The sequence below is a fragment of the Pinus tabuliformis genome, chromosome Q (assembly GCF_031772625.1).
Source record: "Pinus tabuliformis cultivar Carrire ecotype Pingquan chromosome Q, CPIR1, whole genome shotgun sequence".
In the NCBI taxonomy this organism is placed as follows: Eukaryota; Viridiplantae; Streptophyta; class Pinopsida; order Pinales; family Pinaceae; genus Pinus; species Pinus tabuliformis.
This window is the reverse complement of record NC_142296.1, coordinates 581,172,855-581,317,033: the sequence shown is the minus strand read 5'-3', so window position 1 is coordinate 581,317,033 and position 144,179 is coordinate 581,172,855. Positions and strand designations below refer to the sequence as shown.

The 144,179-nt window shown below is 35.8% G+C and overlaps 1 pseudogene; it reads left to right on the top strand.

Annotated features, from left to right (window-relative positions):
• The first annotated feature begins 52,510 nt into the window (after positions 1-52,510).
• On the top strand, positions 52,511-143,229 carry LOC149220789 (short chain aldehyde dehydrogenase 1-like; annotated as a pseudogene).
• Positions 143,230-144,179: the final 950 nt, after the last annotated feature.

The following is a 144,179-nucleotide window of genomic DNA, read 5'->3' as shown; positions in this document are numbered from 1 at the left end:
AATGTTTTTTTTTCAAAAATAGATAAAACTCTTTCCATGAATTATAATGAAAGTACAATGTTAAGAGAAAATATAATTCAACACATACATAATCCAGAAATTATAGATTTTAAGTTCTAGGTCACTAATATAAAAAATATCAGCACAATCTCTGTGTTGGTTCTCCATCTCAACCAAAATAATCAAACAAAACACAAAAAATGCACATATGTACCATCCAGGATCCAAATACAAACTTGTAAACCAACCAATTCCCAATGTTACCAATCTCAAATCTAAAACCATTTAAATGGACTCATCATAAATTTGAGTGATACACCAAACTAAAAAATGACTCAATACACATACACCACCAGTGTCAAATCTAAAACCATTTAAATGTATCTATTAAAAATTTGAGTCATACACGAAAAAGGAAATGGAGTCGTCATGGAAAAAGAAATGGAGTCGTCTAAATAGGCAGAGGAATTGTCTGGACAACCAAAAGTGGTTTGAATCCAGGCAAAAATATTTCAAAAAATCATACAATAGCAATATTTGAATCACATTTTTGATAATGGAAATAAATTCAACGCCATCAAAAACCTCTAGGCCACCCAAAATCTTGAAGATTACCAACTATAACTAAAATTTAGAAAAATTCCTACAGCATTTTATCAAAATATAACCCTTCAAAACCAAAAAACAATCTAATTACATTATAGCAAAAGAAAATATCTCAAAACAAAAAGGCCCACTTCGAATCGAACTGAAGGCCTATTGATCTAAAGCCAAAGGTAGCATGGTGGACCTATACGCCTAAATACAAAACTAAAGAATCAATATCAATAAGAGTAAATCTCAATATCAATAAGAGTAAATCTCAACCCAGCAACTGAAATTTAAGCACGGCAACAATTCATATCATTCTTTTAATATATTCATATCATTCTTTTAATATATCTAAAATATATGAAGGAAAAAATTATTATTTTCATTTTTATGGGATCATATATACATATATATAAGTCTAAATTAATTTTAATTAGAAAATAAAAATATTGAAATTTAAATATATATTATAACAATTAAATATTCACAATTTTTTAATTGAAAAATTTAATTTGAAATTAAGTGTAAGTTTATATTAATTTTGGATTTAAAAAATAAAAACAAAAAAAATTTAAATATATATTATAACAATTAAATATTAGCATTTTACTAATCAAAAATCTTAAATTGAAATTTTGATATTTTTGAATTGAAATTGATATTTTGAATTTTAAAATTTTCATTTTCCAAACTTTTAAACTTTTTTAATTTTAATTAAAGATATCAATTTGAAATTAAAAGTGATATTTTGAATTTTAAATTTCAGAAATTTCAATTTTTTTAAATATTTATATTTACAATAAATTTATTTTTTTACTAAATATTTATGGTAAAACAATTTGCTGCTCACAATACAATCAATCATATCATATATTAAATGATTTTTTCCATTGGACTTTATTAACGTTAAATCCAATTGTAAAATTATTGCAACCTCGCTTTAATTTTCCTTCAACAAGTTGTGCCCCATGCTAGAAGTTTTAAGAAAATATTGTACATACGGTTATTCTAATTGTAATTGTAATATATCAATATTCTAATTATAAGTGTAATATATCAATTTCAAAAATGAAAAGAATAACACTGTAAATTGAAAATTGAAAGGGAAAGTGGAGTATGTTCTAATAAATTTGCATGAGGAATCTACTGTTAACTAATCCTTCGGGATTATTATTGTACATTATTAATGAAATTAATTTTTATTTTTCAGTTAATACTTTGTCCATACATAATTATATGGTATTGACATCTCAGAAGCATAGAAAGTTGATTCTCTGATCAATAATACATGTTTTCTAGAGTGGAGTTTGTAATGCTCCATGTACAATGGTGTGAGAGCATCGATGTTATTTATAAACTCCATGTTTTTGGCATGTGAAGAATTTGAATGTTCAGGTTGCTGTTGGCAATATTCGTGAGCTTTGTTAGGTGGTTGTGTCAGTGTGGCCGTAAACAATCGACCAACGTAGAACAGATGTTGTGCAGACTGTGGAACGGTGCAGAGATGAGTTTGTAGACAAGTGAAGAAGTGAAAGTTTGTAGACAGAGCGTTGATCGTCTCACTGGAGTTTTGCATGCTAGGAAGAATCAACGTGAAGACATTGGAGAAATATCAGACGAGATGAGATCGCAGAATGAGATTGTATTTATAGGTGTAGATGAGATCCGCTGTAACAATAGATCTTCAATCAAGATCAGAAGATTGAGCATAGCGCGGAAACGGAACTTGTGAGAACATTAATGAGCCAACAGAATCCCATGGTGGAGATTCTGGCTCCACGTCTCGTTTTGTTGTGCAGTGGACCCTGCATGCGACCTTATGTGTTGATTGGCACCACGTTTACGCCACGGTAGACCCTGCATGCTATGTGTGGACCTCCGACATCTGGAAGAACAACACTCATGAATTATTTAAGGTTGTAAGTTACGTGAACCTGTAAACACTATGAAAACACATATTTACAATGTTGATGCAGTCTGTGAAGGCAAACCGAGTTTTTTTTTCCAGTGTGAACATCAAGCCTATATGTTTATTTTAAACTGATTGGTTGTTGATTTCTTGTTACAATTTTTACAGAGAAAGTTTTGGTAGAGAACGTAAATATTTTTGGCTGGTTGGTATTATCTTTTTTTGTGTAAGTTTAGTAGTTCCTTTTTCTATTAATATTTCATGAAAATGTCTTTAACAAAAATTGCACGTGGCCTCAACCTGCCTGCAGGAAACCAGGTCTGTTGGCCACCTGTCTGCATCAAATGATGTCCATAATTTGAAAAGAGTTTTCCTTACCATCCAAGCTACATTGGCAACTTTATCTACTATATAATTCTTATAAAAACTATAAATGCTAACCGTCATATAAACAAAATTCTGTTGATAGGCCTGCTTCAATCATCTGATGAATCCACTAGGGCTGGGGCTTTCACGCTTGAACTCGATATTTCACTTCTCTTCATATCCTGAAGGCTCTTTTCAATGTTGTTCATCGTGAGGTTGTTGTCATATAGTCGCAGTTGGATATATTGGATCTCCCTTTGCAGATCCTTCATGCTTGGCTCAACTGGTTTATCTTCCTCCAGTTCTTCTCTTTCCTTATAAGTTGTCATTGTGCAGGCCAAAATGTTCTTCATAACCCAGTACTGCTGAATTGTTTTGTGGAACAAAGTTTGGCGCCCTCTGGTGTTCCCAGGGTCTTTAACCATTGTTTCCCAGTCCTCTCCCTTAATCTCTTGATTTACTATGTTATTGTTTAGCTCTCTTTCCCATTTAGATATTACTTCTTTCACGTCCAGCGGTGTTCCAATGACGTATGCATTGATCAGGTTCTACATACTCTCCTTCCCAGTTTTCCTTCCTCTTTTTCTCGGTCCTCTACTAGAAGTCGGTTCCAATCCTTTCGCCTTTTTTCCTGCCTTTCCCATCCCTTTGTTTACTTTCTTTCCCGGTTGGCTACCTTCCTTTGCCATCCTGACCTCCTTTCAGCTTTCTTCCTCCTTTTCCGAGTGACGCACCTGTTCCTGGGTTGGAGCACGGATAGAGTTCCGAGACTCCAAAATTCTCTACACTCTGCTTGTTATTTTACCTAAAACAAAAACTAGGAAAATAACCTTGTAAGTCATCATAATTTTAAACAGAGTAACCTCAGGCTTCCCCTCTCCCGAGTGGGGCTTCTTTGGCATAGCCTTGATCAGTCGCTCCCTGCTTGGAGAACTATAATAACCCCCATTAACACCCGGGTTCCCCCCTCCCTCCTTAGGGAATTGGAGATTTCTGACCTCCTCATCGTTCCGGTGGTTTCCTATTAAAATTTGAAGAACCCAGGTACCCAGCGCCCACGAGGTTTCTCTACTTCTCCACCCGACTGCAATTGCAACCCAACCCTGTGTGTCGCCACCCCAACGGCCAAGGGAATGCTTCTCAGGATGGATAAATGGAATTGCTACCCTACCCTGGGTCCCGACAAAGGAGCTGGACAAGGAATTTCTCAGAGCTATATCCCTACCTCGAGTGCTACCCCAATTATCGCCTTTGTTCCTGCGCCCCTTGTCCAGGTCCAGACTCGGCTCAAGATGGAGGTTTATCAGCCTTGTCGCCAAATCAAATGCAGCTTCTAACCCTCCGCACTTAACTAGGATACCTTCCTTCCTAGGCCACCTACTACCCCAAAACAACAAGATAGGATTGTTCCTACCGCCACTGTGGAAACCCCATAGGATGTCCCAGCAGGCCACAATACACCGGGACCTATCTACCCTGAGACCAAGACTAGAGATCCCAACCCCCCTTCCCCATATGACAATCTAGACAAATTCTCTCCAGGTTACCAAGCCAGAACCCCAAGAGAAACAGAAGGTCTCGACAGAGGCCGCTTCCAGGGTTGTCATTTCCATTAACCAGCATTCCTCTTCTAAAAACAAGTTTTCCAGATAGTCGTTCATGAGAGCCGAGAGAACATACTAGTTCTTGCAGACGAAAACTGGTCGCAGCTCGACGTCCTCTAGCCCTCCACTTCCACCACCTTCAGTGGCACGTCCAAACTTAACTCTCTGCATGCGAATGCCTCTTAGCCTAAATGTCTTACCTTTTTGTTTTCCTGACCACCTACCTCGCCTCCCGCCCGAAGGACTCACCACGTGCCTTCGTCCTTCGTCTGCCACTCATTCTCCCACTTGATTTTCTTGGGATGGGGTTTCCCTATCATCTCCATTATTTCCCTTCATTACTCCTCTCCTACCATCGGTTGCTCCTGACGCAAGCTTAATCCCTCTACAATGTCACTTGCCAACTACCATTGCCTTACTCCATCTGCTACACTTGAAATCTGGCCTTCTTCTCTCCCCTCTGCCCTTATGCACATCTGTCGATGCCCTGTACTGCCTGCTACCCCACTGCCCCTAACCTGCTGTCTTGGCCTCATGCCAACCTCTTCTCCCTCTATCCTCTGAGCCAGCTGGGCAACAGATCCCCCCTTAGGCCTCCATGTCCTATGGCCCACCTCTCCTTCGTTTACTTCATCATTTCTTTCGCACCCGGATTAGGGGTTTTCTCCCTTCTCCTTGTTGTTTCTTAGGATTTCCCCTAAAATTATCATGTCTTCCATCTGGTTTAAATCCTCTCCCCTTATATCCAGCTTTCTACCTGCCTGCCCACACCTCCAATTGGCAAGGTTATCTGCTGCCACGTTACCCGTTCTGCGGACATGCGTCGGGGCAATGTAATCTATCCTTTGAATTAGATTTCCTATTTCTTGGACTAGCCATGTCGTCCTCCAACTTTGGTTTATCTTCTCCCATTTAGGTCCTTGCTGTAGTTTTTTCACCATTTCGATTTCGAGCTTCAAGTCTCCCTCCACCTCAATTCCCTGAAAGTTTTCCCTCTTTGCGATTTCTAACCCCCGCTTCAGTGCATAGAAATTTTCTTCATTATTGCTTGTAATTCCATAGTCCATTACAAACAGATGGATGGTATTGCCTTTGTCATCTCTGAACACTCATCCGGAGCCAGTCGCCCCCAGGTTCCCTTTCGTAGCTCCGTCAAAATTGAGTTTAATGAAGTCTTTCTGAGGCCACACAAAATTGTTTGGAAACTTGCAGGGAGAGGATTTCTATTTCCACGAGTTTGGATTCCGCATGCTAGGTTTTAGACTTAATCCTACCATTATTCCACCGTCCTGAGGATTGGTATCCCAATCCTCTAGGTACCAGTTCTCAGCTAGGATCATTTCTCTTATATTCTAGAAAATCATTCCCCATAACTCTACTGTTTTCTCTTTTCCCCTTTGAAGATTCTTTTGTTTCTTTCCTTCCAAACTGCCCAGAGTAGGAAGCCTAAAGATATCTTCTAGGTGTACTTCAAAATATGGTTCTGGTAAGACTTCCTTCTCCATTTATCCATTGTTGCTTTCATGCTTATTTGATCCCTGCCACTAAAACCGAAAAGTTGTTCATGGTTTTGCCAGAGGATTTCATTGTAGCTGCAAGCTTTTGTTAGATGTTCCATTGATTCTCAGTGTCCTCCACAGGTGCTAGAGGCCGATGGTCTCTAAAGACCTTTTATCTGGAGTTGATCCCATGTGAGTGCTCTACCATGCCAAGTTATCCATAGGAAGAAAGCAATTTTTGGCCATAATTTGTCTTGCTAGATTCTATCCCATATAGGTGGCCCTTGTTGCTAATGGTGTGCTGCTTGTAGGTGGTAGCCTTCTTGAATGGTGAACATCCCTTTGATTTTGTACCCCCATCTTATTATATCTGGACCTTACGAGATCACAATTTTCTAGGTTTCCATCTCTTTCTCATATGTTGCCCACTGATTGGATTCAGGAGCATTTGGCCAATATTGCTTCTGCTTCCATTTTCTCCAATTGTCTCCCGTGTCCGGGCTCCAAAAACATTTCAATGTCTATTTTGCGGGGTTATTGGTGAATTGGCATATTGCCCCCAAATCCGGTCTATTATGTAATTTTTGTCTCTACTGCCACGCCTCATTCCAGAAATTCACTTTGTCTCCTCCCTTTATTTCCCAGAAGTTGTGAGTTCTTATCAGTTCCCTATTTTCGGATGCTAAATTCCATATGGCCAATCCCTTGATGTTTTCCTGGACTCTTAGCCTTCATTTGATCGACCATGGCATTCCATATTTCCTTCCATAGATCTAGGCTAGTTGGTATTATTACTTCTAGAATAATTTGTAAAATAATTATTTGGCTATCAAATATTTCTTGAATCATAACTTCTTTAATCTGATAGTGGGTGTTGTGCTTAGTGGAAAACAAAATTACCAGGAATGGTTTCAGAAGATTAAGAGTGCACTTATTTTTAACGATTTGTGGGAAGGAGTATGTTAGGGAAAGAAAGACAAAGATGATAAAGAAATTTCACCTAAGCCACTTGATAACAAAAAACAACATGCAAGTTGGGAAACTAAAGATAATAATGCATATGCTTTAATTACTCATCAATGATAGAGGATGTAAGCATATGTGTTCTTTCTTGTGATACAACATTTGAAGCATTACAAAAGTTGAAGGAACTTTATGATTCTCATTCAGAACTTGAAATTATTCAGTTATTATTGAGATTGTTTAATTTGGAGATGAAAGATAATGATTCCATGAAAATGGCCCATGTAATAACAATTATTTTTGTGATATAAAAGCCACTAGCGTTGAAGTAGATTTGAAACTTACTTATTTTATTAAAGTTCTCCACCATGTCTATTCACACCACTTGGAATCTCTCACAAGATAGTGGAAAATTGAAAGATATTATATTTGATAAATTAGTGAGAAAAATTATTGAAAGCGACTTAAGCCCTTTAGAAAGAAAAGGCCTCTACCCAATTCTAACGTAGAAACTATGTGTCTTGGACAAAAAGACCAAAAGTATCAAGGTGAGTCTTATAGAGGTGATAATAATACCGAAAGTCATGGTAGGAGAAATTTTAGAGGCAGGGGGGAAATACTAATCAAGGTAATAGGCAACAAGGTGACAAAGAACAAGAAATTTTTTGGGATAATAAACAAAATCTCAAATGTTATAGGCATGGAAAGATTGGTCATACTGTCATTAATTGTAGAACTCATTGGAAAATATCAATGAAAAGAGAGAACAACTGAATGAAAAGAAAGAACAAGCACCTACAAATAAAGGAAACCCATCTAAGTCTACTCACTACATTGTTGCTCATTGAAATTTCAACATTAATGATGTTTTCAGTACTGGATTTTATTTATGGCAAGATAGTTGGATTTTGGATTCAAGCGCTGCATGTCATATGACTTTTAGGAGAAACTTATTTGAAATATTCAATGACCAAGTTGATGGTGGTATATTTCGCTGACAAATATCAAATTAAGAATTCAGGAATTGGATCCATTTATTTGAAGATACCAAAACTTATAGATTATGTTCTACAAGATGTCCTTTATATTCCACAATTTCAAAGAAATGTCTCTTATACACATCCAACAACAAGGGAATTCCATACATATATTTGATGTAATTATTGAGATACGTAGAGCATCTGATCATGCAGTTATTATGACTGGTGTTGAAGAAGGTATGCATTTAAAACTAAATGGCACATCATCTACTATAAATTCTCGTGATAATTATGCTCTTTTAGCACAAAAAAGTGATACGTTGTCTTCCAGTCTATTATGGCATGCTTGTTTTGGTCACATTAACTATGATAGTATCAAATTTATGAGACAACAAGGTATTAAAGGGCCCCCTACAATTCCAAGAAAACCTACACCATGTGATGCTTGTATTTTGGGTAAACATTCTAAGCATCATTTTCATAGTTCTTCTTATAGAGCTTCAAGAAAATTAGGTATCATACATATAGATTTATGTGGACCTATGCATGTTGTAACTTCTAATGGTAATAAATATATGCGAAAATTTATTGATTATTATTCGAGAATGTGTTTGGTTTATCTATTGAAAGAAAAATCAAAAGTATTTGAAATATTTAAAACTTTTCATTCGATGATCAAAAACGAAACTCAACTAAATATTGGCATTATCAGAGCTGATAATAATGGTGAATATACTTCTAATTCTTTTGAACAATATTTGAAGGACAATGGCATCAAACTTCAGACTACAATACCTTATAATCCAAAACAGAATGGTGTTGCAGAACATATAAATAAGACATTGCTTAATACGGTCAGATCCATGATGTTTAAATGTGAAGTTGATGTTTCAGGGAGAAGTAGTTCTTTGTGCAGCTTATATTATAAATCATTGTCCTTATTTTGTTATCAAAAAAAAAAATTCCTTATGAACTTTGGTATAATAGACTTCCTATTTTTCAACATTTTAGAATTTTTGGATATACATGTTATTCTTTAATTCCTAAACAACAGAGAAATAAATTGGGTTCCAAGAGTCGATAATACATATTTTTTGTGATATTGAATGTAACCACCCCTCCCATATCTACCTAGTTTCATTGGTCTGTAGGGTAAACATGAGAGGAAGAGATATTATGACATGACCCGACCTCCTAGATCCCATTAAGGAAGTGGGGCCAGCGATAGAATACAAACTGACAACTCACAACATCCTACAGAGGCTATAGGTCACTCAAAGGCTGAGTAACCACCCCAGGTGGCCAAAACCTGAGTTGGATACCGTTTTCTATGACCTGGGCCCTCAACCACTCCCACAAAAAGGCCTCCATGTGGTTTGGAGCCTCCATCCATGCAGTTTCAACCAAAATTTTCTAGTTCAGAGGACATGTTCCCGAATTTTGAGCCACCATTTCAAGCTAGCCTCTAGACCACTGCCTAAAACTCAGTGAGACTTTCTAGAATGATAAATAACATCATGACATATCCATTCAAATAAAACTTGATCAAATACTTGACCTAAAAAGGCTTAACAATGACAATCATTTCGTCAAACATATGGAGAACATGTAATCTACAGGTCATGAAAGCATATTTGAACATAGGATTCTGAAACTTATCTAAGATTCAACAGGAAGGTCTAATGCCCTCTCATAATAGTTGCAGTTTTATTTTTTAGTACATGCATTCATCAACCAGTCATATATTCATCAAACATGTCAAGAGCCATAGACAATATACATCATATAACCACCATATAGCTAGCATATAACCAACATATAAACCAAAAAATAACCAACATATAAACCATGGAAACTTGGCCATAATATCACTAGCATAATCAGTATATATGTTCATAGATCACAATGGAAAATACCTCTTATTAACATATGAAAATGTCCACCAATTTAGGTACTTCCATGTACCACCCTACCATAGATTGGGCTGAACCAATTTAGTCTTTCATCTAATTACCCTCATGCCATATTCCAAGTGTGAATGTGGGATATCATGCAATGAACCAAATAAAACCAAACCTAGGGCTTACAGAGGCCAACCCACCTCAACCCTAAACCAGTGATTCCACCTCATGGTCATACATCGTTATCACCAACTAGATCGGTCTCTACCCAAGTTGTTTAGGACTCTAGAGTGTTTTTCCAACCATGGCTCCAATAACTAATACTCAACCCATAGCTTCTAGGGATCCAGAGTGTTTTTCAACCTCAGCTACAGGGACTAGTAACTCAAACCACCAAGTTCTCTAGAGTGTTTGTCCCAACCTAGGCTCCAAGACTAGTAACTTAGCCCAAGTTGTTCAAGGGCTTCCAGAGCATTTGTCTCAACCAACGGCTCCAAGAACTAATAAATCAACCCTCAAACATAAGAAACCTAAGCACCAATCAGAAAACAACAAGTGGAAAGACCCACAACACCATGGATATCGAAGAATAGCAAGGCAAGTCTAAACCATTGTCAATCCAAGTAAATCTCCATGCCCATGACAACAGATAACCAAGAAACCACATGCATATACCATGCATGCCAAAACTATCAAGGAAATCATACATGCAACTTGATACCAGCAAGCAATCCAGTTATAACTATTGATCCACATGTTCCCTTGCGCTCTCTTTCTTCCTTTGCCTTCTTTCTCCAATCCAAGTGAAAACTAGAGTTCTCCAAGTATGCTCAAAGAATTCTATAAGTGCACAAGAGTATGAGACAATGAATGACAGAGCAAAATTTTGAACTAATAAAAGCCATGAACTGATCCTCATAATCTTTTTTTATCATTCTGGCCTCTATTTTATTCATTTTCCTTCATGTTTCTTTCAATTTCCCTCATATGCAAATCTGTGACCTTTCATCTCCCTTTTCTCGTATTTTTATTTATTTAATTAAAAAAATTCCAATGAATGCCACCTTTTCTTTGCCAATGCCTTTTCCAATTTCCTTAACCATAAATAAGTGAAAGTGACACCCACTAGGATGTTTTTCCCACCATTCAACTTGGAATATTGTCCCATGACCTTAGTCTTATACTTTTTTACATGGAAAATCAACCAAGGGTTGTTGCAAACCCCTCCCCCTTGGGGGAACACCATCTTCGGTGTTCTATGACACCTATGACCAACAAACCACTAAAAAAAAAACATACTTCCCATGGAGCTTTATATCATAGTTCGTTGGAGTATTTACAATGATCATTACTGAAAACATAAAAAAACATATCGCTTATTGAAGCTTTATAACATAGTTCATTACAGTATTTACAATAACAACCACATATGCTCATACACATTTTCTTCAACCAACAAATAATCATATTGTCTATGGAGATTTGTAAATCCAGTTGATTACATAATTTACAATAAAATACACATATACACATTTTATTAACGAACAAATAAAAGGATATGATGTTCACATCATTCAACAAGGGAATCCATAGGCTCAACATAAATCCTCACCAGTAGTACTAGGATTCACGTCCCTCCCAGGAATTCCATAATCCACTATTAAAATCAAACCTGCATCTAATGTCTGAAATCTGCACTACTTGTTCTCTCAGTGAACAATTATCGGCTCATTATTCTAGGGAACACTCATAATGTGCTTCTAATTCCATCTAGAAATGCTAATGACCAAAACAAATTCATTCCCAGGCCTTCCCTTCTCTGCTACATAGTCCCTCGTGCAATCTAGTCACCCCCTTCCATATAGTCACACACCTTCCAAGTTTTGTTGGCATCGCCTTCTCTGCTACACAGTCCCTCGGGCGATCCATCCCCTGGCAAGGTTTCCTCACATCGAAAGGTCCAAAAACTAGGGCATATCCCTACCTCAAAACTATCATATCAGTCATAGCATGATCTTGGAAATCAATGGACACTATTGGGTACCAGTGTCCCATAATGGCCCGGCTTCTGAAGTGCCTTACCAACATATTGTTGCATGTTCCAATTCCTTTCAGTACTACTGCTAATTCTTGCGGTCAATTTCAACCACCCAAAGTGGGCATTTCAACCACCCAACTGGGAATTTTCCTTACTTTCTTGTACCAAGCACATAATTGTCATTAGATTCAAAACGAATTGAAATAAATTCAAATTATACCTCATTGATGGCTCGTCAATAAGGTACACTTGCAATTTCGTTTATTTCTTGTTACCACAAGTCAAACTAGCTCTTCAATCAAAACATCACGTGTAAACATATCATATCTGATTAGCTCAAAACAAAACCATCATAAATCACATGCACAATAAAATTAAAATAAAATATTAATACATATCTTTTAATCGGTTCTTGCTTCTACCTTTTTCCTTGTCCTTGCTACACACAACACCGAATTGGTTTCCAAACCTTGCAAGCACCAAATGCCTTCTCTCCTCTTCAGCCACGTACCCATACACACAGTGTACATCACAAAACATACACCCACACATGGTGTACCACACAATACATACACATACACCCAATGTACAACATAATACATATATGTACACATAGCACAACAAAACGAATACACACATCACGATACAAATACTACACAACACAGGTAACACAGTTGCATATATACACAACACAAAATGTATGACATGTACACAATACCACATGTACATAGCACCACATGCATAACCTGTATACAACACTACCTGTACAACGTGTACACAACACCACATGTAAACAATGCCATATGCACAACATGTACACAACACTACATGTACGTAGCACCACCTTCACGACATATACACAACACCAGTTGAACAATGTGTACACAACACCATATGCACGCAACACAACATGTACGACATGTACGAAATGTACATATCACCACATGTACAACATGCACACCTCACCATATGTACACAACACCACATATACAACATGCACACAACACCATATGTACACAACACTTCGCATACAACATGCACACAACACCGCATATACAACATGTACACAACATTGCATAACATGTACACAACACTCCATATACGACATGTACACAATGTCATATATACAAAACCGTATATACAACACCAATACAACACATCCAAACACCACACTAACTCTACCAAGTAACCTAGCTTATAGTGCCTTTCCATTATCCATGCTTGTCTCAACATGCCACAGATCATACTGATTTCATTTTGCTGATGTATCCCTCAACATAGCTTGTCCGTTACATAAACATAAGCATAGTACCACTTTGTTCCTCATAAACCAGGAACCTCTTCATGTCGTTCCCCTGCATAAGCAATCACTTCTCCACAAGCATGATCCTTGACGACCCTATCAGACAATGACATACATACATATATACATCTAAGCATTAGCATAAAATAATCATGATCCTTGACGACCCTGTTAGACAACGACATACATACATACATATATACATATAAGCATCAACATAATCATAATCACAATACAATTACCAAATATCATAAGGTCAAGGTTAAGAGAACTCCCTTTATCCATGCAACAAATGCACAACATTGATAACAATAGTTCCCAATGTAGCCAAGCCATCTGACACCTCAAATTTATTTAGTTTACCTTTCCTGTTACCTTTCTCATGAGTGTCTTGCTACCATCCATTTACCCTAATGGACCCAACCTACTCAACCATTTGTCATACTCTTGCCTTCAACTGCCCTTTACTCATGTATCATCTTCATCTAGGTCTTACATTACCTGTTTGGTTTCATTTAGCTCTGCCCGAGCTCTATTAACTTTCCTCTTCCCCAACTAATTCCCATGACCCTCAAACTTAAAGGGAAAAAACAACAAGAAAAAAAATGAAACCATGGAAAACCAATAATAATACAACATCACAAATATAGTGGCATGGCCATGCACCAAACACAATAAAAAATGCAAGTCAACGCAAACAATTCACAAAATACTGAAAGAAAAATTTAGCAAAAAACACCATGACTCAATCCCCATGGGTTCCCAATCATTCCAAGGGAAAGCTCAACCCGAGCCTTCTTCAATATTTCATGGAAGTCTCTTTTTCCATGCAATTCCTTGCATCATACTACCATAAACACATAACTGTCAGTGCATAAATAATTATAACAACATACTAGTTACCTTACCTTGTTATGCCAAGCACGTTACCTTGTAACTGAACACGTACATATATCATATCTCAAGGGATTCCAATTCCTTGACGAATCCAACCATAACTAGAAACCAATTGTTATACATGTCAAATACATGTTCAAGAATATAACACATATCCACATAATGTCAGACAAAATCAAGGTTAAGAAGACTTCCTGTATTCATGTAAAGAACTCATTCATTTGGAATTGTGGTTTCCAAACATGGCCAAAGGAATTCTGACTCAATTCCTTTCTTTTAAATTTTACCTTATTGCAATCAAGTCTTATTATGTGTTATCACATCACTCAAGTCTTAGTTATATAAAAAAATCAATTGTTACCTTCTCGTGCTAATACCAAACATGTTGACTTGCAACTGTTCACACATGTCAGTCACATGTTCCAAGATCAAGACATCATGTCTATTAATTTGAAATTAGCCTTTACCAAGACTAACAACCATGTCATAATCAACAATCAACTCGCAATCATTAGTCATATAAATACAACTAGAACCCACTTGAACTCAAGTGCATATCAGTGGTTTCAACACATATTGTGTTAGTACAATCATATTAAAACAATATCATTCATTCATACAATCTTATAGAACCATACTCATATCATGGAATTAATCAAACATTCAAACAACCTGTAAAGATAGCATGTTAGATAAACAAAATAGATGACATAATCAAACTCATACCTCAATGTATCTCAGGGGAGGTTATCACATCTGCACAAGTCAACCCAGATTATGACACAATATCACAAATATATCAACTCATACCTAAATATCATAACCATTTGCACATGCCAATCCAGATTATCACAACACATATAACATCAAGATCTTAAATGCAATGACCATAATCATCATCTATATGACTGCAATTCATATAACAAAAAGTTAACTACCATGCTCGACTATATGACAGATGTGCATATGACTACACTGGTCTACTAACATTTATCAAACATGTAACCACAACAATGATAAAATTACAAGCATGTACATAATCGTAATGTGTATAACAACCATTAACGATCATACCTACATGCCAACATACAAACATGTATGATGATATGCTCTTACCTTGAGGTCCAGTGCTGCAACCTCACTGATAATATGCATCTCCTACTCCATCTTATCCAATATATTAGCATCATAACATACCAATAGCATCATGAATACATAAATTTCATAATCACCACCACAATGCATGACTAATCTAATATGCATGCATAACAACATGAATCTAGCCCATCCAGCCCAAGTATTTGAACCTGGAAGCTCTAATACTATTCTGTGGTATTAGATCTCAACCAAATATAATGGAACCCACTCCGATGCCAATTTGTGGTATTAGATATCACCCAAAGAGAAAGGATCCTACTCCGATACCAATTAGTAACCACCCCTCCCATACTTACCTAGGTTCACCGCCCTACCAGGGTAAACATGACATGAAGAGCTACTATGAAATGACCTGGCCTCCTAGATCCCATTAAGGAAGTGAGGCCAATTAAGAAAGACAAAATGACATCCTACGGAGGCTACAGGTCATTGAGAGGTTGAGTAACCACCCCTAGTGGCAAAAACTAGAGATAGACACCCTTTTATATGACCACGACCCTTAACCTCTCCCATAGCAAGGACCCCATGCTGTTGGGAGCCTCCAACCACATGCACAAGCCTACATCCATGCAATTGGAACCCAAACTTTATAGTTCAAAGGGTGTGGTCCCGAATTTTGAGCCACCATTTCAAGCTAGCCTCAAGACCACTACCTAGAACTTAGTGAGACTTTCCAAAATGATAAATATCATTAGGATAGAGCCATTCACACAAAACTTGATCCAATACTAGACCTAATCAGGCCTAACCATGACATTCATTTCATCAAACATATGGCAAACATGCAATCTATGGGTCATGAATGCATATCTAAACATAAGAGTCTGAAACTTATCTGAGATAGAGCAAAAAGGTCTATTTACCTCTCATAATAGGTGCAATAATATTTTTTAGTACATGTATTCATCAACCATTCATATATTCATCAAACATGTCGATATCCATTGACAATATGCATCATATAACCAGCATATAAACCAACAAATAACCAACATATAAACCATGGTAACTCTGCCACAATATCACTAGAATAATCAATACATATGATCATATATCATAATTGAAAATACCTCTTATTACATATGAAAATGCTAACCAAGTCAGGTACCTCCACGTACCACCCAACCATATATTGGGCTGAACCAAATATTTCTTTCAACCAATCACCATTGCCCCATATTCCAAGTGTGAATGTGGTATCTCATGGTATGAACCAAACAAAACCAAACCTAAGGCTTCCAGAGGAAAGGCCACCTCAACCCTGAATCAATGATTCCACGTCATGGTCAGACATCACTATCAACAACCAGATGGGTTTCCACCCAAGATATCCAGGTTTCTAAAGCATTTGTTCCATCTATGGCTCCAAGAACTAATAACTCAATTGACATCCTTCCAAGGCTGCAAAGTGTTTGTACAGTCTGGCTCCAGGGACTAGTAACTTGACCCACCAATGGCTCCAGATTTTTTTTCCCAACCTAGGCTCCATTACTAGTAACTCAAACCAAGTTGTTCCAGGGCTTCCAGAGCATTTGTCCCACCCAGTGGCTCCAGGAACTAATAAGTCAACCCACAACCATAAGGAACCTAAGAACCAATAAAAAAACAACAAGTGGAAACACCCACAACACCATGGATATCTAGGAATGGAAAGGCAAGGCTAAAACCACTATCAATCTAGGAAAATTTCCATGCCCATGACATCACATTACCAAGAAACCACATGCACATACCTTGCATGCCAAAACTATCAAGGAAATCATATATGAAACTCGATACCTGCAAGAAATCCACCTATATTTGTTTATCCACCCATTCCCTTATGCTCTCCTTTCCTTTCCTCCTTTCTCCAATCCAAGTGAAAACTAGAGAGCTCCAAGCATGCTCCAAGAATGCTCTAAGTGTACAAGAGTATGAGAGAGTGAATGTGTTGAGAAATGGCAACAAGAAATTCCAATTTAATTTGTCCTTGAATTAAACTTTAAATTAAATTCGAATTATATTCTTATATCAACTTAAAATAGTTAAATTAAATTCATTAAACTTTCTTAACTTAGGAAATTCGAGTTGGAAGTCTTTTGGAATTCATGTATATGTTCTCCCTACTTTGTAGGAGTCCAATGTGCATTAATTGTGAGTTGTAAAATAGAATACTCAGTTTCATGAGTCAGTTCAGTTAAATTAGTTCTCAAACTGATTGAGGGAACTAATAGTGAGTTAATAGTGAGTGGTGACACTAATGAACTCCACCAGTGCTACTCTAGTTAACTGAATATTTACTCATTAGAAACTAATGCATGTCAATTCTGAGAAAGACCCAGTTAAGACTAGAGTGTAGGGAAAATGTACTATTTGTTTTATATTTTTCTGGGTTGCGCTGATAGTGCATGCATTCAGGAACTGATCCATGAGGGATTGTAGTATTTTTAGAGGTTGTATCTCCCTTTAAATACAAGCTATCCTTCATAGGAATTATACGTTGGAATAGAGACTTAGAGAGCATGTGAAGAGGCTAAGATTTGACCTTGAGCTTTCTTGTGAGTTGGAGATTGAATTTGCTGAGTGCTGGGATTGTTCTAGAGAGAGCAAGCATTGTAATTTCATCTTGATTTTCCGAATTAATAAAAAACAGATAGTAGGGTTTTGAGTTGTGGTTTTCCCTAGATATTTATTGTGTTATGTGCCTCTGATTCTCTTCCTCTATTGGTTATTGTTTTATCGATGTTTATGGGCTTTCGTTGTAAAGAGTAGAAGTAGATTCTTGTCTCTTGCTTTAGAAAATTGCATTAGCTTGAGAATCTACTAGATTTTCTACATGGTATCGAAGAAAAATTGTTTTTTGGGCTGAGAGTTAAAAGAGCAGACCTGAGAAGTTTTGTGTAAAATTTTCAGAAACAATTTGCAGATCTGGATTTCTTTGGAAAATATACCCAAAATCAAAAAATAAATCAGCCGAATCGAAGTTCATATGAGGGAGATATCGTCGATTTAAAATCATCTCTCTAGAGGAGATTTCGAAGTTTTGAGTTTTTGGGTTACAGGTGAAAGTCGAATTTGCAATACATACTTCAGGATTGACAGATGGCGTTCCATGGGTTGAGGCTTGAGTATGCCTTGGAAGACGGCTCGAATTTTATACCCTGGAGGGACATGCTGGAGGATGTGCTAGAGGACAATGACTTTAAGAAATTTTTTGAACAAGCAATTCCTAAGCCAGTAGCTACTAATGCGCAAAACTTGGCTGAGTGGAAGAAGTGTGTGGTGAAGGCAAGACGGATAATCCTTGAGGGATTTCAAGATTATATTGTCTTGAGTCTCCATGGAAAGGAAACCCTGCATGCTATGTGGAAAACATTGACGAACTTGTATAAAAATAGAAGTAACCAAAGGAAGTTGGCACTAAAGGATAAACTTCGTAAAATCAAGATGGATAAAGGTGAGACGATTCCAAAATATTTTACCAAGTTCACTCAAAGTCAGGATGAACTTGGAAGTGTTGGAATCATGGTTTTCAAGGAGAATATGGTGAGTATTTCTCTTCTTGGACTCCCAAAGAGTTGGCATAGTTATCAAGACTTTGTCAATGGTCGGGAGAAGCTGCCAGATTGGGAACAACTATGGTCGGATTTGATGTAGGATGAGATTAGGAGGAACACCAGGGATGGCTCTTCATCAAAGACTAATGATGAAGATAATTGTGACTTATCGATCAAGGTGAGGAAGGGGAAAGGGAAAATTTCTCATTCCAAATCATATTCTTATCATGGAGGTAAGAAGAAGGATATGACGAAAGTTAAATGCTTTCATTGTCACAAGATTGGTCACTTTGCTACAAAATATCCATTGAAGAAGTCCAAGGAGAAGTCATTAGGAGGAGTGGTGGGTAAGGCTTTGGCCTCCTAATTTGAATTAGACTTTTCCCTCATTGCATGCATGGTGTCTTCAATGATAGGAAGTGTCTGGTACTTAGACAGTGGAGCTTCTTTCCACATGACTGGTGACAAAGAGTTATTTAATGAACTCGAGGAGAAAGATCTCAAGATTCATATCGAGATTGGTGATGACTCTAAGGATAGTGTTACTGGTGTGGGAAATATTACTTTTCAGAGGGAGCATGCGACTCCACTCACCTTGAAGAATGTTATGCATGTACCGAGACTGATGAAGAACTTGGTATCCATTGCCATTCTTGAGGATAGATGCTATAATGTGATATTTTCGAAAGGAAAGGCATTCCTTCAACACATAGCCACTGGTCAAGTAAAGAAGATAGGTATTCGAGTTTAGAATCTCTATAAGATATAGGTAGAGGATTGTGCTTCCTTGAGTTCAAAAGCGGAAAAAATGTTGAGTCGAGACATCAGTGGATTGTGGCATATGCGATTGGGCCACTTGCATCATGAGGCTTTGAAGACACTGCATCAAATATTAACTAGTCTTCCCAAAGGTTTCCTTGAGAAAGTTGATACATGCAAGGGTTGTACTTTGGGAAAATATACTAAATCTTCCTTTGGAGACAGAGATAGTCAAGCATAGTTTATTCTAGAGAGAGTCCATTCAGATGTGTCTGGACCATTCTCAACAGCATCCACAGCCAAACAGAGGTATTATGTTATATTTGTTGATGACTATTCTCGTAAATGCTGGTTATTTTTATGCAGAAAAAGGATCAAACTTTCACAAGGTTTTTTGAGTTTAAAGCATTGGTAGAGAAAGAGTCTGGAAAGAAGGTTACAACTCTATGGAGTGATAACGGTGGAAGGGATTAAATGAGAGTTGATGGCACCCCATAACCCTCAACAGAATGGGGTTTCCGAGAGGAAGAATAGGACCATAGTAGGGGCAACATCGGCAATGTTGCATGATCAGAGCATACCACTACACTTGTAGGCTGAAGCATGCAACACAACAATTTATGTTCAGAACCATAGGCCACATTGGATACTTGAGATGAAGACACGGGAGGAGGCTTATGTTGGTCGATAAAAGGTTCCTTTTAAAACTCCTAATTATCCTCACATTAATTATCAATCCGAGCAAGTCTTCTTATTTCAAGAGTGTACATAGTATGTGGTTGCTATTTAACTCTGAGAGTAATGTTTCCTAAATTGCAGTATAAATCTTTTAAATACAAGAGTAAATGGATGCACCTAGTAAATTCCAATTGCAATTTAAAGAAAACTCAATCCTTTAACGAAATCAAATCTCACAGTCATCAAAGTAACAACAACATCAGTTGAGAGTACAGTAGTGATAACTCATCCCTCTTTAACTGATTTAATTTAAATCAAACCCAATCTTCAATAATTAATCTAAATAGTGAATGATATCAATCTGAGAGTTTCAACAACGATAGTTAATACTCTTTACAGTTGATTATATCAAGCGGAATATTTATCTAAGTAACTTGATCTGAAATGAAAGTAAACTGAATCAACGACAATACTGCAAATTATATAAAGCAAGGAGATTCTGTCAACACTAGAAAATAATAAACAGTGAAGCGATAAAATCACAGAAAGCAAGAATACTATCAAACCATCACACTTGTGAGAATTGGAAATGTATGACACAAGAAAAGCAGTTGAATCCACCAAAGGCCGGGCCCTTAGCCGCCAGTGAACACTGCTAAGTTACTTCAGGAAACGTGAGGGAACAACAACTTTACTTATATATTAATCATCAAACTGAATGAGCATTACAATATATTCGTGTTCTTCTCGACAGTGAGAGTCTATAATTACAATTACAATTTCAATAATACAGAAATTCCTCCCCCTTCCTTCTTACAAAACATCTCCTTTTATAATAGGAAAGGGTAAAAAGATAAATGATAAACATGATCCCTCAGGATCTCTCGATCCTGAGGGATTCGCAATAGTTTTCCATCTTCAGACATCGTTTCCTTTCTTGCGCTGATTCTTCTGATTTGCTTTTGGCCTTATCTGCAACCGTCACGTTCCTTCCTTAGCTTGTCGATGTTTGTTGTTCCTTCATAGGGAACAACATTTGTCCCTTTTGTTGTTTTCCTACATAAAGAAAGGTAATAATTAGCTAAGTCATAACTGTAGATAATTCCTTCATTTCTTACCGTAATTCCTTAATAGATTAGCGCATTAAGATATAGAAAAGATAAGAATAAAGGAAAAGGATGATGAGTTTAATAGTAAATGCATACCTTTTCCATGACCCAACAAACTCCCCTGCTTACCCTTTTTCATGTCCTCATGAAAAGTATGTAGTTCGTACGCAGAGCAGTCAAAGAATAAGCTGGAGAAGGAATGTCGTAAAGCAGTCTGAAACCATGATTCTTGGCCAATCATGATTTCCGATCCAGGAGAACTGATGATTCTGCATGGAGAGCATTAATCCCATGGAGACTCCTCTAGTTGGTAACTAGAGGGAGGATGCTACTTCAAGGGAAGTAGTGGAAGCTATTGTTTATAGGCAGCTTGGTGAACACATGACCAAATATGTGATATGCAGTTAACTAGCTTAGTCAAGCGATGGTTAAGCCTACCAAGATGTATTAGAAGGAGACAAAGCATGTATTGAGATACCTCATAGGCACTACTAAGTTTGGATGATGGTATAGACGGACAGAGGGAGTGAAGCTTCAAGGCTTCACCGATGCAGATTGGGTAGGGAGTCCATCTGACAAAAAGAGCACATCAGGAGGGATATTTAGTATTGGGTCAACGGTAGTTTCTTGGTACAACAGGAACTAGAGATCAATTGCACTTAATTCGTAGAGGCAGAGTACATGGCTACAAGTCAAGCAACACGTGAGGCTATCTAGATGAGGAAGATCCTAGTTGGTTTGTTTTCTCAGCAGATGGATCCGACAATGATTTATTGTGATAATCAGAGTTGTATCAAACTCTTTGAAAATCTAGTCTTTCATGATCGATCCAAGCATATTGATATCCAGTACCATCATCTCAGAGATTGCGTATTGAAGCGGATCGTGTTGTTAGATTAAATTCCCATGGAGGAGAAAGACGCTGACATCTTGACAAAGGAATTGTTAAGATGTAAATTTGAGTTTCACAAAGATAGGATCAGGGTAGTTGATAATCTGTTTCTTGTTGAGAGGGAGTGTTGAGAAATGGTAACAAGAAATTCCAGTTTAATTTGTCCTTGAATTCAACTGTGAATTAAATTAGAATTATATTCTCATAGCAAATTAAAATAGTTAAATTAAGTTTATTAAACTTACTTAACTTAGGAAATTCGAGTTGGAATTGTTTTGGAACTCATGTATATGTTCTCCCTACTTTGTAGGATTCTAGTGTGAGTTAATTGTGAGTTGTAAAATATAAATACTCAGTTTCATGAGTTAGTTCAGTTAAATTATTTTTCAAACAAATTGAGAGAACTAATAGTGAGTTAACAGTCAGTGGTGACACTAATAAAGTCCACCAATGCTACTCTAGTTGACTGAAAATTTACTCATTAGAAACTCATGCATGTCGATTTTGAGAAAGACCCAGTTGAGACTAGAGTGCAGGGATAGTGTACTATTTGTTTTAGATTTTTCTGAGTTGCACTGATAGTGCATGCATTCAGGAACTGATATTTGAGGGATTGTCATATTCTTAGAGGCTTTATTTCCCTTTAAATACAATCTATCCTTCATAGGAATTATACATTGGAATAGAGACTTGGAGATCTTGTGAAGAGGCTAAGGTTTGGCCTTGAGCTTGCTTATGAGTTGGAGATTGAATTTGTTGTGTGTTGGGATTGTTCTAGACAAAAAAAGCATTGTAATTTCATCTTGATTTCTGTATTAATACAAAATAGATAGTGGGGTTTTGGGTTGTGGATTTTCTTGGATATTTATTGTGTCATGTGCCTTTAATTCTCTTCCTATATTGACTATTGTTTGCTCAATGTTTATGGGCTTCCGCTGTAAAGAGTAGAAGTAGATTCTTGTCTCTTGCTTTAGCAAATTGCATTATCTTGTGAATCTACCTTATTTTCTACAGAATGAGAGAGCCAAAGATTGAATTAAAAAAATCCATGAATTTATCCTCATAAGCCTTTTTATCTTTGAGGCCTCTATTTTCTTCATTTTCCTTTATTTTACTTCAATTTCTCTCTCATGCAAATTTGTGACCTTCCATCTCCCTTTTCTCCCATTTTCCTTTACTTCATGAATAAAAATCCAATTAATGAAACTTTGCCTTTACCAACATCTTTGCCAATTTCCTTAGCCATAAATCACTGAAAGTGACACCCACTAAGAATTATTTTCCCACAATTCAACTTGAAATACATGTCCCATGACCTTGGTCTTGTATTTTTTACATGAAAGATCAATGAGGGGTTGTTACATTGCAATACTTCAAAATCTTATAGTTTATATGATGAACAAAATAAGAAATTATTTCTTTCCAGAGATGTTATTTTCTTGCGTCTAATAAAGATAATTCCATTGTTGATAGACAACTAACTCAATTGGATAAATTTTCATCCAAAAAGTTTTATTTTGAATCTGCTAATGATGTTCCACATACTGAAGGGAGGACTCCCAATTGGATCAATCTGTGGGTTTTCCATCTTTGGCTCATGAGAATATTTCTGCAATAGAAATTTTGGAGGATAGTGTTTTTTCTGTAGGGTCAAAAAGTGTTCCTAAACAACATGTACTTAAGGATGAGAAACCATCAAATCCACTTCAGCAACCTTTACAAAGATCCACACGTGTTCGGAAATATCCAAGCAAGTATGAAAATTTTGAAACATGAAGTTCTTCTGAAGGTGATTTTACTTCGAGTTCAGGTAACATTTCTCGTTGACTCTTAGTTTAATTATACTACAATTAGTGAACCTAGTTTTTTCTAAGAATTTATTAATTGTGATGAATGGAAGGGTGCAATAAAAACGGAATATGATGCCCTCATTAAAAATGGGACATGGAGATTATTATATCCTCCTGCTGACATCAAACTTATTAGTTGTAAACGGGTTTATAAGAACAAATGTAAGGCATATGGTTTTCTTAATAAATAAAAGACAAGACTTGTAGCAAAATTATATGCTTAGAAGGAAGGTGTTGATTGAACATAGACATTTAATCCCACAACAAAATGGGGAACAATGAGAACTTTGTTTTCCCTTGCAGCTCAAAATGAGTGGAAGATACATCATATGGATATAAAAACAACATTTTTTAATTTTGATTTGGAGGATGTTTTTATGTTTCAGCTAGAAGGTTTTGTTGTCAGAGGAAAAGAACATAAGGTATGTAAATTGGTGAAATATTTGTTTGACTGAAATAGACAACCCATGCATGGTATGAAAAATAACTGAACACTTTCTCAAGTTTAATTATAAGTTATTTGATCTCGAGTGTGCAACTCTTTATTTTAAGAAGATTACAAAGTTAGTTGTATATCTGGTTGTCTATGTTGATGATTTGATGATTATAGGGAACAATGATGATTATATAGCGTTTGTTAAAAGAGAGTTACAAAATTTCTTTGACATGACATATTTGGGTTTATTGCATTATTATTTAGGAAATGAAGTTGATCAAAAACCCAAATGTATTTTTATTTCTCAGAAGAACTATATTGGACAGTTAGTGAACATATTTGAAATGCAAGATTGTAACCCCGTTTCTACTCTAGTAGTGAAAAATTTGAAACTTACTTATACTGAAGGAAGTGCATTTGAAGATCCAATAAGGAACAAACAACTTGCTAGAAATTTGAATTTTTGACTACTACTCATCTTGGCATAACTTTTGTTGTAGGGATACTTTTTAGGTTCATGCATTAGCTCTGTGAAGGTCATTGGACTGCAACGAAATGAGTGCTCAAGTATTTCAAAGTTGTAGATTTCAATCTCATTAGCTATTCAGATTTTAAGTTGCATGGAGATAAGGACATTGAGATCTTTACTTATGGTTATTTGATTAATCTTGTATCAACAACTATTAGTTCGAGGTCACGCAAGAAATTTGTTCCTACTAATTCTATCACTGAAGTTGAATATGTTTCAACAACTCAAGCTACAAAAAAAATCATTTGGCTTCGAAAAATACTTGAATATTTGCAAGAAAAACAAAAGGCTTCAACTCCTTTATTTGTTGACAATTCTTCTGCAATTTAGTTGGCCAAGAATCCGAAGTTTCATCATCGAAACAAGCATATTAATATCAAATATTACTTGATTCGACATTATGTAGAGGCCAAAGTTATTCCTCTGACACATTATTCCACTTCAAAGCAAATCACAAACATATTTACCAAAGCATTGGGACGTGAAAAGTTTGAAAAGCTCAGAATGTTACTTGGCATGTCAAATGCCCCTTCGGATTAAGGAGGGGGTGTTAACTAATCCTTAGGGATTATTATTATACATTAATAGTGAAATTAGTTTATATTTTTTAGTTAATAACTTATCCAGACATAATTTTCTCATACTGATATCTCAGATGTATAAATAGTTGATTCTCTCATCAATAATACATGTTTTTCATTGTGGAGTTTATTCCACCCTGTGTACAACTACATTAAAAAAATGATTGAACTTGTTGCATCCAGAGAAATGGAAACTACATGAAATTTTCCGGATTTGGATCGTATCTGGGTTGGATAATGATTGTGACTAAAGATACATCGTGCACATGTTGTAATTTTTTAGATAAATGTTAGTGTGAGGCTTATTTTTTTTAATATTTTTTTGATTACAACAAATGAATTTTAAACCCCATAAAATTAATCATATCAATGTCCTCAACCAATCATAAAATTGAGATATAATTTTAATAAAAAATTAAAATTATTTTTTAGAATTAATAAATATTTAATTTAATATTTCAATATTTAACAACTAGTATAAAATTAAAAAAAAAAAAAAATTCAAAATAATTAATTAAAAATACAATATATTCTATACTCTGCCTTCTTCAGATATAAAAAACAAGTAAAACCTCTATTGTCCTTTGATGGACGGGCAATTTCACTTTTTCATCAATGTGACCAATTTCAACTATAAAACCATTTAAATGTTACCTATCGTAAACTTGAGTGATGCACATAACAAAAAATAATAATTCCTTAACAGAAGGACCCTTTTGAAATTGAACTGGAGACCTATTGATCGAATGTCAAAGGTAGCATGGTTGACTTATACAACTAAATACAAAACTAAAGTATCATTATCAATTCTTTTAGTTAGTAAATAAATCTCATGGTAACTATTAAAATTTTAATCACAATAAGAATTCAAATATATATGTGTGGCGTAAAATTTATTTCTATTTCTTCTTGATGATTTAAAAGAAATTAAAAATATGATCAAAATTTTAAAAGATAAAGAATTTAAATTATATATATATATATATATATATATATAATTTTCTTTTAGAAAAAGTTATATTTATTTAATATTTACACCGAAGGTGTTCCTATGATGGGTTTGGCTGAGAAGATTCAACTAATAGTAGAGGTTTAATTTCCTCTTCTATCCAACAATTTTTGAACACGTGGGAAAACACAACAATTAGAAAGTTTTAGCAATGTGCAATCATTTTCCAAGCTTATCTAATGAAATCAATGATTTTGGAAATTACATCCAAAAAAACCAAAAATAGTCATTGCAGATTTTGGAAATTACATCATGAATAATGTCACAATCTAACCGACCTGCAAATTTTCCTTGAAAATCATGCAAATTATGGCAAGATTTTGATAAAATCCAACAAGGTTGTTGTAAATGCAGGTTACAGCTGTCAAAGTTCAATATTTTGGGTGCCCCGGAGGTTTTTGATGGTATTGAATCCATTTCCAACATTAAAAACATGATTCAAAGACACCTATTGTGAGATTTCTTGAAATATTTTTGGCCGGATTCCGACCACTGTTGACCGTCTGGGCAATTTCTCCACCTCAGTAAACGAAGCCGTTAGTAATACCTAAGAATACTAAAGAAAACCAAGAAAAGTAGAAGATGAAGACATAAACGCCAACGCGAAACTTTACTCTTGTATAGTGCACATGCGTATACACATGCTTTTTCCATAGAGGGACACTTTAATAAAGCTTTAATGTATGACTCTTGATTTTTGATATCCAAACAAAGCCAATTAAATGTTTAATATTTTTTAATATTTAAAATATAAGTTACACAAAATTGAGATGAAGACACTCTAACAAAATATTGTATTCCAATGAACCAATTAACATTAAGAAGTTACAAGTCTTTAAATGATAAATGGAAAAAATTATATATACATTAAGAAATAAAACGAAAAATAAGCATCACGAATCTTGATTTTTGATATCCAAATAAACCCAATTAAGAGTTTAATCATTTTTTAATATTTAAGATATAAGTTACACTAAATTAAGATGAAGACACTCTAACAAAATATTGTATTCCAACGAGCCAATTAAAAATAAGAAGTTACAATTATTTAATCTTCCCAAAAATAATCTTTCCTGTTCCAAACCCACCGACCAGGCCTTCAATTTATAATAATTAAAATTCTTCTTCCCCAAAGGACAGATTTCAAACTAACGTCAAACTCAAGGGCCTAGCTTCAATATTTTGCATGATCCAATTCACAACTTAAAGTACACAAAGTGACCAAATGGAAGTTGACCTCAATGTCTAAGCTTCAATTCAATATTGCGCAGATTTTGCAGTATACATGGTGTCCACATGCATACTAACCCAAAATCAAGGTCTTAATTCAAATATTTTGCAGAGCCCATTTTACCACAAGTATCCAGAGTGGCCATTGTCACATGCAACAAGCATGTTAGAACTCAAATGTTCTTCATATACAACTAAACTTAAAAGTACCCAAATACAACTATTCATAAATCATCAAGAAATGTAAGTTATTAAACAATAGAGCACCCAAAATAGTGCTTTCTTCACACACATAGAAAAGATATATCACTCGAAAACTGATATTGACATTAGAGAATCTTCTAGGACAACAGAAAATGCCATGAATTGAAAGGAAAAATTCCAGTGAAAATACATAAGGTTAGCATTACCAATTAATATATACACAATTTCTTGAGGGATCCTATCCTTGTACACACATAATCATCCAAAGAAGGTTAACATGATGATCTGGCAGTCACCTCAAACTAGAATAATATTTGACAACTAGAATTTTGGGCCTATCTACAATTGGGATTGTGGGAAACACCAAATTTTTATTTTCCTCTAGACTTTTATTTTCTTTTGGACCCAAGAAGTCCCTTTTGGATTTCAATTCAGATTGTGGCACCATGTTCTCATGATATTAGTTTACGAATATGATGTTGTGGCCATCATTGATTTGTTTGCAACCCGCCGTAATTATCTTGCTCTATGATCATGGTCAATATCCTAATACTCATGCCCTTTGGAATGACACTTCCAACTCCCTTACCTTAATTTGTAGGGGCAATGTCATTTCTTAGAGCAGTACAAACTGAACAATACTAGATTCATAAATTTTGGATTCTTTGTGTTGGTATTTGGCTTGTACCCAGTAAATTTATATAACTCTTAGAAAAACCCTCTAAGATTGTGTTGATGCCTCGAAAATTGCTACATCAACATCGGGGAAAACCACCCGGTCCGGACCTTAAAGGCAGCTCCTTTTCCGTTTGGTGTGGTGGCTCTGACTGGATATAATAGGACCACTTTCCCAATAATTTGTAAATAGAATGGATAAGTGATTGATCTTCTATTATCTAATGATAATGATGGATGATTTATTTTAATATGCAAAATTATAAACAATTAATCTATCCCGGGAAATTTTCACTTTAGTGCAACTTTTGATGATCTTTATCTACAAATAGGCATATAGATGACTCCACTTATAAATAAAGACATTCATTCATATGATAATTACTTTGTTCAAATAGTTGAACAAAGTAATAATTAAAACATTATTACACTATTCTTCATATATCATTGACATAAATACAATTGAAAAAATAACATTCCTTAAACATTCAATATTGACAAGTAAAAGGATTGCTGTTAAAACACATACATATATCAAATGATAGCAATAATTGAAGAAACATTGATTCACAAAAAAGAATGGAGAAAAGACATAGATAATAGTACCATATGTGATTTGAATCCCCTCTGATATCAATCGCATTCAGATCTCGTCTTTCAACTTAGAAATACTCTCACAAAAAGCAAGAGTGCATATCTCATCAAAGCATTCTTCATTAAAATTCAGAATATAGGCCCAGTCTTCATAAAAAAATATATATCGAAAGCACAATAATGCAACTCCTGATTCAAGTTTTGATACAAAAATTGAGGACCCTTTCCAAAACAATGAAAGGGTCTATAAATACAAATGCTGTGAGGTGGTACAACCAAATCATGGAAATCTCCTTGAAATAGACATGCTTGCAGTCAGTAGAACGATTCACTATTTCGGTTGATTATCCTTTGGCTTGAGTTGGCATATAGAGAGCATTGGTTGCAATTCTGGAGGGTGACTCATACGTGAATGCAGTTGGGCTGAATATGTAGCATCATTAATTTTAGGAATGATGTAATCGATTGCATCGGTTAAAAATTTCATTGCTTCCTTTTGACTATGTGGTTTAACCAGGAAAAACCAAAAGGTGTCCTAGGTTAAACTTTGGATGCCTACGATCAACCTCTCCTTCTTTTCCAATTCCTGTTTACATGTTTGCTCCAATACTTTGGCTAATGGCAGTTTACCTGGAGTGCATTCTGAAATCAAATTAGACAGATAAAGTGTATCATTAATTAATTCAATTAAATTACCAGTCACCGATCTACATCTTGAAGTTTCCCTCTCTGCCTTCATCAATTGAGATTGCCATTCTAGGAACATAATTTCCTTATGAGATTCCAGAATTTGAGGCAGATTTGCAACTTTTCCTTCCTTAGTTTCTTGCCAAGAAAGAAATTATGTTAATGTTTCATTGGCTTGATCCAATTTCTGCCTTGCATCGACTGATTTATTAATCATTGATGAAGAAATTTCGTAGAGGGGCTGAGCAAGAGAAATATTATGACACAACAAATTTAATTGATTAATCAATGCCTTGTTGATCTGGAGAGCTTCGGATTTTAACTCTGCTACTTGAGGAAAGCCTTTGAACTTTTTTATTTGTTGTGACAGTTGAACGATTTGTTCATCCTTTGTTTTGCTCATTTGTTCTTTCATTGACTTCATTTTGGCCAATGCTAGGGCTAATTATTTTTGTTTCTGAACTACACTTTGATCTATTCTCTGCTTCTCCTTGAGCAATTGCTCGTTTAGTTGGTTGTTTGATTCCTGCTACGCTGCTAACTGTTGTTCTAACTGCTCTATCCTCTGCCTCTTTTCAGATACCTGTGCTTTCAACGAAACAATTGTCTAATCTTTTTCTTTGAGTAAATTGTTGACTTCTGATGCTTTATCCATAGTAGCTGCCGAATATGCCCCGGCATATTGAGAGAGTTTTGTAAGGTCTTCGGAAGGATTGACTTCCTCTCTCCATACTACATTAGTTATCTCCACCTGTGCAGGTAAAAGAGAATATTGGTCAAGCTTTCTCTTTTTCATTTGTCTTTTTACTACAACCCTATGCTTAGGGTTGTAGAAGACATCTAAAGGTGGTATTTCTTCTACATGTAGGATGATTTCATCGGATGGATTTTCTGGAATTATTTCCATATCCTTTTGAGTGATGGGTGGGCCACTGGTTCCTTTAGTTGGAACCATATTAGTTGCTATCTTGTGACCAGTTGTCACTTTAGGCGTGCTAAATCCCTATAAGTCTTCAGTATTGCTTATAATGGAATTGAACTATTTCCACTCTTTAAGTAGTTTGGGATCAATCTGAGTATCTGTATCCAGGAGTTGACTATCTTTTCCCTGTTCCTGTTCTAGGGCCTTTTCTTTCTCGGAGACCTTTTCCACATCGGAGGTCTTACCAGTAACTATTTGTTCAGCTTGACCTGATGACTGGACTGTAGGGGCTGTGGCTAAAAGGTCTAAAGGCAAAGTTTGTAACCTCTATTCTCTAAGCCTATTAAACACTTCTAGTCCTTCATCTTGATATTAGATTATATCCAATGCTTTAACTTTGAATAATGATTCAGTTGAGGCAAATAGATCATCAAAGTCATTATCTTCATGATCAAATTTGGCAAGTTTGGCTTGGTCAAGAACATTATAAGCCACCTTTCTAAGATCATACTTCCTATTAGGAATTGTGGCAAGCTTAAGCGTTTGCATTTTTTCTATCTCCTTCTCTGCGTGCTTGTAATCATGAAGAGTGAAAATGCCGCACTGTAATGGGAATGTAGGCCATACCTGTTTCTTGGAATTTTTAAGGGTTTTAGATGTCCCATCTACTGTTATTTGATAAGCTAATTCCCGAGCCAATAGTTTATTGGGCACATACAGGGGAAGGCCATGGGGTTTAGTAAGGCTACCAAAAATCCTTATATAAGTAAATTTTTTCTCCCCAAACCAACTGCCTACTACTGTCAAGTCTGTTTCTGCTTCCAGGGATATCCTGGGAGCAGGTTCACTGAAAATAGAGTAATAAACAAGCAAAATAAAACCATTGCAGATTTTATACAGATGATTTTTGTAATTGGCCTTCCATAACTACTTATGATAGATATGGATTGGTTTAGGGTCGACAAGGGTCCATCTCCATCCGAGCAATGGAAACTCAGAATTGAAACAAACAGTATCCATAATGAATGCATTGTAATAGAATGGGGGAATGGTCCTAGTAGTATGATATACATTTTCTCTATATTCTAGAATTGTTGTGGCTAGTTTATCAGACAAAATATTTGCCCAATCCATCACATATCCATTGATTGCAGCCTCCATTAGAGGGAACATTTCTATAATGAATTTAGCAGAATCATGTATTCCCCACATTCCACACATAATAGCTCCAGCATAACATTAAGGAGAAGCCAGTGAGTCTACAGAGTACTTACCCGATGACTCATGCTTGTGATTCTCAGGGAAATGTCTCCACTGCTTAATCGGGGTTGACTCTGACTCGTTTTCCTTTGTAAAGGCCTCTAGGAATGCTTTGTTATACCGTTTCTCAGGCTCAGGTAAGTGATACATTTTCCTTATATCATCAGGCTGAAACGAGCCGAATATCCTCCCGTCAATTGTGCAAAAAGTTCTGTTTGTAACTGGAATTTTCTCCACCACCCATCTCACCACGTCCGTATATGGTAGGACTTTAGCTCGCGCTGCTATTCTGTGAAGAAAGGAGCATGCCAATTCTTTAAGAGTTCCTTCAGACTTATCAGTTGAATCGGCCGTGGCCTCTTCTGATAATTCTTCGGGCTCTTCTACTTCAATTAGATTATAGATACTCTCCCAGCCAGTGTTTCCCAGTGTGAGACACATTGTTTCTGATATTAATCCCTTTTTTCTTGGTCCTGGATCTTTCACTAGAGGAGCTGTTGTTGCAAACTTCTTTGATTTCTTTCCCATTTTCTTCAGATTTCTGGTTTCATAAGAATTCTGCACAAGCGATTGAAAAACCGTGATATAGAGAAATGCTGCTACAGACCATTATGATAATGAAAAAGAGTTACGTCGATTGGCAAGAATATAGTTAAATATTGTCGCGCATAAAATCTAAATAGAAGATCTACCCTTAACTACTTCATTGAATAGTTGTTTAACCTGTCAATTGTGGTAAATAAGGTCTTAAATGCCCATCATGTCGCTCATATGCTGAATGATTAATTTAAGTGTGCCTTCGATTTCTTTGATCGATGATTAGTGATAAATCGCAAATCAGCGATCGAGAATGTCAAAGGAAAGGCTTTACCACTTTCTTTAAATATCTCCGATCACCGAAAGGTGATACAATGCATGCAAACCATTTTAAATGTATTTTCAAGATGTGCGCCTAATTAATATATCGCAGTCGCGAGTGGGCTCGGGCTTTATTATTTTGTCAATGTGATTTCATCGATTGCCAATTGCGATATGCTTTATCGCATCGGAGGTTTTAAGCATGCCTTTGTTCATGTGTTGGCTTATTGTTGACATTGTCGATTTTCCGATTGCGATATGCTTTATCACATCGGAGGAATTAAAGGGCTCCATTTTATTGTGCTTGGCGTTTGGCTTCTCCGATTTCCCGATTGCAATTTCCTTTTCAAATCAGAGAGAATGGATGAGGTTCTTTGTGGCTTTGCGTATGTTTCTTTTGTTATTTTGATATGCGGTCTTCTAATCGCTTTATCACAATAACGAAGAGTTTTATAATATTTTTAAAGTCACATTTTATTTCCATTTAAAAGGATTTTAAAATGATTCATTTATCTTAAGCCTTTTAATAAGGGTTTTTCTTTATGATGAGTTAATACCAATTTTATTTATGAACACACCAATATTATCTAAGTTGATTTAAAGGAACCCATTTCTTATTTAAATTTTATGTAAATATTTTTTAAGAAATAGGGGGTTGTTGTTTAGCACAACAATTGGTGATTTATTGGGAGAAACAATTATCTCTGAGAAAGTAATATAATACTTTAACTTTCTTAATCTGAAAACCTTAATCGATAGAGGAAATCTAATATAACTAGATAATCATAAATTCTGAACATAATGATAATTATTTTTGCTATCTTAAAACTAAATACATTCTAAGCTTTAAATAAACCTTATTTGGTTGATAATGAAAAACAAAAGATTTTTCCAACTTTAGCTTTTATAATGACTCCTTTGTCATAAGTAGAGCCTCTGCTGCCAGCAAACATCAGTAGTCTCAGCAGGGTTACCTTTTAACCATTTGATCATTTATTGTTCCATCCATTTCAGATTATAATTAAAAAGAGTGAATCCAAAAGATATGTTTCCACACTTTTTGTATTGAATTTTCTTTTTTCCTTATTTTGTAAAATAAAAAGCCATTATCCTGGTTTGGTGGCCAGCTATTGACAATGCCATTCACTGGTTGTAATTTAACTGAACAAGCTGGCTCATGATGAGACCCCTTGTCTTATAATTATAAGCCATTACCCTATTTTGATATGCAGTGTTGGTAATGTCAGTTGAACTATTCCCCTATGATCATGGTAAGCAGGCTTGTAATAAGACCCCTTATCTTTTATATCAAATATATTTTAGAATTACACTCTGAGTAATTATAAACTTTGATGAATGGGATGAATAATATTCTCCTTAAGAGAATATGGATGACAGGATGAGAGTTGAAGATATTAAGATTGAATCAGTCTCTGTTTTGTATTGATAATCGTCTTTAGGCTTTTAAAACTTTAGAATGATTTACAGTATTTCTAAGTTTAGAGAAGATTTCACAAAAATAAAATGGGGTTTTCAGAATCCAATTATACCTAATTTCCTAGAATTTTCCTTTTCCTTTCAAGGCTTTCATTTCTCAAAAGTAAATATTAGAACTATTTTCTTTTGAGTAACTTATTCAATATAGTAAAGACCAATTCCCAGATGCGGGTGTGGAGTACAGATAAGGGTACGAAGGCGGCTGGATGGGCTGGCGCGTGGTTCACACCCAACGCCATTTGGCCTTACTCGTTGCTAGCCTTCATTCTCCTGGTAAGCTCATTTAATGTTGCGTTAATGCAGCCTGACACCCCAAATTGGCATTCCTGCTCTTATGTCATGGCACTCCTCCAGTTCTTTATTGTTCCTCCTGGGCGAATGTTTGGTATCCTTGTTATCGCAGCGCTCTGCTCTCGGGTTACTCCAGGGTATCGTTGCGCTCTGAAATGTGGGGTTGATTCTCAGCGGGATCTTCTGGCTTTCCAAAGACCTTCCTGCAACTTTATTTGCTGCCTATCCTCTGCCATTATCAGTGCTTCTTTGAGCGAGGTTGCTCTCCCCATTCCCGTCTCTCCCGGCTTGCAAAGATTTGCGGCTCATTCTGTTCCCTCGACTCTATTCAGCATGCCTATTTTGCGCCAAAGAATGGGCTGAAGAAGGGGGGGCTCCCGAGGGCGACCCATTCGCCAGCCCTCTTCCTCTTCCACGAACTCCTCCTCTTGCTCATCAGGATTCAGTTCTGATTACTTTCCAACCACCATGAGAGGTCATGGATGTGGCCGGGGGTGATATGCATTACAGTCGAGCTCTCACAATATTCATGCTCATATGGCCCGTTTAAAAATTCCCTGTACTCTTAGTAATCACTCTTTCATTGCTTATGTTACTATTCAGCTGAGCGAAGGCACAGTTGGTTCGGCGTCGGCAACTCTAGATGCGACTACGGAGACGAGGGAGAAAGAATCGCCAGGCACCTCTCAGGTTCATAGCCAGCAGAACAAGGCTCCAGGTGGTTCAGCCTCCCAGGTTATGTCAACTCGGGAGAGTCCGAGTGTTCCGATTGAAGGCGGTTCTCCAAGAGAAAAGGGCCATCCCTCAGATGATGATTATTCCTCCAGTTTTGGCTGTCGTATCGTGGAAGAAGCGCCTTCCACCGATCAAGATGCATAATAAGGTTTTCGTTCTCTGGTTGTAGTTTCCCTGTTTGTTTAAAGCTAAGGGTTTTGCTGCTTTTTGACTTAGATTACAATTCTGACCTGGGCAGCGCTCCCATGATCATATGTAAAAGCTCAGACAAGTTGTTTCGGTATTCTGGTCAGTCTACAGTTTTTGATAATGTTGTTTTCTGTCTCAATGTACCAGTCATGGTCCAGGTTCTAGTCAGTCATCAGCTAATCTTCTTGGGTCAATTTTCAAAAATGTAATGTGAGTAAGCCACCTTTCTGGGCTAGACCTCTCGAGGCCGAGGCCTCTCTGTAAAAATATTTTGTATCAATATAGGAGTAGACTTATTCAGAAAAAATTAAAATATATATATATAGTAAAGACCAATGGAAGGCTTTTCGCAACTTTATTTCCTAGGATTTTAAACAAACTAATTTATTCACACAAATCCTGCTGAAAATTGAATATTTACAAAGGGAGAAGGGGTTACCTCCTCAATTGAAGATTTTTTTTAGAATAAGGCCATTGACAAGAAGAGAATCTCTCTTTCCTAATAGATCTTCTAATATGAATGTAGAAGGGCCTATCTTTTTGCTAATTTGGAATGGTCCAAGCCACATTTTCTGAAACTTAGTGTGCTTTCCTTTGTCCTCATGGGCTTTGTCCCACTTCAAAACTAGATCACCAACTTGTAAATGTTTTGAGCCAGTTGAAGTTGTATCAAAAGATGAATTAATAATCTACTGATGTTTTGCATGAGTAATTCGGGTTTTCTCCGTTTCTTCCTCTAGTTTCAGGATTTGATCATGTCTCACTTGGATAGAAGATGAGGGAGTTTCTTCAATAAACTGCACTAAGGCTAGTGATGGAAGTACTAAATTTACTGGTATCACTGCTTCCTTTCCGTACACTAGATTAAATGGATAAGTGCCTATTGAAGCCTTCTGTGTTATTCGATCAGCCCATAGTGAAAATATCAAAGACTTATGCCAGTTTTCATGATTCTGCTCAATAGTTCTCTTAATGATTTTGATGAGATTTTTATTGGTAGATTCTGCTCAACCATTACCATGAGGGTAGTATTTTGCAGAATATTTCAATTTAAATCCCCTTTTGATAACAAACTCAAATATAGAATTTCCAGAGAAGTAAGATGCATTATCAAAAATAAAAGTGCTTGGAACACCAAACCTGGTAATGATGAACTGATCTATGAATTCGATGATTTCCTGTTAGGTCCCTATAATACTAGTGATTACCCCATTACTATTGTAGCTGTATCCCTTAGGAATATTGTTGTGCCCCTATTGTTCCCATATTGTTATTACTGTGCCCCATAGAATCCCTCTATTGTTATTTTTGTGCCTTTATATTATTATTGTTAGGTCGACTGGGTTATATTGTGACTCCTTAGACTCCTATATATAGAAAGGAGGTTTTTTCATTTGAATCATCAAAGAATCATTCATTTATGTAATGTAAAGGAGGTTGCCCCCTCGAGGAGCTGGTTTCATAACATTTGGTATTAGAGCTTTGGATTCTAGGGTTTCGCTGCTCCAAATAGGTCATCGTGGCATTTTCACTATAACTTTTTTCTCCAATGTTTTAGAAGCAAAAAAAAACCATTTGAGATGAAATCACATTGAAGCTCGGGTCCGAATTTTAGAGTTTTTCACGCTATATTTGCGGAGATATGATCTAAGGAAGTTGGTCTTTTTGCAAACTCCTGAATTACATTCCAAATAGGTGACCTGGGGAAAATCGTCATAACTTTCTCTCTGAGCATCGGATTGAAATTTCATAAGAAGGTACAGAAAGAGAACAGACTGTAGTTTCTTGTATATATTTTTCAGAGCCAAAGGTTGAAACAAGGACATGTGGCACGTCGTACAAGTTCTCTCTACTGAACTAGTCTATAATCAGGTCACTGTGGGAGATTTGGCATAACTCTTCCTTGGAGAATCAAATTGGGATCAGACTAGTGGCAGTGGAAAGAGGACACAGAGGGCTACTGTAGGTCACAATTTCAGAACTGGATGATCCGAAATTACAGAGATACATCAAAAGCAATATCGAGCTCCTATAAAGTGAAAAAAGATGTGTAGATTTTTTTTAAATTTTTGCTTAAGCTTGGTTTGAAAAATTATTTTGAAGGAATTCAAAGGGCATAGTAGAGAATTATTATCGGTAACTGATGCCCCGAGGAAAGAAAATGCAAACACCTAGTAAGCAACGTGAAAGCTATAGCATGACTCATGAAGAACTACATGATATATCAAAATTACAAGACCAAGTGCAACAAATTTCACTGTCACAAAAGCTAACAGAAGCTAAGATAGATGGCGTGGAATCTAAGATAAAGGGTGTGGAAGCTAAGATGAATGGCATGGAAGCTAAGATTGACAATTTGAAGATAGAATTGAAGACAGATTTGACAAATTTTCTACAAGAAATACTTACTAATGGTGAAAGGGCAGTAAAGGAAACTCATGATGCAAACAAAAGAAATGTTAATCATGATTTCATAGACTCTAATGTTGGATCGAAGACCCACCATATTCCAAAAATCGATATGAGGAAGTTTGATAGCAAGGATCCCGTAACATGGATATTACAGATGGAGCAATTTTTCGATCTCAATAATGTGCAAAACATACAAAAGTTACGTATTGCAACTTTATATTTGGAACCAAAACAGTTTGTATGGTATTAATGGCTTTGCTCTCGTAAACAAATTATCACTTGGGCAATTTTTACGAAAGAATTGACAGCACATTATGAGGATACAAAAAGCAACATTTTTTTTAGCCAATTGATAAGTCTCAAACAAAAGGGTTCAACAATGGAGCACATTGAGGAGTTTCAAAAATTGAACATAAGGGTAAAAAATATTCCAGAGGAGCATAGGATTGATGTGTTCATAGGAAATTTAAATGATAATATCCAACATGATGTTCACCTTTGGGAACCTGATTCATTAGAGAAGGCATTCAAGTTAGCAAGAAAAATGGAAAGTAAAATTATGGCAACCAGGAAGCATACCACTCACAACTATAAAGATGGAAGTATTTTTGCCCCTAGTCTTCCACAACCTATAAGGTTGACACCACAACAATTGGAAGAAAAAAGATCAAAAGGGCTTTGTTACAGTTGTGATAGCAGATACACTAAAGGTCATAAGTGTGCTGAGAAGAAATTATTCTACATAGATTATGAAGAGGAAGAAGAAAAGGAGAAATAAAGGTCAAAAGAAGAGGATATACTACAGGAACAAAGCCTAGATAAAGAAAAAATGAATCCAACCATATCTTGTAATGCATTGGCTGGAATTACCACTCCTCAAACCATCAGGATAGAAGGACAAATCAAGAAGAAAAAGATAATAGTGTTGATTGATTCAGGAAGTACCCACAATTTTATTCATTGTAAGGTAGCAAAACAATTGAATTGCTTCCTATATCCAGCACCAGAGTGTCAAGTGATGGTTGCAAATGGAGGAACAATAAATTGCTCTGGAAAATGCCATAATATCAAGCTATCCATGGGAGAATATGTATTGACTAGCCCAATGCTTTCCATTCCAATGGGAGGTGGTGATGTTGTACTAGGAGTCCAATGGCTACAATCCTTGGGTACAATAGCTTTTAATTTTCAAGAACTTTTCATGAAATTTTATGTGAAAGGAAAGGAAGTTGAATTAAGGAGTATTGCAAGGAAACCGGGAAAGATAATCAGCTCTAACGGTATGACAAAGCTTCTAAAAAAGGAAAAAAGAGGTGTAATTGCACAATTATGTTCGCTAGATTTTTCCACATCGAAATCATCTATTTCTCTAGATCTCCAAAAAGTCTTGGACAATCATTCCAAGGTATTTGAGACTCCCAAAGGTCTCCCACCTATTCGTGATCATGATCATGCTATTCATCTGATTCCAGGAAGTGTTCCTCCAAACATCAGGCCGTACAGATATCCCTATGCCCAAAAGAGTGAAATTAAACGTATGGTTGTAGAAATGCTAGAGGCTGCTATAATTCAATCTAGTCAAAGTTCTTTCTCTGCTCTAGTAGTATTGGTGCACAAGAAGGATGGATCATGGCGCATGTGTCCGGATTATAGGGAGCTCAACAAGCTCACTATTAAAGATAAGTTTCCCATTCCTGTCATTGATGAATTACTGGATGAATTGCATGGATCAATTTACTTCACCAAGTTGGATCTTCGTTCAAGATATCATCAAATCAGAATGAAGACTGAAGACATCCCGAAAACAACATTTAGAACTCATGAGGGTCATTATGAATTTTTTGTCATGCCTTTTGGCCTTACCAATGCACGTTCTACATTTCAAGGTTTGATGAATTCCATTTTCAAACCCTTCCTTAAAAAATTTGTGTTAGACTTTTTTGATGATATACTAATCTACAACAAGTCTTGGAAGGATCATGTTGAACATGTTGAGAGGGTGCTACAACTATTTGAGGAAAAACAATTATGTGCAAAAAGATTCAAATGTTTCTTTGGAGTACAAGAGGTGGAATATCTAGGTCATATTGTATCTCATGAAGGAGTTAAGGTAGACCCTAGAAAAATTAAAGCCATTAAGGAATGGAAAATCCCCACATCCATAAAGCATCTACGAGGATTTCTCAGGTTGACAAGGTATTACCGCAAGTTTGTTAAGAATTATGGGAGAATAGCAGCACCTCTAACAACATTATTGAAGAAAGATGCATTTTCATGGACTCCAGAAGCAACAAAGGCCTTTGAACATCTTAAAGAGGCAATGTTCCAAGCACCAGTCTTAGCTACACCGGACTTCACAAAAACCTTTATTGTGGAATGTGATGCTTCAGGAAATGGAATTCGTGTTGTTTTAATGCAAGATGAAAGACCCATTGCTTTTGAAAGTCGTCCAATCAAGGGAAAGTTTTTACACAAAGCTATTTATGAGAAGGAAATGTTGGCAATACTACATGCACTTAAGAAATGGCAACCCTACCTAATGGGAAGACACTTTAAGGTAAAGACGGATCATGATAGCCTTAAATACTTTTTAGAACAAAGATTATCGTCTGAAGAGCAACAAAAGTGGGGCACGAAGATGTTGGGTTATGACTTTGAAATCATCTACAAAAAAGGAAGCAAAATGTGGTGGCAGATGCACTCTCAAGAAAGGATGAGGATGTGGAAGCATTGTTGTGTGCCATTTCTATTATCCAACCAGATTGGATAAACGAAGCAAGGGAGGAATGGAAGAATGATGAAGAAGTGTGGGCACTTATTCAAAAGTTACAACAAGATTCCAGTACATCTAATACATTCAGCTGGAAAAATGATTCATTATGGTACAAAGATCGCTTACACCTCTGTAAGAATTCCCAACTCAAACAAAATATTCTTATGGAATTGCACACTTCTCCCTTAGGAGGGCACTCAGGATTTTTAAAAACTTACCACAGGGTTAAGAAGGAATTTTTTTGGGATGGCCTTAAATCATATATTCAAAAGTTTGTGGCGGAATATTTGGTTTGCCAACAAAATAAAGTTGAAACAATTAAGACCCCAGGTCTATTACAACCTTTATCCATTCCAAACCAACGTTGGGAGGAGGTTTCAATGGATTTTATCACAGCTTTCCCAAGTTTGAGGTAAAGAGTGTCATCATGGTGGTAGTTGACAGACTTACCAAGTGTGCACACTTTTGTGCATTATCACATCCATTTAAAGCCAGTACAGTTTCTACTGCATTTATGGAAATAATTCAAAAGATACATGGAAACCCAAAGATTATTGTAAGTGACAGGGATCCCATTTTCACTGGAAATTTTTGGACAAAATTATTTTCTTGTCTCGGTACTCAGTAAGATCATAGCTCATCTTATCATATTCAATCTGATGGGCAAACTGAGATAGTAAACAAATTTTTAGAAGGATATCTTTGTTGCCTTGTATCTGATAAACAAACATAATGGGTCAAATGGTTGCCTCTTGTTGAATGGTGGTATAACACTTCCTCCCATACAGCAAAAAAAATGACCCCATTTATGGCACTTTATGGATATCAGCCACCATCCATCACATCATATTTAAGAGAAAATTCTAAGGTTCAAGCAATGGAACATCACATTGAGCATCAACAACAAGTCCTCCAACTCTTAAAGGATAACCTTGTGTTGGCGCAGAATAGAATGAAACAATACGCAGATCAACATTGCAGCGAAAAAAGTTTTGATGTAGGTGATTGGGTATTCCTACGACTACAACCATATAAACAAATGTCCCTTAAGCAAGCTAAAAAGGATAATAAATTATCACCAAAGTATTATGGTTCGTACAAGGTGTTGCAAAAGATTAGTATTATAGCATACAAATTGGAGCTTCTTGCAGCTTCTAGAGTGCACCCACTTTTCCATGTTTCCTGTTTAAAGAAGGTTATAGGCGACAAGCTTCCAGTTCAAACAATATTGCCAGAACTTGACGAAGAAGGAAAAATTATATTGGAATCGGAAGCAGTCACAGAAACAAGAACTCGACAACTATGAAATCGATCAATTTCAGAGTATCTCATCAAGTGGAAGAACTTATCCACTGAAGATTACACATGGGAGGATGAGAATTTTATGCAGAAGCATCTAGAACTACTCAAGTGTTGAGGACAACATATTTTTGAAGGAGAGGGGCATGTTAGGTCCCTATAATACTAGTGATTACCCCATTACTATTGTAGTTGTATCCCTTATTAATATTGTTGTGCCCCTATTGTCCCCATATTGTCATTACTGTACCCCATAGAATCCCTCTATTGTTATTTTTGTGCCTTTATATTATTATGGTTAGGTTGGCTGTGTTATATTGTGACTCCTTAGACTCCTATATATAGAAAGGAGATTTTGTCATTTGAATCATCAAAGAATCATTCATTTGCGTAATGTAAAGGAGGTTGCCCCCTCGAAAAGGCTAAATTCTAAGGCATTGATCTATCTTTTCTATCTTTTTGTGAGCTGGTTTCATAACATTGCCTCAGAGTTTGCTATCTTCAGAGGAATTGCTTCAACCCACTTAGTAAATTAATCAGTGGCTGTGAAGATATACCTATGTTGTTTGGACAAATGTGGCATGATTTCTTGAATGATATCCAATCCCCATTGTTCAAAATGCTATTCAATGTTGACTGGTTGTAAAGGGAAAGCTAGCTTCCTTTGTCTTCCACTAGTAGTTTGACAAGTTTGGCATTTCCTGACATATTCATGAGTATCTCTGAACAAAGTGGGCCAATAATATCCAGCATGAGTGATTTTGTGGGTTGTTGTATCAGCTCCAAAATGTCCTCTTGCTAGTCCATCGTGTAGCTCCTGCAAGACCTTTTGTGCTTCAGGTTTTTCTAAGCATCTTAACAAAATTGAATCATAATTCCACCTAAATAGTACATCATCAATAATCATGAAGTTTTTTGCTTTCAGTCTTATGGAACATTTGTTTTTATAGGAAATATTAGAAGGATCATATCCATTTTTCAAATAGAAAATCAGATATGCATATTCGGATTCAGGATTAGTGGTACTTATCTGATTGATTTCTTCAGTATCTTTTGTACTTTCAAGTTCCTAAATATTAGAAGCTCCTGCCAACAACCTGAAAAAACCTTGGCCTTTGACAATCTTTACTGGTTTAATTTCCAAGTCATATTCTTATAGTGCTGTGACCCAGTTTGCTCTCTTTTCTCCTAATTCCCTTTGAACTAGTAACTGTCTTACTGCTAAAAAAGGGACTATAACTTTTGTGTGAGCTTTTAAGAGAAAGGGTCTGTAGTGTTTAATGGCTTTATATATAGCAAAGGCTTGTTTTTGAACTTCCGAGTAATTAAGTTCAGTGCCTTGAAGGTTTGAACTATAAAATGAGATTGGTGCTTCCAAGTTTTGATCATTAATTTGTGTCAACACTGTTGCGTAAGACGAATCAGATGCAAGTGTATATAACATAAAATGATTTGAAAAATTAGGAGTGCTTAAAGCAGGGGAATTTATGATTGATTATTTGATGGAATCAAATGTCTCTTTTTCTACAGGCCCCCATTTAAACACTGAATTTTTCTTAATCATGGTTTGTAATGGTAAAACAATCTGTGAAAAATCTGGTACAAATCTTTTTACAAAGTTAATCTGACCTAAAAATGACTGCATTGATTTTTTATTATGAGGAAATGGAATATCATAAATCTCTTTAATTCTATCTGGATCAATATAAATGTCGTCTTTTGAAACAATGAAGCCCAAGAGTTTACCTTGGTCAAGAGTGAAAAAGGATTTCTTAGGATTGAGTGAAATGCCATACCTTTTGCAGCATTCAAAGATTTGTTTCAGATCATGCAAATGACTTGATCTTTTCTTAGAGAACACAGTAATATCATCTAAATAGACAACTATTGATTTATTGATCAGTCCTTTGAATGCAATGTCCATTGCTCTTTGGAACGTAGCTCCAGCATTGATTAACCCGAAAGGCATTTTTTTGGTAGGCATAAGTTCCCCACTTTGTCCTAAAAGTAGCCTTAAGTCTGTCATCAGGATATACCAAAATTTGGTTATACTCTGAAAACCATCTAAGAAGGACATCAGTTCAGAACCAGCAACTGAATGGAGAGTTTGCTCCATTGTTAGTAGAGGGAAGTTATCCTTTTGACTTTCTTTGTTAAGATTTATAAAATCAATGCAAATTCTAATGTCACCATTTTTCTTCCTTACTGAGACCATATTGGACACCCAATTTGAATGTCTGACAGGAAATATTATCTTAGCTTTCAAGAGTTCGTTTAATTCAGCTTTTATTTGACTCTCTAAGTTAGGATGGATCTTCCTTAATTTATGCTATACTGGTTTTTGTTCAAAAAGAATTGGAATCGTATGTTGTATGATATATGTATCATATGTTTTCAAATCATCATATTTCCAAGCGAAGACATTTTTATATTTATGTAATAATCTGATGAATGTAATTCTTTCTTCTTAAGAAAGTCCTAATCCCAAATTGATGTTTTGTGGATTGTCCTCTGTACCAAGGTTTATCAGTTCAAATCTCAAAGTAGGACTTTGGAGATTTGAATTAGTACCTTGTTTAAAGCTGTCTTTGATGTCATAAAGATCTTCAAGCTTGACCACTGGTTTAGGTATTGAGTTTTCTTCAAGCTTTTCCTTCATTTGAAGGTCATGGTCACTTTCATCAATAATTTGATCATCATAGGATTTGTCAGAAGTTAAGAAATTTAAAATTTCATCATCGTGATTGAACACTCACCAGTTAGTGACATTATCAGGGATTGATGGTCTAAAAATTAACTCTACTGAAAATCTATCGGGACTGTAATCTTCAGATGGAAGGAGCTTAGAAGCAACATTAGCTAGTAAATCTACTGCTGCATTCTGGGATTTAGGGATGGGAGAGATATTGAATGCTAAAAATTGAGATATTAGGTCTTGTACCAAGGACTAATAGTGTTTAAGGTGACTAGAAAGGAAATTAATAGTATTTCTGACTTGTCTTATAACAATTTCCGAATCATCGAAAACTTTCAAATATTGAACTTTAAGACCAATTATTTTATAAAGTCCTTGAATCAAGGCTTCATATTCAGCAGTATTGTTTGTGCATTCAAACTCTAATCTGCATGATAACATGGTCTTTTCTCCTTCGGGACTAACTAAAATACATCCTGCTCCTACACCTTCACTAGATTTAGACCCATCAAAATATAATGACCAAAACAAAGGTTTATCTACAGTTTTATTTATAGTTTCCTCAGCAATTTTAACACATCTTAATGTATTTGTTTGAGAAAAATTTTCAATTTGAGATGTGAAATTATTAACTGAGAAGGGTGATGGTTGAGCAGTAAAATTGCCTAAGAAAGATTCAGATGAATAATTGCCCAAAATGTTTTTATTGAATGCTATTAGTTGATTTTCTTGTTCGAACTCAGTAACAATATGAGTCATATGTTTCTCTCAATGAATCTTTATTTGATTTTGATTTCCTTTATAAGGTAGCCACATATGAGACCAATCGGTGGAAATATAACCATGAAGTTTCTCGGACCAGTCTCTACTCAAAATCAAACCATAGAATTCAGGTATATCAGCGATTAAAATATCAATTCTCTGAACCACTCTTGGATCAACTGATAACCTAATAGTAACTGAGTTGATTTCTCCTAAAACCTGGACCTTAGTTCTATCCAACTGGACAATATGAATTGCAGACTTTTGGGATTCAATATTCAGTTTGGAACAAACTGAAGCTGGCATTATATTCGAGGAAGCCCTTGAGTCAATCAAACAGTTGTGTAGATAACTATTATAGATCTCGTAGGTTAAGAGAAAAGGAGGAGTATGGGAATTCGACATATCTCCTATTAAAACAGCATCAGTAGCTTCTACTCTACCAAGAAGTGGTTTACCTGTTTCATTGGCAGCTTTGGACAATACAACATTAGGAAGAGGAGAAGATGGTACTACATCTAACTCCTTAAGCAGCAACTTTTGTTGGTGTTTGAGTTTACTAAGTTCAAACATAGTAATATTTGCCTTTGTTTTCTTCATGTCTTCAATAATGTTGTAGTCCATAGAGTCTGTAACCACTAATGTTTTAGCTGTTGTAGGTGGATTTGAAGCTGATGGCTGATTTTGAGAAGGTGGGGCTGGAGATTTCTTTGTGGGAGTTTTCTCTTTTGTAGGAGTACCCATGTTCTTTTTCTTTTGATTTACTTGAACAGGTTTATAAGTACCTTTACTCCTGGTAGTAACCGGAAAAGCTTCCTGTTCATTTTCTGTATCGAAATTAGGTAAAATGAAGTCCCACATCCCATGACATTCCACAGTTATCTCTTCTTCAGTTTCTTCAGATGATAACATTGTCTCTTCTTCTTCATCTTCTTCCAGGCTTGAGTCTGCATTGGATATAGCATTTGGTGGCTTTGATTCAGGTTTCTTAAAGTTTCTAAATGGCCTTTTTGTTGAAGTTTCAACTACCTGCTTTTTGATTTCTACCATTTCATTTGACATGGTTTTGAGAACTTTTTAAAGACCTTCCATATCATACAGATCTTTAGCCATTTTCTTCTTTGAATCATCTTTGAAAGAGACCTTTTTAGATTTTCTATCTTCAAGAGCAGCTTTCTTTTCCAAAGCGGTGATACATTTTTCCACAGCAATTGTCTCTTTCATGTTTTCTGCTAGAGTAGGTTTTCTAGCTCTATCTACGAAGATAGCAATGTTTGAAGGTAAATCCGTTATATACCATTCACTTCTAACTTGTTCAATAGGCTTAGAGGCAATTGGGATCTTATTCAAGAGTTTATTAAACCTAGAATTGAATTCTTTTATAGTTTCTTTGGACTCTGTCCTAAGATTTGAAAGATCATTGATTAATGTTGCTACATATCTGTCGTCACTGTATTTAGTCAAGAACTATTCCAACTGGTAATGGATCCTGATGGTAAAGAAAGGTACCAAGACCCAGCTGATCCTTGTAGGGTATAAGGGAAAATCCTAATGACCACATCTTCCTCTGTAACTCCTTTTAGATTAACTGACAACATAAAGTTGTTAATGTGTTCATCTGTTGGTATACCTGCATCTGGATTAAATTTTGGCAACCATTTTTCAGGGTGTGCTGGCAATGGATGCAAAGGTGCAAGCATAGTGACTGCACCAGGACTGCTCCATGGGTTTTGTGCCATTGTCAAGATAGTAGTAGATGATAATGCCAATGAAGTTCCATATGGTTGGGAAGGGGTAGATATTGAGATTCCAGAAATTTGCAAAGCTGATGTTGAAGTTCCAATTCCTTGTTGAACAACAATTTGTAATGGAGGAGTGGATGGTTGACTTTGCAATGGAGAAGATGAAATGGAGGATGATGATGAGATAGTTTCACTATCAGATCCTTTAGTTGTTTTCCTTGCCCTTTTCCTTTTAGGTAAAGGTAACTCAGTAGGTTCAATACCAATTTTTTCACTCTGAAGTCTGCTGAGGGGGTGAGAAGGAATGAATTGCGAAGTCACACTGCCTTGAGATACCTCAGATTTCTATGGTGATATTGAGAAGCCATGAAGTTTATGGATGAGAGACTGTACTTCAGGAGATTTAGGACCTAATTTATTTTAGATATGTTGGGGTTGAGAAGTGGTAGTTGTCTCCTCTTCTTCTCGCTTGAAAATTGGAGTTCCAGCATGCGAAGGAGAAGTCAGAGGTGAGGTGGAGGGAGATTTACTCTTAGAATGGGTTGTAGGTTTAGGTTTGCTCACCATTCATAGTTCATGCCCTCCTTCTAGCGCCAAAAATGTTGCTGCCTCGAAAATCGCTACATCAACATTGGGGAAAACCACCCGATCCAGACCTTAAAGGTAGCTCCTTTTCCGTTTGGAGTGTTCGCTCCGACTGGATATAATGGGACCAGTTTCACAATGATTTGTAAATAGGATGGATAAGTGATTGATCTTCTATTATCTAATGATAATGATGGATGATTTATTTTAATATGAAAAATTATAAACAACTAATCTATCCTGGGAAATTTCCACTTTAGTGCAACTTTTGATGATCTTTATCTACAAATAGGCATATATATGACTCCACTTATAAATAAAGACATTCATTCATATGATAATTACTTTGTTCAAATAGTTGAACAAAGTAATAATTAAACCATTATTACACAATTCTTCATATATTATTGACATAAATACGATTGAAAGAATAATGTTCCTTACACATTCAATAGTGATAAGTAAAAGGACTGCTGTTAAAACACATACATATATCAAATGATAGCAATAATTGAATAAACGCTAATTCATATAAAAGAATGGAGCAAAGACATAGATAATAGTACCATATGTGATTTAAATCCCCTCCGATATCAATCGCATTCAGATCCCGTCTTTCCACTTAGAAATACTCTCACAAAAAGCAATAATGCATATCTCATCAAAGCATTCTTCATTAAAATTCAGAATATAGGTCTAGTTTTCATAAAAAATATATATATCGGAAGCACAATAGTGCAACTCCTGATTCAAGTTTGGATACAAAAATTGAGGACCCTTTCCAAAACAATAAAAGGGTCTATAAATACTTATTAAACTAACCAACTATGAAATAAAAATGTTGTGAGGTGGTACAACCAAATCATGGAAATCTCCTTGAAATAGACATGCTTGCAGTCAGTAGAACGATTCATTGTGTCAGCTGATTATCCTTTGGCTTAAGCTGGCATATAGAGAGCATTGGTTGCAATTCTGGAGGGTGACTCATACGTGAATGCAGTTGGGTAGAATAAGTAGCATCATTAATTTCAGGAATGATGTAACCAATTGCATCGGTTAAACATTTCATTGCTGCCTTTTGACTATGTGGTTTAACTAGGAAGAACCAAAAGGTGTCCCAGGTTAAACTTTGGATGCCCGTGATCAACATCTCATTCTTTTCCAATTCCTATTTACATGTTTGCTCCAATACTTTGGCTGATGGAAGTTTACCTGGAGTGCATTCTGAAATCAAATTAGACAGATAAAGAGTATCATTAATTAATTCAATTAAATTACCAGTCGCCGATCCACATCTTGAAGTTTCCCTCTCTGCCTTCATTAATTGAGATTGCCATTCTAGGAACATAATTTCCTTAGGAGATTCCAGAATTTGAGGCAGATTTGCAGCTTGTCCTTCCTTGGTTTCTTGCCAAGAAAGAAATTCTGTTAATGTTTCATTAGCATGTTCCAATTTTTGCCTTGCATCAACTGATTTATCAATCATTGATGAAGAAATTTCATAGAGGGGCTGAGCAAGAGAAATATTATGACACAACAAATTTAATTGATTAATCAATGCCTTGTTGATCTGGAGAGCTTCGGATTTTAACTCTGCTACTTGAGGAAAGCCTTTGAAATTTTCTATTTGTTGTGACAGCTGAGCAATTTTTTCATCTTTTGTTTTTCTCATTTGTTCATTCATTGACTTCAGTTTGGCCAATGCTAGGGATAATTCATTTTGTTTCTGAATTGCACTTTGATCTATTCTCTGCTTCTCCTTGAGAAATTGCTCGTTTAGCTACTTGTTTGATTGCTGCTGTGCTGCTAAGTGTTGTTCTAACTGCTCTATCCTCTGCTGCCTTTCGAATACCTGTGCTTTCAACGAAACAATTGTCTGATCTTTTTGTTTGAGTAAATTGCTGACTTCCGATGCTTTATCCATAGTAGTTGCCGAATATGCCCCGACATATTGAGAGAGTTTTGTAAGGTCTTCAGAAGGATTGACTTCCTCTCTCCATACCACATTAGTTATCTCCATCTGTGCAGGTAAAAGAGAAGATTGATCAAGCTTTCTCTTTTTCTTTTGTCTTTTTACTATAGCCCTATGCTTAGGGCTGTAGAAGACATCTAAAGATGGTATTTATTCTACATGTAGGATGATTTCATCAGATGGATTTTCTGGAATTATTTCTATATCCTTTTGAGTGATGGGTGGGCCGCTGGTTCCTTCAGTTGGAACCGTATTAGTTGCTATCTTCTGACCAATTGTCACTTCAGGCGTGCTAAATCCCTATAAGTCTTCAGTATTGCTTATAATGGAATTGAACTATAGCCACTCTTTAAGTAGCTTGGGATCAATCTGAGTATCTGTATCCAGGAGTTGACTATCTTTTCCCTGTTCCTGTTCTGGGGCCTTTTCTTTCTCGGAGACCTTTTCCACATCGAAGGTATTACCAGTAACTATTTGTTCAGCTTGACCTGATGAATGAATTGTAGGGGCTGTGGCTAAGAGGTCTAAAGGCAGAGTTTGCAACCTTTGTTCTCTAAGCCTATTAAACACTTCTAGTCCTTCATCTTGATATTGGATTCTAGCCAATGCTTTAACTTGGAATAATGATTCAGTTGAGGCAAATAGATCATTGAAGTCATTATCTTCATGATCAAATTTGGCAAGTTTGGCTTGGTCAAGAACATTATAGGCCACCTTTCTAGGATTATACTGCCTATTAGGAATTGTGGCAAGCTTAAGCGTTTGCATTTTTTCTGTCTCCTTCTCTGCGTGCTTGTAATCATGAAGAGTGAAAATGCCGCACCGTAATGGGAATGTAGGCCATACCTATTTCTTGGAATTTTTTAAGGTTTTTAGATGTCCCATCTACTGCTATTTGATAAGCCAATTCCCGAGCCAATAGTTTATCGGTCACATACAGGGGAAGGACATGGGGTTTAGTAAGGCCACCAAAAAGCCTTATATAAGTAAATTTTTCCTCCCCAAACCAACTACCTACTGCTGTCAAATCTGTTTCTGCTTTCGGGGATATCCTGGGAGCAAGTTTATTGAAAATAGAGTAATAAACAGGCAAAATAAAACCATTGCAGATTTTATACAGATGATTTTTGTAATTGGCCTTCCATAACTGTTCATGATAGATATGGATTGGTTTAGGGTCTGCAGGGGTCCATCTCCATCCGAGCAATGGAAACTTAGAATTGAAACAAACAGTATCCATAATGAATGCACTGTAATAGAATGGGGGAATGGTCCTAGTAGTATGATATACATTTGCTCTATATTCTAGAATTGTTGTGGCTAGTTTATCAGACAAAATATTCGCCCAATCCATCACATAGCCATTGATTGCAGCCTCCATTAGAGGGACCATTTCTATAGTGAATTTAGCATAATCATGTATTCCCCACATTCTACACATCATAGCTCCGGCATAACAGTAAGGAGAAGCCAATGAGTCTACAGAGTACTTACCCGATGACTCGTGCTTGTGCTTCTCAGGGAAATGTCTCCACTGCTTAATCGGGGCTGACTCTGACTCATTTTCCTTTGCAAAGGCCTCTAGGAATGCTTTGTTGTACTGCTTCTCAGGCTCAGGTAAGTGATACATTTTCCTTAGATCATCAGGCTGAAACAAGCCGAATATCCTCCCGTCAGTTGTGCAAAAGGTTCTGTTTGTAACTGGAATTTTCTCCACCACCCATCTCACCACGTCCGTATATGGCAATACTTTAGCTTGCACTACTATTCTGTGAAGAAAGGAGCATGCCAATTCTTTAAGATTTCCTTTAGACTTATCAGTTGAATCGGCCATGGCCTCTTCTGATAATTCTTCGGGCTCTTCTACTTCAATTAAATTATAGATACTCTCCCAGCTAGTGTTTCCCAGTTCGAGACATGTTGTGTCTGATATTAATCCCTTTTTGCTTGGTCCTGGATCTTTCACTGGAGGAGCTGCTATTGCAGACTTCTTTGATTTCTTTCCCATTTTCTTCAGATTTCTGGTTTTAGAGGAATTTTGCACAAGCAATTGAAAAATCGTGATACAGAGAAATGTTGCTACAGATCACTATGATAATGAAAAAGAGTTACATTAATTGGCAAGAATATAGTTAAAGATTATCGTGGATAATATCTAAATAAAAGATCTACCCTTAACTACTTCATTGAATATTCGTTTAACCTGTCAATCATGGTAAATAAGGTCTTAAATGCCCATCATGTTGCTCATATGCTGAATGATTAATTCAAGTGTGCCTTAGATTTCTTTGATGGATGATCAGTGATAAATCACAAATCGGCGATGAAGAATGTCAAAGGAAAGGCTTTAAAACTTGCTTTAAATATCTTCGATCACTGAAAGGTGATACAATGCATGCAAACCATTTTAAATGTATTTTTGAGATGTGCGCCTAATTAATATATCGCAGTCGCGAGTGGGCTCAGGCTTTATTGTTTTGTTAATGTGATTTCTCCGATTGCCAATTGCGATATGCTTTATCGCATCGGAGGTTTTAAGCATGCCTTTGTTCATGTGTTGGCTTATTGTTGACATTGCCGATTTGCCGATTGCGATATGCTTTATCGCATCGGAGGAATTAAGGGGCTCCATTTTATTGTGCTTGGCATTTGGCTTCTCCGATTTCCTGATTGCGATTGCCTTTTCGGATCAGAGAGAATGGATGAGGTTCTTTGTGGCTTTGCGTATGTTTCCTTTGTTATTGCGATATGCGATCTTCCGATCGCTTTATCGCAATAACGAAGAGTTTTATAATATTTCTAAAGTCACATTTTATTTCCATTTAAAAGGCTTTTAAAATGATTCATTTAAATTAATCCTTTTAATAAGGGTTTTTCTTTATGATGAGTTAATACCAATTTTTTTTATGAACACACCAATCTTATCTAAGTTGATTTAAAGGGACCCATTTCTTATTTAAATTTTATGTAAAGATGTTTTAAGAAATGGGGGGCTGTTGTTTAGCACAACAGATTGGTATTTGGATTTTTAACTAGTACATCTATAGAACTCCTAGAGAGTACTTCTTCTTAGAGAAGCGATGATCTCATCCTTAGTCCACCCACCAATTTTGTTCAGACTTATGTTATTTTACCTACTCTAATCTATATTTTACCTGAATTTTTCTTGTCATCTATCATAATTATATGTTGTATAATAATTTGAAGATGATTTCTCACTCACAATCTCTTTCATTGATTAAGTAATGATCCTAAAACATACATGAGCCATCGGGAAGACCACGACACCATTGGGGTATTGGAGACAAGATTCTCATCATAAATCCAAGAATTGAGGATTTTTCTGGACGATAATTAGCAGCATAGTATTAAAATAATTGGACAGTTAATCTTGGAAATTATGGGGTATAGGAAATTTTAAATGCAATCCTTCACTGGCATTTGTGATCATATGGATCTTGCTCTAGCATGTGCTTACAAGAAGAGGGATATATTCTCTCTACTTCCATTTTATTTTGTGATTCTCGACACCCAATTTTCTTCATTGTGTGGGGTGTTTTTGAGCATATCAACAGGAAGAATGGGTGACATTTTAGAAAATAGGAATGAAGGTGTTGTTGTTCCCAAGTTGCCAATATCAAGGAAGGTGAATTTGTTAGTAACGAGTGCGCTTCCTTATGTGAACAATGTTTCACACCTTGGAAATTTGATAGGAAATGCAACTTGCTTTGGCTGTGTCTCAACTCAGTTTTAGATACACCAGAACCCATGCCAGATGCCTATGGAGTCGTTGCTGTCTTCCTTATCTATTGTAGTCGTCGAGGTTCCTGATATGGTGAGAGTCTTCGAAGATGAAATAGTTAAACGCTTCATCGACCTAGGTACAATTCCCCCTTCTTCACTAGTGATTGGCGTAATTATAGCTTATTTTTCCACAGTTCCATGTCTCCAAGACAACGATAGGGAAATTTATTCCCATTGATGCCACAAATTTTTTTTACTGTGAAAAAATTCCACCCACAAAACTTATGATCCAATTTTTTCGTTTCTCTCAACTCCCAGGCAGTTTTAGACTTTTAGTCTCCAGTCCCGCAAAATATATTGCAGGATTTTTACTACACCATAAAACTTTTGATCCCATCGATTAAATTTTCATTTGAATTACCAGATCCAATTAGTAGAATAATAAATCCAAGGTTAGGATTGACTTGGAATTAGCATTTGTTGTTTCATTTTCATAAAATTACTCAATGCCAACAAATACCATCCATGGTGTATTAGAAATTACAATTGTAACAACGAAATTCACACTCTTAAACCATGGGGCAGATTTTATTGATGTAAAATGCACGTGAATGGCACTGTGCATCTCGTAATAAATCAATACATATGTATGTGTTAGCTAGGTAATGAAAATCGAGTAACTGCATGTTTTCCAATAGATTTGGACCTTAAACATGGGCCGAATGTTAAATTATTTATTTCCTATTAATATAGGAATATTATATAGAGCTTCAATTAACCTGTCACTTATCTTCAAAAAATGTACATTAATTTTCTCGAAGTTCTAGATGATTGACAGTTTCAAAAACCTTTTAATAATAATAAAAAAACTACTACAAATTTGCAGACTCTTGCCCTTCTAAATATTAGACCTCATAAATAATAACCCTTATTATCCTTAGCCTACCACTAATAAAATTAATAACAACGGTACATTTTAATATCTATACATTTTAACATTTTTAAACCTTATCAATCCCAATTAATAATATTTCACACATAACCTTTATATCTACTTATCAACATAAACCTCAAACACTTAGCCACTGATGTCCTATGTAATACTTAATAGCTAATAATTATAATTATGAATTGTAAACTCTCTTGCATATTCCATTGAATAGTTTGTTAGAGAAAATTTGATGCAATTATACTTAAAATCTAAAATCTACACTAAGAAGGTTTATTTCTCCTTAGATTTATGGATTGTAAATTATTATTTTTTATGTATGCATGCAAATTATAGTTATGAAAAAATAATGAATAACAAATACAACTCAGAAACCACATATTAGTACAATATATAACTTGGGAAACCTTTGTAAAGAAAACTCACTTGGAAGGTGAGGCTAGTCTGCTCTCTTTATCTAAAATGGAAAATGGATGCAAGTACAAAGGAGTGAGGCTTGTGGCCTGTGTGATTCTACAATGTGAAAATCATCTCTACTTTCTCTCTCCCTATCCACTCTCGACTAATTTTCTTATATATGGAACAAAATTCACTCAAATAGAATGAAATCTCTTTTCCTCCCAGTGGCCCGGTTATAGCACAAAATGATAGCCTACTAGCGGTTAGGTTTGACTCCTTTGACTCTTAACTAGAGTTACAATAGTGACTATTTTAGAGTTTTATTCATCATGATCACATGGATATGCCTCTTTCCATGAATAATGGGGGATGACATGGCATCCTCTCAAATTATGGTGGTAAAAACAAGAAAGTCAACTCCGGGGTGGCATAACTTTTGTATATGGACTCTGATTAAGATGATTATTGCACTAGTAGAAAGGTTTCTATGTGTAGAATAGAAAAAGGTGAAATTCTATAATAGAAAAATTTTATCCCCAAAAAAATGTTATTTGATTGTTGAAACTGTTACCAAAAGGTTTTAGGCCCAATTTTCCAAAATGGGTCTTATCGTTAAAAATGGCCTGTTGGGTTGATTTGTCTACCTTTTCCATTCTAAACGTACCAATATGGATGAAGAAAAATAGAATGATCCAATATGGATCACACCTCCCCATTTTGAGAGGTTTTTATTCTTAAAAATATTGTATTAAATGAGGTGAGGAAATTATTTCTCCACCTTCTCTTAGGTGTACCATTTTCCTTTCCTCAAAGTTGTCCCTTCAACCCAATCTAACAAAATTCATGTTTCCCTTTCTTGTAGTTCTAGACCTCTTCTACAAAATTGTATCCTTTGTCAACTATGCCTGAGCACCTAGTTCCAAATCCTCTACAAAAGGTAGGGCATATTCCTCTTCCTGATCTAACATGGAAGGCTCGTAGGATTTCATATTTTCTACATTCACCCTTGAGTAAATGCACATGTATGGGGGTACACTGAGTCTATAAGCAATATCTCCCACATTTTCTAGTATATCAAAGGGACCATATTGTAGAGTCCTGATTTTATTACCACGACCTTATAGCCTCTCCTTGTTCAACTATAACCATACTCTGCCTCCTTCCTTGAGGGACTTGTCTATTTTGTGATGATCATGCATGCACTTATATTTTTATTATGACTTCTATAAAATTTCCTATACTTGTATATAGATTCTCCTGATCTTCTCAATGATTTTTTTCCCTTAAGGCATCCCATGTAAGATCCTCCCTCACTTATCCTTACTACCCATATTCAATATCCAAAGCTAAAGGTGGAAAATATCAAAATCAAGCTTCAAATGGGAACTTACCACTAGAAGTGTGGATTATCTTGCTATATGATTGTTGTATATATAAAATATTTTCATCAAAAGTCTTTAGATGCTTCTAATTGTAACCCCTCAAAAGATGCACCAAAGTCCTACTGACTACTTTTGTCTTTCCAACTTTTTGTGGATGGAGTGTTCAATATCGATTTAACTTCGTGTCCATGTTCTCCCACAGTGTAGTCCAAAACACACTAATAAATCTTTTCCTTGTCTAAAATTATGTGTATCCAAAAGTGAACACATACCTATCCATAGAATAGTTTCGTTAATTCTTTCTTGTTCATGGTGTTTTTATAAGGAATTAGAACACACGTTTAGTTGAACATGTTAACTATCATGAACATGTATTCATGTCCTTTCTTGGTTGTTCATAAACCTCAAACAAATTCCATGGAAATTATTTCCCAAGGATAAGTGGGTACAGGTTTGGGATGATATAGACCCTATTTCTTATTACTGGGATTGTTGGTACAACAGAGTATGAACTTTTTTATGAACCTAGCTACCTATTCTTGCATCTTCGACCAATACACATACCTATGCAATTTGGTTATTTTCTTCCCTACACTGAAGTGTCATGCGACATTAAAGGTGTGGCCTCTCTAATCAACTATAATTTCTCACCTTTAGCAGCACATAGCTTATCCAGCTTGTAGATTAACATGTCTTATAGATGGTAGTCAATTTCCCTATCACCAGTGTGCACATGACTTTAGCCCTGCAAGTGCTAAATAACCTCCTTTAAGTCCTCATCCTTTGAATATGCCTTTCTCTGTGCATCATGGGTGAATGGCTCCATGTGCATCAGAGTTCCCAAAGATATGATATTTGATGTGGGTGGCCTTAAAATCATGTCTGCCAACTTGTTTGTGTTTCCCTTCTTGCACTTGATCCCTAATGAAACTATTGTAGAAACCACATCCATTTGTAATTATTGTTCTATTGTATCTTACTCTAGGCCTATAGGTATTGTAGGCACTAGCAATCTGTGTGGATTAATCTCTCCTTTCACATCATATAATGTTTCCATTTCTTCATAGCTTGCACCAAGGCATAGAGCTCCTTATTGTAGGTAGATAGTTGAGAACCTTCCCATGAAATACTTCAGAATGGTAGCATACAAGCCTTCCTTCTTGTATCAATATTGCTCCCTTAGCATATCCACTCACAATTTTCTCCACTTCAAAGGGCTATTGCAAGTTTGATAATTCTAGAAATGATGTTTGATTGATCTTATTTTTTAACTCCTTAGAAGCCCTCCGTTGACCTTTTCCCCATTAAAAATTCTTGCCACTTGCTATTATGGAATGGAGTGATGTTGTTATTTCTAAAAACTATGAATCTCCTTAGGTATTGTGTTTTCCCAATGAAAATCCTCACCTCAAAAATATTAGCATGCATTGGCCACTTCATGAAGGCATACATCTTAGTAGAATATATGTTTATGTTTCCTCCACTTATCACATACCCTAGATACATCAAATACTACTATGAAAACTCACAATTCAAGCCAATGCTTCTTTAGTGTCTTGAGTTCCTGCATCAAATGTGAGATTTTCTCCTCCCAGGTAGCAATATATACTAGTATATCATCCAAATAGGAAAAAAAAATGAATATATAAAAGGGCACAATATATCATTCATTAACTTCATAAATATAGTTGGTTCATTGCATAGGGCAAATTGCATGACTGACCACTCATATGAACCTTACCTAGTTTTGAAGGTAGCTTTCCAAGGTATATTCTTCTTTATCTCTAACCTAGTGATATCTAAATTTTATCCAAGCTTGGTGAAGTGCTTCACTTGTTTCAACTAATCCAACAAATCATTAATCGTTGGTACGGGGTAACGGTTCTTTTGTGCAATTATTTCTAATGCTCTGTAATCAATAAACATAGGCCAAGTCCCATCCTTCTTTAACATAATGATGTGGTTAACCCAAATGGTGAGGTACTTGATCAAATGAGGTAAAAGTGAGGTATAGGTAAGGGATGAGTTTTTTGTACAATGACTCACAAGACCTTTGTTGACACATGAGACAAGACTCAATGGAAGCAGTGACATTCTGGAAAATACTTTTTAGTTTCAAGCCTTAATTAGTAGAGTAATGGGTTGAAGATATAGAACTAGAGGCATATGAGGAAGAGGTGAGTCTCAAGTAGGATATAGGTCACATCAAAATAAATAGTACAATCATACAATTTACTAAGAACCAAAGAGGAATAAGCGGATATTACAATTAGTCAGAAAGGACTCATAAGTAAAAAATCTAGTGTTATTACTAAAAGAAGTGTGATCATCATGAAAGTGATTATAGGAGAGAGGAAGCATATCTAAACAAAGAGAGAGTTAATGTGAAAAACACCAATTAAGGTGCATATGAATCCATGTTTCTCTCAAGTCAAGTAGTTGAAGAATGGAACAAAAATAACCTCTAGTAGCTGGATAGTGGCTATAACAAGCACAAGATAGGTAACAAAATCATGTTCACAATTTTATATCATTCATTCATAACCAATGTAAAATTGTTGGATGATTGTCTATTAAATGTTTAACAAGAAGTAACAACTTCTATTTTGACCAAGAAATATGAAATAAGGGCATCTTAAATTTATTTTATGCACATGTTCGTAAACATAATCAAATCAGTTCATGGTAGATAAATCAACACGGGTACGAAGTCATATTTAAGGGTTGAACATTCACTATTTTAAACAAGCCAACAGTAAGAGGTCCATTACCAAAATATAAATGACCAAAAGTAGAATGTTTCTATTAGTGATGAGGAACTTTAATCACTCGTAGTCATATGCAGATAATATTCAAGCTCAAATTATTTCTAATTATAGAATATTAGATATGGTTATTTATACTTTGATAGTATTACTCTTTTATAAAAGAAATATATTATCAACGACCTCTCCATAATGTGACATACCCATCCTACTCACCCAAAGTAATAGGCAACTACTAGAAAGGTCTAGCTCCCATTGTATGGTCATGAGTACATAACTTTAAAGTTTAGACCGTATTTCTCACCCTCTTATCCTTTATTGCTATAATTATACCTTATTAATATATTTTATTTTCTTTTTTTCTTTTTACGCATAGGGGACAATGGTCGCCTGCCTCTTGTTACCACGTGGCAGTCTGCCATAGGCCCACATAACAGTTAGCTACATGAATGGTCAATGCTATGGCACTTAATCAACATCTCAACTATTGATATGAATCCCCCCTGGCTTTCGAACTAGCCAGAGTTAGCTTTTCATGTTGTGTGTATGTGTAGGGAAACCATAGCCCAACTCCTAACCTAATACCTAGTCAGATTAACTTCATCCTTCCATTGCAACCCACTTTAGTTGCAATCATCGCCTGAATTTTGACCTAGTTGGGATCAGTCCTCTTTTTTGTACTTGCTATGGAGGGATTTTGCGGATGTTCTGACCTTTGACCACGTCACTCAACTCAGCAAGGATTTCACCATCTGATCTCACCATTGTACAATTTTAGTGACCAATCTGGAATTGACACACTTAGGGTTTATCTCCTTTGATTATGATAAGGTTTAGGTTTTTTGCTTGTTATAAGGTTGAGATGCACTTCTCTTCACTGCATCAAAGTGACTCACTACCCTTTCCATGGCTCCATTATGGAAAATTCCCCAATATTCCATAATGCAACTGGGGAGGGCTTCTTTGATCATTCTTTTGACGCATTTCCTCCTGATGTTGATCATCTTGATCCATATTTCTCGACCAAGGCCCTGATTTAGAAGTCTCTTGGTCCTCCAAAACAACTACAGAGCTTAAAACCGATGGAAAGAAGTCATTAACTCATTTCAAAGTGCTACCCCTACTGAGATTGGGTAATAGATTATGTAATAGGGTTCAAATCCTTCTGTTTTCCTCGATTCCAAACAAGGAGTTTCAGGGATGGTATTTTTGGCACTTTCTTAGACATTACATACCATGGGCTTGGTGGGAACTCCTGAAAGGACTTCACCTCTACTGCCACATGCCGACGGTGCCCAGATCTTCTTCAAGACTGTAGGAAGTTCAAGGGTGTTATGTAGAACCTTTTGGTTCCCCACCAACACCATGAGGATGTTATTGGAAGATACCCATTCTTTTGAGAATGGAAAGGTTGGATAAGCCTTCCTGCAAGATCCTACGGATAATCTTACACTTTGAGAGAGAATTCCCTCCATTAAAGCTCTCAAGACACACTCTGTGCATATGCACGGGCTTTGAACTGAAATACTAAGAGTAAACAGGGAATTTCAACCCTTTCCTGCACAAGAAGTTTATATGTCAAGGAATTTAGACTTCTGTGATCCATAACGTTTGTTTAGAAAAATCTTTGGCGAAATCACATAATTGATCATTTGTCGACGCGTTTCGAACCAACTAGTGTGGTTCATCGTCAGGACAAGTTGAAGATACAGATCCAGTATAGCGAGTTAAATAGTCCAAGCAGAGACTCCAACGGCTAAAAAGACTAACGGCTATTTTTCAACTTAAGGACCCAGTCAAACCCCTTTAACTAAATTAATATTAATATTCTTTATAATTATTATTATACTACTAGAGCTAAGTAAACTGGGTAAAAATTAACTAGATCAGAGATTATTAATCTATTTATATATTTAATATATAATTATATATAATATTTTTCAATACCTAATATAATACTATATTTAATATTTAGTTTTTAAATTATTAGAAAACTATAATTTTTACTAAAAATTGAATTAGATCAATGGTTAGTTATCAAACTAAATCATTTATTTATTTAAAATATTATATATATATATATATATATATATATATATATATATATATAAAATTAATATATTACCATACCTAACATTCTAATAATATTATATTTAATGTTTAAATATATATATATATATATGTGTGTGTGTTTTTTTTTTTTTTTAATTATATATATATATATAAATATATCAATTTAAAATTCTTTAATTCTTTATATGTATTATTTTGTATGAATAAAAATGGGTCTTTGATCCCTTTGCTTCCCTTCAAATTTTTTCTAAGGCCCTTAGGAATTCCCCCTGGCCAGTGGTTCATCATTTCTTATACAATTTAAGCATTTTATTGAAATAATGTTCAGAGACATACTTAACTCCCAATATCATGTTAATTACTATTTATTAGTATATCATAGGCCTGGAATCAACACCAGCAATCCCTTCGCATAGTATTCCACTTCCTATTCGGAAACCCTGATTTACTTGGTTTATTTATCAACATAGTTCATTCAATAATCAACACAAATGCACAGATTGGCCCGACTTTCCACCACTATAATATTTTTCATAGAGATATCATCACATATATAGGCCATAATTACATACAACAAACACAAGTCCGAAACTATGACAACAACATGTAATATTTTATGTATTCAGGCTTCTATGATCCATAATGAATTAAGAAAAGTCTTTCAATAGAAATCACACAAGAGAAATTTTTGGCCAACGCATTTCGAAGCAACAAGTGTGGTTCATCATCGAGACTAGATGAAGAGGCAAACCTTTTCCATGGTCTGCCTCTTCATCTAGTCCTAATGATGAACCACACTTGTTGGTTCAAAACGCGTCAGCCAAAAATTTCTCTTATGTGATTTCAACATGTAATATCATTTATTAGCAGACAATATAATAGACACAAGTTCAAAACTGTGACAACAACATGCAATATCATTTATCGGTAGGAAATATAACCAACACAAGTCCAAAACTATTACAATAATATGTAATATCATTTATCAACAGAGAATATTACAGACACAAGTCTAGAATTGTGACAACATGTTTAAGGCTCGAAAATATTTGCCTTAACATCGAGGAAAACCACCGAGTCAACAACTTAGGGCAACTCCTTTTCTGTTTGGAATGGTGGCTCTGACTAGGTTTATGGGACCAATTCCCTTAATAAACGATATAAAAGTGGATGTGATAGATAAGTGTCGGGATGATTATCTAAATGAAACTAAGAAACATAAATATATAGACTTCAAATATCTATCTCAAGAAATCTTTTTCTGTATATGTGACTTATAAATATCTCACATTAAACATGACAATATAGATCATCAAATCCTTTGTGAGGTTAAAACAAATAAAGATAACTAATTTAATTAAATAGTTAACTAAACCAGTTGTTGAAACACATCACACATATTAGATATCTTTGTTCATTCATATAATTAAAATATTTCAATTAAACACATCAATAGTGATAATTCTTAATTTCTTGCAAAAATGTATATGATAAACACAAATATAGTAACCATTCAAATCATAAAAATAGTACTAGTATTCATATCGTAGTACTCGATAAATGCTAACTTTGCTCATAAGTGAAATAGTAGTGCTTCCTCTTTTTATTAAGATTCCTTCAAGATACAGTAGTGCAAACCAGAAGCTTTCTCGCAAAAATTCAAAACCCCCTCTTCATAACAATGAAGGGGATTTATAGCTCGTAATCAAAATACAAATCTAGAAAAGTGCAATAGAATATTGAAGTGGTTTTAATAAACCATACTAAAAGACAACAATAGATTGTAGTTGCAACAACTTGACTGTCCATTCACAGTTGAATCTTGCATATCTCTGTCATTGCCTTTAATTAAGGTGGATGATGGAGTCATATACGCATTAATGTATCGAATAACACATAATTAAGTGTTGAAATTAAATGAGTGGTTATGTTGGAGAGACATCTCAGTAGCATCCATTGATTATGCAGTTTGACTAGGAAATGCCAATGGATTTCCAAGTCAACCTTTGACAGATTTTTATTCTCTCAGCATTCTTTTTCGGTGATTCTTGCCATGATTTAGTCACCAATTTTACATCTGGCCTATAAAGAAAAATATAAGGATAAGTGGAAACTTTCTAGTTGAATAATTACTCAGAGTGAATAACCAATTTCATTATGAATCTATATCTTTTATGAGAAAATTCTTAAGAAATCGTTACGCAATAATGAAATTGTTTAGAGTGACTTTGAAAATCATAAACTAATTACATTTGACCATTAAATGGAAAAACGTGGGTTCACATGGGATTTGGTACATGTCAGTACATTAGAGGATTAAAAGGATAACAATCAATTAGAAATTTATGATAGGAGAGTGATGACATGAGTAACGAGAAGTGTATCACGGATCGGAGGATGGAGGATATTGGAGATCGGAGATCAGAGCTTTGGCAATATCACAGATGTATGAGTTATTGCAGTATCTATGATGTCACATATTAGAGGATGAGCAGGAATGAATATCGGAGATCAGCAGATGAAGGATATCAGAGATCGGAGCGAGAAGGGATATCAGAGATCGGCGGATGGAGGATATCATAGATCAGCGATCGGGGGATTGGAGACAAGTGACATGAGCATCATATTGAAAATTCTGATATTTGAATCTTCGACAAAACTATGTGGAAATCCTATGGGATCGGGCTTTTGTTATTATATTCGCAAATGAGCACTTTGATCACTTTTAGGCTTAGACATTTGAAAACTCAACCGGGGAATGGTTTAATCACAAAATTTCTTAAGAGGACATGTTACCATATTTGAAATACCCTGATAATTTTTTTCTAATAAGGGATTTTAAACAAAATACAATGTTTTTTGAATATGTGTCATGGACCTAAGATCTGACATAAATATTTCGATAAGGCAGATTTATCATTTTAGTCAAGTTTTTGGAAAAATGAAACTAATATTATTTTATTTTATTGAAACTTAAAGGATTTTATCCTAAATTAAAAAGGGTCCCCCATATTTTATTAGTTCTACTATTAACCATAATGGGGGGGTTGTTGAATAGTACAACAATTGGTGACATACTGGGTGAAACAATTATCTCTATTAAAAGTAAATGAAACTTTAAACAATTAAACAAGAAGACTTAGAAAGGTAAAAATATTGAAGTTTTGATTGATAAAAGTTACTCTCAATAAAATAACTCATTATCTTGTGAATTATCTCATAACTTGTTTATTGATGAAAATATTTATTACCCATGTTCGTCATTTAGTTAGTTATAAAGACAAATTTAAGAAGTATAGAAGCTTAACTTTTAAGATAGATCTACTTGTCATTGGTATAGCCACTGCTGCTATCATGCATCCATAGCTTCAACAGGGTTACATTTTAACCACAAATATACCAGTATCCCATTCACTTATAGTAAAATTCTCAGGGGTTTTTTAATTTTCTCTTTTAAAATTTTGTTTTAAAGTTTGCTTGAAAGCCATTGGTCTCACTTGGTAACCTATGAGAATTCCATCCACAAGTTATAATGATATTGAACAAGTTGGCTTGTGATGAGACCTCTCAGCTTATGGTTATAAAACCATAAGCCATTATCCCGTTTTGGTGGCCAATATTGATAATGCTAGTATCATTGGTTTCCCATGATCATGGTAAGTGGGCTCATGATGAGACCTCTTATCTTTCAAGATTTATATATTTTTGAATTATACTCTAAAAAATAAAAACTAATGGATGGGGAGGTATATTCACTCATAAAGAGTAATGGATGGCAATTGAAGCCAAAAGATGCTAAAACTTCAAAATAGCCTTTACTTTTTAAAGAAAACCTTTTCATGACCAATCATAGGATAACCAGACTTTACAAATTTTTCAAGTTATGAAACATTTACAATTTAATGGATATAAAGATTTCAGAGATTTTCAATAGATGCAATACTAAAATTCAAAGTTATAATTAGTCTTTCTAATATCTCTTGTCTAATCATTCAAATTTCATGTAAATGATGAGAGACCCGAATGTGAAGACAAAAGTGAATTACCTAACATAACTAGGATTAAAGACACTAGTATATACATGTGATTATTTACATATTTACAAAAGGATAGGTATCCTTAAGAAAAATATTTTTTCAAAACTAGCCCATTAATAGGAAGAGCATCCCTCTTTCCCTATGGATCTTGGAGGATGAAGGTTAATGGGTATAGTTTGTCGATGATTTGAAATGGTCCTAGCCATAATATCTTAAATTTAGTGTGCTTACCTTTTTCTTCGTGAGCTTTGTCCCATTTCAGAACTAGATCGCCAATTTCAAAAAATTTATTAGTAATTGATCTTGCATCAAAATAAGATTTAACCAATTGTTGATGATGGGTATGAACATGTCTTGGTTTATCCCTTTCTTCCTCTAGATTAAGAATTTGTGACATTCTTAGTTGTAAAGCAGAGGAAGTTTTTTAATACATGTATTGGACTAAGGCTAGTGATGGAATAGCTAGATTAGGAGGTAAAATAACTTCTTTTCCATACACTAGTTGGAAAGGAGAAGTGTCTATAAAGACCTTCTAAGTGATTCTATCAGCCCATAAAGAAAAAACTAGAGCTTTGTGCCAATTTATTTGATTTTGGTCAACTATTCTTTTGATTATCCTAATGAGATTTTTATTAGTAGATTATACTAAGTCGTTTCCTTGAGGGTAATAATCTATAGAATACTCAAGTTTAAAACCTCTTTTAAGAGAAAATTCAGTAATGGCATTTCCTGAAAAATAAGATGCATTATAAAAAACAAGGGCATGGGGAAGACCAAACCTGGTAACGATGAATTGATCATAAATTGAATGATGTTTTCAAAATTGTCCACCTTGATCGGTATTGCTTCCACCCATTTGTTGAAATAATCTGTAGTAGTCAAGATGTATTTATGCTGCTTGGAAGAGTTAGGAACAATATCATCTATCACGTCCAGTCCCCATTTCTCAAAAGGTTGTTCAATGTTTACTGGATGTAAAGGTAAGGCTAGTTTCTTCTGTCTTCTTGAAGAAGTCTAGCATACTTTACATTTTCTCACATAGGCCTAAGTGTCCCTGAATAAAGTCGGCCAATAGTATCCAACATACAAAATTTTATGAGCAGTGGTGTCTCCACCATGGTGTCCACAAGTTGGTCCATCATGTAGCTCATGCAAGACCTTCAGCTTCAGATTTTTGTAGACATATTAGAAAAACAAAATCATAATTCCTTTTAAATAAGACATCATTGACAATCTGATATTGATTAGCTTTAATTCTAAGAGATATTTTCTTCTTGTAATTGGGTTCTAATGGAGCATAACCATTTTTCAAGGAAAAAATAAGATCAACATATTGAGATTTAGTGTCGATGGTACATACCTCTGTCATTTGGACATTATTACCTGAATCTTCATTAGTTGAACTGTCATAAACTCCAGTAATTAACCTGCAAAAACCTTGACCCCTTATTATTTTAGTTGGTTTGATGTATAGGTCATATTCTTGCAAGGTAGTAACCCAATTTGCCCTTTTCTCTCCCAATTCTTTCTGGATAAGTAATTGTCTGACAGTAGGGAAAGGAACAATTACTTTTGTGTTTGTTTTTAGGAGGAAAGGCCGTAAATGTTTAATGGAATTGAAGACTGCAAAGGCTTGATTTTCAACCTCTTAATAATTTAGCTTGGATTCCTATAAATTGGAACTAAAGAAGGAAATCAGAGCTTCAATTTGTTGCTCATAAGGTTGAGTAAAGACTGCTGAATAGGATTGTTTAGAATAAAAAGTATAAAGAATGAATTGTTTGGAAAAAATAGGGGTTGGTAATGAAGGAGCATCAATGATTTCATGCTTTATTGACTCAAATTCTCATCTTTTGATCAGCCCCCATTTGAAAATTAACTTCTTCTTTGTCATAGCTTGCAAAGGAAGTACAATTTGAGAGAAGTCTGGAATAAATATTTTAACAAAATTAATCTGTCCAAGGAAGGATTGCATGGATTTTCTATTGTGTGGTAAATGGATTTCAAATATCACCTTAATTCTATCTAGATCTATCTAGATTCCTTCGTTAGACACTATAAAGCCTAAACAATTTCCTTCGTCAAGAGAAAAAATTTTAGGATTTAGGGAGATTTCAAACTTTCTACATATTTCAATATCTATTTTAAATCATGTAAATGATTACCTCTTTGTTTGGAATAAATTGTAATTTCATATAGATACACTACAACTATCTTATTGATCAAACCCCTGAAATAAATATCCATAGCTCTTTGGAAAGTAGCTCCAGCAATAATCAATCCGCAAGGCATTTTTTTTATAAGTATAGGTCCCCCGCATAGTCCTGAATGTGGTTTTCAATCTGTCATCTAGATGTACAAGAATTTGATTGTAACCTGAAAAAACATCCAAGAAAGACATTAATTCAGAACCAGCGACAGATTATAAAATTTGTTCCATTTGGGGTAAAGGAAAGTTATCCTTTTCACAGGTTTTGTTCAAATTTTTAAAATCTATACAAATATGAATATCCCCATTTTTCTTTCTAACTGGCACAAGGTTTGAGACCCACTTAGAATGCCTGACTGGAAAAATTATTTTAGATTTAATAAGCTTATTTAGTTTAGTTTTAATCTGAGTTTCCAAGTTAGGGTGGATGTTCCTAATATTTTTGGATTCGCTTGACATTTGAAATTATAGGAATAATGTGTTGAATGATGGATGTGTCATAGGTTTTTAGATCATAATAATTCCATGCAAATATATCCTTGTATCTTTTCAAGAAATGAATGAAAGAATATCTTTCATCTGGTTAAAGTCCAAGGCCCAAATTGATGTTTTGTGGCTTATGAGTAGATCCTAAGTTAACCAATTCAAATCTCTGAGTTGAACTTTGAAGCTTGCAATTAGTTACCTTTTTGAATCTATCTTTCAGGTCATATAAATCTTCCAGTTTAACTACAGGTTTAGGTAAATAACTTTCCTTAGAATAAATATTCAACTATTTGTCATGTTCATATTTATTGATAATTTGATTAGAGTAAGACCCTTCAGATGTCAAAAAACTCAAGATGTCATTGTCATCATTAAACACTCACCAATTAGTAATGTTGTGTGGAATGGAGGGGCGAAAAATTAATTCAATAGAAAATCTATCTGGATTGAAATATTCAGGTGGAATGAGTTTGGAAGCAACATTTGCTAGTATGTCAGCACTAGCATTTTGTATTCTTGGAATAGGATCTATGTTGAATGTAATGAAATGAGATGTGATTTCTTGGGTTAAATATTGATAATACTTAAGGTGACTAGAAACACAATGGATGTTGTTTCTAACTTTTTTGATAACAATCTCCGAGTCACCAAAAACTTTAAGGTATATCATATAAAGACTAATATCTTTCTGTAATCCATGTACCAATGCTTCATATTTGGAAACATTATTGGTATAGTCAAACTCTAATCTGCAAGATAGCATAGTTTTTTTCTCCATAAGGTTTAATCAAAATTAAACTAGCTCCTACTCCTTCATTAGATTTCGATCCACCAAAATAAAGGGTCCAAAATACACTATCATGCTTATTTACAAGGTTTTATACAAAATTAATACACTTAGAAGAATCCATTTGGGAGAAATTTTCAATTAGAGATGAAACAGAGTCAACTAAAAAAGGAGATTCTTGCATTTGAAAATTTCCAAAGAAAGAGTCAAAGGAATAAATTCCAAGAATATTGTTTGTAAAAACCATTGATTCGTTTTCTTCATCAAAATCAGTCACTGAATGTTTCATGTGTTTTTCCCTATCAACATGAATTTGATTAGGTTTTCCATTGTAGGGAAGCCACATGTGTGACCAATCAATTGCAAAGTAACCATGTAGTTTTTTAGACAAGTCCCTACTTAGAATTATAAGACCATAAAAGTCAGGAATCTCTACAACTAATATATCTATTATTTGACAAACCTTTGAATTGGAAGCTAATCTTATTAAAATAGAATTCATTTCTCCCAAAACTTTGACTTTTGTGCGATCTAATTGAACAATCTGGACAACACATTTCTCTGGTGTTATATTCAATTTAAGACATACTGCATAAGGCATGACATTTGATGATGCACCAGAATCTACTAGACAGTTATGAAAATTCTTGTTAAAAATCGTAAAAGTCAATAAAAGGAGAGGAGTATGGGAATTTGATCTATCTCCAATCAAAATGGCATATGATGATTCAATATTATCTAAAGAGACATTAGGAGGTTTTATTTTCTCTTTTGAGGCCTTTGTAGTGACAACAGTAGGTAATGGAGTTGCAGGAACTGCATTCAATTCTTTAAATAAAAGCTTACGCTGATATTTTAATTTACTAACCTCATAAAGAGAAATGTTGGCTTTGACCTTTTGCATGTCCTCAAAAATATTATATTCCATAGTGTCAGATATTATCAAAGTCTTGGATGAATAAGGATATTTAGAAGTAATCAACAGAGAATCTGAAGAAGGAGTACAAGACTTCTTAATTACACTTTTTTCCTTGCTATGGAGAGCAGGGGACTTCTTCTTTTGATTTGTTGGAGATGAATCAACAAGTCCCTTCTAGTGCTTACTGGTAGGGCCTCTTATTCTTCTTCATTTTCTGAATTAGTTAGGATGAAATCCCATAAGCCATAAGCTTTAGTTAATTCTTCTTCTTGGGATTCTTGAGCAGATAAAGTTGATTCTTCCTCTTCATCATCTTGATTATATTCCGTATTTGATATAATGGTAGGTGGTTGTGGCTATGATCATTGAGTCCTTTTGAAAGGCTGAAAGGGTGTTTTAGAGGTTGCAGCTACCTGCTTTTTAATTTCTACCATTTCATTATACATTTTCTTCAGAACCTTTTGTAATCCTTCCAAGTCAAAAGGATCCATGGGAGATTTCTTCCTAGATTCATCCTTAAAAGTAACTTTTTTTGTTTTCTTTCTTTCATCAAGGGAAATTTTCTTTTCAAGAGAAAGGATTCTCTTTTCTACAGATGGAGCTTCTTTAATGTTATCAAGAAATACTATTTTTTTGGATCTATCTACAAATATAACAATATTTGAAGGAAGAGAAAAGATATACCATTCAATCTGTACATTGGTCCCTACTCTAGAAGTACCTGAGATCTTATTTAGCAATTTGTTGAATATGGAATTGAAATATTTGATTATTTTGTTTGGATTGGTCTTAATATTTGATAAGTCATTAATCAAAGTGGCATTTTTTCAGTCATCACCAAATTTCAACAAAAATTTCTCTTCGAATATATCTCAATTTGTTATTGATCCAGAAGGAAGAGAAAAATAACAGGAACCTAAAGATTCTTCAAATGTGTATGGAAAGAGTCTAACAACATAATCTTCTTTAGTGACTTCATTCATATTGATGGCTAACATGAAATTATGAAGATGTTCCTTTGCAGGGAGGCCATCATCAGGATTAAACTTAGGAAGCCACCTCTTTAACTATTTAGGAAGAGGGTGTAATGGTGTATCCATCTGTACTAAACCAGGGTTATTCCATGACCTTTGGGCCATTCTGGGAGTACTAGGAGAAGAAGAAGTAGTAGAAGGTTAGGGGGATGGCAGTGATTGAGCCGTTGTGGAAGATGTTCTTGTATTACTATTGATTATAGTTGTACTAGACGATTTTGTTTGACAAAATTGAATGGATGGGATGAAAGGCTCATTAGAAGAAGGTAAAGAGGTAGAGGAAGTGGAAGGACCAAGAAAAGGAGTAAGAGAGGAATATGGTGATGTAATCTTGCTAGCAGAAGAATGAGTTCTAGAGTAGTTTTCTTTCTCTGATGAGTGGTTAATGGGAATTCAAAAGGTTTAAATCCAAGTTTTTCACTCTTGGATCTAGTTAATACACCAGAAGACTGTAAGGATGAGGAAACACTTCCTTTAGATATATCTCTTTGGACAAATTTTTCTCCATAAATAGAAATTCCTTCCAATTTTTGGATCAAAGACTGAACTTCAGGAGGCTTAGTTGGTATTTGAGAAGAAGTTTGGCCAACTGAATTTGGAAGTGTGCTAGGAGTTTTGGTGGCTTTTTGAACAACTTCAGATCTTGGATTAGGAGATTTGGAATGTGATCTAGAAGTTGGTGGTGATTTTGAGGGAGATTGACTCTTAGAATAACCTTTTGGTTTAAGAGTGGATCTTCTTTCCATTCATAGTCTAAAGGCCCCCCTTCTAGCACCAAAAATATTGAAGGCTCAAAAATCTTTGCCTCAATATCGGGGGTGAACCACCCAGTTAGGAAATTAGGGCATCTCCTTTTCCGTTTGGAATGGTGGCTTCGATGGGTTTATGGGACCAGTTTCCCTTAATAAAAGATATAAATTAGATGTGATATATAAGTGTGGGGTTGATTATGTAAATGAAACTAAGAAACAAAAATTTATAGACTTAAAATATCTATCTCGGGAAAACTTTTTTTGTATATGTGACTTATAAAGATCTCGCATTTTATATGACAATATAGTTCATCAAATCCTAAATATAGATAACTAATTTAATTAAATAGTTAACTAAATCAGTTGTTGAAACACCTCATGCATATCATATATATTTGTTCATTCATATACTTAAAATATTTCAATTAAACACATGAATAGTGACAAAGCTTAATTGCTTGCAAAAATGTATATGATAAACACAAATACAGTAACCATTCAAATCATAAACAAAGTTATATATATATTAATACCTGATAAATGTTAACTCTTCTCATAAGTGAAATAGTAGTGGTTCCTCTTTCTATTAATATTGCTTCAAGATACAATAGTGTAAACTAGAATATTTCTTGAAAAAATTCAGAACCCCCTCTTCATAACAATGAAGGGGATTTATAGTTCATAATCAAAATATAAAACTAGAAAAGTGCCATAGAATACTGAAGTGGTTTTAACAAACCATACTAAAAGACAACAATAGATTGCAGTTGCAACAACTTGACTACCCATTCGCTATTGAATCTCGCATATATCTGTCATTGGCTTTAATTAATGTGGATGATTGAGTCATATACGCATCTGGGGAGTGAATAATGCATCGTTAAATGCTAAAATTAAATGAATGTTATGTTTGAGAGACGTCTCCGTATTAGCCACTGATTATGATATTTGACTAGGAAATGCCAATGGCATTCCAAGTCAATCTTTAATAGATATTTTTTCTCTCAGCCTTCTTTTTCGATGATTCTTTCCATGATTTAGTCACCAATTTTACATCTAGCTTGTAAAGAGAAATACACATATAAGTGGAAACTTTATAACTGAATAATTACTAAGAATGAATAACCAATTTCACTATGAATTTATGTCTTTTATGAGAAAAATATTAAGAAATCGCTACGCAATAATGAAATCGTTTAGCACTTTGAAAATCATAAACTCATTACATTTGGCCATTAAATGGTAAACATGGGTTCACGTGGGCTTTGGTACACGTCAATACATTGGAGGATTAAAAGGATAACAGTCGATTAGAAAATTCCGATATGAGAGTTGTGACATGAGTAGGGAGAAGTGTATTGGAGATCATAGGATGGAGGATATTGGAGATTGGAAATCAGAGCTTTGTGAGTATTGGAGATGTATGGGTTGTTGCAGTATCTGTGATGTCACATATTAGAGGATGAGAGGGAATAAATATCGAAGATCATCGGATGAAGGATATTGAAGATCGAAGCAAGAAGGGATATCATAGGTCAGCGAATGGAGGATATGAGAGATCGGCGATCGGGGGATTGGAGATCAATGACATGAGCATCATATTGAAAATGTTGATATTTGAATCTATGATAATGCTACATGGAAATCCTGTGGGGTCGGGCTTTTGTTATTATATTTGCAAATGAGCACTTTTTATCACTTTTAGGCTTAAACATTTGAAAACTCAATTGGGGAATGGTTTAATCGTATTTTTTCTAAAGAGGGCATGTTACCATATTTGAAATACCCTGATAAAGTTTTGTCGATAAGGGATTTTAAACAAAGCCAATGTTTTGCAAATATGCATCATGGACCTAAGCTCCAATATAAAGGTTCTGAGAAGGTAGATTTATCATTTTAGTCAAGTATTTGGAAAAATGAAACTAATATTATCTTATTTTAGTGAAACTTAAAGGATTTAATCCTAAATTAAAAAGGGTCCCTCATGTTTTATTAGCTTTACTATTAACCATAATGGGGGGGTTGTTGAGTAATACAACACAACAACACGAATGATCATTTATTAGTAGACAATAACATCTAAGGGTAAGCATGTATCTTTCATTTGCAGGGTAACTGAGTTGGGGAAATGGACTCTTCACCCAACCATAGACAACTAAAACCACAGTTACTTATTGTTGTCACTATTGAGCATGATTTAAGAGTTTGAGGATGCTTACTTAATGGACTGAACACCAGCTACCAACAACGAAGGGACTCCAAAGGACCTCCTTCCTCAATCCCAATAGTTTTTTATTATATTTTGTCAGCATAGAGGGTCCAGAGGTGATACACCTTACCCTAAGCGTACACACAGTGATTCACTCCCTCTAGGAGTTGAGAATTCACTGTGACCACGGTCTCCAACAAAGTCTTCCATATGAACTTCTTCAGGATGGTCTCTTCCCAAGCTATTGTAGGGATCGATAGATATAAATATCTATCCATAGCCTCCAGGGGACCCAAGTTGTTATAGGGATCCATAGATTTCATCCCAACCCACAACATTAAGGGAATTTCAAAGTCTAAAACAGACATCCTAAAAAAAATGTACAACCAAAATAAACTTTATAATAACCAATAGGATTCAAGATGATGATGTCAACCATGGGGGATGATTCACCATTTTTGGAGTAAAAAAGTAAAAAGATTAAAATATAATAAAATAATAAAACTACTTTTTCAACTCATATTTCCAACTCATCTCCCTAAGGTTTTACTTAAATTTCGAGTGGGAGTACTCATTGGATGCAAAATTTAATTCCTCATCCAAGGAGTGCTCATGTTGCATACTTTCGATGGACCCTACTACACGAAAAATGAGAAATACATGAAAAAACGTGATTGCAATCACGTTTTTCATGTATTTCTCATTTTTCATGTAATAGGGTCTATATAAAGTATGAAACATGGGTAATCCTTGGATGAGGAATCAAATTTTGCATCAAAGGAGTGTTCCCATTCGAAGTTTGAGTAAACCCATCAGGAGATAAGTTGAAAATACGAGTTGAAAAAATAGTTTTTTATTTTTTCCCTTTAAAATTTAATGATGTAATCTAATCTTATTTGATTATTTCCACTAATATTTTATAATTTCCTTAGGAGGCCCATTTTAGAACTCAAAATTCCCCTATTCCTTGGGGGACCCAAGTTGTTATAGGGCTTCAGAGACCTCCATATCAACCTACAACCTCTAGGGATCCAAGCTGCTACAGGGTTCCAAGGATCTTACCTTAAGCCACATCATCCAAGGACCCCAAGCTATTATAGGGCTCCAAAGAATAACAGCTCAACCCACAACCTCCAAGGAAATTGAGAACCAATCCCCTTCACTTCTCTTCTCTTTTGCAACTCTACTAACTTCCCTAGCATGATGCTTGTCATATTTCTTCTAGGTGTGACATATGGATCTCCACTCAATTGGGCTCTCCCCTCTCCCTAATGGATCCTCTTCCCATAAGTGTTTTTCTTGAATTCTCTTGGGTTTTGTCAATACCACAAAAAATCCCTCCCCACTCTTTCAAAATAATCTTCTCGCTGCCATATCTTCCTTCCTCTTCCTAGTATATGATGCCTTGGAATTCTCCTCTCCCCTTCTTCTTCCCTTCATCCTCTTTTCTTGTTCCCATTCCTTAAGCACATGGGTTGTGTAATTTTGTTACAACTTATTCAATTTGGATAGTTTTTCCATTAAATTCTTGCACCAAGATTCTTTAAAGTTTGTCTAGCAATTCAATTTATTTCTTTGCACAACAAACCATAACTTCACAAACAAGCCATCCTCTTCCCCAACTGTAGAATCCATGTCCCTTGACTCAGTTTTCTCCTTTTTTATTTTATGAGAGAACCTCGGGTGGGGCTATCATAGCCCCCTCCCCCTTGTAGTAATATCGCCCTCATTTTTCTTCCACCAATAAGCCATATAAAAATTTCAAAATGTAAAACATATTGTTCCATGGAGCTTTATATACACAACTCTATATAGTATTTATAGTTTAGACATGGTTGCTTTACCTAGAAAACAAGAAAGGGAAATTTTCTTTAATGGCTTCAATCATTTCCCACATGGACTCCCCTGGCCCAAAGTGTTTCGTCTGTACCTTGAATTGTTCTATGGCTTGATTCCGAAGCTTGAGACTCCTCCATTCTAGAATTCACATTGGTTCTGGCTAGAAATCTCCTCTCGGTTCCACCTGTAGCACAGAACAATAAATCATGTGTTCAAAGTTCGACACATATAATTTAAGTAAGGAAACATGGAAAACATCATGAAATTTATCTAACGGAGGTAGAGCCATCCTATATGCCACTAGCCCAATCCTCTCAAGGACTTCTAATGGTCCACAATATTGTGGTGCCAACTTGGAACACGTCCCAATTCTCAGGGAACTCCTTCTAGGTTTGAATCTTAACTAAACATGTTTCCCAACTTGAAACTCTTTGTGCACCCTATCCTGATATGAATAGATTTTTTTCTATCATGTGCCACCTTCAAATTATGCTTTATGTTCTAAACCCATTGTTCCATATCCTTGAGCATATCAGGTCCTATATGGATTATGTTAACTGAATCACTCCAGCTAATAGGAGTGTTACAGCTCCTGCCATATAATGCCTCAAAGGGGCTCATCTTTGTGGATTCTTGGTGTCCACTATCGTATGAAATTCCATAAGTGGAAGGTATTCTTCCATTTCTTAGGTTGATGCATCCCATCATCCTTAACATTTCCTCAAGGATCCGATTGATCCTATTTGTTTCCCATATGTTTGTTGATGATAGGTTGTACTAAATGATAATTATGTTCCCAATCCTGCAAACAGTTCCTTCCAAAACTTGGAAGTGAACCTAACATCCTTGTTTGACATAATCTTCTTAGGGATTCGATGTAGTCTCACAATATCGTTTATGAAGATCTGTGCTATGTCACTAGCAGAATTGGTGGATTTGACTGCAACAAAATGAGCTACCTTGATAAGCTTATCCATCACTACCATGATTGTGTCATGCTGCTTAAATTTTTTGGGAAATATGGTAATGAAATCCATAGAAATTACCTCCCACTTCCATTCTAGAATGGGGATAGGCTGCAACAATCAAGCCGGATGTCTGCACTCAACCTTTACTTGCTGGCATTCTATGCATCTTCCACGAAATCAGCCACTTCCATTTTCAAATTCGGCCAATAATATGACTTTTTGATGGTTGTAATATTATTTTGATAACTTGGATGACCCGAATAAGGTTTATTATGGAATTATTTCATTTTTAGCCCTTTTATCTAACCATTATTAGGTACGTAAATCATGGCTTTGAACCTGATTAGGTCATTCTCAATGAGACTATACTCTTCATCCTCTTTTTGTTGCAACAACTTTTCTCTTACTTGCTGATATTTCTCATCCTGAAGTCCAGCACTTTCAACATTTTCTATCAGATTCGTTGTGCAAGAAATTATTGTCGCTAAATGATTTGCCTAGATTCTTATGCTTAGAGCATCAACGACCTTCTTTTCCTTACCTTTTATGTACTTGATTTCAAATTCAAATTCACTAAGCGTGGCCAACCATATTGCTTGCCTAGAATTCATCTTCGATTTCCCATACATATACTTGAGTCCACTATGATATGTCATGAGTGTGAATTTCCTACCAAGGAGGTAATGCCTCCACATTTTCAGAGCATGAATGATGGCAGCCTATTCTAAATCATGAGTGATGTAGTTCACCTCATGCTCATTTAACTTCCTGGATCGTAGCATACCACTTTCCCTTCTTGCATTAGGACTCCACTAAGTCCTTCCCTGCAGAGATTTGTCCATACCAAGAAATCCTTTTCAAGATCCATAATTCTCAGCACTGGTGCATTGGTAAGTAGCTACTTTAGTTGTTCAAATATTTCTACACATTGTGTGATACACTCAAATTTCTTCCCTTTCCTCTACAATGCTATAATGGGATGGCCTACCTTAGAGAAATTTCGAATAAATCTCCTGTAGTATCTTTCTAAATCCATGAATGACCTAATTTTATCCACATTCCTTGAATTTGGCCACTCACTCATAGATTTAATCTTCTCGGGATCAACTTTTATTCCTTATTTGGAGTCGATATGTCCTAGATAATGTATATGTGACTGGAAGAAGTCACACTTGTTGAGCTTTGCATATAGCTTGTGCTTTCTCAATAATTGTAGCACTGCAGCCATATGCTTCTCATGTTCTTCTTCTGACTTTGAGTACACCATTATGTCATCGACAAACACAATGACATACTTGTCCAAATAAGGACACAACACGTTGTTTATTAGGCACATAAATGTATCGATGGAATTAGTAAGTCCAAAGGGTATCACTACAAACTTGTAGTGCCCATATCTCATTCTCAAGGTGTTGGGTGTGTTATATTCTTTCCAAAACTAGCCCCACATGCGGGGGGTTTGAGGGGAGCGGTAGCCCCCCTCTACGGGGTCTGAGGCAGTGCCTCAAGGAACTATGGTTTTGGGCATGATGGTGTTCTGCCCATGGTATTTTGTAGATCTGATTAAGGGAACTATGGTTATGTTCTAATCCAGGGTTAATGGATTGGTGTTTATAGATGCTTCGGCATGTATATAGTGACATTGAAAGGAATATAATGAAAAATCAATCTAGTAGTCCCGATTTTGGGATCCAGGGGAAAATCTCTATGTATATATGTTTTATGTTTTACTATCTCACCATTGTTTATTTTCTATTTTTAGAATTCGTATGCAGGTAATTTCTATACAGGGTTAAAACCTACATTTGGTATCAAAGTTGTTTTGGTTTCAAGGGGATGCCTTTGGTGCTGAGGGGATATTTTTCGGGCTTGTGGTAGACCCTGTTCAGTGGGAGATATGTGGGATCGATTCTTGTAGTGAAAGAAGATGGCAAGCAGTGGAAAGATAGAGATCAAGAAATTTAATGGTCAAAGTTTTAAGTTGTGGAAACTCAAGATGCAGTTTCTGTTGGTGGATAAAGATCAGTGGATCGCAGTAGATCTAGGTGCTAAACGAACAATAATGTCAATTGAAGGCTGGGCGAAGTTGGATCGGAAGGAAAATAGCATAATACGGTTGTGTATCTTAGAGTGAGTATTGTTGAATGTATCAGGGGAAGCTTTAGTGAAGGATTTGTGGGACAAGTTAGGGACTTTGTACCAATCTAAGTCTCTAATGAATAAATTGTTCCTATGGAAAAAGTTGTATAACCTGAGGATGAAGGATGGAGACTCAGTGACAGAGAATCTGAATGCCTTTAATACTATGGTAAGCCAGTTGTTGTCTGTTGTTATAAAAATTTCATATGAAGATAAGTGCATCAGTTTGTTGTGTTCTCTACCAGATTTGTGGGATAGTCTGGTTGTTGCAATAGGTATGTTGGCTTGATGGGCCCTGACCCAGGTTCAACGTCAATTAGCTAAGAAAATCTCTACACTACTGGCCCTTTCGGTAACCAACGTTTCTTTCTTCATTTGATCATCTATAATACCTTGAGCTTCCCATATAGCCTTTGCGACAAACCAAAATTGGTTCGGGTCCTCAATTCCCGCTCCCTTGAATACATGAAATTTTACTGAATTCTCCATATTGAATGGTGGCAGAGGTGGCAGTGATGTGGGTGAAGGCGTATTTTGTGTAGATGAAGATGGAGGTGGTGTGGGTGGATGGGGTACTCGTAGGAACCCTTATCTTATCAATTGAATAGTGCTCTGTGGAGAAGCCTATGCTGCTTCCTTGTCGTCACTTAGAGGAGGTCCAATCAGTGGGCTATATTCAGGGCTTGTTTTCCCACTATTCCTGAAGGTCTTTCCACTTCACGTAGCTCCAAACATCAAGATATATGCATAACCCTATTTTCACACAAGAGCATCTTAATATAGGTATTTAAAGACCTTAAATACTTACCTCGTGGTCCCTTGAAGAAGAAGCACTCTCCTTCGTTGTAATTGACCAAGGTATCAGCCACAAACTTTGTCACAAACCTTCATATGATATGATCGAGCCAATGATCGACAACCGTGTGTGATCTTATATTCAGAGGCCTCTAATATCCACACTAACTCCAGGGTCCAGAATATTGGACCATCAAGCCTCCACCTTCCTTGGCCATCTGCCAATTTCGCGATCCACTCATACAATTCGACCAGGAAGGAACAGAAGAAGATCTTGTGTATCTCTATGTATAGATATCTGTCTAACCACTATTCTTTTGTCAATCGTGGATTCCTGTTCTCTAGTGCCGTGACTTCGTGGATCTTTTTATCCAACCAATCTTCGATCTCCTTCTTAGTTGGATTCTAGTAATGCGACATCACACATCTCTTTATGCAGATCCCGGTGCTAACAATAGAACCATTTGTTGGCATGATGGGCCTTGACCCAAGTTCAACGTTAATTAGCCAAGAAAATCCCTACACTACTGGCCCTTTCAGCATCAATCCGCAGAGCGCAGACTGAAGTCTCACCCGCAGTAGTATGGGGGGATGCAGGAACCAAGTTCTTGCACCCAGAGATGGTAGTGTTGTCATTTTTTACCCTCAACCTTCCTTCCCATAGGTCGATAAGCCTTCTAGGGCTTATCAATATACTTCTCTTATTCATCCTTCAGACCTCCGCAATGGTCTACAATCATCCTTCACGCTCCCTAGATAGGCGAATCAGGCACTTACATGCCTTTATAATTACTCTTTAATTCTGGTTTTACCCAGATTAGCTTAAGTATTGAATAACTTCACATGCGTTAAGATGATCTTCACGTAAACAAATATTCTTACTTGTGTTCATATAACAAAGAAAAACATATGGATTCGCGCATCAATACAAAATTAAAACATAAACCCAGTGTTCTTCATAACATAATCATATGTAGAAGTAAAACATATTATACACAGATAATTCCAGAATAATTCTCTTTATTGATGTTCAAATCCTCTTTACAGACTCCATCTACCCTACACACATAGTTGTAGCGGTCCATGCACTCAGTTGCAGACTTCTACGCTAGGCCTTTGTGCACAAAGATGCAGAGCCTCTTTCTTACACTAGGACTCTTCGCTCTTAGCTCTCACAGACCCATAAACATAACAAGACTCAACTGAACTTCCAAAAAACTGCCTTAGACTCTTCTAAGACTTCCCTTTTTATACAATCCCATGGTCCGCAGACCATGGGTGGATCTCTTGAAGCCGACACAAGTTACATAAACTAAGGGCAGAAACCCTTATTGACTCTTTACATCTTCATGCTCCGTGGCCACAAAATGTGGAGACTTTACATTTCTTATGAAAAACTTGGGCTTTATGACCTAGAACTTGGGTTTTTAACCCCAAAAATGACCCTAGGGGACCCGTTCCCAACAAGCCCCCAAAACAAATATGGTGACTCACCCTCGAGTCACTCTGCTGGTATGGATATCTTGTCGTGAAGACCTCCCAGCTCTACTTGTACCACTGTAACTTCGGCAGCACACTGCGTCGCCGTCTGCTTAACCTATTCCACCAGCTGCTTCGTTGCTAGTCCTGTGCTATCCGCCTTGATTTGTTGCTGTGTTATCTGTAGGTTTGCCAACTTTCCTTCAATGGTGTTTGTGAGCACATAGGCTTCATCTAGCCAAGGCCCCAATCTGGCCTTTAGTATGGCCTCCCTGCGTTGTGTTGCATCCACCTGTTCCTTTAGTGCCTTTGCTTCCTGCAGCTTTGCCAACCTCTGTGTAAGGGCAACGGTGCGCACTGTCGCTTTGACCTCACCATACCTCTACTGTAAGTCCCTCACCTTGGTCTCTAATCTCTGCAGGTTGGGATCTTCCTATAGACTACTAACTACTTCAAGCGACTGCTCGAAGAGCGCAGTGCAATCCTTCACTGTGGCATCCACTGTTGCAACTGCATCTTTGATAGCAGCCTCACATTTCTCTTTAACCTCTGGTGGAGTTCAAGGTTGGGCCCTCAACTCAAGCTCTGTGATCTTAAGGCTCATCTCAAACTGAACCTTACCCAGCTCTATCTAGATGATCTATTGGATTAGTCATAGTAAGCCAAATGCTTCACCAAGATGGACTTAGAGTCACAATATCCCCAGTTTTAGGTTAGAGAAAAAGATACCTATAATATCTCCTTCAAAACTAGGCAAGGGTTTTATGAGTAGTTAGCCATGCCATTCGACCTACATAATGATATTCATGACGTTAATGAATGATATGTTGTTCCCTTTTATAGATTCATTTTTAATTGTTTATTTGGATGATATACTAGCATAATGTTCTAATTTAGAGGAGAAAGTCTCGCATTTTATGCATGTGCTAGAGACATTGAAGAAGCATTGTTTGTGGCACATCTCAAGAAGTGTAAGTTTGTACAACAGTATTTGATGTATTTAGGATATGATATTGATAGAGGAGAGACGAATATAGATCCTCTTGAGGTGGATATCATCAAAAGAGGCTAGTGCTTACTAACATTTCTAAGCTCAAGAGTTTCAATGGGGCAACACAATATCTGAGGAAATTCGTAGCCTCTTTTTAAGTATTAGTAGCACCACTCCACACCATAATAGTGATTGGAAAGAGTTTCTAGTGAGGAAAGGGTTAGCAGAGGGCCTTTCAAGAGTTAATGGAGAGGATTAGATTAGCATTGGTTCTATCATTTATGAACTTATAATAATCCCTCAAAGTGGATAAAGATGCAAGTGGGTATGTTATGGGAGAGGTCTTGAAATATGGAGCAAGGCTCATATGAGGGTGATTCTCAACTACCCTACCAATGACAGGAAGCTTTATGTTCGAGTGCAAGCAATGAATAAGTAGAAACAATATCTGATGGGAAAGGAGATAGTAATTCACACATATCTCTAGTCACTATAGTACTTGTAGGCCCAAAGTAAGTGAGAACACACTTGGAAGTACAAGTGGATGGGGTTTTGACAATTTCATTTAGTGATCAAGTAGAAGAAGTGAAATAAAAAAAATTTGGTTGACATTCTTTCAAGGCAACCCACATCAAAGATCACAAATTTTGGGACTCTTATGCATGTGCAGCCTTTCACCCATGATGCATATAGAGGCATCTATAAAAGATGAAGCCATAAGGAGTGGTTTTAGTAGTTGAAAAGCTAGAGTCAATGCATAATGGTGACAACATAATTGACTACCATCTATACAATGGGTTACTCTATAGGTTATATAAGTTATGTGTTCCCAAAGGCAAGAAATTGCAATTGATCAAAGAGGCTCACGCCTTTATGATTGCAAGGAATTTTGGTATAGGGAAGACAATGACCAACTTCTAAAGCTACATTTACTAGCCCATGATACAAGAAGGAATAGGTAGGTTCATAAGAGGATGCATGGTTTGTTTTACTATCAAGACAAGTAATACAATCAAGGTCATTATCATCCCTTACTTGTATGCACTTATTTTTGAAAAATCATTTTCATGGAATTTGTGGGAGTTTTAATAAGAACCAAGAAGGGAAATAACTACCTATTTGTGGAAATTAAAATGTTCAAAAATATGTGTCATGTAATTCCTTGTAAAAATATCATCAGTATAAAAGAAGCAATGAACTTGTTCTTTAGACAAGTCTAGGTGCACTTTGGGATGCCGAGGATCATTGTTTCAGATAGGGACACAACATTTGTTAGTGCATTTTGGTCTACATTGTGGGAGAAGATGGGAATGAAGTTGAAGAGGTCTACAACATTCCATCTACAAATATATGGGAAAATAGAAGTAGTTAATAAGGCTTTGGTGCAACTTTTGAGGGATTATAATCACAAGCATCCAAAGGCATGTGATGTAATATGGTATATACATAATACTCTTATAATAGGAAAGTCCACACTTCTACTAGTAAGCCCACATTTGAAACATTTTTTTGATATTGCCACCTTCACTTTTAAATATTGCATATGGAAAACAAGGAGTGATGGAGGATAACAGGGGATTCCTTAATGGTAGAGATATTTGTTATAGGACATTTTGTCACATCTGGTCAATATTCCTACAAATAGGATCATTCAGATCCTTTGAACACTTTTTCATCCTCCCTACACAAATCCTTAAGCATGAATCTTTCCAAACCCTGAGCTTGTCCCTAAAAGCACCTTGTTTCAATAATTTTAAGGACCAATTCACCCTGGCCCCTTAATTTCCACCGTTCAATACTAGGTTTCCCTACTCCACACCTGTGTTGATCACTAGTAGGTTGCTCAGTGTTGGGTGTGCGTTGATTCTAGAAATTCAAGTAAACAAAAGAGAATCATGAAGCTTCCAATATCTGTTGTAACTATTTACCTCAGATAAAAATATTGAATCCTATCCTATCATACCTTGGTATTTTCATCCCTTATCCCTTGAGATCATCCTCCCATCAATAATGGATATCAAGCCCAAATTGGTAAAAGGATAAGAATTCATGAACTACCTCCTTCACCTACATATTTATTACCTTCCATAGGCAAGGGGTTGGATTTCGGAGAGTGACTCTAGCCTTATACTATTGAAGTGAGAGATACCATGCCATGCATTAGGGTGATTAGAGGTGCACTTTCTAGCAAGGAAAGGAACAGTTAACTTTGAGGAGCTCTTCTACAAGATCAAAACCTATTTTTGGTTGTAACTCACTCCATTTATATTAATGCAAAGAGTTATTTGTTTTCATATATATGATGTTATGGTTTCATATATTTCAATACCATGTTGATCTATTGAAAAAAAGTGATTAGATGATGCTACATATATTTTGTGGATCATTGTCTTATGTTATATGACTGTGCACGTTCTAATTATAATGATTAGACCTAGGATTGGAGCATTCAAGCCAAAAAATGGGTGAAGCATACGACAGGTTCTGGGTATGATTCATCCCATTGTCTATTTAATTTAGGGAAAACAATAGTCTCTTTGTCTTTTTGTTATTCTAGGTCCGTCCACCAGGCCTATGGAATATACTTTTGCTTGCATTCGTAGATTCTGCATAAAAAATTGGCGACCATACTAGGGAATGGTGTATTCCCTTGGTGGTTTCTTTATCCATTGTGCTTGTCTTACCTCTTCTTCATATATTTACTGTCTTATTCAATCAAGAATAGACCTAGGAAGACCTTTCATTAAGTCTCAATTTCAGTCCTTGTGTCAAAACTTTGCATCCCTATACCAACACACCCTCTGGTTTTGCGACAAAGCATTGCGCCATATTTTGGTGCCTCCTTTGCACCTGCATTCGCCCCTGTTCATGCACAATTTTTATTTTTTTATTGATTTTCTCTCTGATTGGCCTTGTTCCAGTTGCTCTTCCTTCAACATTTGAGTGTCTTGTGGTCTCTTTGAAGCCTCCATTTGGTTTGCTTTCATTTTTAGTGCCTTTGGTAAGGATTTGTTTAGATTTTCCTTTGATCTTATCATTAGGTCATTTGCAAACTGATAATTTTTTTATCATTGATTACTTAGATGAATTGGTGTTCTAGTCATCATTCAGAAAATCTTTCTTGAATCAGTGATTAAATTTTACAGCTTAGTTTTCTTCATTTTCAAAAATTAAGTGACTTGAAAATTTTCATTGGAATTTAGATTTTTGTGTATGCATCAAAATTGCAACAATTTCATTTAAAAGGGAATTGTAATTTTCACATTGTTTGTTGCATACATTTTGTCTCTTCCCTTCATTAGATAGATTTTCATTGAACAGGAAAGATTTCATTTCCTCATGCTAGTTTGCATTTTAAGATATTCAGGTGACATTTGCGATGATCCCAAAAACTGAAACTTAACTGAATATAAACATTAAAATTTATTGAATCAACCTAAGGAGCATTTGTAAGATTAACACAAACATCTAGAGGTCTAGGCTAGAGACGTGTTCCAACGTCGTTAAACATAGGAGTTGTCATTGTTTTGCCAATGTTGTATATCGGGGATGAAATATTATTCCACATACATGAGTGTATAGGATCATTCTCCACGTACCTTGGCGTAGATTGGATGACGCTACATGCACGTAAAGTATATGGGATGCTCTCATCAAATGGTTACGCATTAGACGACACTACTATGGACTACACTTCCACGTACTGTCGAGTATAGTTTGGAAGTTCCCTATACGTTTCCATCCTCGCCATAGGTAACTGAGTCGACCTCCTTATGTACCATGATACATCGAACACAACATTCAAGGAGATTTCCTGCACATATTTTAACTCCTTGGTTCGCTAAGGTGTATATTGCAGTTCACAGTTGCTTGTTAATCCTTTATGCTTAGATTACCCTCTTTTTGATTTATTTTTGTGTTAATTTCTAAAATTTATTAGCCAACGTGGATGAAAAAAATCCCCCACCCTGTCGTTCGTGTAGAATACAAAATAAGACCCCTCTTCCACCAGAGGCTACTCTTGGTCTTCGTCAGAAGCATAAGAAGAAGAAAACTACCAACTCAGGAAATTCAGGAACTACCTCTAGTCCTCCTCCTATATCTAATCAACCATAATCATATTTCCCTTTGGGTACTTAGTTCAAGATCACCTCTACTCTTGTTTCTAAATCTGACACAATCAAAATGGAAGTCCTTGAAACCTTATTGCCTGAGGTTGTTGAACCTGACTTTCTTAAGTCAGAAAATTTATTTCGTTATGTTGTCAATACTGAGGAATCTCAACCATCTTCACCTGTTACTTAAGGACCTTCCCCTTCTCTTCCTTTGTCTCAGATAGAACCTCCAACAATATATCTTGGACCCAGCGGTGAACCTCTTCCATATAGTCTTGTGAGTATTAAAGAGCTATTGCAAGAAGAGCCTCATCCCTCTACTCATGTTAATTGGAGTGGACTTCATTTTTATCATAATGATCCTTTTCCTCCTCTTTAGGCTCCAACACAAACTCCTTTACCTAATTCTTTTAAATCACCTGTAGATTTATTGTGACAACCTTCATTGGGATTGTTAACCATGACTAGATCTGATTTGACTTCCCAAATTGTGTCCACCACTGTGGTTGAGACATCAAATGTTTCTTCATCATCCATGTTTACAACATCACCAGAGGCACATATGTATGGTGTCCCTTCCATCCCACCTAGCTATCAGTCTTTATATGGTACCTTCTCTAGTGGAGCTTCTAGTCCTTGTACCTCTCTTGTGTCATCCATTTCGGAAATTCCATGTGGAACTTCCCTTATGAATGCTACTCAACCTTCTTCTTCCCCTCCACCTACACCTACATTTGGACAACAGGTTGGTCCTTATGTGAGTGGGCAAGGTTATCTTCAACATCCTAATTCTCCTTATGTTGGGTGCCTTCCATCTGGGTTGCAGTTTCCTCCATCATCCCCTCCTCTTATAGCAGGCGGGGAACCTATTGTTGGTATACATGAAATTGGTAAACAACCTTATTATAATCCTCCCTATTCTGGGATGGTTGCCACTATTTAGAAACTTACTTTTCCCGTCCAACCTGGTTTTTTTTGGGACCGATTATTGAATCCTCAACCTCTATCGTCTTCATCTCAAATTCCTACCCTTCAATATGTACCTCAACAAGCTCAAATACATGTAATTCAACCTTTACTAGTTGCTTTTGCATCTGAACTTATTTTGTCAGTATCTAGTACCCATCAAGTTCCACTTACCCAGCCTTTACAAGGTATCTTACAGTCACAACTGCTTGGGGAAGGTACTCCTCAAATTCCAGTAGGACAAAATGTGTATAGCATGGCACAGGCTCAATCGAATCCCTCTTATGTCAGGATAATGCAAAATCTCATTGGGAAACAATATAGACCTTATCAAGGTATTCCTCAAGTTCCTTTTCAAGGCCAACATATATAAACCCAACCATTCTAGCCTTTATAGGGTTATCCTGGAGCTGGTCAACAACGTTACAAGTATGCTGGTTTCCAGAATCCTCCTCATTCTAGTGCCCAGGTTCCTCTTTATCAAAACCCTCCTTATCTGGGAATGAAAGTACAAGTTGCTCAGGTTATTACTTCTTATCCAGACTATCCTCCATCGGATTTTAACCAGCAAATACCTTTTGTACTGACTCTCAAATTGTTAGACTTGACTCGACTCACCAATGATCCCATCACTCATTCGCCTTGGTGGCCAATAATTCCTACCAAAATGCCTTTTGATTTGCCAAAATTCAATGGGAATTCTGGAGAAGACCCATCAACCCATGTCATGACATATTGTCTATGGTGTTCTTCTAACTCCCTTAATGATGATTCCATATGCTTATGTATTTTCTAACATATTATTACATGTACCACAGTTAAATGGTACATTGAGTTACCTAGATCTTTGTTTCATGATTTTAGTTCCTTAGCTACCACCTTCCTCACACATTTCCAATTTCCCATACGGTATGAATCTGGAATGAAAATTTTTACCAACTTTAAACAAACTAAATCCACTCACATCTCAGGTCACATTCATGAGTGGCAGCGTCGTCGCCAGTTGGTTAAAAACCATGTTCTGGATCAATTGTTAGCAAAATGGTTCATCAAATCCCTGTTTCCATATATCACAAAGGATGTAGATAAAGGGGGGGTCGTGACAGAAGAGGAAGTGATTTCTCCTGCTTAGTACTTGGACCTCATCTATACCCAATATGAATTCTCTATGAAAATATATCAGATGCTCTGAGACGTTTGAATGTTGTTCCTCCAACTCCTGGTAAAGAATCTCATGTTGCTGATGGAATTATTGGTTTTTCCAATTCATAAACAATAAGTAAACCGTATGGTGCTGCTCTCACTACTTCTAACCAAAAATATTCATCCAATCTTCCTACATCTTCTTCTTTCAAGATAAATTTTGTTTCATCTAAAAAAGGAAAATTTCAACAACAACCAGGAAGTAACAATAAAGGAAAAGCAAAAAAGAATAAATACTATTCACCGCATGATAAACAAACAAATCAGTCCTTTGATGAGAAAAAAAACATCACTAACCATGCTTGATTTGAAACGAGGAGCACTTGCGACTATCCTCACCATGGAAAAGTGAATCAATTTCTGGAATCCTCCACTTCTCCCTAATCCATTTCCTAATCAGGAGACCCACATGTTTGCTCGGGGCCCTTCTTCCTATAACATAGTTTTAATTCTTTCCTCCATGAAGGCTAAATATGATGTTTTGGTGGCTACTCAGAATAAATACTATGGTAATGTGAATCCTCTAAACGGTCAGGCTACTGATCAGCCTACCAATTCGGTGTCACCTTCATCCGATCTGCTCACAATTCCTATGGAGTTAACTATTAAGCCTCCAAAGGGCATTATTCATAAATCTTCTTTCAACCCTCGCGTTATGGCTACTCAAAATTATAATGTAGTTGAAGACTTGGCTAAGTCTCCATTAGCTATGTCGACCCTCAAGGTGTTTCAAAATTGCCCCGTCTAGAAAAAGGATTTGCTTTCGGCTATCGGATGTGTGGATCCTTTGTATTCCAACATAGTTGTTTTCAGTCATGAAAACTATACCCCTCGCCTTCAAGCTCAATTTTCCTTTATCATCTAGGTCATCATCTGTGGTAAGAACATTCATCGTTCCATTGTGGATTTGGGGGCCTCGACCTGTATCATGTCTATGTCTTGCTGGAAAGCAATTGGTTATCCTTAACTGAGTTAATGACCTACCACATTGAAAGCTTTTTAATAGGAGAACGTATAAACCTTGTGGTATTTTTAACTCCTTACAAGTTGAATTAGGAGGAAAAATTGTATCCATATAAGTGGAAGTTATTGACGGACCTCTAGATTATAATCTTTTGTTGGGTTGCACATGGGTTTATGCCATGGTTGTGGTCGTTTTGACTTATTTCTATATGATCACATTTCTTCATAAGGGTGGGATTATGGCCATCGACCAAATCACCTTTTTTGCCTCTGATTCTCATGTTACTAGTAGTATCTCACTTGTAGGGGAAACTCTACATTCTTATCAGCATGTCGGGGTTGGACTGTTGAAGGATTCCTTTCTCATGGGAACCTTTTCGCTTCCTTCTCCTCCACTTCCCAAAATCTCATCATTTATTGTGTATATCAATATGATATCATCCTCTACTATCTCGATTGATCCATGGATTATATCAGATGGAACTAACATCCATAGTTTTGGCAACCGAATGTCATTCATCCCCATAGAGCTTGATTACTAAGCCATCTATTTAGCTTATGCGGCTCATACCTTCTCTTCGATTAGTTGGGAGGATCGATCATTGGATTATGGCACGTCTTCTAATCCATTATCTCGTATATTATCAACCGATGAGAGCATCATGGAGATCATGATGCCAAATGATGCATTGTGGGATGGTCATCACCATCATTACTCCATACCAGATTCCATTGAGGATAATCTAAGTGATATGTATCTACCCAATATTCTTGAGTTTTTTACGAATTTTGTTTCTATTTACAAATTTGATTCTAAAACAAATATCACAAATATCGAAGAGATGACACCTCTTGATATCTTTGCTAAACATGATATTGTTGAAAATGTACATAATGGTGCGTCTTGCTCTCCATCCGAGATTGAGACCTATAAAGTCCTATTTCAGGATTTTCCTGATGTCTCTTCCTAGAACTACAAGGAAAAGCCAAGCATTGACCCAAATATAGTGGTGCATGAGATTAAAATGTATCCCAATGTTAAACTAGTCTGGAAGCACCTGTGTTCGGTCCATCCAAATAAAGTTGCCACGATAAAGAGTGAAGTTGAAAAACTCCTTCATGTTGGTTTCATCTACCTTGTTCCTTTAACCAATTGGGTGTCAAATATTGTCCATGTCATGAAGAAACAAGGGACAATCCATGTATGTGTCGATTATCGAGATGTGAATCATGTTTGTCCAAAGGAAAATTACTTGACCTCGTTCATCGACCAGATTGTTGATGACTGCGCCGACTGTGAAATCTATTCGTTCATGGATGGTTTCTATGGATATAATCAAATCAACATTCTCCTAGTGGATCAACCTAAAACTACATTTATCTGTCCCTAGGGTACATTTTCCTAACTCCAATTTGGCCTAAAGAATGTTGGGGCGACGTTTCATTAGAAAATGGATTACAATTTTCAAGACATTAAACACATCATGCAGCCTTATTTGGATGATCTCCTTGCTCATTCTAAATATCAAGCTTATCACCTGATGCATCTTAGAGCCATTTTCTTACAGTGTAGACACCATAATATTCGACTAAATCCACACAAATGTGTGTTATGCATTAGTTCTAGTCGACTTCTTCGTTTTGTTATTTCAAAACATGGAATTCGTATCAATCCTCTAAAAGTATAGGAATCATCGATCTTCCTACACCTTCTTTGCTCATTCAACCTCAATAACTTCAAGGGAAAGAAAACTCCCTGTGAAGGTTCACCCCTAATTATGCTGAGTTGACCAAAGAATTCACTCGCCTCCTTAAGTAAGGGGTTCCCCTCCACTAGGGTGACGTTGCTCAAAAGGTGTTTGATGCCCTGAAATATGTACTAGCTCAAGAATCTCTCTTATATCCCCCTGATTACCAGCGTTACTATTTCTTGTATCTCGTTGTTGTAATTTCTACTATAGCAATGGTATTGGTCCATAGATATGATGTAGGGACTGAAAATCCCATATATTATCTGAGTCAAAATTTAAATAATATTGAAATCAAGTATACCCACATAGAAAGGTTGGCTTTGGTGGTCGTTCAATCCATTCAAAGGTTTTGCCATTACATCTTGCTCTGGAAAGCTACGATTGTTTTAGATTCCAACCCTATGACATATATTTTGTCACATCAATTGTTGGGGGGGAAATACTCTAAATGGATCGTCATCCTGTAAGATTTTGACTTGGAATTCATCAAATCCAAGTCAAGCTATTCTAAATCGACATCTGATGATTCTATCCCTGATGAGTTTTTGTTTCTGATTTCATCATCTGACTCGTGGTATGGAGACATTCTGATATATCTCCAGACACATAATTTTTATTTTGATACCTCTCACTCCAAGAAACGATGTATTCAATACCAAGCCAAGAATTACATCATTATTAGTGACACCCTTTATCGACGCGGTATTAATATGATTCTACGAAGGTGCCTCATGCATGAGGAGGCCAAGAAATTCCTTAATAAATGCCACTCTGAGGCATGTGGCGGTCATTTGTCTGGTTATGTTACTACATAGAAGATCCTACAGTTGGTTACTTCTAGCCTACCATTTTTTGAGACTATATTCTTGTTATATATAAGTGTCATGCATGCCAAATTTATGATCATAAGGCCCATCCTCCACCTAGTCCATTGCATCCCGTTATTGTTGTTGGGCCTTTTGCGAAATGGGGTATCAACTTCATGACATGTACCCCTCACTCGGTCGAGGCAGGGGGGCATTTTTATATCATTGTTGCAGTAGATTATTTTACTAAATGGGCCAAGGTGATGCCTACATTTAAAAACACCGGTGAAATGACTGCATACTTCTTTTTCAATCACATTATGACATAGTTTTGTGTTTCGCAAGCCATATATACATATGACGAAAATAATTTCGAGAATCATATGATGTTCAAAATAACTATTAAGATGGGACTTTCTCATGAAAGTTCTACTCCCTACTATCCTCGGGCTAATGGAAAGGTTGGGGCTATCAATATAGTTCTAAAAAATATGCTTCAACTTATGGTAGGGGTCCATAAATCACACTAGAATTTGCTTCCTTATTTTTCCTTGTGGGCATACCAAACCTCAATAAGGATTGCTACCGGATTTACACCCTTTGAGTTGTCTATGGTATAGAAGATATCCTTCTAATCGAATGTGATATTCTATCATTGAAACTAGTTGTAGAACTTCTTCCTACCCCTTCTATAGAAGAGGAATGTATTTTACATCTGACTTGATTAGATGATACATGGTACGATGCTGTTATAGCTAATGAAGCTCATAAAAGACATATCAAGGCACAATACGACAAAAGTTTCAAGCCTTGTGTCTTCTCGGAAGTAGATCTTGTTCTTCTATATGACCAAGAATCTGATAAGTTAGGATCAGGAAAGTTCAAGCCGATGTGGTCAAGTCCATATATTGTCAAGCGTGTTCCTGCAAAAGGGACCTATGACTTAGTCAATTTTGATGGAATTCCACTGTCGTAACCTAGAAATGGGTTGTATCTAAATAAATACAATACTTGATCTCATCTGTAGTAACATTGTATACATACTGTGTATAGGTGTGTTGGGTGTGTTTACAGTGTGTTTCTTCATATTTTCTGTTGATTCTTTTTACTTTTGGTTTGAATATGTCGACATCCCTTGAACTGTATTTTGGTTATGATGATGGTGCTAGTCGTAGTAATAAGAACCTATCCTCTGCAATGTGGGCTATCTTTTCTCCAAATGGAAAGTTAGTGAGTCTGCAATGGATTTTTATTGGTAGCTTTACCAACAACATTGTTGAGTATAGTGTAGCGATTGAGCTACTTTTTGATGATATTTCACATGGTATCGACTGTTTAGTCATCAAACTTGACTCACAACTCCTGGTACTACAACTCACTAATGTTTATTTGATTAGAATTCCTACCATCCTTCGCATGTTATTAAGGGTTTGCCTTCTAGAAAGACATTTTGATTTCATACAATATGAATATATTTCTAGAAATCTAAACGTATTGACAAATGTGCTTTCTAATCATGTTTTAGATAGAAATTTTCAACGAATGTAAATAAGTTTCAATACACATCACAACTATTGAAAGCATAATATGAACATGGAAAAAATAAAGATACATAAAGTTTTGTTTTACAAAATTTGTGCCCAAGACACATATGGCCACACGACCCATATAAAAAAAGTACATGAAAATATCTAATTATACTAATCAAAGTTCTCATGATAACATGCCACCATAGGAGCTATCTTGTGCAATAGTTGACCAATATTGCTATGCACTTCATTGGTGTGTTGTTGAAGTCTCATTAGAATCTAGTTGATCGCGGTCTCATCTATCTTATGTGTCAACCCCTCCATGTGGTGCTCCACCTTAGTTAGAATCTTGGCTACATAAAATCCTATAGTGCATCTTGTCCTACTACAACAACATGTATTGGTTCTATTGCTGCTTGTGGTTGTTCTCATGTACGATGAAGATATGAAGCATCTATTGGTTGAACGTGCCCAATATTTGCATGATTGAATCAATATTTTAGTCTCGGAAGCATCAAAACACAAAAAGAATTGTAAAAATTTCTAAAATTCAAATAGTCAAAATATCTTCCCTGTAACACCCCATCGCTCACCCTCAAGAAGCATGAGCTCAGGGTCATCGCAAAAATTCATTCCTATGTACAGATAATCATTGATCATCATAAACTGTCTCGTAACCATCCAAAGAAGGATGGTGAGAAACTCATCACAAATGGACCTGAAGGTTAGGACATATGATCTATCCACCTCCTCATCCATGGAACCCTGGGATCAACAATCTTGAGTGTAATCTATTGAGTTTGTAGTAATGGAACCCACTCTAGAGCAAAAGAGACCAAGATGGAAATTTAGCCATTTTTTTTTACTTTCCCTCTCTTGCTTTAAATAGTTGCTCTTTCATATAGACCAACACTCCCTCACTCTAGTTGAATATTTTTGGCTCCAAACACTCCACACCGTACTACATGTATCATCTGCTAGCTACATGAAGTGTTGTGCTACCCTCCAATTGGGAAATGATGAATAAGATCGTTCTTAAGGGAAAATGGATTACATCTTTTATGGTAATCTTTCTATCTCTAGTTAGCTTGGATGGAGGTTTGCAGTAAGTAGTAATATAACATTTTACCATTTATCCACCCCTTCTCCAACCTATGAGAGAGATGGGGGCACCCATCATGGATAAACCTACTAGAAAATATATGTCCTTTACTTTTATCTCGAGCAGGTGTTCCCCAATCTGGAACGCATGTGCTTGCACATCCCATGCATTACCCAGATATGATAATAATTCTATCTTATGGATCATACTAGGAAGCCAGAAGAATTTTAGCAATCCATAGTTTTTTAGTGCTTGGATGGTAGTAGGATCATTAGATGCATCTAAACCATGTTCTACATGTTCTCTTTCCCTCAAATAAAGGTCATTTTGTGTTAATGAAGACTTGAAACATAAAGAAGAGACTCATTAGGATCCTTTCCATGCAAATAAATTCAAAAATTTTGAAGGGAAACTAGCAAACATATTTTATATTTGGGCCCAACGCATCCCAAGAGGAGAGACAATGTGTTTCACCCCTCCCCTACATTATATTCTCACTTAGGGGTAATGCACCTTTCGACCATTTAGGCTTCAGTTGGTCCTAGGGTGAGTTTTTCACACCCTAGGGTCCTAAACAATGCCTAAAAATTTCATGAAAACACAAAATGGGACCATGAATTGAAAGAGAAAGGTATTATCTCTTACTTAGAAGTGATGGTGCTTGAAACGATCCACTAGATTGAGTGCAATCAGCTGTAGAAGATTGAGGGAAAAAACTACTCAGAACTCTCATTGTTGAAGGTAAATGTGAAATGGTAAAGATGAATAGTCGTGGTAAATATTTATGGTTGTTTCTTCCATTATTTTATTCATATTTAATGTTTTGACCTAGTTATACCCTATTTTTAAGATGAAAAAGGTAGTTTTAATCCTTTTTGTGATGTTATGAATAGGTCGATAGTTGTTTGATGGATTTTTTCGTGTTTTAAACATATTATTTTGACTGAGGAGCACACTTTTATCACTTTTCTAGCCTCCGTAAGCTTACGAAAAAGGAACCCCTTGGAGTTCTCTATCATCTCTTTTCAGACTCCCAAAATATGAAAATATTGTCGAGCACTTGTCTTTTAAAACTTGTTAAAGTAAATGAAAAGATGTATACTCAATATAATTTTAACCCTTTTCGAACCGAGATAGACTACTTATGAAAAAGGATTAACTTAGTCAAACAAGGCTAACAAGTTCTCTTGGGTATTATTTTCTACCTTTTTGGACCTAAGGTACTATCTATGAAAAGGAACTTCTAGAGTCTTCTTTTTCACCTATTTTTCAAAATCTCTAAACATAAAAAAATATGTCGAGTTTCAAATTCGTTGGACTCATTAAAGCATCAAACATCGATGGAATTGTCATTCATGATGTGACCGAACCACTTCTTCTCTGGGTTTGTTAAAAATTCTCAGAGGGATTCATTTGGAGGATGAATTTACAGATCAAGAATATGTTATCCTCCTCAATCTTGTTAAAAAAGAAAGAGGTACTGACCAGTATGGTTGGGGATATTTGGAAAAGAGGGTACTCCATTTTGTTAATGGAAGCAAGTTTCTCTTGAACACAACACTCTTCCACTTCATCTTTGTGGCTGTTGGTTTGGGAAATTTGTTTGAATTTTGGTTTATCATACCATTTCAAAGCCTATGTTTTTTATTTTGGGTTAATGCTACCAAGTCCATCCAATGTCACCATTTTGTTCAAGAGAATTCATTTAGTCAATATCTACTACAATACTCTTAAGAATTCATTCCATGTATGCCTTTCCTGATCCAGTTTTGTATTAGCATCATTCTAATCATTCTGTCTCATATCATCATACATGTTTCATGTCGTTGATGGGGGATACATCAAGGCCCTCTTGCGATAGGTCGCCTCCTATCGACATCATCTCATTATCCAAAAAGTTGACTTAGAAACATCCCTTGGTACCTTGGTACTTGCATACATCGATGGCAAGTTTCCTCACTCTCAACGACAGGCTTACATCATTTTCCTTCGACTGAAAGATTTTTTGTGGTGTTTGATATCAACTCATTTATTCACACCATATATATTGGACTAGAGTACCTTAATAGCCATTAACATCATCAATCATTTCTCTCACGTCTGTTAATGACTTACATCATTGGCCAGTAATCAGTTGGTGTCTACCATGTTCGACTCCAACTCATTGATTCACATGGTTAGAATTGTATATTGGTTGGTTGTGTGAATGAGATAGAAGACCCTGGATCTAGTTTCATCCATTCAGGCCGCGATTTTAGGAGTAATACAAGATCACAATGTATGATGGCTATGATCATACAGACAATCATCCAGTAATGGGTCCACCATTTGTCATCCGTGGACATGTATTTTGATCATTGTACATGTAATGTTAGCTTATGTGTTGAGTATGGGTATGCCTCCCTCAACAAAGATATCATGATGTAAATGTATTGTAACAGATGATGATCTCATCAGTTGTTCTTGATCTTGACTTATCACAAGGTAAATCACTTCAGTCATCAGTGATAATTTTTGACTTTACACTTTGGGGGCAATCTATTATAGGCAATTTTGTCACATCTCGTCAATAGGCCTGCAAAAAAGATGATTCACATCCTTTGAACAATTTGCAATCCTCCCTAGACAAATTCCTAAGCATGACTCTTTCTAAACCCTAAGTTTCTTCCTGAAAGCACCTTGTTTCAGTGATTTTAAACACCAATGAACCCTGGCCCCTTACTAGCCAACGTTGACTACTAGGTTTCCCTACTATGAACCTACGTTGATCACTAGCAGGGTGCTTAGTGTTGGGGGTGTGGTGATTTTAGAAATTCGAGAAAACAAAAAGGAATCATGAGGCTTCCTCTTCTAGAAGCTTCCGGGATATGATGTAACTATTTACCTCAGATAAAAATCTCAAATCCTATCCTATCCTACCTTGGAATTTTCATCCATTATCCCTTGAGCTCATCCTCCCATCAAGAGTAGATCTTAAGCCCATATTCGTAAAAGGATAAGAATTCATGAACTACCTCCTTCACCTATATATTTACTTCCATCCATAAGAAAGGGTTTGGATTTTGGATACTGATTCTACCCTTATGTCGTTGAAGTGAGAGATATCATTCCATGCATTAGGGTGATTATATGTGCAATTTTTGTCAAGGAAAGGACAAGTCAACTTGGAGGAGCTATTCTATAAGATAAACACCTATTTTTGGTTGTAACTCACTCCATTTCTATTAATGCAAAGAGTTCTTTGTTTTCCTATATATGATTTTATGGTTTCATATATTTTAATATCATGTTGATCTATTGAATAAAGTGATTAGATGATGCTACATAGATTTGGTGGATTGTTGGCTTATGTTATCTGATTATACAGGTTCTAAATATAGTGATCAGAGCTACGATTGGATCATTCAAGCCAAATAAGGAGTGACGCATACAACATGTTCCAGGTAGGCTTCATCCCATTATCTATTTACTTTAAGGAAAACATTAATCCATTTGCCTTTTTGTTGTTCTAGGTCATTCCACCAGGCCTAGGGAAGATACTTTTGTCTGTAGTCGTACATTCCGCATAACAATATTGTTTGAGAACATTAGGTAGATCCAACAAAAGTATAGTATTTGATGCAGAAGTCACAAGAAAAATTCAATGCCAAGCATGATAAAAATAGAATAGTGAAGCCATTCAATGTGGGAGACATAGTATTATTAAAATTGAGAAAAGAGAGGCAATAGTGTTCTACTAAGTAAATCAAGGATGTAAAATATTGTCCCTTGAGATACTAGAAAAGTATGGAGATAACACCTGTAGACTCAGTCTACTCCCATACATGTTCTTTTACTCAATGGTGAGTGTAGAAAATTTGAAATTCTATAAGCCTTGAATCCTAGATCAAAAAGATGTATGGGTCTTACTTTCTATAAAGGATTTGGAAATAAATGCTCTGATAGAGTTTATAAAGGATATAGTCTTATAAAGGAGGTCCATAACTACAAAAAAATTACAACATGAGATTTGGCAGATTGGGTTGAAAGGAAAACTTCCAAACAAGGCTAAATGATACTCTAGGGAGATGGGAGAGGAAAAAATTCCTCACCTCATTCAGTAAAATATTTTTGTGAAAACAATCATTACAAAATGGGGAGGAATATTCTATATTGGATCATTATATTATTTTTCATCCATCTTGATGCTTTCATAGTGGAAAAATTGGAGGAATCAACTCACAGGAACATTTTTATAGGTGGGCCCTAGTTTGGAAAATTAGGATCTCAAAACTTTCGAAAGTAATTTGTGGAATCAAATGGTGTATTTTTAGAATAAATATTTTCTTCTTAGGTGCGTGCCCCATATTTATATTCTACACTCAAGTACCTTTCTAATGGCACAAGAAAGACCCCAAATGGAGTCCATATGTAAACGTTATGTGACCTGGAATTTGACCTTCCTATTTTGACCATCGTGATTCAAGAGGATCCCATGTCTACCCCCATTATTCATAGAAAATAAACTAGAAACGTGATCGTGATGAATAAGGCTCAAGAAGAGTCAATATTATAAATCTAATTAAGATTTGAATGAGTCAAACTTAACCATTATAGGTTATTGGGATGTTTTATAACCAGGCCACTAGGAGGAAAAGGGGTTCTATTCTATTCGAGTGCATTTTGTTCCATAGATGAGTAGAGTAACTGAGAGTGTATAAAGACAGAAAAAGAATAGAGGCTTTGTGTATTGTATTAGTCCATAGGTCACAGTTCTCACTCTATTGTACTTACATCCATCTCTATTTAGGGAAAGAGAGAGCAGTTCAGCTTCACCTTCCAGGTAGGTTTTCTCCTCCTCGATCATATCATGTGTTCATTGTGGTTTGTGAGTTTTATTTCATTTTTATATATTGTTGCATCCATAAACATAGCCTAGTAATTAACAAATCCAAAAATCTAAGGAAAAATTAACCCTCATGGTGTAGATTTCATATTTTCAAATATATTTTAGTATGTCTATTATGAAGTATGTACAAGGATGAAAGAGAACATACAAAAATATGACAACATAGAGCTCATATATTAAGCATAAAAATTATGATGTGGTATAATAGCTTCTTCAATTCTATAAGGATGTAAATAAGGATGTTTAAAATGGTGTTGAAAAATGGAAGGGAAACATGATCATAAAACCTCAAGATTTGAGATTAGAGAAAATACATTTGTAATTGCCTTATAATGGTTTAATCATTAAAAATTAATATTTTTGGATCCCATACCTACTCGAAATATTTACAAAAATATGTTCACAACAAGGTTACCGTCAAATTACAATGCATATAGTTCATTATAGAATTCATCTTATAGAAGCTAGAATTTTATGATCCCAAAAATGCACTATCTAAGAAGTACATGATGGGAAATTCAGCTAGAACATATAGCCATAAATTGGAGAGGAAATCAAAAGAATAAATGTTATAGGGTCAGTGGATATCAACAAGGATCATGAAAATTCATGATTAAGACATCTAAATATTAGTATGGGAAGGAATCAATAGAGAGGACAAAGAAGGGTTTATCTCTAATTAATCAAAAAATGTCACAACCAAGTAAGGAAAAGAAAATTGATAAAAGTATTAATCAACGAGATTGAGATAAACATAGAAACAATATATGGATAGTAATAATGGAATCCATAATCAACTAATATATGGATGAATTCAATGTTACTAGAGCCATTCTACATCATAGTATGGCAGAGATGATGTAGTGGTTGTAAATGTGTAAAGATTTAAATGCCGACTCAATGTGGGAGGGATATTGTAGAGTTTGTAAAATGAATCATTAAATCAAACAATATTAATATTAATATTAATAAAAGAACATAATGTCAACTTAATTAAAAAAATAAAAATAAAAAATGTAAAAAATAATAAGAATAATAAATCATCAAATCCATTTGTTTTATTGTAATATTATTTTCATTAATAAAAATACAAAAAAAATCATAATATGCATGTCATGATAATATAAATTTAAATAATAATCATTCATATTTGTAACCATTATATTTCAAATTTTCATATATAATTTAATTAATAAACATATAAACATTACATATATATGTGTATGTTATCAATACCATGATATGTTTATCACATTAAAAAATTATAAAACATGTCAAAGAAAAATACTCTATATAAAATACAATAAAAAAATATATAATATAATAATAATTAATATTAATAATGACATCATTAAATTCATCATTAATATATGTTTCATAAATTAACCTTCATCAATTTCTTAATTCAATTAATTTTCATTAATTTCAATATTCATAACATTAACTTAATATTCATCGTATTAAGCTATTATTATAAAATAAATTGATTACTAAAGAGTATTAATAATATTACTAATAAGTAAATAAATTTACTAATTTCATATTAAAATTTAATAATTTAGTAATATTATTAAATTAAATATAAAAATATTATTAATATTATTAATTATATTATCATGTTAGGTTTATTTAGTTGTATATTATTAATTATTAATAATAATATTATCAATAATAATATTAATAAGGTAAGATTAGTATTTTAGGTTTTTAGGCTGTAAATTATGATTTTATTTTTATTTATTTTTGTTTTATTTTATTTTTAGTATTTATTTTTATTTATTTTTGTTTTATTTTATTTTTAGTATTTATTTTTATTTATTTTTGTTTTATTTTATTTTTAGTATTTATTCATATTCTCTATGCTTTAGTTTTTTTTTCCTCAAGCATCGTCTTGATGATGGATCTACTTCAGGATTCGAAACGTCAACAAACGTTGAAAACTAGTGTGGATAATCTAAATTCTTCATCTACAAAAGAATACTATGAAAGTCTACAATCTAACAATGTTCTATATATGTAACCATATGTATTATCATGTTTTTAATAAAATTAAAAATATGAATGTTTATATATAATGTTATTAAGAACAAGCATAGATCTATATTAACTTTGTAATCTACCAAGTGGCGAGAGGAATAAAATCTCTCAAAGTGAAAACATTTTCTCAAGTTTTTCACTAAAAAGGAAGTTTACTTCTTAGAGCATAGATCGATCTTAACTTTTGATCTACCAAGTGGAAAAAGAATAAAATCTCTCAACTTGCAAACCTTTTCTTAAATTTTTCACTCAATGTTATCAATACTATGATATGCTTATGACGTTAAAAAATTATAAAACATGTCAAAGAAAAATACTCTATATAAAATACAATAAAAAAATATACAATATAATAATAATTAATATTAATAATAACATCATTAAACTAATCATTAATATAGGTTTCATTAATTAACCTTCAACAATTTTTTAATTCAATTAATTTCGATATTCATAACATTAATTTAATATTCATTGTATTTAAGTTATTATTATAAAATGAATTAATTACTAAAGAGTATTAATAATATTACTCATAACTAAACAAATCTAATAATTTAATAATTTAGTAATATTATTAAATTAAATTTAAAAATATTATTAATTATACTATCATGTTAGGTTTATTTGGTTGTATACTATTAATATTATTAATTATTAATTATTATATTATTAATAATAATATTAATAAGGTAAGATTAGTATTTTAGGTTTTTAGCTTGCTATTTATGATTTTATTTTATTTTTTTGTTTTATTTTATTTTTAGTATTTATTCATACTTTCTTCATTAGCTTTTCTTTTCTCAAGCATCGTCTTGATGATGGATTTACTTCAGATTCAAAACATTGACAAACGTTGAAAACTATTATAGATAATCTAAATTCTTCTTCTACAAAAGAATACCATAGAAGTCTAAAATCTAACAATTCTCTATATATGTAACTATATGTATTATCATGGTTTTAATAAAATTAAAAATATGAATTTTTTTTATATATAGAAATGTCAAATTTATATAAATATGAGTAATATTATTAAGAACAAGCATAGATTTATATTAACTTTGTATCTACCAAGTGGCAAGAGGAATAAAATCTCTCAAGGTGCAAACATTTTCTCAAGTTTTTCACTAAAAAGAAGTTTACTTCTTAGAGCATAGATCGATCTTAACTTTGGATCTACCAAGTGCGAGAAGAATAAAATCTCTCAAGGTGTAAACATTTTATTAAGTTTTTCACTCAAAAAGATCTTTGAATATTGATTAGTTGATCCCTCTTGGTGCTTGGTAGAACTGGAGTTAAGATGAATCTATGTTAGTTATAACATTAATATATAGAACCTAGACAAGGGAGAAAATGAAATCCAAATGGTTAAGAAGAAGGAGTCATTCAAAGACATAGCCAAACGATATGCCTAGAGTTATTGACTAAGGAGAAGGAAGGACAAATATAAACTGAAATGCACTTCATAAAGAAGGAGGTAGCATTGAAGTTAGAGCTAAAAACAAGTAACTAGAGGAAACATGTAGATCAATCATCAATCAAGAGTAAGAAGGAACCCACACTAACTAATTAAAAGGGAAGCCAAAAAAGGAACCCACGCTAACTAATTAAAAGGGAAGCCAAAAGAAGGAAGGTATAGAAGGAAATGAAAGAATCAATATAGTCTTGCTTCAAGTATTGGAATCCAACATTGTATGGGGCAAGGAAAATATGTTGATGAAAAATTCAAAAGAATAAGAAAATAATGAATTTAGGAAGATATGCAAGTAGTTGGAGGAAAATATCCAAACCAAATCTACAATATGGACATGAGGAAGTGTTGAAATTTTCAATCAAGGATAAATTGAGATATAACAATACTAGAAGATAAGAAGGAAATATAATCCAAGATCAATACTCTAAAGAATAAAATAAATTGGCTTCAATATTCATTAGATAATTAGGACCCAACAAACGAAATAAAGTAAAATAAAAGAGAAGAAGAATGATAGAAGTGGACCTCGAAAAGGAAATAAGAAGTAATGAAAAAAAAATGAGGAAAAAGGGTTGAAGAATTTAAATAAAAAGAGATAAGAAAGAATGGATACGAAAGATATAAATTCAAAACTAGAAGATTAGATAAAGGAAATGAGGAAAGAATAGAAGAGCATTGGGTCATTAGAAAGATTAAAAAAAAAAGGTAACATGGGAATATAATAAATGGGACGATTATTCTAATAACTAAATCACAAGCACCAAATGAGGGACTCATAAGTCCTGGAAAAGATGAAATAAGAATGGAGAAGAGGATAGTAAAAGAAAAGAACATGAATGCTAGGAAAAAAAAGAAACAAGAAGAGAAGAAAAGAGAAAAGGAAAGGAACATGGTGGAATACCAAGAAGAGAGGAAAGAAGAAACAAGAAAAATAGGGAGTAAGGTAGAAAGGAAGAATAAAGAAAGAAGCAAGAAGAGAAAAAGAACTAGGAAGAGGAGGAAAACAAGGAAGATGAGAAGTAAAGGCAAGCTAAAGAAATGAATAAGCAAGAAGAAGAGCAAGACAAGGGAGTAGAAGTAAAATATTTTTGGAGTACATGCACATTAGGACCATTATTGACAACTTTTCATCACCTACTAGAAATTCCCTACCCTTTAGGGCCACTTTATATTTTTAGCATTTTTCTATTTTTAGTATAGAGTGCAATCTAGGATAAAATGTGGCAATGACTAGATATTCATTGGGTAGCGACATGTCTATTTCATATCCATTAACATGCATTCCTTATTATCTAATCACATTATAAATGAACACACTTCCTTTTTTATTTAGGGAAACCTCCTTATCCATAACCTTATCCATTGAACTTATCACCTTATCCTTTGACTTTTAGTTCTATTTCAAGGGTTTTCTTGATATTATCTAGTTAGGAGTTTCATGTGTCAGTCCTTTCTTTATTTATCACTTATTTTTGGCTCATGTTATCCTTAGTCAATTATATTATTTACTCCTACCCTATTATAAGCATTACAACCCTATTCTTGGAGCTTTTTACTAAACACATGGTAAAGTGCTTTTCTACTTTTTATATGCATGTGTTATGGAACCCTAAACTTGTGTGTATTGATTCTCTCTCAAGGGAGTGTTACAGATATGTATTCATTTCAAGAAAGGACACACAAGGTTTATGAATTAATTCAAATTTGTTCTTTCAGCTATTTAGCCTATTTGAGTTCAATTTCATTCTCTCTTCTTTCTTGTCTTGAAATTTCTAGCGTAATATTTTTTATACGACTATATCTTGTGATTTTTCTTAAACTCCACAAAATGTTAGCTTAAAATATCAAATATATGGGGAATAAATTAGAATATGATTTAATAAATGCCAAAATACTTGTAAGAATAATTAATCATAAATTGGTAGCACAAGTAAGGGAACTCCGCAATGCAACGTAGGAACTCCATGAGAATGAACCAAAAGAATAAGAAATAATAAAGAATACAAAAAAAGGAATACAATTAGGGAAATGACTCCTTGTGCTATAGGACTTGAACAAAATCCTGACACAATTTGAACCAAAAGGTTAGAAGGAAGAATTAATCACAATAAGTGTGTTTAATATGTAAAAGTAGGAACCTCAAATATAATATCTCTATCAGAACACATATGTCAGTGAGAAGGAGAAAAATAGAGGACTGATCCAAGTGCCTATAGAAATGGTCAGAAGTCAAAGAGGGCTTCGAAAAGGCTAGAAAAAAAAACTTTGATTACAATGAAACTAGGGTCATATCAAATATCTCGTTGCAATCTTTCCAACGGTGCAAACAACACCTCAATCCGACATCGTATGCAAAAGTTATGTTCAGACAAAGGTTTTCTCAAATTATGCAAAAGTCAAAGTCAAAGTCAACATTATTCCATGTGGAAGGCCATACAAATGACACTTGGCATCAAATTCAGTAGGCCTAGTGGGACCCATAGAGCTAATGTGGTAGCCTAGTCAGCAAACCAGGTGGACCCACAAGTAGGTGATATGGCAGCACCACTAGTCAACACATGGCAAGTAGGTGACAAAAGTGGCATATGATGTGGACCAATGAAAACATGCCACATGGCACCTCAAATTATACCCAAGTGGCCTTGGCATGGTGCAACCTCCATTTTTGTCTTATTCTCATGGTTTGGGAGTCGTTACAATATGGAGATATGACTTCCATATATTATATGGTTTGAAAACTATATTAAAGAAAAAATTGGCTTTAAAACCATATTAAAGAAAAATTAGGAATCCATGGGTTTCGAACCCAAAATCTCCCCAACAAAAAAATTTGTAATATGACTATTCCAAGCATTGTGTGAACCACACACTTTGTCTTATTCACCCTCACACTTTTTTATAAAATGTGATTCAAATAGTTCAAAGGGAACCATGGAGAATACATGAGAGATGATGGCACATGCAAGCTAGTGAAGACACGAATCTCAAGAATAGTCCAGGAATATTGTCAGAGAATATGTTGGGGAATATTTCAAAGAATATTCTCTGTGAATAATCTTTGCAAAATCTTTAAGATTCCTTGGGGGCAGAATTTTGAAGGTGTCAGAAATATGTCGAGTTTATACTCATTTTTGACAAATTTTCACAAGGAACTTGATAGTAAGATCAGTTTATTCATCTAAGAATCCAAATTTCATTCAAATCGCAGAAGAGAATCTTTGAGGAATATTTTAGATTCTCGGGGAGCCCAAATTTGATAGAGTCAGAAACAGGTCAAGTTTGCAGTCAGATTTGGCAATTTTTTGCTAGGAATTCAACCATGAAGTCTCTTACTGTAGCAGAGGTGTGCATTTTCAATCCATCCTTGGAAGTGGAGACATAAGATGCACTGATGCCATGTCTTCTTTCAATTTTCTCTGAGATGATGATTCGATGTTGAGATCCTTGTTTTCCATTTTGTTGGAGGATCCGTGTATGCCACTTCATGTGAGAGTTTCTTATTTTGTCATGCTGAAGGGCAGCTTTTATGAGTGAGAGTTATTATATAAGAATGTATCATGGAGAGACATGCCACTCTAGGTAAGGCAGTTTTTCCTTGTATTCACAAAAAATACATCATGTACTAATCATCATCTTGCAGCAATTAATGAAGCAGCCTCCCCAATTTTGACACTAGGATCGGAGACGTAATCCACACGGGGTGAACTCCGTTATCAACTTGTGTGTATTTTTTGATTTGATGGTCGCCTTTATGTTTCCTCTTCTTTAAAGTGTGCACATGTGGGTTTTCATACTCTTTCACGTGCAATTCTGGTAACATCACAGAAGTAAAATATCTAGGTTAATTTTGGTAGCTGAGAGAATTCAGATCAAGTTTGGTATCAGAGAGGTCTTCTTGCTGATGCAACTTGCGAGTGTGAATGATAATTAGAGATTGAATGTGTAACAAGAAAGAAAATGGAGGATCACAAAAACATCTATGAGGCATTCTATAGGATGGAAAGCATGGTAGATATAATGTATGCATATTACAAGGAGAAAATGGCAAAAGAGAAACAAGAGAAAAAGAGCAGAGGATGATGCTCCATCTCAATATTAGGGAGAATATTCTTCTTCTTCATCTTCTTCTCAACATTCAGATGAAGAGATCAACGAAAGCCTTCAAGCAAAGAATTTTGAATTGAAGATACTTCTACAAGAAGTAGAAGAGGAGAAGAAGAAATTGCAGCTTCAATTACAAGCCATGGAAGAGGCCTTGGAAAATATGAAGTGCAAAAAATGCTTAGTGAAACCATCATCACCTACTTCAGAATCAACAGCTGAAGTAAACATTATTGATGGTTCTTCAGTTTCATTTTCACATGATGTTATTTCTGTTGGAAGCCTTGAGGTAACCATTTCAAGATTGAGGTACACTGAAAGAGAATGCTTGAAGGTAGCAGAAGCAAGGGGTTCTTTAGGTGTTGGACACCTAATATGCTAAGGGGTAAGGTGTGGAGGCTGGATAGTCAAAGGGAGTCCAAGAGATATTGGAAGATGAATCCAACAGTCACAAGAATGTATTATAAATGTACATCTATGTTAATAGTAAATGAAATTCTTGATTTACCTTTCATATATTGTATATGTTTAACATGGTATCAGAGTAGGCAAATTCTTTCTCTTCTCAAGTGCGAGCCATTGGTTTTGTGGCCTCTCTATACATGTCAGTTCTGATATCTTTTCTCAATATCATAAGTGTTTCCTCTGCTCACCGAACCTGCTTATAAAAACTATACAGTCTCCTCATACTCAGCATGAAGAAAAGAATGTTATTAGTGGAGATTTGGCTCGTCATATAACCCTTCCTATACTCCTACACAGATAATGCTCCCTATATTGTGCATTGAAAATTACTTTTGTCGATGAATCTATCCTCTGGGTGCTCTTTTTGTCTCTATTTTTCAATCTTGACACTACAAAACTGACGCTCTAGGATTTTCTTGAATCATTTCAAAAATTTCTCTTCGGCCCAACTCCATGGAAGCTTTATTCTTTGGTATTTCCATTCTTTGTGGTTGTGTGTATTCTGTTTTGAATAAATTTGCAAATAATCAACCACCTATTTCCTTAGAGTGACTTGAACCTTGTTAGTTGCAAACTTGATAATGAATGTAAGATACATTTTAGAGGATTCAAGTAACATTCTTGTGCCGCAACTCATATATACTCACTCACAGTAATCTATGCTAAATCGCCTTGCCATTTATCAACCCCCTTTTTTGGATATATTAACTCCTTCTTCTTCATTATAAGAATGAGAAGTTACAACGTTATTTGCTTTAGATTTATATGCATGAGGAGGTGGACTACTTTATACTATGGGTTTGATCAAAGAATTATGTAGGTATTCATAATTAAAATATTGAATATTTCCTTCAATGATCATAAACCGAAGGAAGTTTGGGTATCGAAAGGGAATGCATTATGGCCTTCCACTGCAGTGTGGTGGTCTAAAAGAATATAGAGGAGGAGTTGTGTGACACAACATTTAAGGATGCAAACGACAACATATTTTCGGTGTTTTGAGCTTCATTGATGGGTTGTGGTTGAGATTGTTAATATTCAAGCTCTCACATTGGTTTCAAAACAAGTACCATAGGTCCCATCTCATTGTTGTTACAATGACTTCAAGATAATAAATGTAGGTATTCCTTTTGCTTCAGCTACTATGTGCTCGTTTATTGTGTTCATGGTGAATTTTCACGTTGTCCGTGGTAGATTTTTACGTTGATGGTGGATGGTTCCCAAACCAAGCCTATGAGCTTATTCTCATCAACTAAGTGTAAAAAATCTGCATTAATGCATTATTTAGGGTATCACACATTTCAATTCAAGCATTAGACGATATTTTGCACCCACTGACATTAATACTCTCACGGAAGAAATCCATAGCATGAGATATGCAATGTCGAAGTTGAACCTATAATAAGGGTGCCCAAAGACATTCGCTGGAATAGTTTAGCTTTGTATCCACACCTTTTGGTTGTCTTTCTTTGTGAAAATCAAGTTGTTCCCCAAAAGGGTATATCAAAGAAGCAATTATTGTTCATAAACAACCTGACTTCTACATAGTTGCACATCGACTTCCTATATTTGGATCTGTAGTGCTTTTCTTAGTTGGATTATAAGTGAATTATTTTCATTTCAACATTGTGAATTTGTAGCTACTCAGATCACATGTCTAAATGTTAGCTCTTGAAATTGTTGATTGGTGTTTATCTGAGTGTTCTCTCAAAATTTTTAAATGTTAGCCATTCAATTATAGGTAACAGAGGTGAGTGGGGGATACTCCAAGAAATGAATATAAATTAGGGCCTCTTGTAGGGCTGTTAAAATTCCCTTTGGCATCGTATTTATAGCTAGAGTTGTTGTCCTTATTCATTATTCTTGGAGATAATGTTTCTCGTTAAATCTATCAATCTTCTACAATGAAGTCTATCTTGAGTCTATTATTGAAGAGAGGTCCTTAAAAGATTCATCACCACTTTCTCATTTTATTTATATGAACATTATCATTTTGTACTACAACAATTGGTGGTTGAAAATTATTGTTGATTGGCATATTGTTTTGGTGCGAGTTTGCAACAATGTCGTGCATTCGGGTTTTTATCACCTTTCCCATTTGTTGAATGTGAGCTATTATCTAAATGGATGGAATTGTTGAGTTATTAAAGTTTTTAGATACTCTCATACTCTTCATGGTTGAGTCTAGTACAGTCAAAATTAACAAGGACACTCTTTTTGACATTCAAATCTACTTGGAAAGTACACAAGAGAAAATAGATTTTTTGCAGCTCGAATCACAGCTACAGCAGGACATGTTACAAAAAAGGCAACATTATGAACATGTTTTTGTTCATAACATTGAGAAATACACCCATCAACAACTAGGAAGTCATCAAATCAATAATGTTGAGGTTGACTCATATCATGTGCCCATTTTAGGAGCAGATTTGCATGCAAATGCAGAAATTCAACATCCAATTCCCAAGCCCATCATCAAATCCTAGGAAGAGATTTTCCATAACAAGCACAAAACCAGTCTTGGATATGAAAAGGAATTATCCTTTCATATTCCATATTATTCAAAGCCCATCCAGTTTCATAATGTTGGGTTTCTTTATGACACTTCATCTTCAGTTGTTTCAAATCCTGCTCCTCTTCCACAGTAGATGCAAAAGAATGTTAAATGCCAAAATTGTGATAGAGTTGTCCATATGAAAGATCATTGTTTTTATCTTCATCCATGTGATCATTGTCATAAAACCACTCATTCTTCAAACAGATGATTCATCTTGGATGGATCTCTTCTTGGCAATGGGATTCAACAACCAAGAAGATATTTCAGTCATATGACATAATTTGTTCTAGAGCATTGAACAGTATTGCAACTGATTTTTCTCCATCATCTCACCTTGTATTTGACAAGGGGGGAAATGATGGTCATCTACAAGTTTCAAAGCCTCATCAAGCGAGCTTGAGCCACAACTTTCCATACCAGATTCAGAGTTGTAGTGAGAGACAAAGATGCCCTTGAGCATGCCTTTGGTTGGTGTTCAGCCTTAAACCATCTATACAGGGTTGAGACCTCCCTTTTTAGGTTGATCTTCTCCCTCTTCAAAGAATTGGGGAGACTTCCTCTAGTAGAAGACTTCAGCTTCTTTCTAGTTTTAGAAGAGTTCCAAGAATTTCATTAAGCATTCGAGAGTTGGTGGTCATACTTAAACTACCGTAGGTTGAGACCTCCCTTTTCAGGTTTAGGTTATCCATTTTTACGCAACTTGTAGAGCTCCGTTCTTCTAGGTTGAAGGCATCCCTCATCAAAGCATTAAGGAACACTTCCTCTAGCAGACTTCATCTTCTTGAAATATTTGGAAGAGTTCCAGGAACTGCACTAAGCATTCCAATGTTGGTGGTCATCCTTAAACCACCCCCTTATACCAACATTTTAGAGAGCACATTCAGCCTAGTGCTGCCATGCATATTTTTTCACATTTTGTATTAAAACTCTCTTCTTGGACTTATACATACCCCTTTGGATTAAGGGGGGCAATGTTGGACACCTAATACGCTAAGGGTTAAGGTGTGGAAGTTGGATAGTCAAACGGAGTCCATGAGACATTGGAAGATGAATCCAACAATCACAAGAATGTACTATAAATGTACATATATGTTAATAGTAAATGCAATTCATGATTTACCTTTCATATCTTGTCTATGTTTAAAATTAGGCAAAGAATCCAACTCATTGTCAAAACCATCAAGGAAAGAGGATGCTACAAACACTTCACAATATTCCTGTGACTATGAGCATTGTAGAGGAAGAGCTAAGGAAAGCTCTCGTCATCAAGATTGCACTAGAGACATCCAAGAGAGGTATAAAATGTCTTAGTATGCTAATGTTCCTTTCGATTACAAGAATATAGTTAATGATGAACATAAATCATGGCATTGAAAACCATGTAGTTTTTGTGGCTTATATAACGATGTTGTTTCCAAGTGTTGGAAAAGAATGGTAGCAATAAAGAGGACGAGACGTGAAAGGGCTTCTCCACATTAGGGAAGGAGGTATGAAGGAACAATACTTTTTGCAACCATTACAACAAAGGTGGACATCAAAGAGCCACATGTTGGGAGCTCCATCTGAAGCAACATCTCAAGGACAAAGTGCCTGTGCAAGAACTAGTTGGTAAAGTTGTTCAACAAGCGAAACAACTACAGAAATATGACCCATTCACTTTGTTGAGTGAGAGGTGGTATTTTTAGAGATGGTATCTTCTAATGGCCACATTTTGTAAATCATGTGTTGTGAAATTATTGTAAAAGTTATGAAGTGTTTTCCATCACTTATGAACACAACATAGTGATATTTTTGGCCCTTTAAGTTGATATCTTGGGTATTGGTTTATGTTATGATTCTGATGTAAACTTGACCCAAGAGTATTTTATAAACTCTTGGCAAGTATGGGGATTGCTTGGGTCATGTTAGGTCTTGAATTTGAACATGAATTTTGCAATATGTACTACATGTTTGCATAAGAGTATAAGTGTTGTTTCAACACATGGCTCTGAAGAACAAAGGTGAAGGAGAAGGAAGTGTGGCATGTTAGGGCACTTGTTATTCAAGCAAGGGAGTACAACATAATGCAAATAGTGTTCATGCTTTTGGAGGAACAAAAGATCCTCAATGGGGAGGAATAATCCAAGTGGCTCCAGAAATGCTCAGAAGTTAAAGAGGGCTTTGAAAAGGCTCAAAAATAAAATTTCTTAGATTTTAATGAAACTAGAGTCAAATCAAAGATCTCATCGCAAGCATTCCAATGACGTAAACAATGCCTGAATCCAACATCGTATGCAAAATTTATGTCCCGTCAACTTTTTGATCAAACTAGGCAAAAGTCAAAGTGAAAGTCAACATTATGCCATGTGACAGGTCGTACAAATGACACATGGCATCAAAGTTAGCAGGCCTAGTGGGACTCGCATAGCTAATGTGGTAGACTAGTCATCAAACCAGGTGGACCCACAAGCAGGTGATGTGGCAGCACCACAAGTTGACACATAGCAAGTAGGTGACAGAAGTGGCATATGATGTGGACCAACGAGAACTTGCGACATGGCACATCAAATTAGGCCCAAGTGGCCTTGGCATGGTGCAACCTCCATTTTTTTCTTATTCTCATGGTTTTGGGAGTCATTATAATATAGAATACAATTTCCATATATTATATGGTTTGAAATCTATATTAAAGAAAAAATTGGGCTTTAAAACCATATTAAAGAAAAATTTAGAATCCATGGGTTTTGAACCCAAAAACTCCCAAACAACAAGTAATTTAATATGATTATGCCAAGCATTGTGTGAACCACATACTTTGTCTTATTCACCCTCACACTTTGTTATAAAATTCCATTCGAATTGTTCAAAGGGAAACATAGATAATACATGAGAGCTGAGGGCGTAGGCCAACTAGTGAAGACACAAATCTCAAGAATATTCTAGGAATATTATCATATAATATGTTACTAAATATTTAAAAGAATATTATCTATGAGAAATCTTTGCAAAATCTTTAAGATTCCTTGGGGGTAGAATTTCGAAGGTGTCAGAAATATGTCGAGTTTATACTCATTTTTCTCAGTTTTTCACAAGGAAATAAATGGTAACATCAATTTCTTCATCTAAGCAACCGAATTTCAGTCATCTTGCAGAAGAGAATATTTGAGGAATCTTTGAGATTCCTAAGGAGCCCAAATTTGACCGAGTTAGAAAGGGGTCAAGTTTACAATCAGATTTCACAATTTTTCGCCAAGAATTCAACCCTGCAGTCTATTACTTCAACAAAGGTGTTCATTTTCAGGCCAACCCTGGAAGTGGAGGTATAAGACGCACTGATGCCATGTCTTCTTTTGATTTTTGTTGAGATGATGATTTGATGTTGAGATCCTTGTTACACAAAAATATCATCACCATGACTATTTGCAGTCAGTATGGGTCTATCATCACTTATACTTTCCTCCTAAGCAAGTCTCAGACCTCAGCTCTTCAAGTCAAGCTTTGAAAATGAGAGAAAGACATTGAAAATCAACAAAGCTCTGGTTCCGCACTTTCTCTCACTGTTGCCTGCGGTCCCGCACCCCCTGTTCACATTACCTGCGGACCTGCCCGCTCTGTCCCTAAAGGAGTGGGTGCAGACCCCTGTGAAAGTCAAAAAGGCGCAAGTTTATTCTAAAAAACTCACTTTGGGTTAATTCTAGATGATTCTAGAAGGAATTTTGACGTGGATTGTTCGCTCTTAGGTGGTTCATGCATCCCAAAAGAGAAGGAGCTAATCCCTTGATGAGAGGAGCTATCCCTTTGAAGGAGGGCTTTATCCCTTTGAAGGAGGACCTAGTAACTTCCCTCCATTGCACTACAAAATTAAGGCATTGGGCTGGTTGCTAGAGGGGTTAAAAGCTGAACATTTTCTAGGGTAAATGCTGGTGGAATTGAGACTTCCTAGTTAAGCTTGAGAGGAGAGATCACATAACTTTTGGCTTCATTGGTAAGAGAGTGAAACTTTTCAAAGTAGAGGATACTTCTTGTTGGACCCTGGGAGGAACTTTTACAGCATCAAGGCACAGGTTGTAAAGTTCTTCTTTGATTTGAATTAATACAATAAGATTCATTTTTCTCAACAAATTGTCTTATGTCATTTGTTTCATGAATTCCTTGATCATCATGTTAAGTATGTTTTATGATATTGGCTTTTCAGGTGCTATTTAATTTGTTTGCTTGTTTGTGTTTGCAGATTCGCTACAAGGGAGCTCATTTGGATCAGAGGAGCGAGGCTTCCACAAACTTGCATTGGACCCAAGGTAGGCCTAAAACACTTGTTTGCCTTTGTTTATAATTGCATATTTAGAGAAAGATAGTTTTTGATTGGCTTGCTTTTCACTAGATATCGTTAGATTCTAGGAAGGTCTATCTTGTCCGCAATATCGACTCATTCCGTGTGACAAAATGGCGACTCCGCTGGGGACTTGATTTCTTGATTTGCTTTACTTTGACCTGAGAAACTGTGTTTTTGTTTCTGTTTTTGGCTTGTTGCGTGTGGAATTGGGTAGATTTAGTAGATCTTGGATTATTTTTTGTTTTTCATAACTTTGGGAGAGGACCGCACCCTCTGCTTGTAACATAGTGCGGACCTGTCCTCACTTTTGCTTTACACACAGAGCGGTACCACACCTGGGTAAACTAGGAGCCTGCGAATCCTATCAAAATTTTGAAAAAACTTAAGATTTTCTCTTTCAGTCAGCTTAGGATTTGTTTAGGTGTTTTTAGCCTCTGCCCAGATCTGCACGTGACTTGTCAGGAACTTTTCTTAGGTTAATTCCATTGGCATTCATGTTTTAAGCTTTTATCAATTGGGTGTTTTGAGTCTCTTTTTTGAGAAATTCTTAATTTGATTTCCTTTGGTCATTACTTGGAGGTTTGTCTCAGTTTTTCCACAATTTTGCATCTTTTTGCTTTTGTTTTTGCAAAAAAAATTCCCCCTCATTCGCCGAGGGGGGGGGGGCTAAATTGTGTATGAGTGTTAATCGCCTTTGAGTGTTTTTCTTTTTTGATCTTTGGAACTCTCACCCAATTTTCTTGACTTGAACTTGATTGGTTCTTAGATTACATTAGAATCATCTTGTGTTTGAGAATTCTCTTGCATAGATCACATTTGCATAATTAGAATTCTCATTTTCAGAATATGAATGAAAAATGTGCATAAATTACAGTTGCATACTTTTCAAGTGAATTGTGCATAGATTACAATTGCATAGTTTACATTCTGAAAAATCAATCGTAGATTTAGATCAACTTTCTTTGATTTGAATTTACATATTTTTATGCTTGTTTTTAACACATAAAAATAAAAATAAAAACTGTTTTGGAATTGATTTGCATTAGTTTTTCTTGATGAAATTAGTGCATTAGAGAATTTGTTATATTTTCTCTTAGTGATCAATTTTTTGCATTGTTGGAAGTGAATGGAAACTCTCTCCTTACTTTAGTTAGGATTCATCGAATTGAAAAGATTACATTATCATATTCGATTGCATTCAGTTTTGGGTCAGGTCATAACACCATTGGTTTCATATCCATTTACCCTTTTGAGTAATAACAGCCTAAATAACACAGCGCTTAATTAAAATTCATCTAGTAATTTTTACATTTTTAGGGCTCTTTCCACCAATCTAGCTTAGGCTAGTGTCTTGGAATAGGTTTTAGTTAACTCTCCAAGATAGTAAAACAAACAAGTAGTCGATCTTGCGGTAGGAAAGAAATTCCAATTGTTACATCTATGCTCTGGGAAAGCTCCTCTTAAAGGAGAAGCACAAGATCATATCTGAACCAGTGAGGTAATCAATCCTTCCTCATTGGGAACGATAGAAGATATTCACGTATTAAAAACGGTAAACCTCGGATTGACCATTGTCGAGGAGCCTGGGGTCACTTGTTGGTAAACCTTGGATTATGTCAAGGAGCCTTCAAGGGGATTGAGCTTGTTACTCTGCCCTTGCGTGCGTATCGGATCGTAGACTGTTCCCCCAGGTATATTTGTTTCCGTTGGTAACCTTAGTGACCATATTCTATAGGATTCTTTCCTAAGGTGACGGTGGAGGGAAGATCCCACTGTACCTGGAGCAGACATTGGCTAGACTCACTTGGATTTTCTGGGGGGTTCTCTTCACTCGAGACGGTTTAGTGGAGAAACTTGTGCCAGTCTATTCATTAAGCAGGTTGTCGGGGTAACTGTTCCAACCGCCATTTCTGTATTGAATTCTGCGATGTTGGATTTCATCACCAACTAGTGTTTTCAGTATGGAAAGTTACTGTTTGTGTGTGGTTTGACTCCTAGATTTGATAGTGCGTGTTAATTTGTTTGTTTTTACTTTTAGAGACCATAGGTGTGAATTGTGAATTTTAATTGTTAGGTGTGAATTGTGAATTGTTAATTTTAGTTTTAAATTGTTAATAAAATTCACTGAAGTTGAATATAATGGCAAATGTTCTGGAATTTACCAACCAAGGAACCCCTCTTAACGAGAATCCTAGTACTTTTCCTTACCTTGGAAATGTTGATCCTCCTTATATGGCTACTTTGTCATTACCTGGATTCACAATAGGCTTACCAATATGGTTATTTTCAACTTCGTTGGCCCCAAATACTCCAATTGTTCCACCTCAACCAAATGCTTCACCTCAACAGAGTTCACCATCTCAACATCACCAACCTTCTGTTGACCCTTTACCTTCTTCGCCTAATTTTTCTTCCTCCATTTCTTCTTCTTCGCTTGGTAAAATCCTTGACGCTAGTAACCAAGTAGCTAAGAAGAAGAAGAAAGGGAAGAAGAAGAAGAAGAAGCAAGATAAGAAAGAAGTCAACCAACCAACCATGGCTGTAAGTGTTAGTTGTGTTGAGGAAACCTCCAACATGCATCGTAAACCCAGATACCCTTGCAGGCTTTGTAAGGGTGACCACTTCCTTATCAATTTTCCTGGTATTCCAAAGGTCTTGGAAGTATGGTCAGAAAAATCTCATCAAGTTTCCATTGATTCATCAACCAGTGATAGTCAGGTTCCTCGGAAAAGGGGTAAAGTTAGGTTTCCTTGTAAGTTATTAAAAGGGAGTCATCAAACTCACATTTGCCCTCACATGGATGAAGCCTCGAAATTGTTGGAAAACCTTACTGTTCCACAGCCAAAATTTCTAACTGGTTACCGTGAACTTTCTCCCAACCTACCATCAACAGGCGGAGTGATTGATCTAATTTCAAGTACAGTCGATCCCACTTTTCCATTGGAGAGTGAAACTCATATCACTCAGGTTGATGATCCTTTAGTTGATCAAGTGGTCGATTCAATTTCACATTCGGTCGATCCCACTCTCCCTTTAGAGAGTGAACTTCATATTGCTCAGGTTCTTCTTGTTGCATCAGATTCTTCTATGCCGGGGGGCATTTCACCTGTTTCTATAGAACCCCCTGCGAGTACTGAGGTCTTTTCCTTTGATTGGAATATACTGACAAAACCTCGTCTTCCTTCCTCCATCCCTTTCCAAATCATTGTCAAGGCTGGTGGTAGGGACATACACTGCACACAGGTAGATGAAGGTGCTTCTGTTAGTATTTTATCCTCAACTGCTTGGAAAGTTTTGGGTTCCCCTCAGCTTGCGCCTATTACGCAGAATCTGAAAGCTTTTAACAGAACCATTAGTGAACCTTTAGGGATCCTTCCTAAGTTTTCTATTACCTTGGAAGGTAAAACTGTCTATATTGATCTTATGGTAGTTCGAGGTCCCTTGGATTTCAATTTACTCCTTGGGCGAGACTATGTTTATGCAATGAAAGCTGTCATATTGACACTCTTTCGCGTGATGTCTTTCCCTCACAATGGCAATATTGTGACTATAGACCAACTTTCGTTCCCTAGTCTTGTTTCAACTACCAATAATATGACACCCCTAAATGTTCCTGATTCTAAAGTCGTACCTACCCCGCCACGGGTTAATTATGTGGCAACTGGTCCCATATTTTCAGTTACCGATGTAAGTGAGCCTCTCACTGTTTGCTTATCATCCTTTGATTTAGATCCGGTAATTGACATGGAAAACTCTATGGGATTATTTGAACGCGATGTTCTTATCCCTTTTGAGTCCCTTGAGATGTGTTCCTTCCAGAGAACTATTCTTCCTTCTGATGAAGACCTCTTGGAAGCCATGATCAAGGTGTGTCCATTGACATGTCTTTCTTCCAGTTGGAAGCCATGATCAGTGAGCGCGAGGATAGTTCCTTTTCCTATGCCAACCTCGTTAAAAAATGAAACAGGTGTCTATGAGGACAGTTCTTTTCCTGTGTCAACCTCGTTAAAAAATGAATCAGTTGTTTCGAGGAAAGTTCCTTTTACTGTGTCGACCTCGTTAAAAAATGAATCAGTAAGTGCGAGGATAGTTTTTTCCTGTATCAACCTCGTTACAAAATGAAACAGGCTGTCATGAGGACAGTTCTTTTCCTATGTCAACCTCATTAAAAATGAATCAGTTAGTCAGAGGATAGTTCCTGTTACTAAGTCAACCTCGTTAAAAAATGAATCAGGTATGAGGACAGTTCTTTTCCTGTGTCAACCTCGTTAAAAAATGAATCAGTTGTTTGAGGAAAGTTCCTTTTAATGTGTCAACCTCGTTAAAAAATGAATCAATGAATGCGAGGAAAGTTCCTTTTACTGTGTCAACCTCGTTAAAAAATGAATCAGTGAGTGCGAGGAAAGTTCCTTTTACTGTGTCAACCTCGTTAAAAAATGAATCAGTGAGTGCGAGGAAAGTTCCTTTTACTGTGTCAACCTCGTTAAAAAATGAATCAGTGAGTGCGAGGAAAGTTCCTTTTACTGTGTCAACCTCGTTAAAAAATGAATCAGTGAGTGCGAGGAAAGTTCCTTTTACTGTGACAACCTCGTTAAAAAATGAATCAGTTGGTCAGAGGATAGTTCCTGTTACTGAGTCAACCTCATTTAAAAATGAAACAGCTATGAGGATCCTGTGTCAAGCTCGTTAAAAAATGAAACAAGGAGTCAGATGATAGTTCCTGTTACTGCGTCAACCTCGTTAAAAAATGAATCAGGTATGAGGACAGTTCTTTTCCTGTGTCAACCTCATTTAAAAAAAATGAATCAGTAGGTTATATAGGTAGATTGTAGAGAGTAGACTTGAGCATAGTTCCTTGTCTTGTGTCAAGCTCGTTAAAAAATGAATCAAGGATTTTTTAGCATAGTTCCTTGTCTTGTGTCAAGCTCGCTAAAAAATGAAACAAGGAGTCATGAGCATAATTCCTTGTCTTGTGTCAAGCTCGTTAAAAAATGAAACAAGGAGTCATAGGTTATATAGGTAGATTGTAAAGAGTAGACTTGAGCATAGTTCCTTGTCTTGTGTCAAGCTCGTTAAAAAATGAATCAAAGATTTTATGAGCATAGTTCCTTGTCTTGTGTCAAGCTCGTTAAAAAATGAATCAAGGATTTTAGAGCATAGTTCCTTGTGTTGTGTCAAGCTCGTCAAAAAATGAATCAAGGTTTTTTAGAGTATAGTTCCTTGTTAGGTAGATTTTAGAGAGTAGTTATGAGCATAGTTCCTTATCTTGTGTCAAGCTCGTTTAAAAAATGAAACAAGGGTTTTGAGGATAGTTCTTTTCCTGTGTCAACCTCACTAAAAAATGAAACAACTCCCACGAGTCTTTCCAAGATTTCGAAAGTAAACCTTCATTTCATCCACCTAGTTGAATGCAATGAAGCTTGGGGGGCATGTACCTTGATTTGCGTCATTATGCTGGGGGCATGCGAACTTATAACAAGCATAGTTTTTCGTTTCAAGCTTGCGTAAACATGAAACCAAATCTGAGTATAGTTCTTTTCCTGTGTCAAGCTCGTTAAAAAATGAAACAAATCCTCCTTTAATTGAGTCGAGAGTTTGACTAGATCTCATAAATGTTAAGTTGTATATTTAGGTTAGTTATTTCAGTTTTTGCATAATTTTCTTACAATTTTAGGTCGAGTCTTTCAAATGATCTCGTAACTGAACCTTCATTCCATCCAGCTATTAATTAATGTACTTAGTTGAATGAAATGAAGCTGGGGGGCATGCGCTCTAGCAGTTATGCTTAGGGGGCATCAAGCACAGTTTTCTCTTTGTTTCAAGCTTGTGTAAAAATGAAACTACTTTGAAGCATAGTTTTTCTCTGTTTCAATCTTTTGTAAAAATGAAACCTATCTCGAGTCAATTTCAGTTATTTTCAAGACTCGTTAAACTCATGAAAATCCCGAGATTATTTTGCTATCTTTCATTCTCGTAAAACAAATGAAAATGCCGAGTTCTTTCCGTCTTTTCCTGCTCGTAAATTAAATTGAAAGTCGGCCATATGAGTACATTTTTATCATTTTTTCGAACTCATTAAAACTTACGAAAAAGTGAAAACCATGAGTACATTTTTATCATTTTTTCGAACTCGTTAAAACTTACAAAAAAGTGAAACCTTAGAGTCACCTTTAAGCTCTTTTCTGACTCCTAAAACATGAAAAGATCGCCGAGTTTTTCTTTTTAAACTCATTAAAACAGAACTAAAAAGACAGTCCACTTACAGCTCTTTTTCTGATCGTAAAAACATGAAAATATTGCCGGATTTTTGTCATTTCAAATTCAATATTGGTTATAAAACGACGTGTCATTGATCACTTTTTTAGTTTTTCGGATCAGAGGCACTAATTACGAAAAGTACTCCTTGGTTGTAATGATCAAGCAGTTCTCTCAAGTATTATTTTATACTTTTTCGGGCTTGGGAGACACAAATTTACGAAAAAGGTCAACCATGGAGTCTTCTTAAGTTTTTTTAGACTCTCTAAAATTGAAAAACGCCGAGTTTCTCCTATAGTGGACTCATTAAAATTTAACAGTAAAGGACCTGTTCAATTACAAACAGGAACGGACCATTCCTTCTTAGGGTTCGAATTTAAACTAAGTTGGACTCATCCGAAGGATGAGCTTATAATCAAGCAAATGTTATCCTCCTCAAGCTTGTCAAAAATAAAGAGGTACTTGCCAGAAATGGTGGGGGAAAAGAGAGAAAAATGAGTCTGTTTGTCATACTTTGTAACGACTCTTGAACACGACACTTTCATTCACCTGGGTTGGGAAATCCTTTGCCTAACAGTTGATCAAACCACATTGAAAGTCTTCAGCTGGTTTCTGGGTATTAACTTTGGGTCAATTGTCACCAAACCATCTGCTGTGTCGTTATGTGTTCAAGAGGTCAGTGCCAATAAGCCATTCATCTGCAAAATATCTATCATCCATCTTGACCATCCCTGAGTCAGTCCTTGCAACTAAATTTCTTCAACTTGATCTATGATTTCGTGTTGTGGGCTTGCCTACGACGGATCACTTTCTATCAACTCCAGTTCATTATCTAGAAAGATGATCTAGAAATCATCAGTACCTTGGGATCTGCATGCCTCAATGGCAGGTTTCTCGCCTTCGACGATAGGTTGCATCATTGACCTTCGATCAAAGGACTCCGTGACATGTTCGACATCAACACATCTATTCACATCTCATGGATTGTACTGGGTACTTTGAGAGCCATTGACATTACTGGTGGTTTCTCTCACACTTGTTAACAGTTTACATCATTGACTGGTAATCAAGTGGTTTCTACCATGTTCGACTCCAACACATTCATTCGCATGGATAGAATCGTACTGTTTCGGGAAGTAGAAATGAAGACCCTGGATCTAGTTTCCGCAATCCAGGCTGCGAGGAATTTTGTATTCATTATATTGTGGACTATTCATAAACAGATGGCTGCATCCATATTGTGTCTACATGTGTCTATACTTGTGATGTATTACAAGATCATTCCTATATCAGAGCAATAATTAGTTTTCTAGTCAATTTTGATCTGAGTATGGGAATGCCTACCTCAGCGATGATATGATCTCATATATATATTTTGCATTGAATGTTTTTATAAGTTCCGATCGGGCTCTCCACAAGATGATCCTCGAAATGATAAAGTACTTCACTCTTCCTAAATGATAAATGAAATCCTCATCTACTACAGACTTCACACTTTAGGGGGCAATCTGTTACACAAAAATATCGTCACCATGACTATTTGCAGTCAGTATGGGTCTATCATCACTTGTACTGTCCTCCTAAGCAAGTCTCAGACCTCAACTCTTCAAGTCAAGCTTTGAAAATGAGAGAAAGACATTGAAAATCAACAAAGCTCTCGTTCCGCACTTTCTCTCACTGTTGCCTGCGGTCCTACACCCCCTGTTCACATTACCTGCGGACCTGCCCGCTCTGTCCCTAAAGGAGTGGGTGCGGACCCCTGTGAAAGTCAAAAAGGCGCAAGTTTATTCTAAAAAACTCACTTTGGGTTAATTCTAGATGATTCTAGAAGGAATTTTGACGTGGATTGTTCACTCTTAGGTGGTTCATGCATCCCAAAAGAGAAGGAGCTAATCCCTTGATGAGAGGAGCTATCCCTTTGAAGGAGGGCTTTATCCCTTTGAAGGAGGACCTAGTAACTTCCCTCCATTGCACTATAAATTAAGGAATTGGGCTGGTTGCTAGAGGGGTTAAAAGCTGAACATTTTTTAGGGTAAATGCTGGTGGAATTGAGACTTCCTAGTTAAGCTTGAGAGGAGAGATCACATAACTTTTGGCTTCATTGGGAAGAGAGTGAAACTTTTCAAAGTAGAGGAGACTTCTTGTTGGACCCTGGGAGGAGCTTGTACAGCATCAAGGCACAGGTTGTAAAGTTTTTCTTTGATTTGAATTAATATAATCAGATTCATTTTTCTCAACAAATTGTCTTATGTCATTTTTTTCATGAATTCCTTGATCATCATGTTAAGTATTCTTTATGATATTTGCTTTTCAGGTGCTATTTAATTTGCTTCCTTGTTTGTGTTTGCAGATTCGCTACAAGGGAGCTCATTTGGATCAGAGGAGCGAGGCTTCCACAAACTTGCATTGGACCCAAGGTAGGCTTAAAACACTTGTTTGCCTTTGTTTATAATTGCATATTTAGAGAAAGATAGTTTTTGATTGGCTTGCTTGTCACTAGATATTGTTAGATTCTAGGAAGGTCTATCTTGTCTGCAAGATCGACTCATTCCGTGTGACAATCCTTATTTGCCATTTTGTTGGAGGATCCTTGTATGCCACTTCATGTGATAGTTTCTTATTTTTTCATCTTGAAAGGGAGATTTTATGAGTGAGAATTCTTATAGAAGAACGCCTCATGGAGAGACATGCCACTCTAGATAAGGGAGTTCTTCCTTGTATTAACAAAAAATACATCATGTACTCATCATCATCCTGCGGTAATTAATGAAGCAGCCTTCTCAATCCTGACACCGGGACTGGAGACGTAACCCACACTGGTTGAATTTCGTTATCAACTAGTGTGTGTTTTTTGATTTGATCGTTGCCTTTACGTTTCCTTTTCTTTAAAGTATGCACATGTGGTTTTTCATACTCTTTCACATGCAATTCTACTAACATCAAAGAAGTAAAATATCTTGGTTAATTCTGGTAGTTGAGAGAATCTGGATCAAGGACACTCGAGGTAATTATATAATATTGAGATAAAATGGGAATGTAGTTGTTTGGAAAGAGAAAGGGATTTGTCTACTTTCTAGATTGAGTGCAACTTGAAAAACCAATAATTGGAGAAGGAAGCTAGTTAGAATCTGTAATAGCCCTCGTGAAAATTCCATGTAATAAAAGTTAAAAACAATAACCACGGTCGATTGGACACTTATTCCAAGCTTAATATTGGGCAAGACATCCTAGGGGGTGTTCATTTGCTTTTTTATGGCTAAGGAAATTGGCAAAGGCAATGGTTAAGGCATTAAAAGACAAAAAAACACTTTTGGCACATTTATTTATGAAAATAATGGAAATTAGGAGAAAAAGGAGGTGAAAGATCACAGGTTGCATGTGAGCAGAAAAATGAAGGAAAATAATGGAAAATTAAGAAAATAGAGGCTTCATACATAGAAGGGCTTCTGATGATCAGTGTGTAACCTTTTGTTAGTTTAGTGTTGGAACTCTCTCATTATTCTCTCTCTCTCTCTCATACTCTTGGATACTTAGAGTTTTCTTCAAGCACTCTTAGAGGGTGTGGCATACTTGGATTCTTGGAGAAAGAAGGAAAGGGAAGAGAAGGAAAGCGCAAGAAGGCATCGACATCAATATCTACATCAGATTTTCTTGTAGGTACTAGGTTGCATGTATGATTTCTTCACTAGTTTTGGCATGCATGGCATATACATGTGATTTCTTGGTTGTGATATACCATTGGCATAGAGGATGGTCGGGATTGACAGTGGATTTCCTAGCCTTGCCATTTCCTGGATAGCCATAGTGATTGTGGGTTTACTTTCATTATTTGTTTTTGGTTGGTTCTCATGTTTCCTTAGCTTGGGTTGAGTTATTAATTGTGGAAGCCATAGTTGAGAAAATGCTTTGGAAGCCCTATAACAACTTGGGTTGAGTTACTAGTCTTGGAAGCTTTGGTTGGAAAAACACTCTAGAAATCCTTGGTGGGTTGAGTTACTAGTCTTGGGAACCTTGGTTGGACAAACACTTTGGAAGCCCTATATAAGCTATGGGTTGAGTTACTAGTTTTGGAAACCTTGGTTGGACAAACACTCTGGAAGCCCTGGAAAGCTTGGATGGAGACCAATCTAATGATGGTTTGTGATGTCCGGCCGTGAGGTGGAATCATTGTTTGATGGGTTGATGTGGATGACCTCTAGAAGCCCTGGATGATTTTTTATTGATTTTTTCTATGAGATCCCACATTCATGCTTAGATTATGGCATGGGGGTGAATGACTGAAGAGAGATTTGGCTTAGTCATTCTATGGTTGGATGAAATGTGAAAGTCCCATCTCGGGTTTGGATTTTGCATCATTAATGAAAGGTTATTTCTCCCTGTATTTCTATGAGAATTTTGATGGATTGTACATGCCAGGTCTATATGGTTATACTTTCATGAGTATTTTTGTCCATATTATGATGGTTATGTATTTGTTTTATGGCAACAACCATGTACGACTTTCCTCATGTTTTTACTTGTAATTGAATAATCAATGCATCTATGAACTAATGGATGGAATGGAAGTTGATGTGTTGAGGCATCAATGGTTCTTAGCAATTCTCATCTAAGTATGAGACCCCTATGCTCAGAACTGTTAATTACACCTATATATTACACATTTTCAATATGTTTGACAGAATGGTTATCGTGGCTAATAGGGATCTAGTCAAGGTATTGGACAAGTATTTTCTTTAGTACTGTCATTTCCATGTTAATTTACTGATCTGAAGAGATGGTTTAATTCTTGGCAGTGACCTAGGCTCTGGGCTTGAAAAAGTAGCTCAAATCTTGGAGTCGTTGGTATAGCACTTACTGTTTTGGTATCTGGTTGCTGGCAAGAAAGATGGTGAGAGAGACTTTGAGTTTCTAGCCGCACTCATGCCTATAGCATGGGAGTGACTAAGCCTCAAATTGTCCAAAATCTCAGTACGACCCCAAGGCAAGCTGTCTAAAGTATTGGATTAGTTCCTAAGTGTCCTGTAGCTAATAATTATTGTTTGTATGGTGTGTTTCCTTCTATTCCATTTCCTTAACGTGACTTGGGAGGTTGAATCATATCATAGTGGCCTCTCGTCGCATGTTTACCCCAGTTGGCTGGTTGCTTGGGTAGATGTGGGAGGAGGGTGTTACAGAGTGGTATCAGAGCATGAATTCACCCCTAAGACTGGATGGGTTATGTGTTGGTCATGCATGCATATTTCATGTGTGACTGTCGCCCTTGCATTCCATGTGCTTGTGGTATTTGCATGATGTTGTTCATGATTGCAGTGATTTCCTCATGTGAGATTTGAGGTGTTCTTATGGAATGCATCGTTGTGAGTGTATGACTGGTTCCATGTCAATTTATGTCATTTACATGTATCGTTGTAGTATTCTTGGTTACATTCTTGCATGTTTGGTTACATTCTTGTATGCTTAGTTGCATGTATCATTCTTGCATGTTTGATTTCAAGAATTTTTCATTCACGCTTGATCATACGTGTTTATGAATATGTCTGGATGGCTATGCATAATTGATGCATGTTCATGTTTGCATGTGGTCAAGTGTATAGTGACGTAATGATGGTGGTTTTCATGAATGAGGTTGTGGTGTGTGTTGTTGTTGAGGTCGTGAATTGATGATTGGACCCTAGCTAGAATTATGGTTGCATGGTCATATGCTTATGTTTTATGTTTCTATATGCTGTCATGATTATGTTATACATGTATCAAGTTGATTTGTTGATCTTGTAGACAAGGTATCCTCCCCGAGCTATACTAAGGTATGATGGTTTATTGTGATTTGGTTTAGCTGACGTGATATACCTTGCAGGAACTAGCAAGATGGTTAACTACAAAGACTCTCCCTATGAATTCGAAGAGTAGTATGGTCTTGGGAACTCTTCCAACCTGGAAGTGACATTGAGAAGCTTAAAGGAAGAGATAAGGAGTTGTAAGGCAAATAATGACAGAATCATACAGTCTCAAGAAAAGTTAGCATAGGTAAATGCAGTCATACTTCAGAGCTTGTTAGATTTGTAGCAACAGGGACCCCTTCAGATCAGTCATGAGTAGGAGAACAAAACTAATGGGGAATATGGCAGTAGATCGCATGGCGATCACCGGTCAGATAAAGAGGACACAATCTGGGATGGAAGATTGTTGGACACTCTAGAGAGGAGAAGGGATAGACACAGGTATGACTCTAGTTCTAATTCAGATAAGCATTGTGATCGTCACCATTATCATCCTTACAGGAGGAGTGATATGGGATATTTTCTGGATGAGTTTAAGAAAGCAAAGCCACCTACTTTTGATGGGGAGGTAAGGAGATCACATGATGTAGAGGCTTAGCTACTCGGTATGAAGAAGTTATTCAGGTTGCATGACTACTCAAAGAACATGAAAGCTAGAGTGGCTACTTTCAGTCTTAAAGGTAAAGCAGACATCTGGTGGGAATATGTGAAGAATGTCAGGGACATAAATGACGAAGATTTTACTTCGAGTGAATTTGAGCAGCTATTCAAGAAAAATTATATGTCATAGAGATACTTTGATGACAGGGAAAAAGAGTTCTATGAACTAAAGATGGGATCCATGATAGATGATGAGTACACCAATATGTTCTTGGAACCATTGAGGTATGTGCCTTACCTCAAGGAGGAGAAGGCTAAGATTCAGAGATTCATTAGTGGATTACCGCTTGCATTCAAAGACATGATTGAATAGGATGAGCCTAGATCATTGGAGGAGGCCATTTGAAAGCTAAAGCATTGTTACGAACAATCAAAGTACAACAATGAAACTAAGCTAAGCTGGAGAGGTAATGTAAAAAACACAGGAAAATGCGATAAAAAGTGAGCAAGGCCATAGGGTATAGATAAAAAGGAGAATGTTGCACCACCTAAGAGGTTTAATGCATTATATATAAGACATGGACATCGATCTAAATAAAATAATAAGGACAGAGGTTGGAAAACTATAGAGTGTTGGACTTGTGGCAATTATCATCGCAGGAGAGATTGTTTGTAGAATTAGGGTGGTCGACCTCAAATATATAGTGCACAGGAGGCGTAGACTGTTAGATATGTAGGCCAAAGTATTCCTCGTATCTATGCAGTCGTGGACAAAAGGCATGCAGAACACCAGGCATCTATCATTGAGATGGACGGTAAGCTTTGTGATTAAGTTATTTCTATTTTAATTGACCCTGGATCTAATTATAGCTATGTTAGTCCTAACTTGGTGGGTAAGTGTGGTTTGAATAAGGAGTTGCATGTGGAGTCTTGGTTAATGAAGTTGGCTACAGGTACAAAGAAGTGAGTGCAACATTGGGTAAGATCTTGTACATTTGACTTAGCTGGTATGCCTATAGCAGCACATTTAAATGTATTACCGTTGGGTTCATACAGTATGTTATTGGGCATGGATTGGTTATATCTACATAGAACCAAGGTAGATTGTTATGATAAAGCTATTGAGTGTGTTGATGACAATGGAGAACCAAGATTCTTACAAGGTAAGAAGATATCCACATCATTTAGGATGGTGATAGCTATGTAAGAAAAGCATAGGCGCAGGAAGGGATGCAAGCTATTTGCAATACACATTTCTAGTGATAAGGGTAAGGAGGCTAAGGATGCGGATGTGTTGAACAAGTACCCAGTTTTGCAGTAGTTTCAAGATGTATTTCTTGAGGAAATTACAAAGTTTCCAACTCACAGGGAGGTAGAATTTTCTATTGAGTTAGTGCCATGGGTAGCTCCAACATCTAAAGCACCTTGTAGGATGAGAACAACTGAGTTGGTTGAGTTAAAATTGTAGTTGAAGGAAATGTTGGACAAGGAATACATTAGGCCAAGTGTATCACCTTGGGGCGCACCGCTCTTTTTTGTGAGGAAGAAAGATGGTACTCTCATATTATGCATTGATTACTGGTAGTTGAACAAAGTGACTATCAAGAATAGGTACCCTCTACTGAGGATTGATGACTTGTTCGATCAAATGAAGGGAGAAACATTTTTCTCAAAGATTGACTTGAGATCCGAATATCATCATGTACGCATCAAAGAGGAGGACATTTACAAGACTGTGTTCAGGACCAGGTATGGGCATTATGAGTTTGTTGTCATTCCATTTGGCTTAACTAATGCTCCAACTACATTCATGTGTTTGATGAATAGTTTGTTGCATCCATATTTGGATAAGTTTGTTATTATGTTCATTGATGATATACTAGTATATTCTAAAAATGAGGAAGAGCACGCTGAGAACTTAACAACAATATTGAGGTTGTTGAGGGAGCATAAGTTGTATGCTAAGCTCAGCAAGTGTAGTTTCTTTCAGACTTAGGTGCACTACTTGGGAGATGTTGTCTCCAAGGAAGGCATTGCAATAGATCTAGAGAATATAAGGGCCACCATGGAGTGGGTAGCTCTTAAGAGTGTGGACTAGGTGAGATATTTCATGGCTATGGCAAGATATTACAGGAAGTTCATCAAGAACTTCTAGAAAATTGCTTATCCCATCACATCCTTATAGAGGAAAGGTAAGAAGTTCGAATGGAATGAGGAGTGTGAGGCTAGCTTTGAGCATCTTAAGCAGTTGTTGATGCATGCACTAGTACTACAAATTCCAAATCCAGACAAAGGGTTTTTGGTATGCACATATGCTTACAAGAGAGGGCTTGGTGGAGTCCTTTTTCAGGATGGGAAAGTGGTATGTTATGAGTCCCAGAAACTAAACGAGCACGAGCAGAACTACCTAGCACATGATCTTCAGTTAGCAGTGATTATACATGTACTGAAGATGTGGAGTCACTATCTTCTTGGAAGGAAATTTGTACTTATGAGTGATCACATTGGGTTGAGGTATTTGTTTGACCAACAAAATCTGAATGTTAGGTAGGCTATATGGTTGGCCACGATTAGCTAGTTTGATTTCGAGATCAGGTACATCAAAGGTAAGGAAAACAGGGTGGTAGATGCTCTCAGTAGATGGATACAGGTACACCACTTGGCAGCTATGAGCTCATATGGGAGAGATTTACAGGATAGGATTTTGCAGGTGGGGCAGCAGGATGTCAGGTATATGGAGATTGTGCATAGGTTGCAGCATGGTAATATTACAGGTACATGTATAGGTCATGGTATAGGTACATGTATAGGTGTATGTACATTTTGTTAGAAAATTATATATTACACAGCAATGGAACACATAAAATATTGCAGAAATATAAACATAGAAAACACATAAAACAAGAGAGACACAAATATACGTGGTTCACCCAGTTTGGGCTACGTCCATGGAGAAATAGCCAGTCCTTCCTTTTATATTATCCAGCAAAATGAAGAGATACAACCTACAACAGATCTACTGTAATTCCCTCTTCACTCTCAATCTCCTCTCTCTTCCTCACTCAGAATACATGTATACATAGACGCAATACAATTCCCTCATATATAGTGAGGGGTTGCCTTCTAGGGAAAAAACCCTAAATTAAACATAACTTCTACTATCAGGTCTCCACCTAATGAATGGCCCAAATTGACTACGAAATGACAACATTTTACAAGGCAATTTTACATCTATTTTTAGCTTCGGGGGTGCTGGCGGGGGGGGCTCCCAAAGATCGCAGTCACCCCCCCTGGAACCCCCCTGCAGCAAATATTTTATGGGCGGCGTTGTCGCCCCATTACGAACTAGGGTCCAATGCAGCGATACCCTTGAATACAAAATATAATCAAGCTCCACACCCAACAATCTCCCACTTAGAGACTGATTATAGCAACTCCAATGTTGCTTCATTTGTTGGACAATGACTCCACTTTGGACCTGGTTGTTTCTCATATTCTTCATCATACTTGAAGACCAATTGAAACTGAGCAAAATCTTAGTTTCTCCCTGGTTACAACTTTTGTTAACATATCTACAGGATTCTAGCTAGTGTGTATCTTTTCCAGCTTCAACTGTCCATCTTCCAACGCTGACCGTATGAAATGGTACTTGAGCTGTATATGTTTAGTCTTGGAATGAAATGTAGAGTTCTTTGCAAGATGTATGGCACTCTGGTTGTCACTGTATAACCTACCCAACTCCTGCTTCTTACCCAATTCATCTAGAAACCTTTGTAACCAAATCATTTCTTTACTAGCCTCTGTAGCAGAACATACTCTGCTTCTATTGTTGAGAGTGCAACAACACTGTAGTTTTGAGACCCAACTGACAGTTGTTCCACCTACAGTAAACACATACCCTGTTGTGCTCCTCCTGTTATCTCTATCACCCGCCATATCTGCATCAACATATCCCTGTAGAGTAACGTTTGAACCACCAAAGCATAATGCTTGATTCGTGGTACCTCTCAACTACCTGAGAATCCACTGTATTGCCATCCAATGTTCTTTTCATGTATTTTTCATGTACCTGCTTACAACTTCCACTGCATGTGCAATATCAGGCCTTGTGTAGACCATTGCATACATTAAGCTTCCAATTGCTGATGGATATGGAACTTTAGGCATATGAGCCATTTCTTCCTGAGTCTTGGCTCCTTACTTAATTTGAAATGGATAGCCAAAGGTATACTAACTGGTTTTGCATTCTGCATATTAAACCTTTTCAACACCTTTTCTATGTACTCACTTTGAGACAATGTTAATTTGTGATTCTTCCTGTCTCTAGTTATTCTCATACCAAGGATTTGTTTTGCAGCACTCAAATCCTTTATTGTAAATGAGTTCAACAATTTTCTTTTGATCACATTTATTTCCTGCATGTTAGAACCTACAACAAGCATGTCATCTACATACAATAGAAATATAATATAGCTGCCATCATTTTTCCTTTTGAGATAAACACAATGATCAAAGTGACATCTAGTATAACCTTGTTCAAGCATAAACCTATCAAATTTTAGATACCATTGCCTTGGAGCCTGTTTTAAGCCATACAAGCTCTTCTTCAACCTGCACACTAGTTTATCCTTCCCTTTTACCTCATATCCTTGTGGCTGTTGCATACATATCTCTTCCTCCAAATCCCCATGGAGAAAGGTTGTCTTTACATCTAACTACTCAAGATGCAAATCTTCAACTGCTACTAGAATTAAAATAGTTCTGATTGAATTCATTTTAACAAAAGGAGAAAATATCCCATCAAAGTCCATACCCTTTATCTTTGCAAACCATTTCACCACAAGTCTAGCTTTATACCTTTTTCTACTTCCATCTTCTTCCTTCAACCTGTAAACCCATTTATTCTGCAATGTTGTTTTACCTACAAGCAACCTGATTAAGTCCAAAGTTTGGTTATGTGCTAAGGAGTCTATCTCTTCTTTCATGGCTTTCTCCCACTTCTTCCTGGTTTCTATCTGCACTGCTTCTTCATAACATTCTGGTTCACCATAATAAGTCAACAGCACAAAATATAATGAAAGAGAGTATCATTCAGGGGGTCTACTTATCCGGGTAGATCTTCTAACACCACTTTCAAGTGTTTGAGGTGCTTGTTGCTGTTGTGATTGTTGTTATGGCTGTTGATCATTATGATTTTCAGGCACCATCACTTTTTATGTGATCTCATCAAGCACTGTGTATTCTTTGTTTTCTTTTTCTTGTTTCTTTTCCTGAAGTTGATCCTTATACAAAACCTTTTCATTGAATATGACATCTCTACTCCTAATGATTTTGTGTTTTTCATAATCATAAAATCGATAACCAAAATCATTAACACCGTGTCCAATAAAAGTACATTTCTTTGATTTTGCCTCAAGTTTTGTTCTATTTTCTTTATTAATGTGGACAAAGGCTTCACAACCAAAAGTCTTTAAAAAAGAGTAGTTTACCTTTTTACATGTCCATGCCTCCTCTGGAATACCACCATCCAAGCAACTTGAAGGCCCTTTATTTATTAGATAAACAACAATATCTACAACATCTGCCCAAAATTGTAAAGGCAATCCTACATGCAATCTCATGCACCTTGCACACTCCATGATTGTCCTGTTCATCCTTTCTGACACACCATTCTCTTGTGGTGTTCCTGGATCTGTCTTCTCTCTGTGAATTCCATTCTCTGAACAATACCTATCAAACTCTTTGCTGCAATATTCACCTCCATTTTCTGATCCGAGACACTTCAACCTTTTTTTTGTCTCATTTTCAACCAAATATTTCCATTTCTTAGAAGTATCAAATACATCAGATTTATTTCGAATACAATAAATCCAAGTTTTTCTAGTTGCATCATCAATAAAAGTAACATAATAATGAGAGCCACTAAGAGATGATACCTAAGCAGGTCCCCATACATCTATATGCACAAGCTCTAATTTTTCACTCTTCTTTTCTTTCCCAACTCCGAGGAATTTGAATCTCTTTTGTTTTCCATAAACACAATTTTCACAGAATTTTAAATCAACATGCTTCAAACCTGGCAACAAATTTCTTAAGTAAAGAATTTTCATCCCCTTCTCACTCATGTGCCTGAGCCTATGATGCCACAATGTCAGATCTTCTCATGTAGAGGTTAAAGCATTAACAGAATTATAAATATCATTGCATAAATACAATGTACCAACCTTTTCTCCTTTTGCTATTACCAGGTATCCTTTAGTGACATTCCAGGTTTTATCTGTAAAAGTAGTCACACAGCCTTCACCTCCCAACTGCCCTGTTGAAATAAGATTTTTCTTCAGATCTGGAACATGCCTTACCTCCTTCAATAGCCATTGATTTCCATTCTGTTGTTTTATAAAAACTGTACCCATTCCAATGATTTTACAAGGCTTATCATCACTCAATCGAACCTGTCCAAAATCTCCTTGAACATAATCATGAAAATATTTCCTATCAGGTGTGGCATGGAATGAGGCCCCTGAGTCTACCACCCAGGCATCAATAATAATTTCTAAAGAAAGAATCAAAGCATCATGCAACACATCACTTGTTACATTCGCTTCATGATTATTTTCTTGCTATGCATCTCCTTCTTTTCCCTTCTAAGACTTGTAGTCTTTCTTCAGGTGTCCTTTCTTCCCACATTTCCAGCACACTATCCCCGATCTGGACTTGGATCTACCTTTTCTTGACTTACTGCAATATCCAAGGCTCTTTCCTCTTTCCATTTTTCTTCCCCTAGTCTCTGTAGTCAAAGCATTATTGATGTCTCACCGAAGCTTTTCCATCACATTTCCTCACTAAGGATTGCACTGACAACATCATCAAAATTTAAAGTACTAGATCTAGAGATAGAGTTACTAATGGCCATAACTAAACCATTCCAACTTTCTGGCAATGAGCACAAAAATAACAGAGCCCTGACTTCATCATCAAAAGTTACCCCTACAGAACTTAACTAACTGGTAACTGTTTTAAATTCATTTAAATGATCAACAACAGATCCACCTTCTGAAATTTTCATATTAAATAAACGCTTCATAATAAATACCTTATTTGAGGCCGAGGGTTTTTCATATAGTTTGGCCAATGTTGACATTAAACCCTCTGTTGTCATTTCCTTTGAAATATTAAACATTACCGATGCCGCTAGGCACAACCGTATTGATCCAAGTGCCTTTTTGTTGAGAATATCCCATTCTATGTCTATCATACTCATCGATTTCTTTTCCTTTCTGCTCAATGGTTGGTACAGATCTCTCTGATACAGATAATCTTCCATCTGCATCTTCCACAGCTGGTAGTTTTGGCCTTTACATTTTTCAACCCTAAACCTACCATCTTCCGCCATTGCTCCCACTTGAACCAGGAACCCTTCTCTCCTACGATTTTATCAGCCAAATAGACCTTCAGCTCTGATACCAGTTGTTAGAAAATTATATATTACAAAGTAATGGAACACATAAAATATTGCAGAAATATAAACACAGAAAACACATAAAACAAGAGAGACACAAATATATGTGGTTCACCCAGTTTGGGCTACGTCCATAGAGAAACAGTTAGTCCTTCCTTTTATATTATCCAGGAAACTGAAGAGATACAACCTACAACAGATCCGCTGTAATTCCCTCTTCACTCTCAATCTCCTCTCTCCTCCTCACTAAGAATACAGATATACATAGATGCAATACGATTCCCTCATATATAGTGAGGGGTTTCCTTCTAGGGCTAAAAACCCTAAATTAAACATAACTTCTACCGTCAGATATCAGCCTAATGAATGGCCCAGATTGACTACGAAATTACAACATTTTACAAGGAAATTTTACATCTATTTTTAACTTCGGGGATACTGCCCCCAATCGCCCCGCTAGGGGGGGCTCCCAAAGGTTGCAGTCGCCCCCCCCCCCCCCCCCCGAGACCCCCTGCAGTGAATATTTTACGAGTAGCGTTGCTGCCCCATTACGAACTAGGGTCCAATGTGGCGATACCTTTGAATACAAAAGACAATCATGCTCCACACCCAACACATGTACATTTAGTGGTACAGGTACATGTGACAATATAGGTACAAGTGCAGGTGCACAGGGCATCGACTATCGTCTTACAATAGATGGATTGGTCAGGTTCTTAGACAGGATATATGTACGAGATAAAAGTGAGATCGAGAAGGTGATATTGAGGGAGTTTCATGTGAAACCATATTCAGGTCACCTGGGTTATCAGAAGACACTGACAACAGTGAAGAGATGTTACTATTGGCTGAATTTGAAGAGGGATGTAGCAGAGTTTGTAGCTAGATTATTTGATTTTCAATGAGTGAAGGTAGAGTGTAAACATCCAGGTGGACTGCTACAGCCGATTGTGATTCAAGAATGGAAATGGGAGATCATTTCCATGGATTTCATCACAGGATTTTCGAAGACAGTAAGGTAACATGATTGCATCATGGTCATTGTGGATAAGTTAACAAAGGTTGCACACTTCATTATGGTGAAGTCTAAGTTCTTAGCTAGTGATGTGGCACAAGTGTTCATCAGAGATGTGGTTAGACTACATGGTGTTCCGAAGAAGATTGTGTCAGATAGGGATATGAAGTTCACTTCCAAGTTTTGGAAGGAGTTATTTATAGGTTTGGGCACAAAGTTGGCCTTCAGCACAACTTATCATCCACAGACATATGGAAAGACAGAGAGGGTCAACAAGATATTAGAGGACATGTTGAGGATGTATGTGATGCATCAGCAGTGGAAGAGGGAAGGGTATCTCCCTTTGGTAGAGTTCGCATACAACAATGGTTATCGGGAGTCAGTGAGGATGAGTCCTTTTGAGGCATTGAATGGGTGGAGTTGTAAAAATCCTATCAGTTGGAGTGATCTGGTTAGTAGGCTATTGATTGGACAAAATATGTTGGCAAACTTGGAACATGAGATGCAGGTGATGAAGAAGAATCTCAAGGCAGCAAGAATCTCATTGTAAATATTGTAATGAGCTTTGTTATAAAGCTCCACCATGCGGTATGTTGTCATGATGTTTTTCTCTTGAGCATATATTTCATTGTAAATAATGCTTTATGAAAATTAGGAGAAAAAAGAGGTGAAAGGTCACAGGTTGCATGTGAGGAGGAAAATAATGGAAAATGAAGAAAATAGAGGCTTCATCCACAAAAAGGTTTCTGAGGATCAGTTGGTAACCTTTTGTCATTGTGTTGGAACTCTCTCATTATTCTCTCTCTCTCTCTCTCATACTCTTGGATACTTATATTTTTCTTGGAGCACCCTTGGAGGTGTGGCATACTTGGATTCTTGGAGCAAGAAGGTAAAGGAAGAGCAGGAAAGCGAAAGAAGGCATCAACATCAGCAACTATATCAGATTTGTTTGCAGGTACCGAGTTGCATGCATTCTTTCTTCACTAGTTTTGGCATGCATGGCATATGCATATGGTTTCTTTGTTGTGATATGTCATTGCCCTCAAAGATGGTCAGGATTGACAGTGGATTACCTAGCCTTGCTATTTCCTAGATAGCCATGGTGATTATGGGTTTACTTTCATTATTTGTTTTTGGTTGGTTCTCATATTTCCTTAGCTTGGGTTGAGTTATTAGTCTTGGAAGCCCTAGTTGAACAAACGCTCTGGAAACCCTATAAAAACTTGAGTTGAGTTACTAGTCCTAGAAGCCTTGGTTGGAAAAATGCTTTAAAAGCCCTTGGTGGGTTAAGTTACTAGTCCTAGGAGCCTTGGTTGGACAAACGCTATGAAATCCCTCTATAAGTTGTGGAATGAGTTACTATTTCTGGAAGCCTTGGTTAAACAAATGCTCTAGAAGCCCTGGAAGCCTTGGATGGATACCAATTTAATGATGGTTTGTGATGCCTAACTGTGAGGTGGAATCACTGTTTGATGGGTTGTGGTGGGAGGCCTCTGAAATCCCTGCATGACTTTTGATTGATGTGTTCTATGAGATCCCACATTCATGCTTTGAATATGGCGTGGGGGTGAATGGTTGAAGAGAGATTTGGCTTATCCATTTTACAGTCGGGTTCAATGTGGAAGTCCCATCTCAGGTTTGGATTTTGCATCATCAATGAAAGGTTATTTCTCCTTGTATTTCTATGAGAATTTTGATGGATTGTACATGGTCTATATGGTTGTTATGTATGTGTTTTATGACAGCAACCATGCATGGATTTCCTCATGTTTTTACTTGTAATTGAATAACCAATGTATCTATGACCTAATGGATGGCATGGCAGTTGATGTGTTGAGACATCAATGGTTCTTAGTGATTCTCAGCTAAGTATGAGATCCATATGCTCAGAACTGTTAATTACACTTGTAGATTACACATTTGCAATATGTTTGATGAAATGCCTTTCGTGGCAAGTAGGGGTCCAATCAAGGCCTTGAACAAGTATTTGCTTTAGTATTGCCATTTCCATGTTAATTTACTGATTTGAAGAGATGGTTCAATTCTAGGCAGTGACCTGGGCTCTGGGCCTGAAAAAGTGGCTCAAATACCGGATTCGTTGGCATAACACTAATTGTTTTGGTCTCTAGTGACTGGCAAACAAGTCTGTGAGAGTGACTTTGAGTTGTTGGTCACAGTCATGCCTATAGCATGGGAGCGGCTGAGCCTCAAATTGTCCAAAAGCTCAGTGGGACCCCAAGGAAAGTTGTCTAAAGTATTGGATTGGTTCCTGAGGGTCATGTAGCTGATAATTAATGTCTATATGGTGTGTTTTCATCGATTCCACTTCCTTAACATGACTTGGGAGGTTGAATTGTATCATAGTGGCCCCTTGTCGCATGTTTACCCCAGCTAACTAGTTTCTTGGGTAGGTGTGGGAGGAGGGTGTTACAAAGTATCTCTTACATGGTCCAATGTTCGTAGTTCAACTTGGGGAGAACAATTCATACATGAGAAATCAAACAAACTATCAACCATATGTGAATCTATGTAAGGTTTGAGTTTAAAGTGAGAGGTTTCTGAGTATTTTTTGTCAAATATACAAGAGAAATAAAAGCAAAAGAATGAATAAAATAATTTAAACAAGAGATTACAAATGCCAATAAAAACAAATAATAATTTTATATATGAATAATAAAAGAATAAAAGAAATTAGAGAACCAAATAACATTGAATTTTATTTAAATACTAGAAGATATTGAGAAAAAGAGTTTGAAGAAGTTCCATACATGATAGAGAACCAATAGTAATTGAAGGATGGGCTCTCCCATGAAAACAACTATTAGAAAGCACACAAAAATAAGAACAACATAAATAAAACAAGCACAAAAGTGTATCTAAGAGGTTACCAAGTGATATAGGGTTGCGTATTGTTGAAAATAAATACTCTTTACTTATTAAAAACACGACAACCCCTTATTGGGAAAATCGAGCATAAAAGTTTATATGGAAAGATATAAGGTGTTAAAGGGTGAAAAGGTGTTGGAGTTAAATATCCTCAACCATACCAAAAAAAAAGAGTAATTTTTTGTGTTAAACCAAAGTAACTTTTTATGTATATATGTAAAAATTTAAATAAATTAACTTTTATATATGTAAATTTTGAAAATAAAATATGAAAATTAAGTAAAAAAGGGAATAAATTTTTTAAATAAATTTTATTGGCTATCAAATTTACATTTATAAAATATTTTATTTACCACTCATAACATTCATTAACATAAAATAAATAAATTAAAAACACATATAAAAACACACATCCTAATCAATTTAATGCACATCCTATTCATAAGGCATCTTGTTTACAGCTTATAACATTCATGAACATGACTCGGGCATCTTGTTTACAACTTATAACATTCATGAACATGACTCAATCCCTCGCTCCCGAGCAGTGTTCAAATTTGAACACATCACAGCCCTTCTGAAGCCCTCTAGCACGTCAGAGAAGTGCTTAGCCAAATTTACCAGTCAAAAGAAATTTAAATTTTGATTTTTACAAGTTAAAAAATAATAATAATAATAATATAAAATGCCATATGAAGGGTTGCCCGTCCATAGGACATTTCCAAAAATTCCAGTTCTCTGACTAATGTAACACTCTAAAGTCTGCAGGAGGTTCTAGCAACACTCAAGAAAGAGCAATGGGATGTAATGGAGGTTGTTCATCCATTCCCAGGCCATCAGCCATAATGGAAGCACTAATAGAATTAGCAGTTATGATATGAGGTTTATGTTCGGATAACAGAGGTTTCTTTTCGCATTCATTTATAGCATAGAAGAAGTAGCTATGCATTGGTATCCATGAATAAGGCATATTTTGAAGGTATGGAAGCACTAATAGAGTTAGCAATCATGATATGAGGTTTATGTTCGGATAACAAAGGTTTATTTTCGCATTCATTGATATGAGAGGAGAAGTAGCTATGTATTGGTATCCATGAATAGGGAATATTTTGAAGGTATCAGAGATTTAGAAGAAACAAATGACAAAAGACAGAATTAACAATGATTGAAGTAGATTATTCTGAGCCTATGAATCTTGCCTGCATTGATTTTTCCAATCCCAACCTTACGGCGAGTGCAGCAGAAGTTCGCAAGGTATTTTAACTCTCAATTTTAATTTTCAACTTTCATTTCCTTGGCCTTTCATTCAGTTCATTGATTTAGGCAGAACTGATTAAAATTATCATGTATGGAATGGTTGATTGATCTTTATATAGTCATGTGTAGGAATGAGAACCATCAAGGTTACACTCCGTATCAAGCAGAATCTCTTAATCTTTCCATTCAACCCGAAGGTTTGATGTGGATTTATGTCTTCTTATATTTACTTCTGCTTGTAATTACACCTTGCTCTGCTCAAGTCTAAAAAACCAATCCATTAAAGTATTTTACTTCATATTTTTTCATATATTCGTTTTTCAAGGGGATTGGAAAGGGAGTTATGAAGCTTCTGAAGCGCCGATAAAGGCAAGCGATTTCACAGTCCCAATCAATGGCCTTTAACAGGTATGCAATTCAACATTTGAAACGATATTTTTCATATTTGTGAAGCGCTTAAAAATAGATTAATGTGACAGTGTTGACATTTTTACATCATAACCACATACTACATTTTTTGTGGTATCTCCATTTTCCTTAATCTGTAAAATTTTATTCTTTCTTGTTAACCCACTATTAACACAAGATTGTTCAATTATGACATTACCCCACTAGATGGTGATAACTACGCTGGCTAATACATAAACTTTTTTTTTTCATCTTGTAAATAACTACTACCATCTACTACATCTTCGAGGATGCCAAATATTGGAGTACTGATCATCCTACCGCTATGAAAACATCTTCCATCCTACCTTAATTATGAGGACATATTAATGACATTACTTTGATGTTCCACATAGATATCTTGACATAGTATAATAAGGCCGATAGGGTTCCTTACATTCTCCATGAAGACATCATTACTTTGAAACTCTCATGTTCGACATGGAAATCTTGAGACAACATAATAAGGCCCATAGGGTTATTTATTTAGGGTTTCTTTTTAGAAAACATTGGTATATAGACAGAGTAATCTCTTTATTAATTTGAATTCTTATTTTATAGTGATAAATTAATACATTAATAGAGTTTAGGCTTCTGTGATCCATATCAAGTTAGAGAAAGATTTCGGCGAAAATCACATGGAACGTCATTTGTCGACGCGTTTCGAACCAACCAGTGTGGTTCATCGTCAGGACAAGTTGAAGAAACAGATCCAGCTTAGCATGTTATATAGACCGAGCATAGCCTCCAACGGCTAGTTTGACCAACCGTTAATATTGACTAAAGGACCAGGATCAAAATAATAATTTATTAATAAATATTTAAAAATTAAAGGTCAATTATTTTTAAAAGAAAATCTTTTTCTAAATTAATACATTCTCATTTTATAGTAATAAATGAATAATTTTTCATTTTATAGTAATAAATGAAATAAATTAGTTAAAGATGTAATTTTATCGTGTTTAAAAATAGATTAAAGTGATAATAATGACATTTTTACATCATAACCAAATTTTCTATTGTATCTTCATTTTCTTTCCTAATTTGCAAACTTTTCTTTCTTTCTTGTCAACCAACCATTCAGACAAGATTTTTCAATTTTGACAACCATTCAGACAAGATTGTTCAATTATGAAATTACCCATTAGATGGTGGTAACTACGGTTAGTGATTCTAAAGTTTTTTATGTTCTTGTAAATAACTACGACCATCTCTTTTCTATTTTTAGATGATTCCCTGACTGACAACCATAATGCTTACAAAATCCTAGCATTGCTGCCATTTGAACTTACTGTAATCAAGCCTAGCATTTGTAAAATCAAACTTTATTTAAAACCGCGTATTTCTTCTCTTATCTTAAAAAGCCTTTTTCTTTATTAACTCTCTAGTTTTTGAAAACGTAGAGATTAATGCTATAAAAAAATTGAGAAATAATAAGTGTGCTTCCCATAAAATTATGTAGAGTTTTGAACCAGAGAGAAGTGTTAAAATGAAACCTTAAGGCTCTATTAATAACCACACAACCTAAGATTGGTCTGCCTATAGGGCTACAACTTATTTTTTTTTTTCCGATTGATCTTCCCAAAAGATATAGAATAGCTAATAACTATCCATACAACTACTATTGTGTCTCCCGCTTCATTCTCTCCATTCGGCATCTAGGAAATAAATTGTGCATGTGGGTGTTGTCCATGTAGCTACTGCTATGAAGGGTTTTTAAGGAGATGTTGAAATCATAGAAAAATTAAACGACATTGTTAATGAAAAGAAACCATATTATTAGAAAAAGACATCAACAAAAAGAAAAGACATTATTAGAAAAAGATATCAACCAAACTTGAATTCCTTGTAAGGACCAAATTTTAAAACCATTCTTAAACAAAAAACATTATTAGAAAAAAATATCAACCAAACTTGAATTCATTGTAAGGACCAAATTTTAAAACCATTCTTAAACAAAAAATACCGACCAACCAAGCCATACAACAACAACACTGCGTATGTGTATTACATTATACGATATTTCCCTATTAGATATAGAAAAATTCCTTTTATTTACATAAATTTTTGAATCTATAAAGCTTGAAGTTTTTAATGTTGATGAAAGTCTATTGATAGTGTTCTTTGATTGAGCAATGTTAAGAGAAAAGTTCAATTCCCTTGGTTGTTGAAGGTATATATTTATTTTCTGGGTTTGCTTAAATTGTTTCAAGCTGAAAAAAACATATAGTATAATTTAGAAACAAATGAAAACTAAAAAAAAAATCCATCGTGCAAATAGATTTATATTTTCAATGATGTAAATTCAAATACTTTTGAAGATTATCTAATGAATAGAAGAAACATATGTTTACCTTTTTTTAAATAAAATTTGAGAAAATGTTTGCTTATTTACTAAATTTTATTGAGATTTTATAGTGTTTTAATGTAGCCACTTTTTAAATTTTAAAAATTCAAGACACCATTTTATTTTGGCATTTTTTTATAAAAAATTTATTTAATATACACTTGTTAATAGAAGTAAAATTTTTAAATAAATATATACCCTTCCAAATAAAATTAAGACCCACCTTTCAAATTTGATTACTACGGAAGTCCGGACTCAGACTTTTTCCACTACGATGTCCCCAGAGAGGCGGACTTCCGCCCTGCTGGACTTGGCGCTAAACGGGCGTCTCAGCATAGTGTTCAGCCATGCCGGAATCCCGGAAGGGCTATTCTCGTCCATGGCAGACGTCACTGTCGAGGATTTGGAAAGGGTCATTTCAGTGAATGTGCGCGGGGCGTACTGTGCGGGAAGCACGCGGCCCGCCGCCCAGGTGATGATAGCCACCAAAACCAGAGGTTCAGTTCTCATGACGTCGAGCATGGCGTCCGTGATGGCGATGCCCAATGGGCCTTCTTACACGGCATCGAGGCACGAGGTGTTGGGGATTATGAAGTCGGTGGCCACTGATCTTGCTCCGCACGGCATCTGGGTGAACTGCGTTTCACTCGCAGGCGTGTCGACGCCCATGTTGATCGACGCCATGAAGAAGAGTTTCCCGTCCTTCGACAAACAATGCGCGGAAGAGATGCTGGAGACGACGATGGAGCTGAAGGGTGTCACTCTGGAAGCCATTGATGTTGCCAACTCTGCCCACTACATTAGCGGCCATAATCTTGTAATCGACGGGGCATTCACGTCTTGCAAAGCGTTCTCCAATGCAAATTCCATGGATTTTCTTCCCATCAAGTCCTCCTTCGATTGGTTCGCAGCAGCGAGTTCAAAGAAAATCCAGAGCGAAGTAGATGGACAGGTAGCTCCTCAGAAACCCAATGGTCAGTATCTTTGAAGCAGCCTCCATTTGCTTTTCACAGTTTCTATTATTTTGACCGTAAAACACTGAAAACATTGAGCGTATAAAAGCATGACGTGATGGAAGGAATCTATTTGTAATGGACAGATCAGCAGACATCACTAGAAACATGCATTCCTATGTAAGTGTGACGATATTAAATACACGAAATCTCCAGAGTTTGTATGATAATTTTAAGGGAGAAGTTTAATCATTTTGTTTTAGACTCTTTTCAATGGTAAAGTTATGTAATTATGCATGGGATGTGCATGACATGACGGCTGGGGCGGATGGCTTTCGCTCCTCCAGCCGGGATCAATTCTTGCGGCGGTGTTTCGCTGAGGTCTTTAGGAAGGATATTTGGTTATCTGCTGGCTTCGGCTTTATGAAGGAAATTTGTAACGGCTTCGGCCATATGTTGTAAAAAATTGTTGGCTTCGGCCATATGCTGTAATATCTGCTGGCCTCGGTCATATATTGATTTTCTCTCTGAAAAAAAAAAAAAAAGTTATGTAATTGTGAATGCATTCTAAATTTTTATTATTTAATCTATATATGTGTATGAATTTGTGAGTTTATTATCCCAAAAAAACCATTACATCTTATTTTTTTAATGAATTAAATACAAATATTTAAAAGAAAAATTAACATATTTAAATAAAATTATACATTAATATATTTTTTATAATCATTTCAAAAGTGTCCCATTGTATATGGTTTTATATTTTTTATTTTTTTTCAAATAAAATTAACAAAAAAAATAAATATTTTTTTTTAATCATATATTTATTATAATTATTTTTAAATTAACAAAAAATTTAAATAAAATATTTTATTTTTAATCATATATTTATTATAATCATTTCAAAAGCGATAAAATCATGAGACTTTTATTCTTATTACAGTTTGAGTGAGCCTAATGGTTAAGAGCATGTGTTTCCTCCTAC